General features: G+C 38.4%; 2 protein-coding genes across 4 annotated transcripts; both read right to left on the bottom strand.

The window, feature by feature from the left end:
- Positions 1-33,777: 33,777 nt before the first annotated feature.
- CYB5R4 (cytochrome b5 reductase 4) lies at positions 33,778-134,205 on the bottom strand. 3 transcript variants are annotated; one of them, XM_086707341.1, is made up of 17 exons: positions 133,995-134,205; positions 123,806-123,959; positions 97,508-97,608; positions 93,723-93,804; positions 83,372-83,401; positions 78,915-78,975; positions 77,419-77,476; positions 75,576-75,669; positions 72,162-72,194; positions 70,028-70,150; positions 54,784-54,924; positions 53,111-53,263; positions 50,154-50,304; positions 49,761-49,847; positions 38,670-38,834; positions 34,817-34,940; positions 33,778-34,311 (listed from the first exon to the last, which is right to left on the bottom strand). In XM_086707341.1, exons 2-17 carry the CDS (start codon positions 123,930-123,932, stop codon positions 34,300-34,302), a joined length of 1,542 nt encoding a protein of 513 aa, XP_086563467.1. In that variant the 5' UTR covers positions 123,933-123,959; positions 133,995-134,205; the 3' UTR covers positions 33,778-34,299. The 3 variants fall into 3 exon arrangements, with proteins under 3 accessions (XP_086563467.1, XP_086563466.1, XP_025781914.1); XM_086707340.1 differs by lacking the exon at positions 133,995-134,205 and adding an exon at positions 127,362-127,585; XM_025926129.2 differs by lacking the exons at positions 34,817-34,940; positions 133,995-134,205 and adding an exon at positions 127,362-127,585.
- On the bottom strand, positions 129,956-134,631 carry RIPPLY2 (ripply transcriptional repressor 2). Its single transcript, XM_086708401.1, has 3 exons — positions 134,281-134,631; positions 133,892-133,956; positions 129,956-130,235 (listed from the first exon to the last, which is right to left on the bottom strand). The coding sequence occupies exons 1-3, from the start codon at positions 134,629-134,631 to the stop codon at positions 130,088-130,090; spliced, it is 564 nt and encodes a 187-aa protein (XP_086564527.1). The 3' UTR covers positions 129,956-130,087.
- Between the last annotated feature and the right edge of the window lie 9,548 nt (positions 134,632-144,179).

Raw genomic sequence — 144,179 nt, 5'->3', positions numbered from 1 at the left:
TTCCTGGGGGTGGGGAATTCTGGGAGTCTGTATTTCAATCAGATCCCCAAGTTTGAGACCAGGATATAGGGAATATGGAATTTTGCTAACATCATCTATGTCTCCCAAACGTGCCTGGAGCTTTGGAGCCTCTTGTTAAGCACATTCCCAGGCACCTCCCTTGGACATACGGGTTCAATAGGTCTGAGGCGGTGTCCCGGGATCTGTGTGTTTAACAAGCATCCCAAAAGATTGTTGTGATGCGGCAAGTTTGGGGAACTCTGAACGGAGATAATGGCTTAAAGCACACGTCATTTAGATTCTATAAAAACAGGGGCGTCTGGGTGGCTCAGTCGGTTGAGCTTCCGACTTCGGCTCAGGTCATGATCTCACGGTCTGTGAGTTCGAGCCCCGCGTCGGGCTCTGTGCTGACAGCTCAGAGCCTGGAGCCTGTTTCAGATTCTGTGTCTCCCTCTCTCTCTGACCCTCCCCCCTTCATTCTGTGTCTCTCTATCTCAAAAATAAATAAACATTAAAAAACAACAACAAAAAAAAAAACACAAAGGTGATACTTATTGAGTCCTTACTACTAAACACTGCTGAGTGTTTTCCTATGTTAACACACCTGAAAATAAATCTTATGAGACAGGAGGTATTGTGATCTCTATTTTATGGAGGAAGAAAATGAAACTTAGCAAAATAACTTGAGGTCACACAGCTAGTGAGCAGTGGAGACAGAATTCAAACTTAAGTTGCAGGAGTCAAAGATCCTTGCTCTTCTTCCCTGTTAGACCAGCTTGTCTTTCTTTATGTACCAGACAACTTGCAGAATGGAGTTTTCTGCTGTATGACATCTGAGAGAATCTCCTTTATGAGGTTTTGCAGTTTTTTGAACCAGGACTTAATACTCAAGGGTATAAAACCTAGTCCGCTTTATTTTTTGAAGTGTTCTCTTTTTTAAATTTTTTAAATGTTTATTTCTTGAGAGAGAGAGAGAGAGAGGGAGAGAGAGAGAGAGAAAGAGAAAGAATGTGAGTGGGGGAGAGGCAGAGAGAGGGAGACACACAATCCAAAGCAGGCTCCAGGCTCTGAGCTGTCAGCACTGAGCCCGACACGGGGCTCGAACCCGCAGACTATGAGATCATGACCTGAGCCAAAGTTGGGTGTTTAACCGACTGAGTCACCCAGGTGCCCCGAAGTGTTTTTCTAACCAAAGCCCTATTTTTAGAAATTATTTTTCTGATATTCACATTATATATTGTATTCATTTCTTTATTCACTTTCTACACTATTAGCTTCTCTTCTAGAAGAGTGACTTTGTCGACTTTGCCAGAACTCAGGATTATTACTGTCAAGAGTCTGGAATGGAGGTCACAAAATCTTCCTCTGAGCAGCTGCACCAAAGAAGCTTTGGTCTTAATTGTCCTTGATGTGTCTTATTAACTATGTCAAGTGTTCACACATAACTTCCGCATCAGGCTGATTTCTTGTGCTCATAAATTTACTCATTTTTAAATTTACCAAAGAAAGTTTGTAAATCTGATCTTCAGAAAACGACTTCCTGTGCACACACACTGCGGAGGACTGTGGCACATGAGGATTGGGACACTAGGATTGTGGCAGGGTTAGAGAAGGACACGGAAAGGTCTCTGGGGGGAGAGAGGGAGGAGATGAAGTTGGTTTTGTCTGAAGCTAATGGACACTGTATGTCATTTTTTCCTCATTCAAATGCAAAGGTGAGAAGAGGAACTTGATGGTGGCTACAATGAATGGGTGCCCTGAGCCCGATTTGGAGTGTGGTCTCCTTCCCGCAGGGTCGGGTGGTGCTGGGCAGTCTCAGAGCCACCGAGCAATGGATCATTAGTCCCGATGGATGGGAACAACAAATCAGGAATTGTTCTTAAAAAGTGATTGCATTTTTGTCACCAGATGACACAGTGGCCTGTTTAGTTATTGGAAATGCTTACGGCGCCACTCAGAACTGACTGCTTCAGAGTCTTCTTTTTGTCTCCACTTATTCCTTTAAATTTTTTTTAACAGCTTTATTGTGGTATAATCGGCATAGAATACACTGCCCATATTTAAAGTGTAGAAAAGTTTTGGCGTATGCATGTGCCTGTGAAACCATCACCACAATTAAGAGAGTAAACTACATACCACCAGCAAAAGTTTCCTTGTGACCTTTCATAATCCCAGCCTGCCTTCTCTGGAGACCCCGTGGCAGCCACTGATCCATATGCTGTGTCACTATTGATTAGTTTGCATTTTCTAGCACCTTATGTAAATGGAAGCCTACAGCAGGTACTCTTTTGATCTGGCTTCTTTCATTCAACAAAATTATTTTGAGGTTTAATCCATGTTACCATGAGTATTAATAGTTAATTCCTCTTTAGAGCTAGTATTATTTATTTCACTGATAGGACTTCATTCTATGGATATACCAGCTTGTTTATTCATTCACCTGTTGATGGACATTTGTATTGTTTCCAGTTTGGAGACATTATGAATAAAGCTGCTATGAATAATTGTTTACAAATCTTCGTGTGAATATGCTTTCATTTCTCTTGAGTAAATATCAAGGAGAGGAATGATGAGGTCATACAGTAGAGGCAGGCTTTTATTTTTAAGAAAATGACAAGTGGTTGTACCATTTACATTCTCACCACTAGGTGTGTGAGAGTTTTGTTTCCTCCACATCCTTACCAAACCCCGGGCTGGTCAGCCCTTTCAACTTTAGCCACTCAGAGTTGTGCAGTGGTATCATTATGATTTTAACTGCCTCCCCCTAATGACTTATGATGCTGAGCATGTTTTCATGTGCTTATTTGTAATCTATCTATCTTTGGTGGTATGTTTGCTCAAATCATTTGTCTATTTTTTAAAATAGTGCGTTCTCTTATTTTTGAGTTTTGAAGAGTTCTATTTACATTCAGGGCACATTCTTCATCAATCATATGACTTGCAAATACTTTCCCCCAAATAGTTTTTTCTTTTTTTCCTCATAGTCCTTAATGAGGTCTGTTAATTAGAGGGATCAAATCTGCCAGGAGCCTCGGTGTCAATTGCCCATTGCTGCAGATGCCCAGCCCCCTGTGAGAAGAGCCAGAGGAAGTCAGAGGATGTCCGTGCTGCTTGGAGTCAGTGCCTCCATGTTGCACTGGGTTCAAGGTGTGGAGATAGGAAGAGGCTGCAGGCAGGGGAGCCAGGATATAGGCACTGGGCTAGAGGCTCTCTCATATTATCTTATTTCTTTGTCACACTCACTACTAACAGCCATTGTTATTCTGATTCTACAGCAACTTGCCAAAGGTTACAGAGCCTGCAAGGAGCAAGGGTTGAAAGCAAACTATGTATGTCTGACTACGAAACCCACGTTTGTTTGCTTTTTCACAATCTCGCCCTGCCTCCACCACAGCCTTGCATGACCGCGGATGGGATGAGTGAATAAGAAAGCCAACTTAATCTAACCCAGCGCCAGGTCAACAAGTATTCATTGAGGCCCATCCATGTGCTTAGAACTAAGATATTCTGAACAACAAAAACAACATGTGTGAGCACAACCCCAAATGAATGTGCAGTGACTAGGGTTCATGGAGGTAGCAAGACCAGAGCTGAGAGGAAATCTAGGTGAGGTTTTTCGACTACATGGACATAGATGCAGTGCAAGTGTATCTGCTCACTGAGCTCGGGAATGCCCAAGTAGGGTAGGAAGGTGCCACGCCCCAAGTCTGCACACAGGAGTCACAGAACAAATGAAAGGAAACACAACTCTGCGCACGGGGCAGGAAATGTGTGGAAGACTGCAAGACTCCAGATAGATGTAGGTAACTTGACAGTGAGCCATAATGAGTGCATAGAGGGAAATGGGCGTGTTGGAGAATCTCTCCGGCCTTCTGAGGAAACTGTAAAGAAAATGACCACCATGCTTTCCTCGCTCAATGTTAGGTCAAATGCCAGGCAAGAGAGCCTACCGATGAGATGACATTTGTAAATGTTGTTTATGCTCCTAAACTTGTGGTACCGAATGTAGAGGGGACCCTGATGTCCCCACAGGTGGGCACAGATCACACAGACTGCCAGCTTTCTCTCTGGTCCTGGAGTCAAGTAGGGAAGTCAAAGAAGGGCACTAACATGTGTTAAGCACCTGAACTACTAACTCGAAGATGCTAAGTCACTCTTCACAGGCACCCTGGAGGCCATATTGTAGATTCCTCCTTCTACCCCTGAGCCGATGGTGTCACTGTTGCTGCTACACACCAGGAAGTGAGCGATAGTCCTTTGTGCAGGCCGATGGACTAGCACTCATGTTATCTCTTGGCACATGCAGCAATTATAGCATCTTCTCAAACGTTTATTGAAGACCACTCATTCTTTAAAGGTGAATCTAGTTACTGGAATGTTCCTATGTATAAAAAATATGGTGGATGCAGCATATGAAAGATATCTATTTCAATTAATTTTTTTAATCTTTATTTATTTTTGAGAGAGAGAGAGAGAGAGTGAGAGTGAGAGCAGGGGAGGAACAGAGAGAGAGGGAGACGCAGAATCCAAAGCAGGCTCTAGGCTCTGAGCTGTCAGCACAGAGCCCGACGTGGGGCTTGAACTCACAGACTGAGAGATCATGACCTGAGCCAAAGTCGGACACTTAACCCCGACTGAGGCACCCAGGTGCCCCAGAAAGATACCTATTTTAAAATAGTTCTTCGGGGCGCCTGGGTGGCTCAGTTGGTTAAGCAGCTGACTTAAGCTCAGGTCATGATCTCGCGGTCCGTGAGCTCGAGCCCCGCGTTGGGCTCTGTGCTGACAGCTCGGAGCCTGGAGCCTGTTTCAGATTCTGTGTCTCCCTCTCTCTCTGACCCTCCCCCATTCATGCTCTCTCTCTCTCTCTGTCTCAAAAATAAATAAACGTTTAAAAAAAAAAAATAGTTCTTCTTCTTCCAAAAATAAATAAATAAAATAAAATAAAATAAAATAAAATAAAATAAAATAAAATAATAAAATATTTCTTCTTCAGTGCCTGGTTCCTGTCTGTAGGGCCTAAAAGTTCCATGAGACTTCTTAGGCCTCAGGGGCTTATTTAAGAAATTTTTTCTTTTATTCCAACTCAGAAGAAGAACATTATCCTCATTAACAGCTCATAGGAGATTAAACATATGTAAACCCCAAATATTATGGTTTAAATAGGAAAGAGAAAGGTTTGCAACTGATCCAGTCTGAAGTAATTTGAAGGCTCAGCCAACATGGTGTGACTGATTCAAGTGTATAATAATTACTCACTTCTATTGAACAAACTGCAGGCAAAGATTATATGCTTTTAGGAGACAAACTTTCTCAAGACGCCTTCACAGTGCCTGAAGAGAACACTAGACAAGAAAGAAGACTTGTTAATCCTTTTAAACAGGATTATTTGTCCCAACAACCAAATTTGTAACATAATCCAGAAATGTTTATTCCCAGTCTGAACTTAGTTTTCTTCCCTTATTTTGTTTCTCTGAGTAATTTCTGTTCTGAGAGAACAGAACAGAAATGTTCTGAGGCTCTTTTCAGTCTTCTTTTGATCTTCTTGATATTTATACACAGGTGGAAAGGTACCTTAGAAAATATGCCTGTTGTATTTGAAAGGCAATCATTCCACTTCCTGAATGTGGAAATTTTGCTTCCTAGGTAGGATGGTCGATCTCCAGATGTAGCCAGATGCAACCCAGTGTGGGAGGCTGAGGCTGTCTGTGGTGAGCCAGGACTCAGGTCCAGAGAGCAGCTCACTGGGGTAAGCAGGTGCTGGAGGGGAGAGACTCTGGTACCTGGGGATCCCCAATCCTGCCCCACTGTGAATCAGACAGGCCTCTAAAGGAAAAACAAGCCATACCGTATTTATTTTTAAATGTATTTAATAAGCATTTATAAAGAGCTTACTATGGCCAGGCACCATTTTCATCACTTTAAAAGTGATTAGATCGGGTGTCTGGGTGGCTCAGTTGGTTAAGCGTCTGACTTCGGATCAGGTCATGGTCTTGTGATTCATGATTTTGAACCCGGTGTCAGGTTCTGTGCTGACAGCTCAGAGTCTAGAGCCTGCCTTGGATTCCGTGCCTCCTTCTCTCTCTGCCCCTCCCCCACTTGCGCTCTGTCTCTTTCTCGCTCTGTCAAAAATGAATACACATTAAAACTAAATAAATAAATGAAGATCGAAAAAAAATAGAGTGATTAATCAAGGGGCGCCTGGGTGGCTCAGTCGGTTAAGTGTCCAACTCTTGATTTTGGCTCAGGTCACGATCTCCAGGTTCATGAGCCCTGCATCAGTCTCTAGTCTGACAGTGTGGAGCCTGCTTTTGATTCTCTCTCCCCCTCTGTGTCTCCCCTCCCCTCTCTTTCTCTCTCTCCCTCTCTCTCTTATACACACGTGTACACACACACACACACACACAATAAATACATGAACATTTTTAAAAAGTGATTAGATCTAAAACTCGTTCATGAAATGCTCATAATCGCCCTGTGAAGGTCATACTGTGGTGTGGTTTCACATACCACTGCTTTTGTATCTTCAGTAAAATGTCACACGGTTGTCCCAAGGATAAACCATAAGATTCAAAAAGAGTTATTCAATACTTTGAATATTTCAGTGCTGCTGTGTCTTGTGGCCAAGCATTCACATAAAAGAAGTCTTCTTTGTGCCTAGTATTGGTAAGAAGACGCAAGCAGCAGGCGCCATTGTCTCCTACCTGCTAATTAAGCTGTTTGTTTGTAAGGCAAACGTGCAATTCTGCAGAGGAGATGTTAACTCAGTCTTTCTTTTTTTTAATTTTTTTTTAACGTTTATTTATTTTTGAGACAGAGAGAGACAGAGGATGAACGGGGGAGGGTCAGAGAAAGAGGGAGACACAGAATCCGAAACAGGCTCCAGGCTCTGAGCTGTCAGCACAGAGCCCGACGAGGGGCTCGAACTCACGGACCGCGAGATCATGCCCTGAGCCGAAGTTGGCCGCCCAACCGACTGAGCCACCCAGGCGCCCCTATTAACTCAGTCTTTATGTCTGTAGTAAAGTCTGCACGGAATTGCCGTAATACTGGAAACTGGTACCTCTGCTGTTTCTTTGACTTACTCTTCACCCAATAGGCATTGAGCAATGTCTGATAGTAAAATTGTTAAAGGCTGTATCTCTGAATTATTCTTTGTACTCCTTTGGTCTCATAATATCCTAGAAGATGATCCATGGAGTTTTCATTTCTAGTTCAAAAAGTTGTAACAGATAAGTTTTGGCATTTAAGAGCTCATCAAGTCCACATTTAAGATATTCAATTATTTCTGCTTTAAACACTAGGTTATTGGTGTGAAAACTGGCAATTCTAAATTGGCAATATAGAGGGACAATGTAGTTGATACTCTGTATTTTCTGAAATTTTTCTGTTGTGTAAGACCCAATGGGTAAATTATTAATGTCTATTAAGCAAGGCAAACAAAGGTTTTGTCATTGGTTTCGTTTACAGTTTTGCCCAGTCTCTTTGGAGAGTCAGAGAATTCTCCATTGTGTCAATTTTCACATTTTTCAGCATCTTTAGACATGGATGGTACAACTATGAGTTGAGAAAGCAAATGTGTTAATCTTCCCTTTTATGTCAATGTCCTTTAAATATTTTATAATTTTTTAAATTTTACAATAAAATTATTGAACTCTAAAATAGTTTTAAATAAAAAAATTTTTGTTAAATTTTTTTAATGTTTTTATTTATTTTTGAGACAGAGACAGAGCATGAGCATGAGCAGGGGAGGGGCAGAGAGAGAGGGAGACACAGCACGGACTGTGAGATAATGACCTGAGCTGAAGTGGGACACCCAACTGACTGAGCCACCCAGGTGCCCCTTAAGTAAAAATTTTAATTATAGGTTTTCAAAATTTTTTTAAATACTGCAAAATTTTTAAAAATATTGCAAAATTACATATATATGATCTCATTTACATAAATTTATGTATGTGTGTACATCTAAACATAGAAAATACATGTTAGAATGATCACTGATGTGTGAAATTCTAGCCTTTTTTGCTTTTTTCCTTATATTTGGTATATTGCCTAATTTTTTTTTTTTACCATGCATCATTTATGACTTTTAAAAGCTATTTTCTTTGTTTGTTGAAGGGAGGGAACTCCATTCCCCTTAGTCACTGTGCAAACATCTTGGATGTTGTGTAAAGGGTGAATGGGACTAGTTAGATGATTTGGTAAGTCTGCCTGGACATAATTTGGAGGGAGAACATGTTCATGCTAATCAAAGCCCACAAAGGTGGATTTGAATACCAAAACATAAATATTTCAATTTCATTTACTAAGAGAACACAAAGTCCACTGAAATAACATCTCTTCCAAATCACATAGCTGACTTGGGAAAATAAGTTACAGAGTTGTAAAAAGCCAGAACTAGAAAGGAACTTCCAGATCATCTGGCCCAATGCTGTCATGTTACAGACAAGACAATGGAGCTCCAAGAGGAGGAAGTAGGTCTTCCATATCACAGAGAAATCTCAGAGTGTGCCTATGGAAAGGACCAGTGTCATCTGGGAGGCCTGAGACAGAGTCCTCATTACAGCCATAGTTTGTTAGCCCTGGAGAAATAGTGTCCCATCTCTTCCTCTCCATTTTTCCCTTATCAACATCACCACACTTTCTATAAGCTTCTTGTCACAGCTTCTAAGACCTCTGTATATCCTGTTTTACTCCACAAACTTCTGGTTTCCTTCAGAGATGCCACCTAATTGTCATAAACATATAATATCTAAATCTTAAGGCAGAATGGGCAGCAGTGTAGGCTATGTTAATACTTCTTAGTATCAATTGCAGACTAAATGTTATTTCCAGATTCCAGAGGTCAGTCTGCTGACCCATCATTTCTATTCTTTTAGTGAATTTGCTGTAGGATCATCAGATGGGGGGCAGTGACCTGGGGACAGTAAGCCATGAACTGGGAGGAAATAAAGGAGATACCCAAATCTACTGAAGGTTCATTGACTGCCGTAAAAAATGGTTTAAACCTACAAAATGTAAAGCCAGATTATACTAAAGGTGGTTGCTTAGCCATCTCAAAATACTTTGGGAAATAGTTGGAGCATGTATTAGGGTTTTCCAGAGAAATGGAACCAACAGGAGATATAGAAATAGATAGGTGAATGGATATGAAATTATATATATGTGTGTATGTGTGTGTGTGTATACACACACACACACACACATACACACATATAAGAGAGAGAAGGGTTTAGCGTCAGAGTACCAAGGGTGAAAATACAACACAGTCAAGCACTGGGATGGAACAAGTCTTCACTCACATAGAGAAGAGACAGAGCAAGATTAGCTCCAATAGTGCACATTGGTTCTTCGTGGCAAGTGGGTCAGCCTCCAGCACAGCCGACACAGGGCAATTGCCCTAAGAGCCTCTCTTTCCTAACGCAATAGAAGGACACTGACCCATCCCCTGTGGAGTCTGAAATACTGGAAGCTGGGGGTTGTGCTTGAGGGCCACTTACAACACACGCAGAACAAAGAAGCAGTCAACAGAGCGGGAAGCAGAAACGTGCTTCCACACAAGGTGATGAGCTTCATCTCAAAGGCCAAGCAATGTCCATTCTTGGCCAAATTGGAACTAGAAAACTGTGCACACGAGACTATCTCTGCCAACATGTATTTTAAGGAACTGGCTTGGGGCTGGTGAGTCTAAAATCTGTGGGCCCGGCTAGCAGGCTAGAAATTCAGGTAAGAGTTGATGGCGCAGTCTTAAGTCCAAAACTTTCAGGGCATGCCAGCAGGCTTGAAACTCAGGCAGGGTTTCTATGTTGTAGCCTTGAGCAGAACTCCTTCTTCAGGAAACCTCAGTGTTAACACTTAAGGCCTGCAGCTTATTTACTGGATGAGGTTTACTTACATTATGGAGGGTAATCAATATTATTTAAAGTCTACTGACTAAGCACATCTGAAAAATAGCCTCATAGCAACAACTAAACTAAATGTTTGAGCAAACTGGGCACCAGGGCCTAGCAAACTCGATTTTCAAAAAATGCATCGAGGGGCACCCTGGGTGGCTCAGTTGGTTAACTATTCAACTTCAGCTCAGGTCATGATCTCACGGTTTGTGAGTTCAAGCCCCAGGTCAGGCTCCGTGCTGATCGCCCAGAGCCTGAAGCCTGCTTCGGATTCTGTGTCTCTCTCTCTCTCTGCCCCTCCCCTGCTTGCATTCTGTCTCTCAAAAATAATAAAAAATAAATGTTAAAAAGTTTAAAAAATGTATTGATTCCCTGCCAGTATGTCCTAAATCACTGGATCTTCTCTGGGAGAGTATCACTGATCACTACTTATCTTCTCATGATGCCATTTTCCTGCTGGAAATCATTCAAGGGTCTCCACTGCCCTTAGTGTTATATACAAACCCCTTATCTTGACACATAAGACCCTCCGTGATTGGCCACAGACTTCACCTGCCATCAAGCATCCTCACACAGAACCAAACTGTACCCCTGGCCCTTCCAGGCTACTGTGTTAGATTCCCAGTTCTGTTCATCAAAACCCACTGCCTGACAAAGGCCAGCCAGCTCAAATACCAAACCCATTCAAAATCTTTGTTGGTGTTCATAATCTAAAATAGCTCCCTCCCCTCTGTGTTTTAAAGAAGTAGAAATTTTTCTTTTAATATCCTGCCTTATATGGGAATCTTTTAAATGCATTATCTTCCTTCTAGATGCAAATACCTTGAGGACTAGAATCATCTCTACATCCTGACAGAACAGGCACTTATATACTCAATTTCAGAGCTAGGGGAATAGGGAAATGGAATAATTTTTTCCTGGTTATCGAGCAGCATGCAAATAAACTTTGAGGTGAAAACAGCAGAGTCCTGCCCCCTCCCTGCCCCTGCACTCTGCCATATGGCCACTTCATTCCTACCTGAACATTCCCGCTGCCCTGACTCTGGTCTTGGCTGAAGATCAATTTATTGGCTTGGCCTGAGCTCCTCTGACCTCTGACTCTACTCTTGCTTTGGACTTGCATTGTGCTTCCCTTTGCCTGAGGCTCTACTTGGTATGTCAGACCTTAAAGGACAAGGCTTCCTGCCTCACCTCCATCCTCTCAGAGCTGAGGTGAAGAGAGGTTTATAAGAGTTACCCGAGGCCATGGTTTGGGTGAGGGAAAGGAACATTGACTCAGGAGAGACCTGGGTTTGAGTTCTGAATGTTACGCTTGCCAGCTGAGGAACTGGGGTAGTTATGTAATGTCCCCTAGCATCGATTTCCCATCCACAAAGTAAGAATTATTAATACAATGCAGTTCATAGGGTTTAGTGAGGAATAAAGGAGATGTGGCTTACAAAATTGTTTTGCACCATTTGCTACAGACCTCAGTTATTCGTGTGACTGGGTCGGCCAGGGACTGCTCATCACAGCTTCTCTGCCCAAGAAACCCTTTGGATTAGAGACTTAGTCCCAATTTACCACACTTTCATAGAGGGCCAGATTAAGATCTTTATATAAACTGATGTGAGTGTAAGAAATTCTAATACAAGAGCTCCTGGGCGGCTCAGTGGGTTAAGTGTCTGACTTCAGTTCAGGTCATGATCTCACAGTCCATGAGTTTGAGCCCCATGTCGGGCTCTGTGCTGACAGCTCAGAGCCTGGAGTCTGCTTTGGATTCTGTGTCTCTCCCTCTCTCTGCCCCTCCCTGCTCATGCTCTGTCTGAGGCTCGTCTCTCTCTCTCTCTCTCAAAAAAAGAAATAAACATTTTAAAAAATTAGAAATTCTAACACTATGTTCTTATATTTCTTATGGCAATAGCTTGGAAGTTATTTTGAAATAGAACATTCTCTGAGAATGTCAGGTCCTCTATTTGCTGCCCCTAAGCACGTGGTGTGGTCAGCCTGCTGGTGTGCCAACACAGCCCTCATCTGTGTTCATGTCCTAATGTCTGGCTTTTTCCTGACTGGGTCAGTCTGGGCCCCAATCTCCTACCACCCTGGTCTGGCTCAGCCGATACTCCCCCTTCTAGTAATGACAAGGTAGGAGAAAAAGGCAACAAATGGCAAGGGATAGGTAGGGAGAGAGATCTTATCTCCAAATTAGTTATCTGAGAGCACACGAAGATGGCAAGCCAGGCAGGTAAGATGGGAACAGATGGCTCATTCTTAGGGTGTCTCTGCTCTAGAGAGGTGGCACTGCTCTCCCTTTGTGTGAGACCCGAGAGTTGGTGTGCATCTTCTGTGCTGGAAGGTACCACCAGCCATTCCAATTAAGAAAGGAATGCTTCACCACTCACCCCTTCCCTCCCTTCACTCTTTCCTCTCCTCTCCTCCCCTCCCCCCTCTTCTCCCCTCTCCTCCCTTCCCTTCCCCTCCCCTCCTCTCTCCCCTCCCCTCCCCTCCTGTCCCGTCCCCCTTCGCCTCTCCTCTCATGTCTCCTTCCTCATTCCTAGACTTGTTTAGCAGATGGGAACACTGGCTCCTTGATAGGTCTGGCCTCACTGCCATTATACAGCCCTACCAAAACCTGTTCTCCTCCTCCTGTAACTCCTCTTACCCATCCATCCCCACTCTGAAAGAGATTCTATCTGCTTGATAACCTAAGCTGCTGTTCTTCCTCCAGGAATTCTGTTATGACTCCTTAAGGCTGAGTGAGGGATTGTGTTTCTATCTCTCATTGCATCCTTTGCATATTTCTGATATAGCATTTATTGTAACCCACCTTGATTGTTGGTCTACTGATTTTGTACATTAAACTAGGATATCCTCAGCTAAAAAAAACCAATCCATTATTGAGCACCTGGGGTGGCTCAGTCAGTTAAGCATCTGACTTCAGCTCAGGTCATGATCTCACTGTTTGTGCGTACAAGCCCTGCATTGGGTTCTGTGCTGACAGCTTAGAGCCTGAAGCCTGCTTCAGATTTGGTGTCTCCCTCTCTCTCTCTGCTCCTCCCCCACTTGTGCTCTGTCTCTCTTGGTATCTCAAAAATAAATAAACATTAAAAAAATCCATTATATTGAGAGATAGAAGTATCAGCCCAACGTGGCCTCAAACAACAGCAAATTCTGAGTTACAAAAGGGACCAAATTGGTAGGTGACAATAAAGACTGCATAAACAAACTCTTCCTAATACTTCCATAGCATTTGTGTGCTTGCAGATGGTGGAGGTAGGGAAACCCATTTGTATGGGTCTTGGCTGCATATGCTAAGGGGCTCCTCAGGTAGGCAAAATACCAGATACTAAAAGAGCTCAGCTCACAGACTGTGACTTACAAATAAATTATATAGATAGTCATTGCTTTCTTACTTTCTTCTCCCTTGCCTGCCATGCTGTAATGCATTGTTTACAAGCTCTGCAATGAGTCATAGCATGTAAATAAAATAGAATATCCTTTTTCTTTTGCCTCTAAGATTGCATAGAAATTTGTTATACAATAAAAACAACATTAGCATTCTGTGACTACATTCCCCTAGAAAATACCTTCTAGGGCTTTCCAAATAGCTTAGAAGAAGGGTTTCAAACTTTCCCTTTAAAAAACGACTTGAGTCTAGTACTTCTCAGAGGAAATGCCAGTCTCAATTTTTCTTGGCTTAATTTCATTTCAAGAATAGTACATTTTCTTCTTCTTCCTCTCAAGCTCTGCTCTCTAGTCCCAAGAAGAAAAAGAGTCATGGTGAAGCAGCCACAGTTAGTAGATAACAAAGCTGAAGAGCAAAATAATGACAAAATGGCATTAACTACAGATATATCAAAAATAAGAAAAATACTTGGAACAGTTTTTCCCAGCGAATTACAAAAGTTAGATGAAACAAACCATTTTGTAGATAAATACGTCAGCAAAAGTGACTCAAAGGAAAAAAAAAAACCCACAGAATCCCTGCTGTAGTCTGAATGTTTGTGTTTCCTCCCAAACTCATATATTTAAATCCTACTCCCCAAAAAGTGATAGTATTAGCAGACGGGGCCTTTAGGAGATGGTTTAGCCCTGAGGGTAGAGCCCTCATGAATGAGATTAATACTTTGTGAAAAAAAAGCCTCCAGAGAGATCTCTATCCCCTCCTACCTTGTGAGAACCCAGTGAGAGGGTGCTGGCTGTGAAACAGAAGAGGGCCTCCCCCAAAGTGCTACCATGCTCGTGCTTTGACCTTGGACTTCCAGCCTCCAGAACTGTGAGCAATACATTTCTGTTGTTTATAAGTGTCCTAGTCTGTGGTATTTGTTATAGCAACCCAGTGGACTAGGACAGCCCCAAAGAAACTTAAAAATATTAAAGACAACCAAGCAGGAATATAAAAATCTGCTGATGAAAGATGGTGAAACAGTTTGACAAATGAGATCTACCAACAGTTGAAAAAACAGATTCCTGCCATATAAGGATTTTACCTTAAAGTCAAAAAAGATGAAACATTGTCTACTTCAAAGCACTTGTTATTTGACCAGTACGACTTTGATATTAAAATCAAGTTAGGATGATAAAAAAAATAATAAAAATAACATGCTAATCTCACTTATGAACATTGACCAATAAAGTTCCTAAATAAAACATTAGCAAAGCAAACTCAATGTTAAAAAAAACAAAACAAACAATAATTATGACCCAACTGGTCCCAAGAACATAGGTATGAGTTAAGTTCAGAAAAATCTCTTTTTAATATATGTCTGTATTTTATTTTATCAATGATTACATTAGCAGATTTAAAATGAAAAACAAGAGTGCCTGGGTGGCTCAGTCAGTTAAATGTCTGACTCTTGATTCGGGCTTAGGTTCTGATCTTGTGGTCATGAGATCGAGTCCAATGTCTGGCTCCATGCTCAGATTGGGCTTATTTCTCTCCCTCTCTCTACCCTTCCCCCACTTGGGTGCTCTCTCTCTCTGTCTCTCTCTCTGTCTTACACACACACACACATACACACACACATACATACACACACAAAATAAATAAATAAACTTAAAATAAATAAAATAAAAAATGGAAAACAATCAGATTGCCTTAGTAGATGGAAGAAAATGTTTTAAAAATACTATGATTTCACCCAAAAAACAAATAATCCAGTTAAGAAATGGGCAAAAGACATGAGTAGACATTTTTCCAAAGAAGACATCCAGATGGCCAAAAGACACATGAAAAGATCCTCAATATCACTCATCATCAAGGAAATACGAATCAAAACCACAATAAACTACCACCTCACACCTGTCAGAATGGCTGAAATTAACAATAGATTAAACGGCTAAAACTAACAATAGGAAACAATATATGTTGGCAGGGATGTGGAGAAAGGGGAACACTCACACTGTTGGTGGGAATGCAAACTGGAGCACCCACTCTGGAAAATAGTATGAAGTGTCTTCTGAAAGTTAAAAATAGAACTACCCTAGAACCCAGCAATTGTCCTACTAGGTATTTACCCAAAGGATACAAAAATACTGATTTGAAGGGACACATGTACCCTGATATTTATAGCAGCATTATCAACAATAGCCAAATTATGGAAAGAGCCCAAATATCCATTGATGAACTGATAAAGAAGATGTGGTGTGTGTGTGTGTGTATGTGTGTGTGTATACATATATATTATATGTATATGTATAGGAATATGAATATTCATATATATATATATATATATGAATATAGGAATATTACACAGCCATCAAAAAGAATAAAATCTTGCCATTTGCAATGACATGGATGGAGCTGGAGGATATTATGCTCAGCAAAATAAGTCAGTCATATGTGGAATTTGTAAGTCATACATGATTTCACTCATATGTGGAATTTAAGAAACAAAACAGATGAACACAGGGGAGGGGAAAAAAGAGAGTGAGGCAAACCACAAAAGACTCTAAACTACAGAGAACAAACTGAGAGTTTCTGGAGGGGAGATGGGCAGGGGATGGGCTAAATGGGTGATGGGTATTAAGGAGATGACTTGTGATGAGCACTGGGTGTTGTAAGTTGGAAGTGATGAATCACTAAATTCTACTGAAACCAAAATTATACTATATGTTAACTAACTAGAATTTAAATAAAAACATTTTTAAAAAGCACATTTCTTTACAAACTTAGAAGGAAATTTCCTTAACCTAATAAAACTTTTAACATAATAGTAAAATCATACTTAAAGAGAAGAATTCAAAAATCATTTGGTAAAATCAACATCATTAAACATTAAAAACAAAACTATTTGTATACACTGAAAACTACCGAAAGCTAATGAAAGAAATTGAAGAAGACACAAAAAAAATGGAAAAAGATTCCATGCTCCTGGATAGGAAGAAAAAATATTGTTAAAATGTCGATAGTACCCAAAGTAATCTACATATTCAATGCAATCCCTATCAAAGTAACACCAGCATTCTTCACAGACTAGAACAAACAATCCTAAAATTTGTATGGAAATAGAAAAGACCCCGAATAGCCAAAGCAATCTTGAAAAAGAAAACCAAAGCAGGAGGCATCACAATCCTGGACTTCAAGCTATACTACAAAGCTATAATCATCAAGACAGTATGGTACTGGCACAAGAACAGACACTCAGATCAATGGAACAGAATAGAGAACCCAGAAATAGACCCACAAACGTATGGCCAACTAATCTTTGACAAAGCAGGAAAGAATATCCAATGGAATAAAGACAGTCTCTTCAGCAAGTAGTGCTGGGAAAACTGGACAGCGACATGCAGAAGAATGAACCTGGACCACTTTCTTACACCATGCACAAAAATAAACTCAAAATGGATGAAAGACCTCAATGTAAGACAGGAAGCTATCAAAATCCTCAAGGAGAAAGCAGACAAAAACCTCTTTGATCTTGGCCACAGCAACTCCTTACTCAACATGTCTCCGGAGGCAAGGGAAACAAAAGCAAAAATGAACTACTGGGACCTCATCAAAATAAAAAGCTTCTGCACAGTGAAGGAAACAATCAGCAAAACTAAAAGGCAACCGACAGAATGGGAGAAGATATTTGCAAATGACATATCAGATAAAGGGGTAGTATCCAAAATCTATAAAGAACTTATCAAACTCAACACCCAAAAAACAAATAATCCAGTGAAGAAAGGGACAAAGGACATGAACAGACACTTCTCCAAGGAAGACATCCAGATGGCCAACCGACACATGAAAAAATGCTCAACATCACTCATCATCAGGGAAATACAAATCAAAACCACAATGAGATACCACCTGACACCTGTCAGAATGACTAACATTAACAACTCAGGCAACAACAGACATTGGCGAGGATGTGGAGGAAATGGCGAGGATGTGGAGGATGTGGCGAGGATCTCTTTCGCATTGTTGGTGGGAATGCAAGCTGGTACAGCCACTCTAGATAACAGTATGGGGTTCCTCAAAAAACTAAAAATAAAACTACCCTACAACCTGGCAATTGCACTACTAGGTATTTATCCAAGGGATACAGGTGTGCTGTTTCGAAGGACACATGCACCCCCATGTTTATAGCAGCACTATCAACAATAGCCAAAGTATGGAAAGAGCCCAAATGTCCATCGATGGATAAATGGATAAAGAAGATGTGGTATATATATATACAATGGAGTATTACTTGGCAATCAAAAAGAATGAAATCTTGCCATCTGCAACCACGTGGATGGAACTGGAGGGTATTATGTAAGTGAAATCAGTCAGTCAGAGAAAGACAAAAATTATATGACTTCACTCATATGAGGACTTTAAGAGACAAAACAGATGAACATAAGGGAAGTGAAGCAAAAATAATATAGAAACAGGGAGGGGGACAAAACAGAAGAGACTCATAAATATGGAGAACAAACTGAGGGTTGCTGGAAGGGTGGTGGGAGGGGGGATGGGCTAAATGGGTAAGGGGAATTAAGGAATCTATTCCTGAAATCATTGTTTCACTATATATATATATATGCTAACTAATTTGGATGTAAATTTTAAAAAATAAAAAAAAAAAAAAAAATAAATAAATAAATAAATAAATAAATAAATAAATAAAATTAAAAAAAAAACCCACAAAACTCTTTGCCAACTAGGAATAAAAAGAAATTTCTCTAACTTGATAAAATTCATAAAACTATAGCCATATCTTAAGTTGTCAAACATTAGAAGCATTCCTTTAAAAATTAAGAATAAGCTAAAGACTTTTCACTATCACTCTTTTTTGGGAGGTGGTGTGGAGTCAACTTCAAGTATAGGAAGAAAGAAAAAGGAAATTATAGGTAAGAATTTTAAAGACAGAAACAAAACCATCATTATTCTCAGATAGTATTGATTATCTAAATAGAAACTCCAGAGAAAAACAGACCAATTATTAGAATTAGTAATTGAGATTAGAATGTAAACTGGACATATGATAAACATATAAAAACCAGCTGCATTCCTACATACCAAAATATACATATACATATTTTAAAGTATATCATATACAAGACCAACAAAATATAAGGTACTAGAAATAAATCTAATGAAAATGTGCACATCTTTATGAAGGATATTGTAAAACTTTATTTTTTATTATTTTTTTAGTTTTTAAGTAATCTCTACACCCACCATGGGGCTCAAACTCACAATGTTGACATCAAGAGTCACATGCTCTACCAACTAAGCCAGCCAGAATCCCCTATAAAACTTTATTGAAGGGGCACCTGGGTGGCTCAGTCGGTTAAGCATTCAGCTCTTGGTTTCAACCCAGGCCATGATCTCACAAGTTCGTGAGTTCAAGCCCCACATTGCGCACTGTGCTGGCAGTGTGGAGACTGTTCTGGATTCTCTCTCTCTTCCTCTCTCTCCCTCTCTCTCTGTCCCTCCCCTGCTCACGCTGTCACTCTCTCAAAATAAATAAATAAACTTAAAAAAGACTTTATTGGAATACATTAAAGAAATTCTAAGTAAGTGGAGATGTAGACCATGTTCAATGATAATAATAAATATTGTATAGTTGTTAATTACCTGAAAATAAGTTATAAAGCCCATGTAACTCAGTCACAATCTCAACAGTATTGTTTATGGAACTTGACAACATTGTTTTAAAGCTTACATAGAAGAGCAAAGAACCAAGAGTGGACATGACAATTTTGGAGAACTTCTTCATCCTAGCAGCTATGTTGCTGTTTCTAAAGCTAGAAGAATTGAAACAGTGTGGTGCAGAGGGATCAAGAGACCTAGGCAGACAAAGAGACCTAGGAACAGAATAGAGAATTCAGGCATGGATGCATTCATATATGAAAACCTGTGACAGAAGTGGCTGTGCAAATAAAAAAGCAAAGGACAAAGTAGTCTAGTGTTTTCCACATCTTGTTTTACTGACAACCCACAGCAAGAAATATGTTTTCTGGTGGTCAGGAAGATGGCGGAGTAGGAGGATTCTTAGCTCACCTTATCCCACAGACACGCCGAAATAATAGCTACATCTGCACAACTAACTCAGAGAGCAAAGTGAAGACTGACAGAATAGACCTTCCACAGGTCTGCTGTAGCGGGAAGGCCACACCAAAAAGAGGAGGAGGGGCAGAGATGTGGCTGGGAACAAAACCTCTGGTGAGACAAACCACGAACGGTGGGAACACTGCAAGCATGGAGAAGCAACCCATGGGAGGATCAGCGCCCACACCAGGGATCCAGATCGAGTACTGAGAACATGAGTTGGGAAGTTGAGTCCCCATAACGGCTGGCTTTGTAAACCAGTCGGGCTAACTATGGTAGCTTTTAAGATCAGTGGGGCTTAATTTTGGGTACTTTAAAAGTCAGCAGGCTTAACTGGGAGAGCTGTTGGGGGAGGGGGATAGGACACTGAGTCCCTTAAAGGGACTTTAAGGGCCAACATAATAAATAGCTCAGCCCAAGACACAGTACAGAAGCAGCAGTTTGGAAAGCATCTGGGGTATAGTGGAGGAGATTTATTTACTAATCTCAGAATGTGAGCTGGAGGGGCAGAGTCTTCAGGAAAGGTCAAGAACAAAAGTATTGCAAGTGCCATTTCTCTTTCCCTCCTCCAGCCACAGCTGGAACCAGTGCAAACACCCTCCACCTATTGTGCCAGCACCACATGCCCCACCCTCCTCCCCCTGAGGACCTGCCCCCCCCCCCCAACCTGCCCAGCAGGCAGTCATCTCTCCAAAGCAGCTCCAGCAAGGGCTGGTGTCACTCCAAAGGGACTCTTGTCCTGGGGAGCAAGGGAGATAACTAACTGTACACACCAGTGCACAGCTAGCTTGAGTGCTGATCCTGCCCGCTTATTAGCCTGCTGTGGCCTCAGACAGGCCCTTCAACAGTGTAGGGACAAAACTCTTCCCAGTGTACGCACAGCAGCCAAAGTGGATCATTGCAGCCAACTGGGCTGAAGGCAAACGCAGATCAGCCACAATGGAAGGTGCACACAGCCCACGTGGGGGCGCCTTGGAGCACCTGGTTCTGCTCACCAAAAACAATACGATACTTAGGCATAAACTTGACCACGGAGGCAGAAGACCTATACTCTGAAAACTAGAAAATATTGATGAAAGAACTTAAAGATGCCACAAATAAATGGAAAGACATTCCATGCTCATGGTTTGGAAGAATTAATATTGTTAAAATGTCCACACTACCCAAAGCAATCTACAAATTCCATGAAATTCCTGTCAAAATACCAACAGTATTTTTATAGAACTAGAACAAATAGTACTAAAATTTGTATGGAACCACAAAAATACCTCAAATAGTTAAAACAATCTTGAGAAGGAAGAACAAAGCTGGAGGAATCACAATTTCAGATTTAAAGTTATATTACAAAGCTATAATAATCAAAACATTATGGTACTGGCACAAAAAGAGACACGTAGATCAATGGAACAATGTAGAGAGTCCAGAAATAAACCCATGCTTATATGGTCAAATAATGATGAAGGAGATAGGAATACACAATGGGGGAAAAACAGTTTCTTCAATAGATGGTGCTGGGAAAACTGGAAACTACATGCAACAGAATGAAACTGGACCACTTTTTACACCATACGTGATAATATCTCAAAATGGATTAAAAGCCTAAATGTGAGACCAAAAACCATAAAAATGATAGAAGAAAACATAGGCAGTAATCTCTTTGACATCATCCTTCACCACATTTTTCTAGATATGTCTCTTCAGGCAAGGAAAATAAAAGCAAAGTTAAACATTGGGACTACTTTAAGATAAAAAGCTTTTGCACAACAAAGGAAACCATTGATAAAACAAAAAGGCAACTTACTGAATGGGAGGAGATATTTTCAAATGATATATCCAAAATATATAAGGAACTTATATAACTCAACACCAAAAATGAAAATAAATAATCTAGTTTAAAAATGGATATACGGCCTGAACAGACATTTTTCAAAACAAACAAACAAACAAACAAACCCCAAACACACAGATTGCCAACAGACACATGAAATGATGCTCAATGTCACTAATCAATCAGGGAGATGCAAATCAAAACCACAATGGGTATCACCTTATTCCTGTCCAAATGGCTAGAATTGAAAAGAGAAGAAATAACAAGAGGTGTTATTGAGGACGTGGAGAAAAAGGAAACTTCATGCACTGTTGGTGGGAATGCAAATTGGTAAAGGCTCTGTGGAAAACAGTATGGAGTTTCCTGAAAAAAATAAAAATAGAAATACCATACAATGCAATAATTCCACTACTGGGTATTTACCCAAAGAAAATAAAAACACTAACTTGAAAAGAAATCTGCACCCCTGTGTTTATTTTAGCATTGTTTATGATCGTTAATATATGGAAGCAACTCAAGGGTCTATTAATAGATAAAGAAGATGTTAATATATATACACAATGGAATATTATGCAGCCAAAAAAAGAATGAGATCTTACTTTTTTGTGACAACATGGATAGACCTAGAGGGTATTGTGCTAAATGAAACGTCAGACAGAGAAAGAGAAATATCATATTATTTCACTTACATGTGGAGTCTAAAAAACAAAACAAATGAACAAAGAAATAAACCAAAAAACAGACTCTTCAATAGACAGAACAAACTGGTGGCTCCCAGAGGGTATTAAGAGGCACAAACTTCCTGTTGTAAAATAAATCAGGGGGAATAAAAGTACAGTATAGGGAATATAGTCAATAATATTGTAGTAACATGCGGTGACAGATGGTGACTGCACCATTGTAGCGAGCGCTGAGTAATATATAGAATTGTTGAATCAGTGTTGTATGCCTGAAAGTAATATAACACTATATGTTAATTATAGTTCAATAAAAATTAAAAATAAAAAACAATTTAAAAAACAAGTGCATTTTTTATCACAAACCAAACCAGTGGTGTGTACACGCACGAATATATGCATACAACTAAAACAGAAGATTCAAGAAATGCAGTTACAATTACTATCTGCCATGCATTCTGGCATTTTCTATTCATCCCCATTTTATTAAACAAATAATTCCTGCTGCAACCCACAAAATTGATTTCATAACCATGACAGAGTTGTCGCCTTCGATTTGAAAATCTGCACTTGTACAAAAAGCATTCTTGATAAAGAGTTCTGTGCAGGAGAGTGCTGGTGTGTTAAAAGAACAGTTTCCCCAGGGTTTGGGGGAGAGCTGGGCTGTAGTGTTGGCCCGTGACCACTACAAGCCAGCAGTGTGTTTACCAATCAGCTAACAAAGTTCCTGAGGATCTAACAATGGACTCTCATGAGTTGGTAGGAGGCAGCTTCAGAACACCGTGATTTGAGCCTAACTGGTTACACATATGGAAAAAAAAATAATGATTGGATCTCTACATCACACCACATGTGAAAATTGATTTCAGGTGAGCTAAATACCCGACATGTGAAGAATATTACACGTGACTGTGAAATGCACATGTTATAAAAAGTAAAAAACAAAAATTCCTGGGTAGAAAAGGATTTTAAATGATAGGAAAAGTTACTACTCAAATTTAGTAGAGGCTTTGAAAAGTAAAAGGTAAGGCAACCAGGAGACCTGACTGCAGGAACCTCTAGGCAGGAAAGAAAAGAGAAAGGAGATGGTATTCTCAGAACCTAAGGGAAGGACTCGGGCTGCCCAGCAGTCACTGAATGGAAAGGGTGGGGGGCATTCAGCAGAGTTGCAGCCATGATCCAGGCTGGACAAAGGGAGCTGGAATGGTAGAGACCCCACCAGAAGCAGAGTGGGTGGGGAGAAAGAGCCTGGTTTCTCCTCTTCAGTCTCCTATCTGTGCTTCCCATTTGCTGAATGAAAATGGAAGCCCGTCAGCAAAAGATCTTGGGAAATGGTTTTCAGAGATGAGCTCGCTCTAAGAGGGGAAGGCCGAGAAAGGATCTGAGAGCAAACAGGTAAATAAATGCCCAGCACATCAGGGGGATACATATTAAAGCTACACTGAGACCATTTCATATCCATCAGACTTGGAATACGTCTCAAGTTAAACGATTAAAAAGCATTTTAAGGATACGAAATGAAGAGAACTCTCACATTCTGGGAGTGAGCAGGGAGACTGACACAGCCAATTTTGAAAGTGGAGTTGTTTTCCTTGCTAAACTTGAAGGTGCACACACCCTCTGTGACCTAGAAATTCTACTCCTTGATATAAATTTCTGAGAAAGTTCTCACATGTATGAACAAGGTGACATGTCCAAGAATATGAACCATTTGAGGATGGTAAAAAATTGGAACCCAGTGAAATGTCCATCAATAGAAGAAATGATTTTTAAAATATTATCTACTAATAATGGAATACTATATCACAGATAAAATGAGTGAACTAGTGCTACATCTATCAACACGCGATAATCTCCTAAACCATGCTATTAAAGCAAGTAGCAGAAAACCATACACAATATCATTCACATTAAGTTTTAAAACACAAGATGTATGTTCCATGGGGATATTGTTTAGGATAGGTACATAAATAGCAAAAGTATAAAGATATACATAGGTTTTATATATTTTGGATACCAACCCTTTATTGGATATGTCATTTACAAAGATCATCTCCCATTCAGTAAGTGGCTGCCTTTTAGTTTTGTTGTTTCCTTCACTGTGCAGAAACTTTTTATTTTGATGTTGTCCCAATAATTTATTTTTGCTTTTATTTCCCTTGCCCCAGGAGACATGTCTAGAAAAAAGATGCCATGGCCGATGTCAGAGAAATTATTGCCTCTGCTCTCTTCTAGTATTTTTATTTTCAGGTATCACAAGTAGGTCTTTGATCCAGTTTGAGTTTATTTTCATGTGTGGTGTAAGAAAGTGGCCCAGTTTCATTCTTTTGCATGTAGCTGTCCAGTTCTCCCAGCACCATCTGTTGAAGAGACTGTCCTCTTCCCATTGTATATTCTTTCCTCTTTTGTTGGAGATTAATTGACCATATAATTATGGATTTATTTCTGGGTTTTCTATTCCAGTTGATTGATCTATGTGTCTATTTTTGTGCCATATTGTTTTGATTGCTACAGTTTTGTAATATGAGTCTGGAGTTGTGATACCTCTATTTTTGTTTTTCTTTGCCAAGATTGCTTTGGCTATTCGAGGTCTTTTGTGGTTCCATACAAATTTTAGGATTGTTTGTTCAAGCTCTGTCAAAAATGCTTTTGGTATTTTGATAGGGATTGCATTAAATGTGCAAATTGCTTTGGGTAGTATAGACATTTTAACAATATTTGTTATTCCAATCCATTACCATGGAATGTCTTTCTATTTCTTTGTGTCATCTTCAATTTCTTTTATCAGTGTTTTATAGTTTTCAGAGTGTAGGTCTTTCACCTCTTTGGTTAGGCTTATTCCTAGGTATCTTATTGTTTTTGATATACATGTAAATGGGATTGCTTTTTAAATTTCTCTTTCTGCTGCTTCATTATTAGTGTATATAAATTCAACAGATTTCTATATATTGAGTTTACCAAATTCATTCATTGGTTATAGCAGTTTTTTGATGGTCTTTAGGGTTTTCTATCTGTAGCATCATGTTATCTGCAACTAGTGAAAGTTTTACTTCTTCCTTACCGGTTTGCATGTCTTTTATTTCTTTTTGTTGTCTGAATGCTGTGTCCAGGGCTTTCAGTACTACATTGAATAAAAGTGGTGAGAATGGACATCCTTGACTTGTTCCTGACCTTAGGGGAAAGGCTCTCAGCTTTTCACCATTGAAGATGAGGTTAGCTGTGGGTTTTTCATAGAAGGCCTTTATTCTGTTGATATATGTTCCCTCTAAATCTACTTTGTTGAGGGTTTTTTTTTTATCATGAATGGATGTTGTATTTTGTCAAATGCTTTTTCTGTATTTATTGAAATGATCATACGATTTTTATCCTTTCTCTTCAAAAATGAGAAGACATGAACAGACATGCAGACAGCCAACAGGTACATGAAAAGATGCTCAACATCATTCATCATCAGGGAAATGCAAATCAAAACTACAATGAGATATCACCTCTTACCTGTCAGAATGGCTAAAATCAACAACACAAGAAAACAGTGTTGGTGAGGGTGTGGAGAAAAACAAACCTGTATACCCTGTTGGTGGGAATACAAACTGGTACAGCCATTGTGGAAAACAGTATGGAGATTCCTCAGAAAGTTAAAAATAGAATTACCCTACAATCCAGTAATTGCACTACTGGGTATTTACCCCCAAAATACAAAAACACCAATTCAAAGGGATATATGCACCCCTATGTGTATTGCAGCATTATTTACAATAGCCAAATTATGCAAGCAGCCCATGTGTCCATCCATAGATGAATGGAGAAAGAAGATGTGGCATATATACACAATGGAATATTATTTAGTCACAAAAAAAAAATGAAATCTTGCCATTTGCAACAACATGGAAAAAGCTAGAGAGTATACTGCTAAGTGAAATAAACAGAGAAAGACAAATACCATATGATTTTACTCATATGTGGAATTTAAGAAACAAAATAAAGGAAAAAACAGAGAAACAAACCAAGAAACAGACTCTTAACTGTAGAGAACAAACTGATGGTTACTAGAGGGGAGTTGGTGGGGGGATGGGTGAAATAGGTGAAGGGCAATATGAGTACAATTATGATGAGCACTGAGTAACGTGTAGAATTGTAAAATCACCATATTGTATGCTTGAAACTAATATAACACTGTATGTTATCTCCACTGGACTTAAAATTAAATAATTAAAAAAAGATACACGGGAAGGATAAATACAAAATTCAGAGTAATAGTAACTCTGGGAGTGGTATAGAGGAAAATGGGATCATGGAGTGGTCCCCAGGAGTCTTCAACAATATTTAAATGCTTTGTTTCTCAAGCTAGGTAAGCAATACTTGCTTGTTCAGTGCATTTTCTCTTTACCTTTTGGTGTGTCTGAAATATTTGGTTTTTATTAAAAAGATAAGGAAGCACTATCATCAAAACCTAATGTTTGTCAAAACTCTGCAATGTGTTTGTAACAACTCATAACATGCAGCTGGTATAAGAGATAGCAATGGTTCATACATTGTCCATTAATTGATTTTTTTTATTTTTTATTTTAGAGAGAGAGAGAGGGCACAAGCGGGGGAAGAACAGCAGAGGGGGAGAGAGACAGAATCCCAAGCAGGCTCCACATTGAACGTGGAGCTCAATCCCATGACCCTGGGATCATGACCTGAGCCGAAATCAAGAGTTGGACACTCAATCAACTGAGCCACCCAGGCACCCCTCTTCATTAATTAATTACTCCACATGTTTCTGAACTTACCAAAAACTTGTGAGATTTCCTCTGAACATTGCAGCTTCTTTGTTTCATCAAGTACATGAAAAGCCAGAATGTTTTGAGATAGTATCAGTGGCTAACACTTATTAAGCACCTACCCTGCACAAGACACCAATCACCCCCACTATATCATAGGAGAAAAACATGGCACCAAGAGACTCTGGCAATTTCCCAAAGCCACCCAGAAGAGCAGGGACAGACTGGGCTCCAGAGTCTTCACTCTACTTTCTCTTTTGCCTCTCCCAGAGCAGCCATTATTTTTCTTTCTCACTTCTGAATAATTTTTAAACAAGTACAGATGAAATAAGTGCTTCTGACGGTTTCTGGAACTGACGATAGAGAAAAGCTCTGTAATTTCATAGACTGAAAGACAAAATTCAGAGAGCTTCCTCAGGAGAAGGGAGGCCACCCGATCAGAATACCTGGCCCCGAGGCCCTGAAATAGCTGCCACCACCAGTTGTGTGACCGTGGGCAAGTTCATCAGACCAAGCGAATTCTAGACCCAGCTCTACCATTTCCAACTCATTACTTGGCTTTCTTAAGCCTCCTCACCAAATAGAAATAATAATACCCACCTTTTCAGTTTTGTCTGAGATAAATGAAAACATGCATAATGCCAGGTCTGTAACCTCCCTGAGACTGTTACCCTCTGGGCAGAGCCAATGATGCCCATCTTTTGTCGAATCCACAGTCACCCTGCATTTGAAGTGGACCATCATGGAAGAAGGATTTATACCATAGAAATTGGCTATTTCTACATCTCAGGGTTTGTTTTTTGTTTTTGTGATTTTTTTGACAGCTGGTTGTTAAGCATTTACCAGCACCCCCTGCAAGTGTTGTTGGGAGCTGCTTTGTCGAATTGAAAGGCACTATATAAACATTAGCTACTCTTATTTAAGATTTCATGACCAACAGAACAAAAAAGAGAACTTTTAAGAGTGAAAACGTCTCCCATGAGAATATTGTTCTACATCTCGCAGAACACCTCGTGCAGTACACAAACTTAAGGCTTTCCTCTGCATCCCAAGCTAGTATGGTGGGACTCCCGGAACCAGTGGGTTTCTCAGGAAGTCAGTCCAGTGCAATGGGGCAGAGCTCCGGGGTTTTGTTATGAGTGAGCTGATGGTATCTGCAACACGTTGCTTTTGACCCTTGTGCCCTGTTCTTCCTGAAACCCCAGTGAGTACTGAGAACCCTGTCTTTTGTTTCCTTTGCCACTCCCTAGCTGGGTGCTGGAATACCTTCTTCTAAAGGTTCATTGGACAGAATTCCCACCTCATCGAAGGTTAACAATAATACATTTAAGATTTTAAATTTTAAGTAGATATGCTTAAAAACACCACACTTAATATATGAAAGGTAATGATGAAAATCTAGATGTGTAATGATTTCTGGGATTTTGTTTTCTAAACAGCGCAAGAATGTGCTCTTCTGAAGATTGCCTTGTGACATTTCTTGTATAAATAAAATACTACCTTGCTCAGAAAGTGGAAAATCCTCATAACAAACACCTGAATATATTTTACTAAAAATTTCAGCAGGCTTTTTCCCTTGGACATGTTTAAAGAGCAACTGCAGGGCATAAATAACTGCTTTTCTCAGCATGGTCTAAATGAGAGGAAATGGAATTGTAATGAAGTCTATGCGGGCTGCTTCAGCAAGTACTACAGATACAAACACTCCCTTTGCTATTCTAATCAACATTGGGCTGACATGGCTGATTAGAAATTCCCAACTCAGAACATAGCTCTTTGAATTGGAGAAAAAAATGTTGCCATCTCATTTGCAGATTTAACTCCAAGTGTCCAGTTGCTACAAAGCAATGGACAGAATGTACTGCATATAAATGGTTTGTTCCTCTTGATAGCCAAGCTTACAGAAATTGCATATGGATTTTACTTGCCTACATGGTGACAGACTTATTATTTAATGTGTTTTCCACTGAAGTAGAATTGTCATCCGCTGCCTGCCTCTCAGCCTGTCCGCTCTCGAATGCTCCCCCAACTCTGCCATTAGAGTTCTCTTCCTAAAATTTCAGTCACTCACAGTTCAACTTCACAGTTGCCACCTGTACTCTTATTTCACATTTTTATTTTGGTCAAATCTAAATAGCTCTAACCTTATTTTTGCCCTAAGCACTAATAGCGGTGAAAGCACACATGATTTGCTGCCACACAATGGAAGAAAATACAAAATCTATATGATAATGCCTTATATAGAGAGTATATAAAGTTACAACTTTATATACTCAGTTTTAGCTGAGTTACAACTCAGTAACAAGAAGAAAAACAATCCAATTGAACAATGGGCAGAATGTGGAGGGATGGGCTAAGTGGGTGATGGGCACTAAGGAAGGTACTTGCTGGGATGAGCACTGGGTATTATATGGAAGTGATGGATCGCTGGGTTCTACTCCTGTAACCAATACTACACTGTATGTTAACTAACTTGAATTTAAATAAATAAATTTAAAATTTTTAAAAAATGAAAATGGGGAGAAGACTTAAATAGATACCCTACAAAAGACAACACACCAGTGGCCAATAAGCACACGATAATATGTTCAACATCACTAGGCATCAGACAAAAGCAAATCAAAATCGCAGTAAGATACCAGTACACTCTAAAATTTAAAAGATTAATAATTCGAAGTTCATGAGGATGTAGAAAACCTGAAAATCTCATAAAACACTGGTGCGACTGTAAAATGGCACAAATATTTTTGGGAAGAAACCCTGGCATATCCTTAAAAGTTTGAAACAGTATATTCAAAAGCACAATTATCTAACTAGTAAGTATTTTTCTCTACATCAGAGATAGAAATATATACAGGGGCGCTTGGGTGGCTCAGTCGGTTAAGCGTCCGACTTCAGCTCAGGTCATGATCTCACAGCTTGTGGGTTTGAGCCCTATGTCGAGCTCTGTGCTGACATCTCAGAGCCGGGAGCCCACTTCGGATTCTGTGTCTCTCTCTCTCTCTGCCCTTCCCCCAACTGCAGTATGTCTCTCTCAAAAATAAATCAACATTAAAAAACATTTTTTAAATAAATATATACAGAACAAAACAGGGTTAAAAAAAAGTCAAATATATAGTTACCGTAGGACTCCAAGTTGTGCTTCTCGTTATCTGTCCAAAGGAAATTAAAAAATACATCCACAGAAAGATTTGGACATGAATGTTCTGGGGACCAGGGACTGTTCTGGGGAATGGCAAGCTTCCCTGAGTGACATCTCATTCTAAGAACCGAGTGCTTGCGGGAAGCGTGGATGTGGCCGCCTACGGTGCTCTCAGCTTGCCTGGTATGGAACCATTGCCTCATCAGCAGGGCCCCAGTCTTAGTGTGTTGCCTCACAGATAAAACCTCCACACCATGCACGATTGGTGACGGGGTGGCAGAAGAGAACCTTGACCAGGAAAGAAAACCTTCTTTTTGCATTTTGGACGGATCGCTCTGGTATTGTTTTGAGCTCTGTCACACTGGCAACCCTGGGTGAAAAGAATTCACAGTAAGACCAGAGCCGAAAGATACCAAGCGATTGGCACTGGTTAAGGTTTCTCTTTTCTTTTTTAAGTTATTAGAATTTTAAATATAGTAGGCCGGAGTCTGGTTCATGTGGTTCCTCAGTAGATACGGCCCCAGACAGGACAAGTTTATGTGGCAGAGGTAGCAGACCACAGAGGAAGTGTGACCGAGCCTTTGCCTCCAGAATGAATATGGAAGTGGAGCATTCTGGAGTGTGACAGCGCCCTGCACTCCTGTCCCATTCTATCACGCCAAGGTAAAAAGTGAGAGCCCAGAGCAGTGTCTAGACAGAACATAGTCTTACCTTGGACAATTTCTGTTCTCTTTGTAGACTGTGGTAGGCAGAATGCTCATCCTTAAGTGTCAATCCCTAACGCCTGCAAACTGTAATATGTTACATTAAACAGCAAAAGGCTCTGCAGCTGTTAAACAAGATTTTACAATTGGGAGATTATTCTGGTTTGTGGGTGGGCCCAATCTAATCATGTGAGCCCTTAAAAGTAGCGAACTTTCTCCAGCTGGGGCAAAAGATATGGCAGAAGGGAAATTGGGTGAGATTTGAAGATTTGAAGCCCGAGAGGGACTGGATGGGCCGGTGCTGGAGTGGCCACAAAGAAAGCACGGGAAGGAACGTGGGCAGCTTTTACAAAAAGACCAGCCCCCAGCTGACAGCTAGCAAGGAAATGGGGAACTCCATCCTACAGCTGCAAGGAATTGACTCCGGCGAACAACCTCGATGACCTAGAAGCACAATCTTCCCCAGAGCCTCTAGGGAAGACTGCAGCCTAATTGAACAACCTAATTTCAGCCTTGGGAGGCCTTCTGCAGAGGACCCAGCTGAGCCCCGTTGTGCCCAGACTTCTGAGCCATGAAACTGTGAGATAATAAATGGGTGCTGTTTTGAGTCACTAAGCTTGTGGTAATTTTTCTGGCAGCAGTAGAAAACTAAAACATAATATTTTTTGAGAGAGAGAGAGACAGAGAGTGTGAGCAGGGGACGGGCAGAGAGGGAGAGACAGAATGTCAAGCAGGCTCCGTGCTGCTTGAGCCCGACACAGGGCTCAAACTCACAAACCATGAGATCATGACCTGAGCCAAAAACTAAGAGTTGGACGCTTAAGCAACTGAGCCACCCAAGCACCCCAAATGTTTATTTTTGAGACAGCATGAGTGGGGGAGGGTCAGAGAGAGAGGGAGACACAGAATCCGAAGCAGGCTCCAGGCTCTGAGCTGTCAGCACAGAGCCTGTCATGGGGCTGGAATCCACAGACTTTGAGATGATGACCTGAGACAAAGTTGGACGCTTAACCGACTGAGCCACCCAGGTGCCCCAACACATTTTTTTTTTAATTTTTTTTTTCAACGTTTATTTATTTTTGGGACAGAGAGAGACAGAGCATGAACGGGGGAAGGGCAGAGAGAGAGGGTGACACAGAATCAGAAACAGGCTCCAGGCTCTGAGCCATCAGCCCAGAGCCTGACTCGGGGCTCGAACCCACGGGCCGCGAGATCGTGACCTGGCTGAAGTCGGACGCTTAACCGACTGCGCCACCCAGGTGCCCCTACATTTTTTTTTTTTAAAGCAAGCAAGCAGAATTCTTAGGCAAAAGTGATTTTGAATTCCCTTTTCTTATTGCAAACATGTGATGTAGGAGTCTTAATGTTTGATCAAAAAAGTCTTAATCTTTGATCAAAAAAGAAGTTACAATCCATATTTCCACCTGTGCCCCTCAGTATATGGCTGTATACAATGGGAGAATGAAGCTCTATGCAGGGTATGTTATCTCTAAGGCCTTCTAGAAGACCCTAGAGTGGAGGATGGATTTCAGTGAGATCAAGACTGTAACCAGGCTACTGTCCTAATCCAGTTGAGGGACGATAGGGCAGGGCTAGCTGCTGTGGTGAAGTCAGTTTGGAAAGAGAGACACTGGTTCCAAATGGCTCTGGAAGAGCCAGTTAGGTGGAAGGTAATCCCAGTGAATCTGAGAATGCAAGAGGAGAGGCTTGGGGAGCAATGCCCGTGGTATGAGTTGATTATGGGGGAGGGGGTACTTGTGGAACATCCATATAGCATCCGGGAGATGTGTGGATATTGAATACTGAAGCTCAATGATTCTCAGAGACTCCAATTTGGGAATAAGTAACACACAGGTTCAGAAGATGCTTATTATGGGTTCCCTTTTGCTTTAAAACACAGTAAGAAGAGGAATGTGGAAGAAAGAACCAGGATTTTGTTTGAGGTCATTAGAAAAGGATTGGAGAGGGGTGCCTGGGGTGGCTCAGTCGGTTAAGCGGCCGACTTCGGCTCAGGTCATGATCTCACAGTCTGTGAGTTCGAGCCCCGCGTCGGGCTCTGTGCTGACAGCTCAGAGCCTGGAGCCTGTTTCAGATTCTGTGTCTCCCTCTCTCTGACCCTCCCCCGTTCATGCTCTCTCTCTGTCTCAAAAATAAATAAACATTAAAAAAAAAAAAAAAGGAGTGGAGACAAAAAAGGACAGAAAAGATGAGACAACTGTTGGGTGAGGTGGAATTGATAGATTTACTAATAAACTACAAAACAGGCATGCCTAGAGGGTTCATGATCTCTCTTAGAGGAGAAAAAGGAGATGGCAGGGAGGCAGAAGCTGGAGAACGTTCGTGTTAGCCACGAGGGCTCAGGACGGCTCTGTCCTGCCTGGGTGAATGACAGTGTGGCTGGAGGTGGATACCCAAGAGGAAGGCACAGGAAAGGATTCCACCAGCCACCTGCACACATGCGCCTTCATCAACTGGGTATTTGTCATTTCAGGAATGCAAATCTATTGTGTTTCTCCTGAGTATATCATTCAGTGAAGATTTAGCTATTCAAATCATTTTCAGGAAAATTGGAGCTGGCTCCCTGCACCCCCATTTCTGTGCACACAGAGCTGCTGTATTGACTAAGACTGAAAAAAATCTGAGTTAGCTTCAGCAGTAGCCACCCATGCATTCAACAGTTTCCTCTGGAAAAGCTCACGGTGACTCTTCTTGATACCCTCTGCTAAATCCCAATCTATGAAAATATTTGAAGGCTGCACACAGCAGCTGGAGGAAAGAATGAATCACCCACACACCAGAGCTCACGAGGGCTCCCTGCTGAACTACCAGCTGTGGGGAAAGCAGCCAGCCAGGGAAGGTACCGTTTAGGACACAGTGTTCTAGATGGGCTCAAAAAGAATTAAAATTTAACCCATTCCAGAGCACCAAAGGATTATTTTAGGTCATGGGACCAGATGCTACACTTTCATTACATTTCCTGATGCCCCTAATTTTGGCTAAGAATTGAAATAGTTGTTAAGATTCTCTTAGACTCTCTCACACATCTAATTGCAAGCTGCAGATATGAAATGTCTCCAGAATCTTTTCCTGCTGCCTTTTTAAGTCCCCCTTAGACACCCATCCAATATTGTTGAATTCAAACACATTTCTACCACAAGAATTAAAAAGTACTTAAGTATACGTTTATTCTACTTGGTATCAATGCCACACACACACACACACACACACACACACACACACACACAGACACAATGTTTCGATCACTTAATAAGTTAAAACATTCCATGTTTTAATAGTTAATAACAAGGACATAAATGATCATTTCCTGAGTTAACAGTGCAATGTAAAATAAAATTTAATCTGTATTGCTAATAAGACATTTTACAGCATAGAAATGTGATCAAAATGATCATTTACTTTATCATGTCATAAAACACCAGAGTTTACTGTAGTACAGTGATACGCTTTAAATGGTAAGGAAGTCTGTGACTCATCACAAAAGACACCTGTATGTACTTGTTGCCATGGTCGATTCCAGGTCAAATATCAATAGCAAAATAAGTTATGGTACAAAATAAAGTCAACAAGTTGCCTCTACTGAAGGAACATTTGATTTCATTGAAGAAACTGAAACCTGGATTCTAGTTAACCTTTTAGTTAGTATGTACAAAAATGTTCTCTTAAAAAATACTAAGTAATCACAAATTTAGACAAAACAGTTGAATAAAGGACGATGACAGCTCTTCATTATGCTGTAAAACTATGGATCTCCTCTTTGGAAAAGTTCCTATCACGCAGCAACCTGGAAAACAAATAAAAAGTACATGTTTCTTTGGCAAAATGTTTAAAAACAAAGAAGATCAAAGTTGACCGTCATAACCATAGTATTTTTTCATTTTCCCCGCTTAGTATGCACTTTCTCTTCAAATATCTAGTCAGTGTTCAAATTTTCAACTGTCTCATAAATGCCATAATTCTAAAGTTTGTTTAATGCCAACTAAAATCTACTCAGTGTGATTAGCTGATGTCTTTTAGGTATCTTTTAGGGATCTGTGAGATCCCTTCCATCTCTCTCTCTCTCTTCGTCCTGTGATTTCTTTGTTGACAAAACCAGGTTTTTAGGTCTTGCGCCACCCAGAGTCTCCATTTTGCTGCATCTCTGTGGTATACTTTAATAATATGTTGCTGTGTCTCTTATTTCCCACATTTTAATAATTGGATCTCGAGGCTTGATCAGATACGGGTTCAATTCTTTTTGACAAGACTATCTCCTAGGTAGTGTTCTTCCATCAGGAGGCTCATCATACCTGGTTGCCTCTCTTTTTGGACGCTAACAACCATTGGGGATCTACGTATACACCCATTAGTTCATGAGGGACTGAAGTTGGTGATACTCCTGTAACTCTTTCTTCATTTATCAGCTGAGGAATTCTATAGAGAAAAACGAACATCTGCTAATTTATTATGTAGTTGCCCAGTGGCACACCTCACAGAGAAGGCAGACTAAATGCTTCCCCCACCTTTATTCACCAGTTTTCAGAGTAAGGAGTTGATCCCCCAGCACTCTATCCTCATTCTCCCAAACTGAACAAGACAAGCAGAAATGTTGCTGAAGTATAATTCAATTTGGAAAACAGTATAGAGACTGAAATCTTAGAAGTAGCTCTGTTTAAAATGTGGCTGAAACTAGAGAAGGCCAAATACCATATGATTTCACTCATGTGGAATTCAAGAAGCAAAACAAACAAAGAAAAAAGAAACCAAAAAAAGAAAAAAAGAAAGACTCTTAAATACAGAGAACAAACTGATGGCTGCCAGAGGGGGGCAGGGAGGGGGGTGGGTGGGTGAAACAGGTTGAGCACTGAGTAATGTACAGAAATGTTGAATCATAGTGTATGCCTGAAACTAATATAACACTGTATGTTAATTATACTTCAGTAAAAAAGAAGAAAACGAAGTCGAAAATAAAAACATTTATTTAGTACTTGCTATATATGTAGTCACTGTGCTATGCACTTCACATTCCTAAGTATTATAATTTATTCCCTTGTACAGGTGAGTGCACTAAAGCTTAGAAAGGTTAAGTATTTGGTTCTAGGACACGTGACTTGTGATTACAGATGCTTACAAGTGGCAGAGCTGGGATTCAAACGCAAATCAGCGGCTTCTAGGCAAACACACATATTCAGACAAAGTAAGGGTGTGCGCAGGAGTCACGGGGCCAACTCCGTGCAATGGTCAAGCCTCTCACTGTTTGAACTCACCTACCTTTCTAGCCACACTTTCTGTCCCTGCCTGGCCACACCAGGCTAGTCTTCTGTATACCTGCCCCTTAATGGGTCTGCTTGTTCCTCGGCCCATCCAACCCTTCCCCGCTTCCTGTGACTGGCAGCATTTTGGCCGTCACTCAAACAACAGGTCTTTCCGACCATGCAGCAACTCTCCCTCCAATACACACCTGCCCAGGTGTAACTTGCCTCTTCCTGAATTTCCTTAACACTTGGGTTCCACCTCTAGTAAGAGGGTTTATGATATTCAGAGTCATATTTTAGTTATTAATGCATGCATTTGCTTCCACCACTAGACAGTGTGGGCCTCGATACCAGAGCCTGTTTTATTCATCTGTGCCACAAACACAGTGGGGATTTGGTAGATGAAAGCACCTTTACTGAGCAAGTGATTATCTTGCTCTTTATATCACAATAAAATCAGTTTCTGAGTCTGTCTCTTATCATATCCTACAAACCTAACGAATTTTCACCAAATATGGAGACTGTGTTTGAAATGGTTATACTTCTGTAGCAGACATGAGATTCATTTTGGAGGGCCTGAAGGAGTGAGAATCGCCCCCAAAGGAGTCATTTTTCAGGACAGCAAAACCTATGATCTAATAAGAGACCCACATAAATGTCAAGTAAGAGACACAAGACATTCATTAAGATGATCGAGACGAGGAAATCAAAGAAACAGGAGTCCTAAATTACAAGTCACAGGGCAGAGGCTATTAACTGCCAAGTACAGGCACGTTCAGAGATACTGTGGATTCAGCTTGCAGACCACTGCAATAAAGTAAATATCAAAATACGGCGAGTCAAATAAATTTTTTTGTTTTCCAATGCATAGCAAAGTTCTATTTACACTACAGTCTATTCAGTGTGCAACAGCATTGTGTCTAAAAAACAATGTACATACCTTAATTAAAAAAATACTTCACTGCTAAAAAAAAATGCTAACCATCGTCTGGGCTCTCGGCAAGTTGTAATCACCGATCACAGATCACCATAACACACGTGAGAGTAATGCAAAAGAGTGAAATACTGTGACAATTACCAAAATGTGACACAGAAACACTGTTGGCAGGACAGCAACAATGGACTTGTGTGACGCAGGGTTGCCACAATCTGCAGTATGTAACAAAAATGCAGTATGTGTGAAGCACAGTAAGTAGAGAGAAATAAAAAAAGGGTATGTGTGTACTATTTGAATTAAGCTACATCTCACAAGGCAATTCTGTGCAGCATGTTCAATTGTGAGCAAAAGCAGGGATCCATACATGACCAGTGATCCCCCTGAGCAATTCTTGTCAAGCCAGCTAGCAGCATGGAAAGATTAGCTCTGAGGTAAAGCTGAGAAAATAAAGCTGTAGAGATTACATTCAATTTTATAAATGCAGAAGTACTAGGATCTTGGCTATCTTCTATTCAATTACACATAGACTGAGGCTCCGGAATGCAAGGAAGTGGGTATGCAAATGAAGAGCCTGCAAATAGCCCATTGTTCCTGGGAGAAAACAACACACTTCTAATAGGAGGCTGTACCAGGGATTCTTCCTCAGTCAGTTAATTGGGCTAAATGGCCTTAAAGACACAGTCTCTTTCAATGCTGAAGAGTTTATGATTCACATCATTTAAAATGATAATTAAATTGCAGTCTGCTATGAAGTAAGCATTAAGATACATTTAAAATAGCAGTGTCAGGGCGCCTGGGTGGCTCAGTCAGTTAAGCGGTTAAGCGTCCAACTTCGGCTCAGGACATGATCTTGGGGCTTTGGAGTTCGAGCCCCGCGTCGGGCTCTGTGCTGACAGCCTGGAGCCTGGAGCCTCCTTCGGATTCTGGGTCTCCCTCTCTCTGCCCCTTCCCCAGCTCACACTCTGTCTTTCTTTCTCTCAAAAAAAATAAACATTAAAAAAAAATTTTTTTTAAATAGCAGTGTCAACAAAGTAAAAGAATGTAGCCTTTAGCCTTTTTCTTTCTGAAAAATTATTTTACTTCAAATCATACTGTTAGTCTTCACTATAAATTTAATAGTTTTGTTCCAGCTTTGAAAGATTAAAAGTTTAAACAGTAATTTTTTAAAAAATTTGAAGTTGAGAGTGCTTATACAAAAGAACATTTTTTCTGAAGGTATTACAATCCAGAAATAAAATTCAATTTAATTAAAATACTTTTTTAAATGCAACATAGAGAGAAACATTTCTCAATGCATGTACTGAGGTCAATATGTTTCTTAATTAAAATTAAAAATAGTGAGAGAGAAAAGTAACCAGAAAATGTGAGGTTTAGTCATATCTCAAACAAGGAAAAACAGGGTAGTTGAGGCAGTCATATTTTAAAATCACCTATACACCCAACAGTGCCTACATAAATAATGAAATATTTTAAAGTGTCATTTTAGATTTAAATCAGAGCCAGGTGAATTTCGAGTAAGATGAACACTACCATTGATGCTTCGTCATCCAGTGTCAACTTGGAGTCTTAGCTTATTTATGTTCTAGTCTCTCCTTCTGTCTTGACGTCTGGCTTTCAATCCCTGTATTACTTACTAGCTTTTGCCTAACTGCAGAGAATGAAGAAAGGTGGAAAGCTGCAACAAGATGAACAATGCTTATTAATTATGTCCCAGATAAGAAAGTGGCACCATGTATCCACACTGCCAGTCATTAGCAATGATCATCATCCACATCTAACTCTATGCATAATCCTGGCCTCCAACCTCTCACCTGCATGAAGGTTAAAAACTACTATTTTCTGAGGCTGTAACCGACTATTGTAGTGCAGGTTTGTATGAATGGGAAGAACAGAGCTAAGTCGATTGCTTCTTATGGAAGATTTTCATTTCACAGTGTTGGGCATTCTTTTCCGTACCACATTGCTACTCACCGTATTCCTTGTTCTGTAAATGGGGTTGGTCCACAAATGCAGATGAGGACTTTGGATTTGTCGGAACTTCTTTTCAAAAATTCAGAAAGAAGAGCTGGTGAAATGTGTCCCCATTTGCCATTCCATTCAGAAGTGGGTGCTGAGAGAACAAATTCAACATCAAATCTGGAGGAAAGAAACATTTTTTAAGTCTATTATTTGAACATATTATTAGCATGTTTTAAGTTCATGAAAACATTTTCTTTTTTTCCCCTTGAGAACAACTGAATACCTAAACTGTAGTGTATGAAAGTGTATAAATTGATATACTTGCTAGAAAAGCACTAGAACAGATGATAAGCAAAAGTTTAACAAAAACATATAGGTAAATCCGTACTTACTAAGGGTTAACTTTTGCTACGAATAAGAAGAGTAATCTGGCGTTATTTACTGAACTCACTAGAAAGAGAGTTCCAAGGGATCTCAAAGAACTCCACATTTCTATTCATAATCTGCCTGTATAAATCACAGAACAGAGCAATTACCATTGGCATGTGCGTTTTAATCTCCGACCCAAACCTCTCCAACGAGCTCCAGACCCAAGAGCCTACTGGATTCATTTCTTGCTGTCTTCAACATCAACTTATGATCTCCCTATCCCACACCCGAGGTTATCTTTGTGAACGGCGCCACGGTCCACTTGGTTGCAAAAGCCAGGAGCTTGGGATTCATCCAGGAGACCTTTCTCTGCCTCACCTGCCATAAGCATATCCTCACCAAGTCCTGGCTCCTAACTGTGTGTCTACTTGGCTCAGTCTTCACGTGCTGCCCATCCTCTTCCTGAAATGCTTCTACTAAGCCCCCCACCCCCCTTCAGTTCTTAGCTCAAGCATCATTTCCAAAGGGGGAAGCACTGCAGCCCACAGTGCTCTGTTATATGTGTTGTAGGAATGCTTTCCTTTCCCTTTTCTTCGCAGCCCTTACTTCGGCCTGTAAATATGTGGTGATCAAGATGATTATCCTATTAATGTCTACCTTGCCCGCTACATCATAAGCTCCATGAGAGCAAGGATCACGCTCTGGCTGTCACTGCATCCCTAGTGGCCAACACACAGGAGGCATTCAGATACTAAGAAACGAAACACATGAAAGAAAAAAAAAATGGGTACAGAATTAAAATGAGAGAGAAGAACATCAAACCAAATCTCACAACATACTCCAGACCATTTCTCCCCACAGCTCTGTGATCTGTTAAGTGAATTGCTGGTAAAGAATCACAGTAAATTAAAAATGTTATGTTGTACCTGCTCTCCATTGTAGCAAACACAATTCATTCTTAACCATTTTTAGCAGATCAAATGACTTTCTACATTTCCTAGTGAATAACTGAGATGCTTTCTCAAGACGAGCAGAAATAAATCATACGTTAACATCAATCTTAAGAAAAAGTACAAGCGAACAGTTTCTCTTGTGAGGGGGCCCAGGGAGCCAAATGTCAGAACAGAAACAAGACGTGGCCGGTGCCGCCGCCCTCACGTCGCTGTGCGACAGCTCAGGTAAGGTGCCTGCAAACTGACTGGCACAGAGCAGCACAGGCCAACGCTGAGTGTCTGCAGGGGCTCGGACAACCAGTCCAGGCTCTCACCCAGACCCAGGCCTCTTGGTCTTATTTGTTCATTTGCAGAATGAGGTGGGAAAACTATATCATCTCTGTTCTAATATTCTGATTTTATATTTAAAAACCCTACAGAATTATGTTCTATTTCTTACCTTTAAGGTCCCCATGTGGTTTTAGCAGCAATCTATTCTACTCTGTACAAAACAGCTTCCCCAAATACTTTCTTTCACTAACTTATTTTTCGTTGCTGGCATTTAAAATTTAAAATAGTTTTAGATAATTCCAGAATGTACTATTTGTACACTGCTCTGGGTTTGGCTTGAGGTAAGTGTGCAAAAATACTTGAAGGAATAAAGAAACTTATTTACAAAGAAGCCATATTGGCTAAAAAACAAACAAACAAACAAACAAACAAACAAACAAACAAACGAACAAACAAAAAAACCAAAAATGTGCCTGGAAGAACACAGTCATATGCTGGCATCTATGAAATCACATTAAAAAATGTACGTGAATTCATAAGTGCATTTTTCTGAGAAGATCCATAGCCTTTCAGCAGATCATCAAAGGAGACCCAAAAGCAACTGCAGAACCATTATGTTAAGACATTTCCAATTATACACAGACAACTGGATAAAAGATTGCAATTACCTGGTTAAATTAAAAATAAAAACTTGTCTCCTCTGGCTCTATTTCCAACAAGTTGGTCACTGGAATAAAACTGCTAAGATCTATAAATTAATACTGGTGTCCCTCTCACCTAATTTTCCTTTATTGAGATATTTAAAAGAAAAAAAAAAAGCCTAGTCATTGGCATACCCTCTGCAGGCATCTACTAAAGGGTGATAGATAACTGAGATCCTTACATAAAGGGTGTAACCTTCCCATGCATTTTGTATTTATTCACACAGCGGTCCCTTGGCCATAATTTTTGGGTGCTTAATGGAAAAAGCACACAGCCACATGAATATAATTTTTAGGGATATTGTGAAGAGGATGCTCGCCTGCTTAGCCGCTACAGGATTAGAAGAGCTTAAAGTGGGATAGGAGCAATACCAAATTAAGACCAAGAATATTTTAAAGAAGCATTCCTTTTTATCATATTAAGATACAGATGATTACTATGGAATCCTCTCTTCTGGGTTATTATGAATAAGGGCCAATTTGCTGTATGCAACAATTATAGCCGTGAGGCATAAGAGTAAATGTTCTGAAACTCTTTTCTGCCCTGTGATCTCAACATGCAGGAAAGGACTAGAACTCTTGAGAAGGTTACCTGAAAATAAATTTAGATAATCTATTAAGTGCAAACAAAGCAACATAAAAAGAGAGCAAGTGGGCGAGAGAAAGTAGACCTGCTTCTGGTAAATACCTATGTGGTCTAAATGTCAATGGAAGTAAACAAGCTGGTGAAAATAATTACTATTTTTTTTCAATATATGAAGTTTATTGTCAAATTGGTTTCCATACAACACCCAGTGCTCATCCCAAAAGGTGCCCTCCTCAATACCCAGCACCCACCCTCCCCTCCCTCTCACTCCCCATCAACCCTCAGTTTGTTCTCAGTTTTTTAAGAGTCTTATGCTTTGGCTCTCTTCCACTCTAACCTCTTTTTTTTTTCCTTCCCCTCCCCCATGGGTTTCTGTTAAGTTTCTCAGGATCCACATAAGAGTGAAACCATATGGTATCTGTCTTTCTCTGTATGGCTTATTTCACTTAGCATAACACTCTCCAGTTCCATCCATGTTGCTACAAAGAGCCATATTTCATTATTTCTCATTGCCACGTAGTACTCCATTGTGTATATAAACCACAATTTCTTTATCCATTCATCAGTTGATGGACATTTAGGCTCTTTCCATAATTTGGCTCTTGTTGAGAGTGCTGCTGTAAACATTGGGGTACAAGTGTTCCTATGCATCAGTACTCCTGTATTCCTTGGGTAAATTCCTAGCAGTGCTATTGCTGGGTCATAGGGTAGGTCTATTTTTAATTTTTTGAGGAACCTCCACACTGTTTTCCAGAGTGGCTGCACCAATTTGCCTTCCCACCAACAGTGCCAGAAGGTTCCCGTTTCTCCACATCCTCTCCAGCATCTATAGTCTCCTGATTTGTTCATTTTGGCCACTCTGACTAGCGTGAGGTGATATCTGAGTGTGGTTTTGATTTGTATTTCCCTGATAAGGAGCGATGTTGAGCACCTTTTCATGTGCCTGTTGGCCATCTGGATGTCTTCTTTAGAGAAGTATCTATTCATGTTGAAAATAATTATTTTAAAGTAGACTGATAATGATCCAAGATGAAAAGTCTTGAAATACAAATGTACGCATTCAATCTAAAATGACTGCAGAGCCTGCAGTCATCAACAACTGATTCCCTCCCCCTCTGGCCAATCAGCTTCCAAAATGTACCTCCTTCACATTTCTTACACATATCTCCTGCCTTCCTATTTTTACTGCCACAACTCTGCAATAGGCCTTTATATCTCTCGACTAAAATACTGCTCTAATATCCTTAGCCCTAATCTATCTGACACATCATGGCTATATTAGTTCTTCTAAAAACCCAGAACCCATCTTACAACTTTCTGCTCAGAAAGCTTCTGTGATTAGTCACTGCCTAGAGAAGGGTATTTCAGGGTATTTGGAGCCCCAGCTTTTCCTGATTTCTCTAGATAAAGAAAAATACTAGATCATAGGGTATTTGTCTTTCTCTGACTGACTTACTTTGCTTAGCATTAAACTCTCTAGTTCCATCCATGTTATTGCAAATGGCAAGATTTCATTTTTTTTTTTTTTTAATTTTTTTTTTCAACGTTTTTTATTTATTTTTGGGACAGAGAGAGACAGAGCATGAACGGGGGAGGGGCAGAGAGAGAGGGAGACACAGAATCGGAAACAGGCTCCAGGCTCTGAGCCATCAGCCCAGAGCCCGACGCGGGGCTCGAACTCACGGACCGCGAGATCGTGACCTGGCTGAAGTCGGACGCTTAACCGACTGCGCCACCCAGGCGCCCCAAGATTTCATTTTTTGATGGATGAACAATACCACATGATTTCACTCATATGTGGAACTTAAGAAACAAAACAAACACACAAAAAGAGAGAGAGAAACCGAGAAGCCACTCTTAACTATAGAGAACAAACTGGTGGTTACCAGAGGGGAGGTGGGTGGGAAGATGGGTGAAACAGGTGAAGGGGATTAAGAGCCCACCCATCACAACGAGCACTGAGTAATGTACAGAATTCCTGAATCACTATATTGTATACCTGAAACTAACAAAACATTGTATGTTAACCATACTGGAATCAAAATAAAAACCAATAAAAAAGAGAAAAATACTAGAAACAACAGGAAAACTAGTTACTTGCTCATAGGGTAAGAATTCACAAAATAAACAGGTAGGGGTTAAAATTTGATAAAATATACATATTACAGAGACATTTCTCAAAATGAATCTGATGAAACACTAGTGTTCTTCCAGATGTGAGTGGTAATCCATGAGAGAAGGCTAACCTCTCAAATGAGTATGGGACTACTGGGTTAAGAAAAGTTAAATAGATTTCTTCAGAATTTCTCAAAACCTTGAATATGCTAACTTCGCAACAAATCTTCAAGAAGGTAATATAGTACACATTCTGTCTCAGACTTATTTAATCACAGAGCCCTTTGGTCAGGGGAACACATGGACGTTTAAAAAAACACATTCCAAGAAACACACCATTTGAGGAACATCTGGGAGGAAGAAAGTCCCTTATGGGTCCATATTAGGGGCCGACATATTTGAGCACATCACAGGCTGGAGAAAAAGAAAGGGGTTCAGGCACATTTCCAATGTACTTGTGCCTCTGAGATCATCGGCATCTGCTATCTCAATTAGACTGAAACATCGCTAGTCTTAATGCTGACACCAGGGTACAGAAACATAGTCATTATCTACAGACCCTGTCAGTAATAAAGGGAGATGTGCTTCCCAGGTTGCCGGAACTTCCCATGTACTAAGTGTAATACAGGAATTACGCTTAAGGTCTTCCATTGCCAGATTTTAACTACCCTGTTTCGTTGACTGTAAAATAAGAGGATTAGAAGTGATCACCACTAAGATTCCTTCTAATATGGATATAATTAATGGTTTTATTTTTACAAAGTTGTTTCACATTGTTTTCCTTTCCACACACAGTTCAACATAATTGGACTCAACATACTGGCCCTCTTGGTTTTTTGCTTATAAAAAATCCTATTATACAAATTTCTTTTTCTGTTCACAGAAATGCTAATTGCTCCCCAAAGCCCAGACCTTCCTCTATGAAGCTTTGACATCCCCACCCTCACAAAAACAGAATCACTCCTCCTCCTAGACTTCTAGAACATATGACTCATTTCTCTCAAGACTTTACACTTACTGCCGAACTTGAGAACTTCACCACCACTTGGGGATTCTTACTCATTTTGTATCTTTCCCCAACATTAAGCACATTTTGCAGAGAGTGAGCACACAAGTGACTGAAGTGATGTGCCTGGTCCACCAGTGCCCATAACGGGGTACACAATCCCCTGTCCTTGTGCTGCTTGGAATCCCTTTCTCTTTCGCCTTCCCTTATGCCCTAAACATTAACCTCATCCTTTCTAAAGGAAAAATAAGGACACTCACATATCAAGTGTGGGGAGTACAATATTCTGTGCTTGGTAATTTACCTTTCTCGAGGCTATTTGTCAAAATGTATCAATAGCCTTGGTATTCTGTGACCTGATGATTCTTCTGATGAATTTTTATCCTGCATATGGAGGTACAGAGCAGCTTGTAATCACTATGCCAAACAGCAGGGGACTGGTTAAGTAAGTCATGGTATGGTTACATGACTGCATATAGTACAGCTATTAAAAATCATGGTAACGTGCCAGTTTTCCCAACTGGCACTACTGGAATTTGGGGCTGGTTATTTCTTTGTTGTGGGAGATTGTTGTGTGTATGTAGTATGTTGCAGCATTCCTGGACTCTACCAACTAGATGCCCTCCGTTGTGATGATAAAAAATGTTTTCAGACATAAATGTCCCCTAAAGTCATTGGAACAGGGGGGAGAGGCAGATTGAGGTGGCAGACAAAAACTGGTTTAAACTATTTGACACACAGGGGCGCCTGGGTGGCTCAGTCGGTTGGGCGTCCGACTTCGGCTCAGGTCATGATCTCACGGTCCGTGAGTTTGAGCCCCGCGTCGGGCTCCGTGCTGACAGCTCGGAGCCTGGAGCCTGCTTCTGATTCTGTCTCCCTCTCTCTGACTCTCCCCCTTTCATGCTCTGTCTCTCTCTGTCTCAAAAATAAATAACATTAAAATATTCGACACACAGAATGTGCATAATATACTAAGAAGAAAATGTAGTTATAAAAAGTTTAATCAGTAGGTCTACATTATTTAAAATTTTTTTCTAATGTTTTTTAATTTATTTTTGACAGAGAGAGAGAGAGAGAGAGAGAGAGAGAGAGAATGTCAAGCAGGGGCAGAGAGAGACAGAAACACAGAATCTGAAGCAGGCTCTAGGCTCTGAGTTGTCAGCACAGAGCCCAACATGGAGCTTGAACGCATGAACTGTGAAATCATGATCTGAGCTGAAGTCGTTTGCTTAACTGACTGAACTACTCAGGAGCCCTAAGACTACATTATTTAAAAAACAAAATAAAAAGATGAGTGTGTATAAGTGCACACATGTGTGTGTCAGAGAGCGAGACAAGGAGATAGCTTTATTAAAAGAAGGTTTTCTCCAAAAATGACTGTTTTGAAAGGGAAGGGAAAATACCTATTAAATTTATATATTACAGGGTGCCTGGGTAGCTCAGTCGGTTGAGCGTCCGACTTCGGCTCAGGTCATGACCTTGCGGTTCATGAGTTCGAGCCCTGCGTCAGGCTCTGTGCTGACGTCTCAGAGCCTGGAGCCTGCTTCAGATTCTGTGCCTCCCTCTCTCTCTGCCCCAACCCACTCACATTCTGTCTCTGTCTCTCTCAAAAATAAACATTAAAAAAAAATTTATATATTACAAAATGCTGTCCAGAGGTCAATCTCAATGTCAAGCTATCCCGCCCATCAAAAATCATTTTGCAAAAGCTGAGAACTCACAGAGCTAGGGCATTCTACAGGGATGGGACCTCATGCATAACACTGTTCAGAGGTCAAGAGAGAGATAAACGGAATTTAATTTGGATCTCAGTTTACATGGTAATTAACTATAGCTACTACCACACATTTTTGCCTTCTGTTTCCTCTCAAATTTCTTAAGAAAAATAAATGTGTGAGATTTTGCTAGATTTGAAATGTTGTGAATGGAGTCCTAACTACTGGACATATTTGGATAAAATTCAAGTAAGCTGTTCTCTGTTCAAATTTTATATTCAATGACATGGAAACTTGACTGAAATAGAAACATCCCATAAAAGTACTTATAGTGTACCTGTGTTTTGCAATTCTATTAAGTTTAGCAATGTGGGTAAATGAAGAGATACATTCCCTGGATTGTATGAGAAAATAAGCCAACATAGTATCTTGTTCACTGTTGTGCCCCTGTGTAGAGAGGCACATAGCAGAGCTCACATTTATTTAATGAATGAATCAATGTTACAAATACGCTAATTATGGGCTAGGCACCTACACAAACTGTCTCACTGACCCCTGTAGCCAAATAATTCTATGATGTAGGTAATTGATATCCTTATTTCTACAAGCGGAAAAACTGAGGCTCAGTCAGATCAAATAACTTGCCCAAGGTCACAAGGTTAGTAAGCTCCCATTATGCAATGATTTTTCTAAGAATTTCATCTGTTAATATTATCTAGATAAACTTGGAGGACAAGCATAGCATGCTCGCTGAAAATCAGAGTATTAGATCATATCTTAGCCTCAATATCCATCCTATCTGTCCCTTCTTGTTCCACAAGGACTGAGTGGAAGGCTGAGACCTAATCCTACAGAGTAAGGTATTTCACTTGCTTTAACTACAAAATTTAGAAGGATTTTTAAAAAGATATTTACAACCCAATAATTATTTTAATATGTTCAGGTGTCACATTTTGTCATCAGAAACTTTATTACTAAAATTAGGAGTGATACAGGAAAGTCAAGATGTAGGAAAGGATGGTTTAATACATAAAAGATGCCCTTAAATACTAACTAAAATACAGATGTGACTAATTAAAATAACCTTATATTAAATCTGAGTTTTTACTTTCCTTTTTTGTATGGGACTCAACAATAGTGCTAAAAACCCATCAATAAGCCTTTAAGGCTGGGTTTCTCATAAAGCCTCAGAATATGGTAACATTCCTGGTAAACATTCCATACAAGCATGGCCTTTTTGTTTTCCAGTGAGGGCATGACACGAGTCTCCAGGGAGCGGCAATCATACAACACTAGAAGTCCGTGCCAACAGAGTGCCTCAAGCAAGGACAATTATGTCTCCAAGAAGAAGGAGGAGGTTAGCGAGTAGAGAGAGCGAGCACCCAGGAGCATGAGGGGAGGGCAAGAAGAGAAACAGAAGGAGAAGAGGGAGGATAAAGGTAGGCCAGAAGTCAGAGCGCCATCACTTCTCTCAGCAAGCTGGAGAGTCCACTCACCTGGTGAATGCTGTTAGAGCCAGGCATCCAGATAGGAAAAAAAAGGGGCCTTTCCTCACCCTCCATATTCCAGCCTATGCAATCTACCAACCCAAATTATGTAGACCAAAATAAAACAGAATGAAACAAAAGAAAACACACTTTATGTTCAGAGGCCATCTACACATTTCTTTTTACCAAGTACTTCTTAAATCAAGTTTAGCTCCTACTGAAAGTCTAAAAGTACAATGTCTGTTCATGAAAATAATAGCAAATGGATCCTCTCGTACAAGGGAACTATGTTCAAAATTAACTTTGTCAAAACGCTGTCAGAAACATTTTTTTTAAAACAACCCTACAGTTAAAAAGCTTAGCAATGCTGTTTAAATTCTTTTAAATGTTTGATCAGGAAAACAGGAGCTCAGTTAATGCAGAAATGAAACGCATGTACGTAGAGTTCTTCTAAGCCACAATTCAAGTATCTGAGGTAGGCCTTCAGTTTCCAAAGCAGTTACACAATCTTCTCCAATCATCACATTAGCCTTACGAAGTAAGTAGGAAAGATGTCATTATTTCATTTGGAAGATAAAGAGACAGGCCCATAGAGCTAAGTAATTTTTGAGTAAGGTCCAAGCTGGTGAAGGGTAGAATGAAAACCAGAATTTAGGCTTTAGGCTTTGTGGTACATGCCGCTTCTAACTTTCCACTTTCAAAAGTGTGAAAAAGACGCTTGAAAACCTAGGAATTTGTATTTCTTTAAATCATGCTCTAAACTGTCGTACGGCTACCTAAATACAAATACTTTTAGGTTTATGGTTTAAGTATGTAAGAAGACTCAATACTTCAAGGATAAGTGAGTCAGGTCATCTTTAATTTGTGAACGTTATTTATGAAGAGAGAGGGGAAGAGGATGGAAGACAGGAGGGAGGAAAAACGAAAGGTGGCCATTCATTCCCACACCGAGGACGTTCGGAAAGTAGTCACAAGAAACAGAGTCCCAGAACAGCTGAGTTGTTGACATCTTTAACTCGAACTTTCAAAAAGCCTGGAATTTTATCTGTCCTGTACAATCTTAAACATATTTACTTCAGATATTTTGTGTGAAGTCCTTATGAAGTCCTGAATTTCTTAAACATAGCTTTGGATGACTACAGATATGCTTTACAAAGTATGACAGCTCCTCCAATTCACTCTTCCAAACAATACCTTCAGAATTTCCTGCTGCTTTTAACTCTCTTTAGGGGAGATAGGGCATATGCCCATTTCAACTATCTAATTTCAGCTGACTGTGCTAGGGCTTTCTTCAATGAAACAGATTCCCATGCTTTCTCATTCTACCAGAGTTCAGCCTGGCTCGAACTTTTTTCTATTGCCTATGCCAGCATTCCCCAAGGTGAGTACTGAGGACCACCAGTATTAACAGCTATTAATGACTTAATGTAGACAAACAAAAATGAAGAAAATCTTAACTGAACATGCATAAGGAAGCCCCCCTCTAAAGTCACAAAGGCTCTAAGAAATCTTGTAGTAAGGAAATATATTTATTTTTGCTTGATCCATCTTATCACATTTATTTGATTTGCACCCACTATAGCAAGAAAATCTTGAATCATCAAATTGGCTATACTAGATCATTTTCAGTGAAACTCAACTCAGAATAAGTAACACGTTAAAACATAACGCCCAGTATATATTTTTATCAATACATATATGATGTCGTATTAATCTTACCGAACAGTATTTCTTTGGGGGAGGGATATTAACATTACTTGTATTGAGGGAATTATTGATTAGTTTATTTTTTCTTTGACGGGGCTTCCTGGCTAATTAAACACTCCAATCAAAGGAGATAAGGCCTAGACTGACTATAAATTTTTGAATATTTAAGTGCAGAGCTAACACCGGTTTAATACCTTTTATCTTTAAATGCTAATTTCTCCAACTGGCTTCTCCAAATTATATCATCCTCTGTTTTATTGAAGAACATCAGCTTCACTTTCCTTAAAAGAAAAAACAACAACAACTCAAAAAGAACTATTTCAGTTACATTTAAAATATGCATGAATGGAAAAGTCTAAACGTAAACTGGCATGAATGTTTTTTAGTGCCAATTAGGTAACCCAAAGTATCAAAAATAAAAGAATCAAGTTAGTAAAACAGCTAGGACTAGAAGACGTAGGGTAAGGAAATGATAAATGAGGGAATGAGAATACGTCTATTAAGGTCCACTGAGTAATTAATTTAGAATACCTTACACTAATCTAATAGCCTCATAAAGGATAGTAATTAAAGATAAAGTTACATACCTGAGACTGGGTATGTTAGTCAAAGCATAATTCAGTATTTTAACCATTGGTGTGAAGCCTGTTCCAGCTGCCAATAAAAAGAGATCTTCTAATTCTTGGAACTGGGATATTTTAAAACTGCCCTCAGGATTGCTTACGGAAACAAAATCTCCTAAACAATGAAATATAAACTAAATCAGAAGAAAAAAAAAATCAGGGAAACTGACGTTAGCCTAGCTAAATTTAGAACACTGAGGAGTAACAGGATGAATTCATAACTTTCAGACTACATCTTAGTCTTTAAGGTATGTAAGGAGTTTGGGGAATACTCATTAAGCCCCCAAGTATGTCTGGATTATATCCTTATAACCAAATTAATAATGAGGTTTTATGACACTCATTTCCCAACATTATTTTCCCAAACCATCTGGAATCTCTAATTTACAAACCACTGACAAGCACTTAAGTACAAATTCTCAGTAAAGGACTGATTGCTAAACTAAATTATAAGCACCTCAAAAGCAGTGTCTATGTATACCTGTCTTACACAGTACAAGGTGGAGAATATATACTCACTGCTTACATATGGATTCTTAGCCATAGCAATAAAACTAGTAGGAGAGAAAATGGAAATAGAAAAGTATTCTAAAATCTTACGTTAGTAAATGTGCTAACTTCACCTTCATGAAATCTTTGAAAAACCTATTAAAACAACAGCTGTTCTGAATTGAACACCTATAAAAACAAAGCAAGATCAGAAACTGTACTTAGAGCATGCTACTTCTCAATCTAGAATAAAAATATTTGAGCAAAACATTTTCTGTAGTGCATTTTTATATAACCACTATGTACCACTCATATAAGAGAACTGCCTTTAAGACATTTCAGAAATTTTCAATGTAATTTTAAAAATAGAAAAGTTAAACATGTTTTAAAAACAATTTCAAATAATTTGCTTTATTTCTTTAAATGCTTGGATGTTCATAATTTTTCCTTCTTGTCCACAGCGGGATAGTAAGGATATTGCAGTAACTGATGAATTAAGTACTGGAAGGTAACAGAAGCTCCCCGTTATAGTTCAAAAGGACCATAAGATCAGAACATCTTCAGGAAAAAGTCAGCTGGTTGTTTACTAAAGATGCCTCACAGAATGACATTAACTTGATAACTTCTGTCAACAGTCCAGTCCTTCAACGTCATAAAACTAGACTCAGGCAAGATACCGGATTTTAATCAAGTTCACAAGATGTTAAAAGTATACCGGCCAGAACAGCAATTCATTTACAAAAGGCTATCTGTACCTAGTGACCTGAACATCACACACCCCTTCCAGGGTATCTCATTCTCAGTATCAGAACACTTGGAAGGCCAAAATAATCATATAAGAGTTGCTTGGTGAACATGGAGTTGAAACAAACACGTGGATAATTTTATAGCGTAGCTCATTTAAGCCATGATGAGGCTTTCATGAGTTATCACTATCATGCCAGTGTGTCCTTCCAAGGGACACAGGTATTGGGGCCATGTCTAGCTCCCCTGGATGAAACTGAAAAAACACTCATCTTATTTTTTGGGCTTTCCCTTTCATGCTCTAGGCTAAATCTCCACCCTGCTCTGTTCACATGATCTCTATTAAAAGGTTATAATAACACTGGTTCAGTTTCCACATGCTATCTATAATCACATGTCAGGCTACCACAAGATGATAGTCACCTTCACTAGATTTGCAGGGATTCCAAGATTATTTAGGTTCTGATTCATATTCAATATTTTGATCTTTGTAACCAAAGAGGACTAATCATATCCATTATGTAGAGACTGGCTTAACTTCCAGAAAGCAACAAATTTTATTTCCAAATTTTAATGACCTATCTCACTGGCACCTCGATGTTACTGCTAATGCTATGTTAAAAACAGGAAGGGCACTTTTACTGTCAAACAAAAGGCAGTGAAAAGTTGAATGAAGGTACAGAAAAAGGAATAGAAACAGGAACAGGGGTCTTGAAATCACAATAGATTTCATCATAGTCTTTTTATTAATTCTTTCAAAGTACACTTATTGAGAGCATATTATGTGCCAATTGCCATGCTGAGGTATAGGAACTATAAAGATAAGGAAGACAATCTTTACCCTCAAACTCAAAGTTTTGTAAAGAAGGAACGTTATTTATTCTTATCTGAGAACTATGAACAAAGTGTTAGTTACTGAGGGGTTCACGAGAAGGGCGGCTTCTAAAAGAAGTGGTATTTTGTTTGGGTCTTTCAAAAAAAAAAAAAAGGTACCTGACAGGTAGAGGAAGGGCTGATGGGTGTCCTATGTGAGGCAACTGCATGTACCTATGAATGAGGGTGACAAGCTTGTGGAACTCTGAGTAGCATAAGTACTTTGTATTTATACAAGTAGTTACATGAGAGATGCAGCTGGAGAGATCATGAAAGTCTTTATAGGCCATGCAGAGGACTTAACCGTTAAGTAATGGACACCCGTCAGATGTCTCAAAGCTGCAGAGAAACATGATTAAATTTCTCCTCAGGGCAGCTTGGAAATGCAGATAAACAGAAACAGAAGGACTCCATTAGAGGCGACTGAGAGAGAGCAGTTAGAGGTCATGAGGGATGATGAAGGCTTGATCCGAGAAGGTGGCAGAAGGGAAGGAAAAGAAAAGATTAAAAAGCCACTGGGAGGTAGATTCACTGGACCTTAGTGGCTGACTGGATAGGGAGGGAGAAAATGGGAAGATTCAAAGATAACTCAAGCCTCCCGATGGTGTCAAAAATGAACTGTGATGCTATAAATAATAAAGATGAGGAATATGGGAGTAAGGGTAGATTAGGTGGGACAAAAAGAACACGACTTTGGTCTCAGACAAGTTGAGTCTGAGATATTTGATAGACTCCCACATGGATATAACCAGAGGATAAGTATAACACGGGCTCTTATCTAGAACAGAAATGAGGTTTAAAAAAAGAATACGAACCAATCTGAAGCTGATCAAGCTCTGGTGTGAAGAGTCCAGCAGGATAGATTTTGATCAAAAAGTAGATGTATTTATTGTTGAGAAGAACTGGTTCCTTGATCTCTGAGAGTAAGGAATCAGATACAGGTGTATATGGCTTCACAATTTCAGTACCTGGAAAAAGTCATGACACAGAAATTCAATTTTAAAAATCTCAAAAGCCCTGAATAAAGATGAAACATACAAATATTATGATGCTATCACTACATATTGAAAACTGTACATCTAATATGTATATGATTCTAACTACATATTCTCCCTAGAGATGCACACACATACTATATACAGAGAACATGTAGTTAGAATCATATACACATTAGATGTACACACACACACACACACACACACACACACCTGAAGCTTATGCATGCTGAAATAAACTTAACAAATCAATATTTTACCCATCATATAAACAATGTACATTTATTATGTGCAGTATGATAGGGACTCATGGTAATAAATGTAGACATCCATCTATTCCATCAGCATATAAACTTTGTAATGGGCCACAAAAAAAAAAAAAAAAGACATCAAAAGTTTACACAGAGGTGTAAGAAGGTACTTACGTAACAATTTTAATTATGCACCAAATTTTTAACAATGGTTACAGATGGCCATTGGGATTATTGGGTTAAGAAAGGGAAGAATTTCACTTTTTACTTTATACATTTTGAGCTGTTTTAATTTTTTAATATATATTGCTTTGGCAACTGAAAGAAAAAATGTTAATCCAACTACTTCCAACAATATACTATTAAAAAACACGAATCTAATAAGAATTTGTGTTATATTTTAGCTAGCCAAATTCCAAAGAAAGAGGAGTCCCCACACATTTTTAAGACCAGAATTTTATACATGGCTCCTTGACATCTAAAAATTGATCCACCCGTAAAATTATAATACATCGACAATGACCACACTGGGAAGACAGCAGCTACTGACTGACAGCCTGGCACTGGTGATGGTGAGGAGGGAAACTTAATAGTGCTGTGGGAACCTACTGTACCTACCAACCCCCGGCTGGCAGTCTGCTAGACTGACTGCAGGGAAGACTAACTGACATGAGAATGTGACCTTCTGCAGCTTCAGAAGGCCAAGAAAATGTTAGAAGGATAAGAAGGGTATTTGAAATGAGTAAATGAAGTAACTTTAGGATGAAAATGAGGGAGAAAGAATTCAAGTAAGGACTATCTTTATAGAACTTCTTATACTGGCAGCACATGTAAGGAAATCATTTCTAATCATCACTCATTTTCAGTTTTACACATTCAACTTCCGAAATGACACAACCATACGTGGTTACTAAGAGATACTGGGATGTGTTTCTAGTGGCTGTCTCCCTGAAGGACCACTTAGGCACTCCCTCCCCTCTTTCCCTTAGTGTTCTCAGTAATAAGTAACCGTGCTGGTGGAACTCTCTCTCTGACCGGCAGTTTCTTCGCTCCCTACGGTGATAAGGCAGGGCTGCGGCTCCAACACGCAGGAACGCTGCATCTACGAACCTAGAACCTGGCTATTAGTTGCCAGAAGCATTTATTAATAACCTAAATGGTTACTTCCTAAAAGGATTAGTACTGATTTGCAACTGCTAATAAGGAAAGAAACGGTTTCCCCAAAACCTTTATTTACCTTACCTGTAATAGTTAACTTGAGGTAAACATGTTGCCCAACTGGCACCTGAAGATGAGTGCTTGGTGGCAGCATCAGGCAGAAAAGCTTCGTATCATGAGTAACGCCTTCCTTGGAAATTAACCGGCACTTTCTGTAGTATAAACCTAGAAAGTGATTCATTTTCTCTCATTGATAAATAAATTAAATAAAGTAACACTAGACTAAGTGAAAGCACAGATTCAGCTTCTATACTTAGGCAAGCTCAAATTTCACTAAAATGCCTACATGCTTTAAAAATGCATCAGGGGGCCCCTGGGTGGCTCAGTCGGTTGAGTGTCTGACTTCGGCTCTGGTCATGATCTCACGGTTCGTTAAGTTTGAGCCCCATGACGGACTCTGCTGACAGCTAGCTCAGAGCCTGGAGCCTGTGTCAGATTCTGTGTCTCCCTCTCTCTCTGCCACTCCCCCACTCACACTCTGTCTCTCTCTCTCAAAAATAAACATTAACAATAAATAAATAAATAAATAAATAAATAAATAAATAAATATTCATCAGTAGTTTGAATATCTGAAAGTTGGAAATTTTTTCATTTTATTTTCTGAGATATCTATTTTTAAAACTGTAAATACCTCTGTAGTTTGAAAAATGACTTCACTAAGTCTTATTTCCTCATATCTGTAATTATAACATATTAAAAGCATTACATTCTAAGAAATTAAAGCCTAATTTATTTCTTCTTAAATTCATTTTAATAATTTCATTTTTTAAGCCTTATATTCACAGCTATATAATTAAATTACAGATGTGAAAAATATTTGATAATCAACAAATCTATATTCTAAAGTCTTTTCTTACCAAATGGTCTTGAAATTCAAAGTATTTAAGGTTTAACAATATCAGTACTATTAAATAATTTGGAATTATTTCTTTGATAAACACAGGAAAAATATACATTCTATTTCTCTATGTTTATGTATATATGTATATAAATTATATAATTTTAACTGTTAAGAAATGATTACAGCAAAACTTTTATATATAAGGGTGTAAGTTTTCATTATTCAAAAAATTAATTTAAGAGAAAAATGAAAATTCCCAGTTTGTGGTACTAATGTATAAACAAATAAATAGAAAAAAGTATTTCTATAAATTTTGAAAATATTTGAAATTAATATCCCAAGCTCAGGAAATATTATTTGTACATAGAACAAACTAATATCATTTAAGTTAGAAGAACTTGTTATTGGAATTCTGGAAGCATTAACATTTTCACTTACAAAATTCTTTTTTGGACATAAATAGTACACCAGACAGACTGATGATGCTGGTTTGTTTTGTTATTTCCTCTCTTATAAAACAGCATTTACAGAGATGGAAAGGAATTAACTCTGATTTTCTTATCCTAATTATTCTCTCACCTTTTTTTTTTTTTTACACCTAAAAATATTTAAGTAGGTACAGATTTACTCAAGATTTTAGGGGGTGAAGGCCCAACACCTAATAATCAATAGTGAGTGGAAAACTGAAATTCACTTATAATCCTAAGAAATCATTTTGGCCACAGTATCATCCAATTTCTCATGTTCCCTTGTCCCTGTGGGCCCTAAAGACCCCAGTCACTAAATCTTTCCACTTGCTTCCATGGTAGCTCAGCACGCACCTAAGTTTCGAGTATAGCACTGCACACCAAAACCAAGGGGCACTCTTTGGGTCACCTCATTCTAGTGCCAGGGCATAGCTTGGACCAGACTACAGCTAAAGGAATCACTGTAAAGTTATCCTAGAGCACCTAATCCAGTATTCAACTGACAAAGGATCAATGGACATAGGCTTACCCACAAGGAGAAATGCAGGTTCAAGTGATCTCCTTGTCCCTTCCTTTCTGGGACTCAGAGTGAGAATACAATCAGAGATCCATGTACTATATGTCTAAACATTTACAAGTTATAAATTAGATGAATAACTGTTAAATAATGTCCTAGCAGGTGAGGTTTAAATTCAGGATTCTTGAATTTCTCGGAGTTCCATGCAGGAAGATGGCAGAGGATGGGAGCTGCACCCCCACTGACTGGCTATGGCCTGCCCCCCTTCTCCTCTCACCCCCCACCCTGTCTGACACTGAGTGGAGCTTTATGTGGGTGTGGATACACATCCCCTATGTTTAAGCTCATCTACTTGCTTTCCTCATAAACAGCCTTGGCCACTCCTTGAATGCAATCGGATCTGAGGACATGTGAGCATGAATTCTGGCTCAGAGTGCAGTATTGAAGGAAAGAGGGTGAACAGTAGGTGGACATTTCTTGGCCCTGCACACTTCTCATCCTATGGGAGGGGTGTGACTGGAAGAGAGCCACTGGGGAGTTTTCCAAGTCTGGAGTCCAGGGCAAGTGCCTGTCTTGCCTAGGCCTAAGGGCCTTAGTGCTTTCTTATAATGAAATGTAATCATGCCCTTCTGAAAACTTTACTGATGGATGAAAAGGTTCATCCTCTGATGACAATGCCAACTCTAGTGTCTGCCAGAAAGGATGTGCTACAGGAAGTATGCATCTCTTCGATTATATTTAAAACACAACAAAACCCTGGGTTACAGTAATTTACTGATACTTTTTGTTAGAGTTCATAGAGTATTCTTGCTATTTAACACCAACGAAATAATTTCAACATCTTGCCTATAAGTCTGCTATAATTTCAAAGAACATCCAGATTCTAAAAATTTCAGAAACATTTAAGGAAGCTTTTATCTTTTAATTATACTGAAGAGAGAGACAGCATAGACAGATGGCCCTAAAACATAGGAGGAAAAAAGACTATGAAGCAGATGTGCTGACTAGTTCAGTCTGCACAATGCCATCATTTAAGTGTCAGGTTTTTGGCTTCGTGAGCATAAATAATTAGACAAGAAAATGAGAAACTGAAGTAAATATAAGATGGTGAAACAAAAGCATGCGACAGAATAGTTTCCATCCCAAACACCTCACTTCTTTTAATAACATACATATGATATCACTCAGGGTAATACTGAAATACTAAGGCCAATATGATAATTTGGGCATACTCTTTCCTTCTGGTTGAAAAGAAACATGAAAAACACGTTTCTTCTGTTCTTCTAAAGAAAAGAATTTCACAAGGCTAAAATCCAGATGAAGTCTTCAGTGGGAGAAGGAGCAGAGAGAGAACCCTGGTTTACGAGTTCACACCGCCATCAATCTGGTCTTCGACTCCTACTCCAACTTAGCATACTTTTAAAGCACCTATCCACTCTTATTTTCCCTACTGGAAACAGAGGCTTGTAGAAGGTAAATAGCTTGTGCAAGGTCACAGAGCAGCTGGAGAAGATGTGGAAAGAGGCAAGAAGTTATTAATGAGTTTCTTACCCCAGTTCATAAGCTTTGTTCAAAAAGTGTGAGAACCACTGTTCAACACTAGCTTATGGCTCTTTAGTGCCTTCCTCCCCATTCTAACTATGTCAGTACAAGCACAAATTTATAGATTATCCTTCTATCCTTTACAAGTTCCTACTATATAATGTACAAATTAAGGAATCAGTTCAGCAAGTCAAGATTCATCCCACATATATCTCTTTTTGAGTATCCCCATTCTCTTCTGTTTTGATCGATGATACTTCTTCTTAGCACTCATTACTACTTTCAATCACCTAAATGTCATTTACTTACCTCCTAATTTGCTATCTATCTTTACTCATCGATTCCTCCCAGATCTTCCTGAACAACATAGGGCAATCAGTTAGTGGGACTACATACTTAAAAATGCAGTCTTGGGGGAAAAAAAACAACCCAAAACATACTAACATCTATAATACTTAAAAATATATGTACGTACTAAATATGTCCATACAGGAAAAAAAAACACAACTTACAGCCATTCAATCCAACAAACATTTCACTTAGAATCTGTCACAGTTCATACTGTAGGGGCCTTGCTAGCCATCTGTTTGTGCCAAGACAGTAACCTTGATGAGCAGTGAACCTTGATAAGCAGTGAACCTGACTGCACGGATGATGTTTAGAAAACTTCAGTATAAACTATTTTCAAGCACTGTACAAATGTATAACATTTTGACTACTGATAAAATAATTCAAACTTATGAAGTCATTAGAATATCTTCCTATACTGAAGAAATAACAAATTTGAGTTATACTACTTTTCTTTTTTAAGCTTATCTATTTATAAAATAGAAAGAGAAAGAGAAAGAGAAAGAGAAAGAGGAAGAGAAAGGGAAAAGGAAAGAGAAAGAGAGAGAGAATGCCAGCCAGGCACAGGGCTTGATGTCACGGACTCATGAGATCATGACCTGAGCCAAAATCAAGAGTTGTACACTTAACCAACTGAACCACCCAGGCGCCCTGAGTTATATTACTTTTAAAAGAGTTACATAACTGCATTTATTTTGTTGTTTTTAAAAAATTATTTAGGCTTTTCACTAATTTTGATAAAACTTGCACGTAATCTCTAGTAGTACAGTTTTAATATCCTCGCCCAAACCATTCTTGTATATATGAATAAGAATACATTCACAACCTGTCTTCCAACGCTAAGGATGACAGTTATCTGTGGGCATACATCTGTCTCTTCATATACTGGGGTAAAACACAATGAAGCAGAATGCTCAAAAACTGAGAATTTTCATACATAATTGGTAATTTAGTAATATCAAACTGATAATAAAACACAGATTCCTCTGTCTTAGCTGTTAAAAAAAAAATTCCTAAAGTTATACTAAGATGTTTTACTACCTTAGACTGATGAGAATTAAATCTTTCAAAGTGAGGATTTTGTGGAGTTAAACAGTAACAGTGAACAGTAGTAGAAAGGTGGCTCTTTCTCCAAGACTAGATTCAATGGAGTCTCAGACCACACACCATTTAGCAAGACTGTCACTAAACTGGAACACTTCTATATCCATCACCTTTCTTGTCTCGTTCCACAACTAATAATGCAGCCAAACTGTATACTCAAGTACCTGAATCACCTGAATTCTAAGGTTTTAAACTTCTTCCATTTATCTCTTAACACAATAAATAATTTCTTACACAGTTACAGTCTGCCCCATCTATTCTGTGTTTCTTCAGATTTCACGCTTGGGCCATTTTGATAGAGATGAAAATAAGACACAAGATGCGAAAGCATTCTATGGTTACTGAGTGTAGGACAACTTCATGCCTGCTGGGTAGAGGAGATAATTTAAGAGAACAAAGCACAAGAAGTTTTTCTTTGCTATTTTCAGTATTTCTTCATTTCTAGTACTTTTGAATGCTTATTTTAGACAGCAAAGAAACATGGATGTACAGGCAAAATTTGGGGAGCAATGAGGAGGTGGTTCTTCCTACACCTTCAAGAAGGTCTGTTCCATTGAGAGCAAGCAGCTTGCCTGCAGAATCATGGGCCTACAGAAAGTCTCAATTAAATGATTGCTTACAGTATGTCAACAAGCACATTTATGAGTACAGACAGTAGTACCTCAGTGTGTGTGTGTGTGTGTGTGTGTGTGTGTGTGTGTGTGTATGTGGTTTTTGTAGTTAAGAAGCTATTATGAGGTGCACCTGGGTGGCTTAGCATCCAACTCTTGATTTTCAGCTCAGGTCACGATCTCATGGTTTGTGGGTTTGAGCCGTGTCATCGGGCTCCACACCAGGCATGGAGCCTGCTTAAGAATCTCTTCCTCCCTCACCCTCTGCCCCTCTACAACCCACATGCATGCTCTCTTTCAAAAAATAAAAACTAATAATAAAATTTAAAAATTTTTAAAAAGAAGCTGTTATGAAAGTATAGGTCAAACCACGTAAAACTGTCAAGTTTCCTAGGTTAAAAATAGAGTATCAGCAATTTCACATAGTTCAACTTACATTAAAAAGACAGTTACAGATTCAATAAATATATTTAACATAAAGGTTTATAAGTGGCTACTGACATCACAATTATGACAAAAATTTAAAAATTCTTTTTTACAATTTTGTATCCCAATATTCATGTACTGAGTTGTTTGCTGGCAAATCTTTAATACTAACTTTAGTGATCAAAGTCCCCACAGTAAAGGTAACTGCATTAAAATAAAATTTTAGGTTGGGTATAGAAACCCAATTACCTATCAGTTTCTGAACCTTGACAGACAAACAAGTTCCTCACCATCTCACACACACACACACACACACACACACACACACACACACACACAACTATTTGCTCATAATTGTCATCTTGGGGGGAAAAGTGGGAGGCATCCAACTTATAAGTGGTAGTCTAGTCCCACTGATAAACAGTTTAAAATATCACCTATTACATTTGGATTAAAGGCAAAAATGAAGTAGTTTTCTCTTCCCTAATTATGTTCTTTGCTCTATTTTAATCTTTTGTATAAGTAAATTCTAGATTTGACATGAGAAGGTACTGCATTAAGTCTTCAACTTACATATCATTTCAAACAACAATTCTTTTAGTTAAGACATTTCAGTAAGAGGAAGCCAGCATGCTAGTATCATAAAGTCAATAATTTCAACAAACTGAAAACCTAGGAACCACGTGATGGACTATAACCATTTTATGTTACTGACAGCAAGTTAATCACAATAATTTGATGATATAAGTATTCAACTTTGCTAGTGAATAAAATAATCTACAATTTCTGTCACCATTTAAGGAGGGGAAAGTAAGAAGAAATTATCTTTGCTAATTCAGTCAAATAAATAAAAGTATCCCCTAAACTCTTAGTCATTTTCCAAGGTGAAAAACTTAATTCAATGAAAAATACATGCACTGCTCCAATTTTAGACAAGAAAGCTAAAGCTAACCATGGTGGTTCATGACTCAAGCAGAAATGTATGACAGAGACAAAAGAGTTTCTAGAAGCCTCAGGAAATTATAGAGAAAACCTGAGAGATACTCATTCTAACAATTTCCAAACAGAGGTCACTCTTAGTTCCTAGCGTCATTTATTTCTTGGGCTTGGCTTTTATCTGGTTTGCCATGATTTTTCAATCACTAGATAGATCATTTCAGGGGAAGAGATTTCACTTTAATAGTATCTCTTTTCATCATCACTATCTTTTATCTATTTTCTTCTGATCTGCTAGATCACACTATTATTTCTCTATGTTCTTTCTCCCTTCCTAATACCACAATAAAAGAATTCTATTTGACTTTTCCTCACTCATGGCCTACATTTTTCTTTCTCTACAACCTGCAAAATACCTAGCACAATAAGTACCTAGGAACAATCTGAAGCTCTTCCTGGAAAACCCTTCATAGTTTCTTATTACTTTTTTGAGAGTTACTTTCACAACATTGCTTGAAATTTGCTTCTTTCAGGGAGTCATTCACAAATTCATCAGCATCTGTTCACTTGGGGTTACCTCAGAATATGTTCAGGTTGTACTAGAGAACTGGCTGTTGCTAGTCTGTCTCTTTATAAAAAAGTACTCTTCAATCTCATGTCAGTGTATGTTCTTCCACTTGGGAAAATAATTCACATTGTGCCTAAAACAGCCTTCTAGTCACAACATATACTCAAAATAACACTGATACTTTACTGAAATTAAATATTATCCACAAATATATCTTTATAGTTTTAAATATTTATAATATTAAAAAAAATTCAAATATTTATTTATTTTTGAGAGACAGCATGGGGGAGGGGCAGAGAGAGAGGGAGACACAGAATCCAAAGCAGGCTCCAGGCTCTGAGCTGTCAGCACAGGGCCCAATGCGGGGCGTGAACTCACGAACTGCGAGATCGCGACCTGAGCCACAGTCAGATGCTTAACCAACTGAGCCACCCAGGCACCCCTATAATAATTTTAAATATTTAAAGATGCTACAGTGAATATATGCAGTTAATTCCTCCTAACTCCCCTAAAAAAATAGTGAAGTTTTTTTTTTCTTTTTTTTCTTTTTTTTTTGTGGGGAGAGGAGGTTGTTCGATTGTTTTGTAAGGCATAAGACTACAAGGACCGAAAGAATGGAAATTAAAAAATGCAACAAAACTTTAGGAGCTGACAAGGTAAAGAGATAACTAGTAACTAGTAACTAGTATTGATTCAACAGACTCAATAAAGCTGAATCCTAAACTAGAAGTAAAGAAAGCCAGACTCAACTCATTTATAACAAAAAAAAAAAAAAAAATCCCCAAAGTTTCAGGAATTGGCAGGACCAATTATCTCTGGAATTAGAGTGAAGATGGAGCTGAAACCACCTTCCAGATGTTCTTATAAGAAATCTCCCATCTCTCACCCTTTATGAAATCCTGCCCTACTTATAATAGACACATATTGGCCCTCTCCTATTCTGGCAAAATATTAGAAGTTTACTCTCTAGAGTGGGTAAAACAACGGGTCTCTGGATTGGGTATACGTTACAAGCCTGAACTGTGTCCCCCTCAATTTTCCTATGTTGAAGTTGTAACTCATAATGTGTCTGTATTTGGGGATAAGTTATTTTAGAAGGTTAAATAAGTGAAAATGAGGTCATTAGTGTGTGATCCCTAATACAGTATGACTGATGTCCTTGTAAAAAGAGGCAATGAGGGGCACAGACACATGAAGGGAAGACCATGTGAGGATGGCCATCTACGAGTGAAGGAAAGAAGTCTCAGAAGAAACCAACTCTGCTAACACCTTGATCTTGGACTTCTGGCCTCTAGACTGAGAAAAATTTGTTAGGCCACCCAGTTTGTGGTACTTTGCTATGCAAATACCCTAGCAAATTAATATAGTATACTAGATAACAAACAAATAAAAGAAATTAAATTTACAGACACTCAGCCCACTTTCCCCATAAGACTTTTGAAATTTTGAGTGCAAAGTAGGACACTGTCTACTCTTAAGACTTTGCAAAATACTGGCATCGAACTTCTTCCAAGGAAGCGACCCATCCATATAGGTAATATTATTGTTAACAAGTCTCACCCACATGCACAAAGTTTCTAAGCAGCTTTTAGAGTTCCACCCCCAGATATATGAGCAGGTAGTCAGGGATCAAAAGACATTCAAAGAAAGCATCTAATATGGAAGACAAACTAAAACAAACAAACTTTGGGGACACAGGTTAAATAGGGACAAGGAAACTCTAAAACTCTGTCAGTAACTCTTAAAAAGATAAGAGAGGCTGTGAAGAACATGATACTAAAACAAAGGAACAGAAATGAAAAGGGTTCTTAGAAGTTAAAAATATGATAGTAGAAATGAGTAAGTCAATAGAAGAACTGAAAGACACAGCTAAAGAAATCACCCAACAAAATATAGAACAAAAGGACAAAATTGAAAATAAGAGAGAAAAGATGAGCTATTTAGAAGACTTATTTAAAAAGGCTTCAAATAAGAATACTTCTTATTCTGGACAGCAAAAAACAGACTATGAAGACAAGGAAAATCAATATTTCCCAGAACTGTAGGTCTTAAGTTTCTATAATGAAAAATAACACAAAGGATAAAGAGCCAGTAAGATAAATGACAACAGACCCACATTAAGGCATATCATATTGTGAAATTTTAAAACTCTTGGATCGGGTCACCTGGGTGGCCAAGTCGATTTGCCTCTTGGTTTCAACTCAGGCCACGCTCTCACAGCTTGTGGGTTTGAGCCCTATGTCAGGCAGGTTCTGCACTGTCAGCATACAGCCTGCCTGGGATCCTTTCTCTCTCCCTCGCTCTCAAAATAATAAACTTAAAACAAACAAACATAGAGGATGTCATTATGTGAAAATTCATCAAGTGGAACACTTATAATATGCATTCTCTTTTTATAAATATGTTATACTAAGATTAAAAACCTAAAAAATAAACAAAAAATAGAAATGAATGAAGAAATGAAATGAAGGAAATGAATTACATCTTTTAGGAGTAAACTGAGAAAATGGCTTAAATAAACAGAAAAACAATAAACATGTTGTCTTTAATATAAAAAAAAAGGTGATGTGCATATGAGGCATAAACTTAAACTTGTTTTTGCACCTTTCATAAAAAGGAACCTGAAGGAGTAAATGGTTGAACAACAGTCTAAGAACAAGTAGGCTTCCCTATTCAGATATCACTACCTAATAACTTTGTAATGCCTAAACATTAGATAGTAGAGACTAAAATTTAATCTCTATTAAAAAAAGAGTTTTCCAAGCAAGTAAGAGCCAAAGGAGTTCATGATCACTAAACTAGCCTTACAAGAAATGTTAGAGAGACTTCATTAAGCTGGTAAGAAATGGCACTGATTAGTAGCAAGAAAATATATGAAAGTATAAATTTCATCGGTAAAGGTAAATATATAACAAAGGTAGTAGATTAATCACTTATAAAGCTAGTATGAAGGTTAATGACAAAAGTGATAAAAACAACTGCAACTTCAATAATTACTTAAGGTTTACACAAGAAAAAAGTTCTTGTTAAATGTAACATCAAAAATGTAGAGTTGTAGAATGCATTCAAACTTAAGTTATCAATTTAAAATAGACCATTACAAATATAGATTTTTGTATGTAAGCCTCATTCATGGTAACCATAAAGCAAAAACCTATAGTGTAAACACTAAAGATAACAAAAAAGGAATCTACATATAATACTAAGGAAAGTCATCACATCATAACGGAAGAGAGCAAGAAGAAAGGAAGTACAAAACAATCAGAAAACAATTAACAAGATGGCAAAAAGTACATACCTATCAATAATCATTTTAATGTAAATAGACTAAATTCTCCAGTCAAAAGACATAGAGTGGCTGAATGGATTAAAAAACAGGATCCATCTAAACACTGCCTATAAGAGACTCACTTCAGATAGACACATACAGATAGAAAGCAAAGGAATGAAAAAAGGAATTTCCATGCAAATGGAAACCCAAAGAAAGCTGAGTTGGCTATACTTCTATCACACAAAATAGACTTCAAAACCAAGACCGTAATCAGAGACAAAGACAGCATTATATAATGATAAAGGGGTCAATCCAAAAAGAGGATATAACATTTGTAAATATTATATACCCAACAGAGGTTAGAGTATCTAAATATATAAAACAAATATTAACAGACCTAATTGGGAGAAATTGACAATACATTAATAGTAATGGACTTCGATATGCCACTTACACCGGAAAGGAAATCAATAAGGAAACACTGGCCTTAAATGACACATTAGGCCAAACTGATTTAATAGATATATACAGAACACTCCACCCAAAAGCAATAGAATATGCATTCTTCTCAAGTGCACACAGAACATATGTTAGGCCACAGAACAAATTTTAAATCATATCAAACACCTTCTCCAACTATAATGGTATGAAACTAGAAATCAATTACAAGAACAAAAGTGAAAAATTCACAGATGAATTTTTGGAGATGAAACAGCATGCTTGAACAATCAATGGGTCAACAAATAAAAGAAGAAATCAAAAAAACTTTGAGACAAATGAAAAGGAAATACAACATATCAAAATATGGGATACAGCAAAAGCAGTTTTCTAAAGGGAATTTCATAGTACCAAATGCCTACCTCAATAAATGAAAACAATCTCAAAAAAACAACCTAACTTCATATATCAAGGAACCAGGACAAAAAGAACAAATGAAGCACTAAGATAGTAGACGGAAAAAAACATTAAATATCAGAGCAGAAATACATGAAACAGAGACTAAAAACACAATAAAAGAGATCAATGAAACTAAGAATTGGTTCTTTAAAAAGATAAATAAAATTGGATAACCATTAGCTAGACTTAAAAAAAAAAATTAGGGCTCAAATAAAATCAGAAATAAAAGAGATGATATTACAACTGGTACCACAGAAATGTAAAAGATCATAAAAGAATTCTATGAATAATTATACACCAACCAATTGGACAACCTATGGGATGTATTTAAATTCCTAGAAACATACAATCTTTCAGGACCTAATCATGAAAAAATAGAAATTCTGAATGAACCAATTACTAGTAAGGACTGAATCAGTAATTTAAAAACCTGCCAACAAACAAAGTCCAGGACCAGATATCTTCACTGGTGAATAATACCAAACATTCAAAGAAAAATTAATACCAATCCTTCCCAAAAAAAGAAAAGGAAGGAATGCTTCTTAACTCATTTTACAAGGCTAGTATTACCCTAATACGAGACAAGGACACCAGAAGAGATGAAAATTACAGAACCAGTACCATGATGAACATAAATGTAAAAATCCTCAACAAAATATTAACAAACTGATCTCAACAATACATTAAAAGGATTATACACCATGGTAAAGAAGGATTTATTCTAGGGATACGAGAATGGTTCATCATCCACAAACCAATCAATGTGATAACACTACATTAATAGATGGAAGACAGAAACCATACGATTATCTCAACAGATGCAGAAAAAGCATTTCACAAAATTCAACACTCACTTATAATAAAAACTTTTAACAAAGTGGGTAGAAAGGGAACACACCTCAACATTAATAAAGGCTGCTAATGACAAGCTCACAGCTAAAATCATATTCAATGGTAAAAAGCTGGTCAGGAACAAGAGAAGGATGCTGACTCTCCCACTTTTATTCAACATAATATTGGAAGTCCCAGCCAGAGCAAGAAAAAGAAATAAAAAATACCCAAATTAGAAATGAAGAAGTAAAACTGTCACTATTTGTAGATGACATATTACATATTTAAAAAAACCCTAAAGATTCTACCAAAAAACTGTTAGAAATAATAATTGATGTTACAGGATACGAAATTAATATACAAAAAAATATGTTGCATTTCTGTACACTAATAATGAACTATCAGAAAGAGAAATTGAGAAAACAATCTCATTTAAAATTGCATCACAAAGAATAAAACCTAGATGGTAAAAGACCTGTAGTCTGAAAAGTATAAGATATAGATGGTAAAAAATTAAGATGACACAAATGGAAGGAAATACTACGCTCATGAATTGGAAGAATCCACAAAAATTTTTAAAATGTCCATACTCCCCAAAACAATCTACACATTCAGTGTAATCACTGTCAAAACACCAATAGCATGTTTCACAGACCTAGAACAAATAATCCTAAAATTTGTATGAAATCACACAAAAAAACTCAGATAGCCAAAGCAATCTTAAGAAATCTTAAATCTTAAGAAAGAAAGCTAGAGGTACCATACTCCCCTTTTTCACTATTCTACAAAACTATGGTAAACAAAACAATATGGGAGTCATAAAAACAGACATATAAATCAATGGAAGATTATAGAGAGCCCAGAAATAAACCTACACATATATGTAAATTAATTTATGACAAAGGAGGCAAGAATATATACAATGGGGAAAGGACAGTCCCTTTAGGTAAATGGTGCTGGGAAAACTGGACAGCCATATACGAAATAATGAAACTAGACTAGTATCTTATAACATATACGAAAACTAAAGTAGATTAAAGACTTGAATGTAAGACCTGTAACAAGAAGAAGAAACCAGATGGTAAGCTACTTGCGATCCTGGCAATGATTTTTTGAAGCTGACATCAAAGGCAACAAAAGCAAAATTAAAGTTAGACACTACATCAAACTAAAAAGCTTCTACAAGGGGCCCCTGGGTTAAGTCAGTTAAGCATCTGACTTCGGCTCAGGTCACGGTCTTGCAATTTGTGAGTTCGAACCCCACGTCAGGCTCTGTGCTGACAGTGTAGGTCTGCTCTGGATCCTCTGTCCCCTCTCTCTGCCCCTCCTCTCTGTTTGCTTGCTCTCTCAAAAATAAATAAAATAAACTTTTAAAATAAAATAAAAAGCTTCTACAATAATAGAAAACCACCAACAAAATGAAAAGGCAACCTGCTGAATGGGAGACAATATTTGCAAATCATATATGTGATAAAGGGTTACGATCCAAAATATATAAAGAACTGATGCAACTCAATGGCAAAAACACAATCTGATTAAAAAACAGATTAAAATCTAAAAATAAAATTCAGGGAACCTAAAGAGACATTTTCCAAAGAAGACATACAAATGGTCAACAGGTGCATAAAAAGGTACTCAGCATCACCAATCACCAGGGAAATGCAAATCAAAACCACAATGAGCTGTCACCTCACACCTCTGAGAACTGACATTCTCAAAAACACAAAATAAGAGTTGCATAAGGGTACCCTTGTGCACTGTTGGTGGGAATCTGAATTGGTGCAGCCACTATGGGAAACAGAATGGAGTTTGTCAAAAAATTAAAAATACAACTACCATATGATCCAGTATTCCACTTCTAAGTATTTATCTGAAGAAAACAAAAATATAATATAAAATATTAATATAAAAAGATACATGCACCTCCCCATAGCCAAGATATGGAAACAAGTTAAGTGTCCACTGATAGATGAATGGATAAAGAAGATGTGGTATATATATTTATATACATACATACACACCACACACATACATATACATACACACACACAATGGTATACCATCCAGCAGTTTTAAAAAAGAATAAAGCCTTGTCAGCTTGTCATTTGGACAATATGGATGGACCCTAAGGATATTATGCTAAGTGAAATAAGTCAGACAGAGAAAGACAAACATGTATGATTTCTTTTATATGTGGAATCTAAAAATCAAAACAAAACAAATAAACTCAAGCTCACTGATACAGAAAACAAATTAGTGGCTGTCAGAGGCAGGGGTCAGGGTTGGGAAAAATAGGAGAATGGGTTAAAAGGTAAATAAATCATGGGGATATAATTTACTACATGGTGACTAATAGTACAGTAATGAATATTTGAAAGTTGCTAAGTAAGTAGCTCTTAAAAGAACTCATCACAAGAAAAAAATCTGTCGGTGACAGATGTTAACTAGACTTACTGTGATGATCATTTCATAGTGTATACAAATATCGAATCATTACATTACACACCAGAAACTAGTATATGTTATATGTCAATTATACCTCAATAAAAGAAAACAAAGAGGAGAGGTGCCTGGGTGGCTCAGTTGGCTAAACAGCCAGTGTCAGCTCAGGTCATGATCTTGGGGTTCATGAGTTCGAGCCCCATGTCAGGCTCTGTGCTGACAGCTCGGAGCCTGGAGCCTGCTTTGCATTCTCTCTCTGTCCCTCCCCTGCTTGCACTCTGTCTCTTTCTCTCTCTTAAATAAACATTAAAAAAAATTTTTTTTTAAAAAAGGAGTAAAAAAGACACTATGTTCTTTCTCAACTTCTTAAAGGTTCATCTCAAAATGGCCTTCCAAATTCTGGTACAGTTGTACTACTGACAAAATATTTTCATGAACAGAGGACTCAAAATAACAGCACAGCGTACCTGTATCTTTCCTTGGAATAAGTGAATTATGATTCTCGAGGGGGTGACCAAGACGTTTCCAAGAAGCATTCTCTTTTTTCTTTAGGACAATTTCTATTTTTCCCACATTCTCAACAACCCGCACTGAAAAGATAAATTCCGTTTGTATTCATTGAAACTAAATATAATACATTATTCTAAAATCAATCTTTCTCAAACAATACAAATGTCCTGATCTGATAGGAATAACAGGGATCATTAGTAAGACTTTGTATACATATCAAAATTGTTTATGCCTTATGTGATGTTAAATCCAGTTTAATTTACTTTATGATTCAAGTTAACTTCTTTCAAACTGATTTATCAAGGGCCAAACTAATATGTATTGACAGTTCTCATATAAGCTCAAATATAGACATGGCAAGTAATTAACACATAGCTAAAAACCAAAACAAAAAAGGAAGGGGCTGGCTGACATATAAATTAGTCATTGAATGGACTCATAAGAGCAAATTTAATTTATTTATACTCTTAACATTTCTCAATTGAGATTTGAGAGGTTCTTATGATTAAATTCAGTAGATCAATACTGAGCCTAGTAAACACAGAAAAAGCCTCATGAATCACTAAAAAGTGCATATGAATCTTAAATAATTAAAAACCCTTTACATTATCTTTTTATTTTTGACTTTTTAAGATAGTGCAGAATATATGGGTATAATAATGAGATATAGACTTTACATATTGATAAAATTTTATGAATTGAATATGCTTTTGAAGACCTAAAGTATATTTCATTTTGTCTTTAGAAACATTCTATTCTTTTTCACTGTAAACACATAATTCAATAGCAATTTAACAATAACTTTTTAAGATAGATTAGTCAAATACATTCATTTCAATGAACATTCATTGATTTGAAGCTTAACAAATACGGAAACATGGTCCTTGACTTTATACAATTTACAGAGTTTACTATGTTATATGGAAAAAAAGAAGGCACAGAACCAGTATAGGGTACTCTGACAGTACTTTAAAACAAGAAAGGACTAATATTTAAAAAAGTATATATATTTACAGATATATGTGTACATATCTCTAATGAAGTATTCAGCCTTAAAAAAAAAAAAAAAAAAGGAAATCCTTCCATTTGCAACAAAACGGATGAACCTGAAGGCATTATGTTAAATGAAATAAGCCAGACAGAGAAGACAAATGCTGCATGGTATCACTTATATGTAGAGTCTTAAAAAAAAAAAAAAAAAAGAAAGAAAAAAGAAAAGGTCATGTACTCCTATAAACAGAGAGTAGAACGGTGGTCGCCAGTGGCTAAGGGTAAGGTGTGGGGAGAAGATGACAAAAGCATACAAACTTTCAGTTAAGATATGAATAAGGTCTGAAGATCTAATGTATAATTATGGTAACTACAGTTGATAATACTGTTCAATTCCAATTTGCTAAGACAGTGGAACTTAAGTGTTCTCACATACACACAAACAGTAAATATGTGAGGTGATGGATGTGTTAACTTGATTTTTGGAATTCTCTTACAATGTATACATATATCAAATCATCATGCAATTAAATATATTATAATTTTGTCATTTATACCTCAATAAAGCTAAAAGCAAAGGACAAAAACCCAAAAAACCACCATTCTATGAATCTTATGTTATTATCAGCTTTGTAAAATCCACATTGCACTTTTATATGCAGAAAAATTCATAATTTAATAAGCTCTGTTAACATTACATATTTAAATATATACACCTAAGAAAAATTTGTCTGGTCTAGTATATTTAACAGGCTGCATGTCAGGAGTGGGGTGGAGATAAGGAGGGAAGGAAGAATGGAAAGAAGACAGGAATTTTTTTCTAAGGAGAGAAAAAGGAAAGGGTAGAGAGATGAAAGGAATAAGGGGAAATTAAAGATGGAGAAAAAACCTGGGAGAATATATTTATAAACATTAACATATTTGTTTATAAAGAAAATGTCACATCTTTGTTTTGCAATATGAAAATATACATATGAAGAATAAGACAAATGCTGATTTTTCTCCTCCTTTCCCTCTCTCTCTCCCCTGTGTGCGTGTGTGTGTGTATGTGTGTGTGTGTATGTGTGCATGCATACATGTAATTATTTTTTGGTAGCTTACCAGAAAAATCTTCTTCAATTTCATGGCTTAGTTCTAGGAAAGAAAAATATGTTAGTTAAAATCCAACTTCAATTCATACAGTCTATGAACACCATGTAAGATCATTTAAATGCTTCTTTTATGCACTGTTTCAAATCTCTCAAGGTAAGTAAAACATATTCTGAGAGCCAGGAGAAAGAAACTGCACAACCAAAATGTCAAAGTATTTACATACAAATACATTTTTTCAACTTCACAATTCTTCTCCCTATTGAAGAGCAAATACTCAATTGCCAACAAGTAGGTAACCCACACTAGTCCAAAGTATGGTCCCAGACTGCCGTCCCTACAGACCAAGACAGGAGGAGGGTGGGAAGGTGTGTAGCACCTGAAGCGTGTGTGCTCTCAGTGTGAGCACAAGCATGGGTGTGTATACGGGCCTGGCTTAGGTCTGGCTTAGTTCTTCCTTTCTTATTGTTCTCTGAGGTTGAATATGTATTCAGTTATTGAAAGAAAATTACTGAGTATGTATTACTTTCTAGGCTTTATGGATACAAGTTAATGAAAGAAAAACCACTGCCCTTATGGAAATTATGTTCCAGAAGGAGGAGATGGAAGAAATATTTTCACAGACATCTGCTTCAAACTTCACTGTGTTAACAAGGCTATCTGGAACTTACCATTCTGCATTAGTTCTTCCAATCCAATATCAGCATCCAAAAGTATTTTCTTGCAGTATTTTGGAGTCAAAAATATGACTATTTTTGACTGTGGAATTTTTTTTTTCTTTTGTATTGTGTGCTACAATATTGTTAGCTACAGTGTGAACAAAATTAGCCGTAAAGTATTTGAAACATAATAGATGGTGGCAAGGAGGTTTCACTTAAAGAAAAATCATGCAGTGCTAATGAGTAATGTATACTTTTCTAGATACTAGAGTGTTTGTTTAAAATTCTTCCCCAAGAGGCAATATACATTAGGTCTCATGCTAAGAAAAAATAGGACAGGTTATTTCTAGAAGAAAAGTTTAAGGTTCCAGTCTGATTAATCTACTGAATGGAGAAAATAGGAAAGAAAAAACATTTTTCTACTCTGATCAAATTCAGGACTGAAGGTATTTCATTAATACAGTAAAACAGTGAATACTGCGACCTCATCAAAATAAAAAGCTTCTGCACAGCGAAGGAAACAATTGGCAGAACTAAAAGGCAACCGACAGAATGGGAGAAGATATTTGCAAGCGACATATCAGATAAAGGGGTAGTATCCAAAATCTATAAAGAACTTATCAAACTCAACACCCAAAAAACAAATAATCCAGGGAAGATATGGGCAAAAGACATGAATAGACACTTCTCCAAAGAAGACATCCAGATGGCCAACTGACACATGAAAGATGCTCAGCATCACTCATCGTCAGGGAAATACAAATCAAAACCACAATGAGATACCACCTGACACCTGTCAGAATGGCTAACATAAACAACTCAGGCAACAACAGATGTTGGCGAGGATGTGGAGAAAGAGGATCTCTTTTGCATTGTTGGTGGGAATGTAAGCTGGTGCAGCCACTCTGGAAAACAGTATGGAGGTTCCTCAAAAAACTAAAAATAAAACTACCCTACAACCTGGCAATTGCACTACTAGGTATTTATCCAAGGGATACAGGTGTGCTGTTTCGAAGGGACACCCCATGTTTATAGCAGCACTATGCACAATAGCCAAAGTATGGAGAGAGCACAAATGTCCATTGATGGATGAATGGATAAAGAAGATGTGGTATATAAATACAATGGAATATTACCCGGCAATCAAAAGTATGAAAACTTGCCATTTGCAACGACGTGGATGGAACTGGAGGGTATTATGCTAAGTGAAATTAGTCAGAGAAAGACAAATATCATATGACTTCACTCATATGAGGACTTTAAGAGACAAAACAGATGAACATAAGGGAAGGGAAACATAATATAAAAACAGGGAGGGGGACAAAACAGAAGAGACTCATAAATATGGAGAACAAACAGAGGGTTACTGGAGGGGTTGTGGGAGGGGGGATGGGCTAAATGAGTAAGGGGCACTAAAGAATCTACTCCTGAAATCATTGTTGCACTATATGCTAATTTAGATGTAAATTAAAAAAAAACAAAAACTAAAATTAAAAAAAGGAAAGAGGAAAAAAAAATACAGTAAGGCAGCAAACAGAATCCCGAGTCACCCAAGGTCTGGAGAATCAGTCTCTGTTTTGCAAAAGTAAATGATGTTCTTCATATAAAAATGACTGCTTAAGAGGTGTCTGGGTGGCTCAGGTGGTTAAGCGTCCGACTTCAGCTCAGACCATGATCTCACACTCTGAGTTCGAGCCCTGCGTTGGGCTCTGTGCTGACAGCTCAGAGTCTAGAGCCCACTTCAGATTCTGTGTCTCCCCCTCTCTCTGCCCCTCCCCTGCTCATGCTCTGTCTCTGTCTCAAAAATAAATAAAAACACTAAAAAAATTTTTTTTTAAAAGAATGACTGCTTAAAACATAATTTTCTTATTGTTGTTGTTTGTTTCTTTTCTATCTTCTAACTAGAACAATATCGCCTTCATTGGAGCAGAAAAGGGTGAAATCCTAGAGTCATTATGGGTGAAATGTAGATTTAGAATCTGGCATCTTTAGGGTGCCTGGGTGGCTCAAACTGTTAAGTGTCTGACTTTGGCCCAGGTCATGATCTCATGGTTTGTAGGTCTGAGCCCCGCATCAGCCTCTGTGCTGACAGCTCAGAGCCCAAAGCCTGCTTTGGAATCTGTGATTCTCTCTCTCTGCCCTTCCCTGCTCACACTTTGTCTCTCTCTGTCTCTCAAAAAATAAATAAATGTTTAAAAAAAAATTTTTTTTTAAACCTGGCATCTTTGGTTCCAGATTTTAGTTCTGGTTTCTTTCTTTTGATCTTTAATTTCTCAAAGCAGACAGAGTGAATTGTAGGTTATGAAGGAACAGGTTATGAAGGAACAGGCAGCTGAGGGATACAATACAACTTTACAGTCCACGCTGTTTTGGTGCCGCCTTGCACTTCTCATGGTGGAGCTGGCAAAAAAACAGGCCAATGAAATGAGCACTTAGTGATGGCTGTTCTAGGAGCATGGGACAGGTCTCCAGAGATTTGTTTGCAGATATCAAGTAAAAGACATTTAACAAAGCCAGGGCAACAAATATTTCATATCATTACTGACTTTGATTGCACTGAATTGTTTAAACTTGGGAAAGGTGAGGTCAGGCTGCCATTTGCCTGCACTGTTGTTAGTGTAAAGAAAAAAATAGAAAAAAGATAAATCAAAAATGACAAAACAAAATGACAACATCAGATAAAATATTTTTGCTACCTAGAGTGTAGACCAAGTTTATTGCAAGGGAAACTGGAGTTGTTTCCATTAATAAAGAATAAAGTACTTACCAACATGTATAATATATGAATAATCCTTGATAAGTATTTCTGCTCTAAAGGAATCATCCTGATGATCAACTATTACTGAGTCTAGATTAATATCCTTAAACAGAAAGCAGAGAGAGAAAGATTAAAATGTAAAATTTGCCCCAAATTTCTATAACTACTATACTTTTAACATGATCAGTGGATGTTCATATCTATGAACTATCTATCTATCTATCTATCTATCTATCTATCTATCTATCTATCTATCTATCTATCTATCTTTTTGCTCCACACTGTCAGTCCAGAGCTCTAACTCACAAAACTGTGAGATCATGACCTGAGCTGAGATCAAGAGTTGGACACTTAACCAACTGAGCCACCCAGGCACCCCCATAAGGCATTTCTTTATAGAACCCACAAGGTGAATAAATATTACTCCTGTTTTTTCTCTCTCATACAACCTAGTTCTCCTTCAAAGCACATATTGCAATTTTAATTATATATTTGTTTCTGTTTAATATCTACCTCACCCACTCATCTCTAAGCTCTGAATGTATGAGACTGTCAAGAATATTGCTTGGTACCTAGTAAGTGCTCAGTAAATATTTATTGAATAAATACTCTGTAAAAAATTAGAATCAGACCAGAAATCAAGATATGTATCTTCATTTTAATCTTTTTACTACTGCATGATGCTGTGCAAATTACACAACCTCTTGACTTCAGCTTTCTAGACAGCTCTAATTTCTACATAGCCTTGGTACAAGTTATTGTGGCACCTATCATGTATACTGTATAATGCACGCATTATTCTACATAGAAATCTTCCCCCTTCCCTTAATCATTCATCCTCTGTGCCTCATTGACATTACCAATGGGAGCAGACCCCAACCTCCTTGGGCCATGCCCTCTTGGTTTTGGACTGTGTGATGAGACAATAAAGAGAAAGAGTGGAAGCGGTTCAGGCACTGCCTCTGATCCTCTTGGCTGTATCAAGCAGATTACCATCACTCCTGTTGTCACATCATGCCGTAACAGTCAGAGGAACTCACAGCTCATCTGTGGTTCTGCTACTGCAGAAGTAGCATGCATTCTCAGAAATCCCTAGCTGCCAGAACTTGTCTTTAAATTTACATGGTTCCTCCAGTGTGAGAACCTTGCCAGTTGCTGAAGGATGTGTTTGCAGATGTTGTAAGTTGTCTGTGTACTGATCGGATTTCTCAGATGCAAGCCCCATGAAAGCCAAGTATGTACATATCTAGCCCATCATTAGATCCCTGAATTCTAAAATAGTGCTGCAAATAAAGCAGAAATTCAATACGTACTTAGTAAATCAATTAACCCCTTAATTTTAGTTTCAAGAGGGTGTCTGAATCCCATTAGTGTTTTAAGCATACTAGACCAAGTATCATAGTCTCTACTGTCCTTCAAATTCCAATTTATGCACAAGAAATTAGTTCTTACAATGAAGTTAACTGGGATTCTCACTTTTGTTATCCATGCTTACACACACACACACACACACACACACACACACACACACAGATGCGTGTGTGCGTGGAAAAGTACATAAAATACATTGTAGTCTAGCTTTTTTTAAGACGCTATAGCATGGCTGTTAAGAGTATATACTCTGGAGCCAGGCTGCCTGGGTTCAAACTGCTAGATCTGCCACTTACTGTGTGACATTGGGTAAATTACTTAATCTTTCTGTTTTCCCCATGTATAAAATAGGGATAACAAAAGGATCTACTCCATGGAGTTACTATGAGTAAATAAGTTAATAATGTAAAAAGAGTGCTTAGAAAATAGCTGGCATTTATTAAGACTTCACTTTTTTTCTGATTTTAAAGACATTGTTTACCTTCTGCTTAGTATATATTACAATAGTCACTGAAGAGTCTGTCTGGAACCAGTCATAGCTATAAAATATTAAAAGAATGAATAATTATATCAATAATTGTACAGTAACACATATTAAGTCATTAAATATGTGATTTTAAAAATATATGGCTTAAAAATATGCAATATGACAACATAAGTATATGATTTTAAATATGCAGCTTAAAATCTATAGTGAAAAATATATTTCTCTAGGTAAACTTTGTTCTAAATAATGGGGGTAGGTCTTACAATTAGGGGGTAATTATTCCAACTTGGATTGAAACAAACAATATCCTTGAAAAGATACACATATTAAATATATAAAAGAAAGGTTACACATTATATTAAAATCTTTTATATAAGAGCAGTAACACAACATACTTTCTTAAGAAGCATGACAAAATCTACATGCTTATTACCTTCACTCCTCCCTATCACAAATATATTATTATCAAGATTAATAATTCATCAAGATCTTTTAATGGTTCAACAGTAAAAGTTAAGGTAAAACCAAGTCTTCCATTTTGTAATAGATGTTCATTAAACTGATACTGTTTTTGCACTTATTATAAACATAAGGACACCCTGGGGTAAATCCTAGAGATTTCCTTATGCCTGTAAGTTAAAACTGTATATGAAATACTTTAATAAATTTAACAAATATAGCAGGATGCTATTATATTATAGACTGGCAGTGGGGAGAAAGGAAGAGAAAAAAATTACAAAGAATACATATAACCCTGAGGGCATTTGAAATGTTAACATTAACAAAAATATATAGAGATCACGTAATTTACTAAGACAGTTGCCATGCAATACATTTTGAAGGATTTCCATAAAAACCAGTAAAACAAACTAAATATATGAAAAACAATGTAGTTGAATAAATTATGGTATGGTCATATGATGGAAGGCAGACAAAAAAATGGCTTTTGCAGAATATGACATAGGACACAGGAATACTGCTCATAAAATACATTGTAATGCCAGCATTATCAAAATAGAATAATATGGAAATAGGTATTATATGAATCAAGCTGGGTGGAAAAGACCAAATATTAAGTATACATCCAGAGTTGATAGATTACAACTGATTTTATCACTTTCTTTTCTATTTCTCTAGATTTTCCAAGTTTTCCACCATGAATGCATATTTTATAATCAGAAAAAAATTTTCAAATAGTTTTTAAAGTCAAAAATATTTTTGAAATTTTTTAACTTAAAATTTTTTAAACACAAATATTTACACATAAGTGTTTAAAATGGATCAAACTTTAGTTATACTAAAAATTCACATACAGAAAACAGCCCATTCTCCAACAATGCCTGATAAATGAGCACTACAGTTCTTATGTCAAAGAACCATGATTAATACAGTAAGCATGAACTCAAACTCAGAGCTGTTTATTTTTTTTAATGTGTCTATTTTGGTGTAGAAGTAATTTAGCTTTTAAAAAGTACAACAAGAATCCATACCTTGGAGAACTACAACCTTCTTTGGCAAATGTATCTGCCACTTGGCTCTTGGGAAGCATGCCTTCACAAAGAAAAACAAAACAGCTACCGTTCATCTAGATAGCATTTATTTTTTTTCTTCTTTTTAGTAAAATTCTTATTAAAATAGTATAAAAGGACACAAATCATAGATGTACAAAAACTTACCTTGTAGCCAGCACCACCCCTCCCCCCAAGGGTAACCATTATTCTGACTTTTAGCATCCTTAGTTTTTGCCTGTATTTGACCTTTATAAAAATGGAATCATAAGATGTGTTCTCTTTTGGTCTGAGGCTTTTTTTGTTTGGCATTATGTCAAATAAGTATGATTGATAGTAAGCAATAAATCAAACCTTGAGGCTTCTGAACTATTACCCATGCTGTTGAATGCATCAGTAGTTTGTATTTATACTACATTGTACAAATATGAGAGTTTATACATTCTGTTGCTGGACATTTGGGTTGTTTGCAGTCTTGGGCTATTATACATAAATAGCACTGTTATAAATATTCTTGTATATGTACCTGCACATTCTTAAAGAACATATATCCGCATTTTTGCAAGTATACAAGGTGTGTGTAGATCTGGCTTTACTAGCTACTGCTTAACAATTTCCCAAAGTGGTTGTACCAATTTATATTTAATACCAGAAATGTCTGAGGGTTCCAGTCACTACACAATCTCACTGAAATCAATCCTGTCAGCATGCAGCAACACAGCATTTTAAAAGCCCACTAAAACTGTGATTTTTAGTTGAGAACTCAAAGATGTGGAAGAACTCTAGAGATTCTGTAAAGCATTCTGTATTTCCCTCCCACAACAGGACTGTGCTGTTGGTATCTGGAAGGATTGGTTTGGAAAAAAAAGAGGCCTGCTGCCAAAAGGCCTGTTGCAAATCACTGCAACAATTACATTTCTATTCCTCAAACTGTGCAGGAAAACAAATTTAATGTTTCGTCTCTGGTGAATCCTGGAGGTCTCATATCAAAAGTCACAGTTGGGGCGCCTGGGTGGCTCAGTTGGTTAAGCGTCCGACTTCGGCTCAGGTCATGATCTCACTCGTGGTTCGTGAGTTCGAGCCCTGTGTCAGGCTTTGTGCTGACAGCTCAAAGCCTGGAGCCTGTTTCAGATTCTGTGTCTCCTTCTCTCTCTGTCCCTCCCCTGATCATGCTGTCTCTCTCTCAAAAATAAAATAAACATTAAAAAAAAATTTTTTTTTAAAAGTCACAGTAATATGGGGCACCTGGGTGGCTCAGTCGGTTGACCAACTTTGGCTCAGGTCATGATCTCACAGTTTGTAGGTTCGAGCCCCATATCGGGCTCTGTGCTGACAGCTCGGAGCCTGGATCCCGCTTCAGATTCTGTGTCTCCCTCTCTCTCTGCCTTTCCCCTGCTTCCTCTCTCTCTCTCTCTCTCTCTTTCTCTCTCAAAAATAAATAAACATTAAAAACTTTAAAAGAAAGTCACAGTAATATAAAATCAGAGAGGGGAGGCATCTTTGAGACAAACTAGTGTAGAGGTTTCAAGATTCTTTCCAGCCATAGAAGCTTCTGTTTAAATCCAACTTAAGTGCAAGCACAAGATATCAAACAGCCATATTTTGGGGGATGAGGCTGATCATGAGCCCTGAGTCTAGACCTTACTCACTCAGTTTCCATCTCTTCCTATGCAACTCTACAGAACATAATTAACATTCAGATAAACAAAAGAAGTCTCAAAGATGGGACATAACAAAGCCACAGTTATGAACTAACTAGGAGTGAATCCTAAAGAAGAATGCTCTACCAGAAAACTAAAAGTATAACAACAGGACTATAAAAATGAAAATGTAGGGGCGCCTGGGTGGCTTGGTCGGTTAAGCGTCCGACTTCGGCTCAGGTCATGATCTCGCGGTCCGTGAGTTCGAGCCCCGCATCGGGCTCTGTGCTGACAGCTCAGAGCCTGGAGCCTGTTTCAGATTCTGTGTCTCCCTCTCTCTCTGACCCTCCCCTGTTCATGCTCTGTGTGTCTCTGTCTCAAAAATAAATAAACGTTAAAAAAAATTAAAAAAAAAAATGAAAATGTATTTTTATCTCAAATGACAAAAAATAAGAAAAGATAACCTTAATAAATTATTTGAAAAATCACTTAAAAGATATTTCACTATGAGGGGCGCCTGGGTGGCGCAGTCGGTTAAGCGTCCGACTTCAGCCAGGTCACGATCTCGCGGTCCGGGAGTTCGAGCCCCGCGTCGGACTCTGGGCTGATGGCTCAGAGCCTGGAGCCTGTTTCCGATTCTGTGTCTCCCTCTCTCTCTGCCCCTCCCCCGTTCATGCTCTGTCTCTCTCTGTCCCAAAAATAAATAAAAAACGTTGAAAAAAAAATTAAAAAAAAAAAGATATTTCACTATGAGATTAATGTCATTTATCATATGGAGGCCTCTTAGATATATAAATAAAAAACAAATGCATCACGATCTAAGACTTTGCATAAGAAAAAGCTATCAACAGGATTCACAGATTGTTACTCAATTTTGATCTTATTAGGGTCTTATTAGGACCTGATTAGGACCAAGAAATCTGGATTTGAAGTCAGTATCAGCACTGTGATCTTACAAAAACCACCATTTCTGCTTCCTCAAATTCATACTTGTAAAGAAATTTGCCCTGCAATCTCATGAGACAGCAAAGGAGACAATTTCCAAACATTCTAAAAGACTATACAATGTCATACAAATATGTCTTTTTAGAACAGAATAATGTCATAGGCTGTGGAATGTGCTTTGATTTCAACATCTGCCAAGCAAAATAAAACACCTTATATATAATATCATTCTAGAAAAGTTGAAGGAATCTGTGGTGAATGAGGGGTGGAGTAAAATAATTAACTAAAGTTAGGTGGACTGAATGGATATTTTCTTTCCCCAAAGTGCTGCTTGATGACTGTTGTTAATTTGAAGGGATCAGGTCTCTAGTGGAATACCACAGTAATCTATCTCATTCAGGATTTAAAATAGTTATTTGAATAACGACATTGCTGGCAGACAGATCACATCTGCAAATACACAGACCTACCACATAGTCTTGAATGAACCAAAATGAGAAGCAGCTAATAAATATAAATATAAATATAAATATAAATATAAATATAAATATAAATATAAATATAAATATAAATATAAATATCACAATCTTATAGAATACAAGATCATGATAGGTAACTGTGCCAGACAGACACTTAGGGACATGTGTTAATATTCCATTCTTAAGGCCACCTTGAACCGAGGTATTAGTTAAATGCAGTGCATCCAGAGGAGGGCAACAGGGAACTAATGGTTCTGGAAGCCATATGTGGTGGGAATGGAAATGCCCAGTGAATCAGTAATAGTCTTTAAGCAATGGTTTTATGCCTATTATCACAAAAGAGTCAATCATTATATGGAACCCAAGATAGGCCCTTCATTTAAGAGAGTGCTATACTATCAGACAAAAAGCTTCAGGTGTTACATCAAAAACTGAAATAAGTCAGTCTACAATACAGACGACGGTATTCCTCAAGTTAAAAAAGGAAGGGTAACTAATCTGGCAATCTAGCTTATAGCTGAGTTTCTATAACTTTCTTTTGCAAACATGGAGAAAAAAACCTATTTCTAAACATACCTTACTGAGAACAAACTGAGGGTTGATGCGGGGGGTGGGAGGGAGGGGAGGGTGGGTGATGGGTATTGAGGAGGGCACCTTTTGGGATGAGCACTAGGTGTTGTAGGGAAACCAATTTGACAATAAACTTCATATATTGAAAAAAATAAAAATAAATAAATAAATAAATAAATAAATATAGAGGGGGAAAAAAAAAACATACCTTAAACAAGTAGTTCAACCAATGTAGCCCCAGGCATTTCCTAAGAGTCAATACTGACCACTACACCATATGTATGTATGTATGTATGTATGTATTTATGTATTTATTGATTGATTGATTGATTGATTGGAGGTGGGGAGGGGAGAATGTCAGTCATAATTCTCGGTCATACTGAATGGCTGAAGAAGCCAGAGCTGTTGAGCCTGGAAAGAGTAGTAATAGGCTATTCAGCATCTATATGCAAACACTGGCATTCAGCTCCATGCCTGGGGGATATGACTTGTTCTGTCTTGCTTCTGAGGGTGGAACTCCTCATCACTAACAAATATTCAAGCTGCAGGCAGATGATCGCCATGTTCAGGGATGTTCCAGGAGGGACTACTTACTCTAAGAGTAATGGCTGGAGTAAGGGATCTATAAAGTTCTGCCAAAGCCTCTAAGTTTAGGTAAGCAAAGACATCTTTTGTATAAAAAATATCCTCCCCCCACAAAAAAGAATCCAAATACTACCCCAAATAATTCTGTAAAACAATTCTGTATATGAATGTAATTCATAAGAATACGATCCATTTTTTATCATAAATTTATATGACTTACCATTTAAGACTTTCTTTTCTTCATGATAGTCTGTACAGTGATTTAGAAAAGAAAAGTCGTCAGATAATAATACTATAACATCAAAGAGAGTATCAGTTAATATTTGAAGATAACAGCCCCTTCCTTGAAGAGCTTTCTGTTCAGGTCTGAGGAGAAAAACAAGGCTAATAAATAGATGGTCGATGTTTCAAACAAGGAAGCTTCATTCTGAAAATTGCTGGGCCATTTCTTCTCCAGGTGTTTGTCTCCCACTTCACTGAGCTTTTCTCTACTTCTCTGAATACTTTTTTCTAAAATCTTGGTTAATTTCTTTAGAAAGCATATAAAAACCCAAGTTTTGTTTAGGTCATCATATTCCAAAGTAATCAAAATTATTCAGAATTTATTATATTACACATTATAAATAAAATGTTCACGCTAACAACCCAAAGAAAGACACCTTATACCTTTCTTATCTAATCTAATCTAGGTCAATACATAAAAAGATTATTGCTTACTCCAAATTTAAACGGCAAAATGATGAAAGTAGAAGACTTTCACTTGTATGTACAACACAGTAATATTTAACAGTTATTTTCTTTCAGGATGGCAACCAACTCACAAATCTACATTGTATTTTGACCACCAAAGATGCTACACCATATGGTCAAAATAAAACCCTCAGCAAGTTAACAGAGTTAAAAAAAAAAAAAAAAAAGAAGGAGGAGGAGGAGGAGAAAAGAATGACAAGCCAACAAAATATCCAAGCAGTAAACTGGTAGATATCAATTGTTGAGGTGACCTTGTTTTATAGAAAACAAAAACTAAACCACTTAAATGAAGGCTTTCAAATCTTTTATGTTCTGGTTTTCAATCAACCAGGGATACCACAATTACCTCTGCTTCACTCAACTATCATAAAATAATCATGATTAAGGAGGCCAGATGACTATTCTTTTTATTTTCTTTATTTTACCAAAATAATTTCAAAGCTGAAAGGGATCTTAACAACACGCAGCAAATTACCATCTGATCCCCTCATTTAAGACTGAAAGTCAGGGGTCAAGGACTTGAATGAAATCCACAGCTTTTTAGCAACAAAGCCAAGATTAGACTTCATAGCCTCTAAGACTCAGCATCATATTTCTTACTATGCCATTGCTAGTGTTAATACTTTCTGGAAAGACAAAACACCTAAAAACCACTTGACTTATACCTCAAAATGAGCTCTGCTTATCAAGTGCCAAATAAAAATCTAGTCATTACAGTTTGCAAGGGATCACTGATGTCCTTGCTTGATCACTTACATCAGTGGGTTTCATCTGTCTTTCCTACTTAGTTGTAATTATTTGTTTTATCTTAGAACAACCAACAAACGCACAGATAAAAGTAAATTAAATCTATTTTCGGTGTACCACATACTTGGCAGTTTGATGAATGTCATTTATCAAGTAAAACAATTTGTTTTTATCTAAGAGGATCACAGCTTTTGAAAAATTGCCCCACATAATTTGTTTCTAAGGAAAAATATGTTTATTTTATATGATTTACTTCCCGCCTGACATGAATTGATTGAACCTGTCAGAAGTTTCTGGATCCTACTACATAGGTCATTTTTTCTGAATCTTTTTTTTTTTTTTTAATGCAGGAAGTACCAGTAGGAAGAGATTTTTCTACTTAAACGATCTAAATTACTTTTAAAAACTCTACTTTCGCAACTCTTTCAAAACACTGACACATAGAAATAAAAGACTATTTTTATTATTAAGCATATTTACATCTGAGTCCTTTTAGTCACATGAGACTGACAAGAAATCTGATGTTCTGTCTAGATCATTAATTCCATAGCCAAGAGAATTTGTATTTTCTCATAATGTTGGTTAAACTGCATTACTCTGATAAGAACCTCTGCTTTCTGGAGAGATCAGAGTAATTTTGAAAGCCAGCACTGCAGTTTACGGACTGCACTCTACTCTTCTGCGGTAAAAGGATAGGTAAGGATTTTCAATTGTGGCCCCAATCTAGTTTACCTCTGTTGGGTGAAGCCACAGGAGGACCCCCACGATAAAGAAAGAAAAAAATCTGTTTTACCAGTATACTCATTTTTTAAATAAATATTTGATCAGGATGCCTGCATGGCCCAGTCGGTCAAGCATCCAACTCTTGACTTCGGCCTAGGTCATTATCTCACAGCTTTTGGGTCTGAGCCTCACCTCAAGTTCTGCACTGAGAGCATGGAGCCTACTTGGGATTCTCTCTCTACCCCCCTCTCTCTCTGCCCTTCCCCTATGCACACACACTCTCTCAAAATAAATAAATAAATATTAAAAAAATAAATATTTGTTGGCCATCATCTTAATAAACATATTGACATAATGTGAAAGCATTTTGATAAAAAGGAAAATACGAATATATATTGTTTGCTTATGCACCCATAAATTTGGAAGGATTCATAATGAAATTAGAATAACATGGTTACCTTTGTGTATACATGGGAGGGGAAACCAGTAGATGGGAGACCGAGGTATGAATCATGTGATATGCATTACTTACACATACTTGAATGCATTACACATACTTGAATCATGTGAATGCATTACTTACTCAAAAAAATTAAATAAACGGAATTAAAAATAAAATGTTGATACATTCTCTTGAACACACACAATATGATAAATGCTTTAAAAGAGGTATGTAGCATACCTAGAAGCACAGAATGGGATATCTCTAGTTGGAAGGAATTTGAAAGGACTCCATTGAGGAGGTAATATTTTAGCTACGTTTTGACAATATCCAGGCATTTGTCACTGAGGCCCTGAAGAAAAGCATCCTAGGAAGACAAATGTTGAGTATATATATTTGAGCATTTAACATGTAGCTACATACGTCATCTTATTTCCAAAGGTCAGTATCACGTAACCACCAGATATGAGCTCAGTCTTATTACCAGAGATCTTATCACCAAGACCAAAATGCAGCATTCTATATTCCCTTAACTACTCAGGCTTGCCAGAAGATGGCTCCCTGGCTCTCTACAATATGTTTAATAATCATTTTTTCTCTAGAAATTCTTCCATATTTCTAAATGGAACTCCTCATAACATAAATGAGGCTTAAGTCTTATTTTCGTTTCAAGTTACACACTAATTTCTCAAATCTTATAAAATTTAATGATTTCAATATTTCTAAACTATCTTTACCTTTTACTTTCCTTTACTCATCTTTGTAATCATCTTCTGAATTACCTTTAAATTTTATACATCCCTTAAACTTCAAGGCTCAGAATTACCCCTCACCCTAGAAATAGTTTACTGGCAGAATTAAAATAAGTAATTGATAGTTGAAACACATACTCTGAAAAATTCCAGGGTTAAAGAGATTTTAAAGTACTAGAATGTGTACGTACTCCTGGTCAGTTTTCTTCCTACTACTCATTTAACTAGTCACAGAATAAACTGCATTTTTAGAAGTTCGTGGTTTCTCTGTAGGTAGGGTATACTTGATATTTTTTATTCAATCCCCCAATTTATCAGTTATTTTCCATTCTTGTCATATCCTCTTAGGGTTAACCACTCCTTCCTTATTTGGCATCACCTGCACATGAATATACACATGTTCAAAAATCATCTTTCCCTGAAAACAAAACAAATACTAACCTAAACCAAACACTGGTCAGTAGCACCCACAAAGCATGACACACTTCCTATTCAGGTTTGCACCTGCCCTTGACCAGGGACTTCTCACCCCCGTTTTCAATGACCTCTCCCTTATATCTTTCTGGCAGGAATCACTCAGACAATGGACTGACAGCAGCAAAAGCAAATTAAGGCAGCCTGACTAACACAGCAAATTTACTCATCTGGTAAGGTCCATATCACCACAACACCTTGCTCTTTCTCTCCACTAGTTAAGCCTCGGCTGGCCTTGCTTTCCCCCTATCAGTTGGCACCTGAGCTTATATTTTGCCCACCCACTGAGCCCATTTTACCGAGGAAACTGAAGCTCCTCGATGAGAGGACTTTGACTCTACTTCGAACTTCCAGCCAGCAGCCAGCCCATTCAATAGTTACTTGTCTATATACCAGCTTCACATACGTGTGCTGTGGATACTATCATTTTTAAGAACAGAAAACTAAAGTAGAGGGTCTCACTACTTCAGCACTAGTAACATTTTGGGCTGGACAATTCTTTGTTGTGGGAGTCTATCCTGTGCATGGTAGGCTATTCCGTGGCATCACTGCCCTCTCCTCTACCCACTTGAATGCCAGGAGCACCTAGTTTAGTTGTGCCAACCAAAATGTTTCCAGACAGTGGCCCCTTGAGTAGCAAAATCAACCCCTGTTGAAAATCACTGGCATAAATTTAAAAAAATTATGCAAATGTGGGTAACTTTATCGAGTGATTCTTTGCCTTACCAAAGGAAGCATTCATGAGTTCTATAAATGGCAAGAGTCTCCAAATGAATAACTACAGCCTTGAAATAAGGTACATATACATAAAAACCTCCGTATCTTCACTTTTATTTTTATTCACTTACTGGGGTTTTTTCAAATTTTTATTTAAATTCGAGTGAGTTAACATATAGCATCTTCACTTTTAAAGTAAAGGTGTTAAAACAGCTCTAAACCCTCTTCCACCTTTAAGTATTCTACTGATATGGTTCCAAGTGCTTTACAGTCAGTAACTGCTTGAGAGAGTGGGTATGAAAACAAAAAACAAAGTATTAGAAACCATGATAAACTGATGAGAAATTAGGAAGAGACACTTTTGGGGTACCTGGATGGCTCAGTCAGTTAAGTGTCCACCTCTTGATTTCAGCTCGGTTCATGATTTCACAGTTCGTGAGTTTGAGCCCCCGCTTTGGGCTCTGCACTGACAAGTGGGGGGCTTGCTTGGGATTCTCTCTCTCTCTCTGCGCCCCTCCCTTGCTTACTCTCTCTCGAGCTAAAAAATAAACGAACTTAAGACAAATTAAAAAAAAAAAAACAGAGAGAGACGTTTCTGACACTGCACTATGCCACTGGAAAATATGATTAGTATTTTTAAAATATGACTTACATTAAAATTTTTTAAAGTACACTTACTTTACTTACATTACTTACTTTACTTACATTAAAATTTTTTAAGTATAAAAATAAAAGTGGAGATACTGAGGTTTTTATTTAAATGTACCTTACTTAAAGGCCATGGTTATTCAATTGGAGAATCCCTCCATTTATAGAACTCATAGATGCTTCCTTTTGTAAGGCAAAGAATTGACTCATTAAAGTTACCCACTTTAAAAAATTTGGTCTTGAACAGTGTTGCTCAGAAGAAATATAATGCAAGCCATAAGCATAATTTTAAATTTTCTAATGACCACATTAACAAAAAGTAACAGGTTAAATTAATTTTAGTAATGTATTTTTACTAACCACAATAGATCCAGAATATTATCATTTCAATATGTAATCTATGTAAAATTTATGAAATATTTCACATTTTTTACAACGAAGTCTTAAAATGCAGTCTTTTACACTTTTAACACATCTCAGCTTGGACGAGGCACATCCTAGCATTCGACAGCCACATGTGGCATGCAGCTACAATAATGGCAGCTGAGAACTAAAATAGGGCGAGAAGCAAGAACATTCTTCATCTTTGCCAGACAATGTAGTGTTCCACATAAATAAACAATCAAGAACTGACGCTTAACTTTCCAAGGGAAGTTTCTCCTTTTATTCATTATTGATCTTTTTAAAGCACAATATAAACGGTAATGCTTTTCAAACAAAGGATTACAAAAAACACTGATTCTTTGCTTGATAAAGATCCACCAGTATCATGTTTTATATTCTGGTGCAGTTAGCTTTGCTGTTTTCTTCCTACATACCTGTGCATTTCACCACCGCCACGCTAGAAACCACCAGATAAATTGAAAACTATCCTCCCAGAACTGCCCAGCTGTGGAGACGGCCATAAAATGGCAATTCTGGATTCCCCTGCTTTGGGGTCTGGCAGACCACCTCCTTAAAAGAGTGTGTGAGGGATCTTGTACTGAAAGAAGCCCATGCATTAAAATTCTTCAGTGTAGCCCCTGGGTGCCCATCTCCCCCCCACAAATCCCCATGCCAGCGACAGTCTCTTTCCCCCTACTGTTCTCACTTCATCTTTGTTTTCATTCTCTGCTCCTCCTTCAACTCTTTTCATCCTCTGTTCCCATTTCATCCAGAAGTTCCAACCGGAGAGCGAACACATGCTGCAGTTTGCCAGTCACAGTTTATCCCCTGTTGTCTCACCACGATTACTCACAGAGCCTCCTTGCCTGCTCAGAGCTGCCCCAGTTTGGACAATTACACAGTTACCCCGTTCTAATAATTTCTATCAATAAGGCCCAGCAAAGTTCAATGACCAATCCCTGCTCATACACGAAAGGCACAATTGGTACTTATGTTAAAATGGAACTTCACCTTAATTATCAGGAACGTTCCTTATTTCTGACACATTAGATCTTTCTCTTTAGTTACCCTGTTCCTTTTACAAGCTCTACTCCTGCTGGTTAGCCTGGAGTCCAAACTGTATCTTGAGTCTCTACTGTTAACAAAACAAAACAAAACAAATAACAAAAACGATCCACTTACTTGGAATCAACACCTTTCTGATTTGTAAAATTCTTGTCTTTGCTTCCTAATGCTTTTCAAGTTGTCTCATCACTCCCAGCTACTGGCCTCACCCTAGCAAAAACACTTACACTCCAAAAAGGCTTTAGAGTGAAACCTGGATTCACAGCCCTAATCTCACATGCTCCGGCAATAATAATAATACTTTCTTTTTTACGGAAACAGAACCATCTTTCGAGGTGAAACGCTTCAGTCCATGCTGGTTTACGCCTGATAACTGTAGGACACACAAAGGAACAGAATGTAAGCAGCCTCAGTACCGCAGGGGTGGAGGGGTGAAGGTAGCTAGGACCGCGGCAACCACTTCTACCAGCTCCACTGCCCACCCCCCTGCAGCTTATTAGGCGCTAGTGGTCAGCAAACATGCCTTTGCTTAATCCTCACAATAACGTTAGCATGTTTTCTTCTTAAATCCCATTTTACTGCTGAGGGAAAACTCTCAGATCTGTCAACTGGTACCAAAGAACATAACAGCTTATAAGTGGCAGAGATGTGCTCTGACCCCATGTCAGCTTCATGAAATTTGTGCTTTCTGTAGATCCTATGCTGCCTCAGTAATCAATATTTAAGGACAGTGACAGCTGAGGACAGTGTTAAAAAGGAATCTTTTAATTTATGAATACAAAATATCTGACTCCATATCTCATTCTGCATAGGAAACGTGTTCATACCCCCCTGAGCCAGGTGGTGACGAGGAGAAAGAATACTCACCACAGTTTACTTTTTTATGATTAGGATTCAGAAAGCCTGTCTCCTCGACCCTTCAAACCTCCTGATTTTGGTTTTGTGGTTGCTGTTTTATTTTTTAATTTTTCCTTTTCAGTCTTACCTACCTGTATCTAATCCTCCTCGTTACTGAATGATTTTAGGTTGCCAGTTATTTTCTCTCAGCAGTTTTAAGATACTGTTCTATTGTTTTCTGGCTTCTACTGTTCTTCTGGTAAACAGGCTATGGCGGCTTATAAATTACACCTAGTAGCTTAGCTGTCAATTCACTAAGCACTGGTCTGTTACTAAATCCGTCTCTCTCTGGCTGTTTCTGGATCTTCTCATTGTCTTCAGTGTTCTGCAGTTTTACTACAAAGAGTCCATGTGTGGATTTCTTTTTATTTTGTTTGGGATTTGCCAAACTTGCTGAGTTTGAGGATTTATGACATTAGTTCTGGAACATTCTTGGCCATTATCCCTTCAAGATGTTGCCTCTTCCTCATTCTCACTTCTACTTACTTCTGGAAATCTGATTACAAGTGTTGGATCCCCCACACCTCTTGCATATTTTTTTACACCTTTGTTTCTCTGTGGTACATTCTGTATAATTTACGCTGCTCAATCTTGCCATTCACTGAGCTCTTCTACTATGTCTAAACTCTTTGGCTACTTGTGCTATGTAATTTTCAAACTCACCACCTCTATTTTTCATTTCTAGAAATTCTCTCGTTTTTTAATTCAACACAATTAAATTTTAACAGTCTCTGTTAGCAATTTTAACAGTCTCTTGTTTTTTACTCATGTTACTAATAGATTCTTATTGTCCTTAACATTTCAAATATAACTGGTTTTAGTCTGTATATGAATAATGAAGCCCTAAGGGTGAAATTCTACTCTTGTTTCTTGCAGAAACAAGAAACAATGATTTGTTTCCTCATGTGTTGTCTAATTTTTTATTGGAAACTAATAATTATCTGATGTGTACCTGTGGGAATTTTGAGGGCTTTAGGTCATAAGCGTGTTTCACGATTAAAAATGTGTATACACCTCTGACAAACAGCCTGGGAAACTACTAATGGGAGGCCATTTTATGTTTTGGTTTGAGGTTTCTGAGACCACATAGGTGGAATATATTTGAATTCCCAACTCTTATGTAGGTAGGGCTGCGGTTACAAATTCTCTGAGGAAATCTCTCTTTCCTCTCCCCTGTCACCTCATAAATAAGGTCAGGGCAGACAAAATAACCTGACATTCCCTTGTGTTGGACAGATTTTCTTCATGCTTTCCCATTTCACTCATTACACAGACCTTCAAGAGTCCAAGCCATAGGAAGGGATCTCGGTTCCAACTCCCTGCTTTTAGAGACCCACAATCTGGTCTTCCACCCACTGTGTGACCGTTAACATTCTGGCATGGCTCTTAATCTAGATGATATCCAGATCATTAGATAAGTGCTAGAAGGAAACGGAGGCTTCAGAGCTAGCTTATCACCCTGGATTGCTGCCTGAACTTACCCTTTTTGTATGGGGAAATATCTGGAGATTTTGAACCAATCCGCTTATTTTAAATGGTGTTTATCATATTTGGTGAAGTATTTTGAGAGTCATCTGTCTTTCATTTCCAGAGAGGAAGAAAGAAACCAGAAAAGTCCTTTTTCTAACTTCACGTCCCTCATGGAATAAGAGCCTCAGGAACCCGCATACTTTCTGATACTACAGAAGAAGACATGACCATTAGTACCAGATTATGTAAATGAGATAAGGAACAGTCAGGATGAGGTAAAAGTAGTCATTCAGAAACTCGAATTAATACTGTGTCTCCTGCTGGCAGTGAATTAGTGAATTTAGGAGTCAGTTAAAAGGAGAAAGGAATTGGCTTAAAACGTAAACTGGTTTGGAAGAACTTCCAGACACTAAAAGTCACATTAGTGTGCTTTTGGTATACACACATACTGCTTATTTGTTTTGTAACAATGGGAAGAAAAAGAAATAATCCTTTTTGAGCATCTATTACACTCACGGTGAAAGGAACTTTACTCATGTTACTTCTTAGTCCTATGAATCACTGTACAGATGAAAACTGAGGGTGAGAGGTAGAAACTGGCCCAAAGACTGCACAGTCAATAGGCCGTGGAGCTAGGGTTCAAATCTGGGCATGCCTGTGCTATTTCCACACTGCTGACAGAGGCCTTGAATGACAAAATTCACTGAACTAATAAACAGAAGACTCAGGTCAAATAAGCCAATTTATTCTTAATTGAGTGTCAAAGTCAGGAGTTACTTAAAAGAAACGACTACCGTTCTATCCACAGTCAAGAATTAAGGGCAGCATTTCTGCTATTCCTGTTGCATGTCCAAAATTTTCAGAGAGTGCTCTTCTGAAAGAAGCTTAGGAGGCAAAGAGGTGATCTCCAACACCATACAGATTGTAGAGTCAGGTCAGAAGGTTAGGGTAGGGAATCGGGTGTATTTTAAAAGTAGTTTAAAATCAGAACAAGGGTTTTCCATAATACAGGGGCAAGGAGGGGAAGGTTCAAGGCAAATGGGAGACAAAGCTGGGAGGAAAAATTTCATTGTATAACATCATAATTTCTGGGTTTTGAGTCATGTGACTATATTACATATTCAAAAAAAAAAATTCTCAAAAACGAGTCTAAAATTCAACTTTAACCAAGTGTTCTAGCTAACCCATGTAACAAAAGAATGAAAGACTAATAATGAAAACTAAATAAGAAGTAAATAGAGTCCATTCACTTCCATAATGCTCATTCCTCACACGTATGAATGTTCTCTCAAAACCTGTCAGTATTCTAAGGTTAAGTCATTGCTTCATTCATTCATTCATTCATTCATTCATTTAAAATCTTTACAGTGGCTGGACCAGGAGGCCGGTGAAAAATAAGAACAATATAGTGATTTATTTAAATCTATCTGTCGAAATCTAAGTAAAAAAAAAGTACGTGCGTGTTACACATCACTGCCAGGTTAGCACTTGGCACAACTTACCTTTAGGAAGAGCAGGTTTAACTGCCATTCTGCCAACCAGACATTCTTTCAGCATGGATTCATAATTGACCCAACGATGAACCTGGTGTGGGATGTAAATGACAGAGAAGCGACATGACTCTGACTCCTGAGATGCTCTAATTTTATTCAGAGCAAAACTAAACATACTTAGACTGCTCTGGAAAACTAAGCAGGTTCAATTAGCCAGTAAGGGAGTGACAGGAAGGCAGCGTACAATGTTCTCCAAGGGCCGTGTACAGACCTTTCAGATACCCATGAAGTCTCAACTAGTTTCATAATAATACTAAGATGTTATTTGTCTTTTTCAGCAGTGTTGACGCTTGCACTAATGTGGGAAAGGCAATGGTAGGTAAAACTGCTTGCATGCTGGCAAGTCAAGGCAGAGGTTTCAATCTTTATATTCTTCACCATCACATACCCATGGGGGCCAGGGGATTGGTTTCATTTAAGAATATGCTTTATGAAGTAGAAGAAATTATTACTTTTCTTAAGTCTCAATATCTGAGAGGAGGTCTTGCTTACATTCTGTGTAACAAAATGAGAAGTTCTCAAAAACACTTCTGCTGCAAAGTAAGATCCTCACCTTGAAGGAAAACACCCAGGCAATTTTTTGATTTGCAAACTGAACTGAGCTTTTGTCTCAGAAGACCATTTATATGTAAAAGAAAAAAAAATGACTGATAAACAAACTGGTTATTCAGACTTGGGTATCTGACAGACATTTTCTTGAAAACGAACAGACTGAGATTGTCACGTCAAGGAAAACAACTGCCATTATTTGTTGCCTGACTCATCAGTGGGAATTAAATTTAAACACCCTCTGGAGGACACCTTCTCAATATACATTAAAAGCCTAAAAATATGCAGCTCTTTCACTGAGTAATTTGTGAATTTACCTGAGAAAATATTCACATACACACGAAGATGCAAGTACCAGGATATTCATCACAGCACTATTTATATTAGCAAAATATTGGAAACAACCTAGATGTCGAATTGTAAAAGACCAGTAAAAGAAAACTAATAAATTATTCAATAAAATACTAGATAATCAGGAAAATAATCAGGTCAAATAATACTGATATGAGAATGCTTGTGTACACTCCTGAGTTAGTAAATATATACTAAAATAACAAATATGCAATATATGTATATAATTATAAGGGAGCCTCCATTTATGAATATAAATTAAAATTCCATATGCCAAATATTTATGGAGCATCCAATGACATGTAAAGCACTATCCCTGGGGCTAGAGCATTGGGTAGAATTTTGACAGATAAATGAAGAAGAAGGATATCCAAGGAGGCAAAAGTATGAGGTATCCCAATCATGGAACGGGTGATTGGCTCAAAGTACTTCCATTTGCTCAAAGCCAAATGCATGTTGAGGATATTTACTTTAATACAGTCTTTTGAAGGCCTCAAAGGCCATGATAATGACTTTTGATTTATCCCATTGTCAATGGTGAGCATCAGAGAGCTGTAGAACAAGGTGCTAAGATGACTGTCTTTAAGAACACTAATCTAGCTGTCATGTTATTTACATTGGTACTGGAAAGTAAAGGGATCTGTACAGTGTTACAATGGTAGGGCCAGAGAAGGTGATAATGACTTGATCTAAGGCAGTGGGAAGAGAGAAAAGAATGTAATGTTTAAAGACAGCATCATGGGATTTCGCTAGTGACCAGATAGTGGTGCACAATGAGAAAAGGCAAAAATTACTTAAGTGGCTTCAGGTCCCCATTACCAGAAAGAGGAAAACAGAGGGGGAGTAAAAGGGAAGTAGATGGGTTGATATTATTTGAGAGCAAAATGAGTTGAAGTGCCAACAGGTTATCAAATTGCCCATCAAGCATCTGAAAATACACAACAAGAGGTCAGAAGCGGGATCTAAAGTAAAGACAGATCTGACAGAGAAAAGATTATTTAATATTCTTTGTGCAACTCAAATACTAGCCATGAATAAGTTCTCCAGTGTTTAAAGATATAAAAATCTTCACCACAGAATCTAGAATATAAAGTTGTTTATTTCTGTGGTAAGTGAAAGTCTTAAATAAACATCACTGGTCCTACGAAAGCCACGGGGAATGCAGCAATCTGGTAACTAACATACTGTTTAAACTGCTAAAGAATTTAACACTATAGCAGTTCTTGTGACTTCTCCGAAACAATTTTGCTTAAATAAGGTCCATATTAACTTCACAACACTGAGGAATATAAATAGGACTAGATTTTACTGAGGAATCTTCTTGTGGAAGAGTGTATTCAGAATCAAGAGGTTACAGAATAGATATAAGAAAAAAGTATGGCAGACAATTTTTCACACAAATGCTTCCAAACTTTTCTATTTGGCTTGCATTGAGAGACAATAACAGCTACCAAATGATGATGAGAATTTGCCTTAAAACAGCAATAAAGGGGCACCTGGGTGGCTTAGTTGGTTAAGCATATGGCTCTCAGGTCATGATCTCGCAGTTTCATGAGTTGGAGCCGGCGTTGGGCTCTGCGCTGACAGTGTGGAGCCTGCTTGGGATTTTCTCTCTATCTATCTCTCCCTCCCTTGCTCATGCTGTCTCTCTGTCTCTTTCTCTCTTCTCCAACCCAGGAAGAACACTAATTGCAAATAGGATTCTGCTATTTAAGCAGATGCACATTAAGTACATTTAAATATGAAACAAACTATATTTCTGGCAACCTGGTCAAAAAATAAATCCTAAAATGGATGAAAAAGTAGAAGGAACAGAAATCAAATTATATTTGTTCAGAAGTCAACTCTAAAAATAACCCAATCTGACTCTGGTATCTGAAATGGTAAAATCCCAGTACTACAACGTGGATAATCATCACAAAATACAAAATAAAGTATATGTGAGACAAAAGCAAATTTCTGTTCTTCTCAAGATTGTTTCAAAATAACAGTTCACCCTATTGACAGCAAACATAACTCTATGTAACTTTAAAATAGTATAAGAGCCAATGTTTGTTTTTAGTCAATGTAAGGGGAAAGATGACTAATTTAAATTTTTTTTTTTTTTCAACGTTTATTTATTTTTGGGACAGAGAGAGACAGAGCATGAACGGGGGAGGGGCAGAGAGAGAGGGAGACACAGAATCGGAAACAGGCTCCAGGCTCTGAGCCATCAGCCCAGAGCCTGACGCGGGGCTCGAACTCACGGACCGCGAGATCGTGACCTGGCTGAAGTCGGACGCTTAACCGACTGCGCCACCCAGGCGCCCCAAAGATGACTAATTTAAATAAACGTCTTTTGAAATATACATTCAGAATCTCTGCTATCACTCTAGGAAAAATAAGTTTTCTATTCATTAATCATCTGATTTTCTACATGATAAGCAGATTCAGTACAGCAAGATAGGCCAATTATATAACAATTCCCAAATGAGAAAAAACTAAGGGCAGAGAAGCTAAGTGGCTTGTTCTTTTTTCCAATTGTTACTGTCGTCCATAAGCCAATCGTCATCATAATCAAAATTAATAAAAACTGAGTAATCAGCTGCTAGCAGAGGAGACAGCAAGCACTTAAGAGGAGACTCCTGGATACAGATTTGAAACCATCTCTACAATCATAGTAAAATAATTCAAAGGCAAATTAAACAGTTGTTATTCTCGAGTATCTTCCCAAATTTCAAAATTCAAGCCAATGCATATGAAATTTGTGCAACTATTTTTTTCTACAACTATCACACTGCTAAATCTAAGAGAACCCTCCTACTGTAATAGTACAATTAATTTCACCACCTTACCTGATCAAAAAGGTCAGTACCATCCGATCCTGCCGCTCTCATTAGTTCATCTTCTCCACCAGGATGATACTCCATATATGGAGTGACATTATAAACAAACCCTGTATCAAAACAAGAGGAAATAATATCATAAAAAAACTTCTTAAAAATTATACAAACTAGGGGCGCCTGGGTGGCGCAGTCGGTTAAGCGTCCGACTTCAGCCAGGTCACGATCTCGCGGTCCGTGAGTTCGAGTCCCGCGTCAGGCTCTGGGCTGATGGCTCAGAGCCTGGAGCCTGTTTCCGATTCTGTGTCTCCCTCTCTCTCTGCCCCTCCCCCATTCATGCTCTGTCTCTCTCTGTCCGAAAAATAAATAAACGTTGAAAAAAAAAAAAATTCTAAAAAAAAAAAAAAAAAAAAAAAATTATACAAACTAGAAATGTAAGTTTCAATAAATCTTTTCAAATACATCCTTTTTAACAAATCATTATTATTTCTAAGTATTAAAAACATAAACAGTCAAAGATTTCACCATACTCGCAAGCTAACAAGTTAGCCTGCCAGTTTCATGGGTCCTCGGCAGAAAACATCAGACACAGAGGACAGTTTAGTACTCACATCACTAGCAGTAGCCACAATATCAGCATTTGCATGAGTTCCCTGAACCCCAATTCCTACAGACCTTTGGAAAGAGGGTCAGATCATACCTGTACACTCAATGTGCTGCATGACAAGAGGGGAAATTTGAGTTTAGGAAAGTCGAGTCTTTTATAATGAGCAGTAAGCACACGTGTCCTTCGTTCTGGAGGAAGACATTTTCTTTATTGTACCCAACAGTAGGCAAGTGGTCCTTTGCTCTAGAGTCACTAGCTCTACCTCCTGAGGTTGTTTACTATGCACACATCCTTGAAAAGACAGTCAATACTTCTGCTCATAAGATGTGCAAATATCTGAAAACCCTATAGAAAATTGCCTCCTAACACAAAGAAATAATCAAACACTGTTTATAATTTTTAAAAGCTCTCTCTCTCTAATATTTCTACTTCATCATCCTCTACTGCGCTGATAGGAGAATCTGATGAAAAAGAATCAAGGTCTCATCCATGTGTCTGATCATCTCAGTGAACGCCAAGCAATCAAGAGTGCCTGGGCCACTTAGGCATGCTCTGGGAAAGCAAGCACAATTCTTTTCTGCAGTTGCCCAAGGAACAAAGATTATTGTTTAGATCTTAATAAACCCTTTATCTTCCAGGGGTATTTATTTCATCTGTTCATACATTTAAATGTATGGTTATCATTTTTAAAAAAAAGAACAGGAAACAACAAAGGAGGAGTTGCTTTGTTCTCAAAGCAAGAAGGCTAGGAGTTGCTAGCCTTCTCAGAGAAATGAGTTGTTTTTTAGTCCTTTACTTGAAAACTACAGAGTAGATAAATCCAGCCCTGAAGACACCTCAAGGGTGCCATGAGAACCAGTGGTTTTCTTCTATCCAGGACATTTCCCTCTCTATGTTATGACTTCCATGAATTTAAATCACCTCAGATAACTTAAAATGTTCATCTACAGAATAATCTTGGGAGGAAAGAAGTGATTGGGTTTCAGACCCAAAAAGGCACTGTAGTTTTTCCACAAGTTTAATTTTAGAGAATAACCAACTAGGTAGATTTCTTTATAAAACTGCTTAAAAAGCAATTTAGGCAACAAAAAGAAGTAAATTCACAAAATCTTTCAGCAGTCCTCCAAATAAGTCTGAGGAGGAAAAAAAAAAAAAAAAAAGCAACTGGTGGAGTTTCCCCCTTCCTTCTTCCCTATCCATCTTCTCCACCAAATTTGGAAGGAATTTTTCCTATTGTTTAGTGCTTCGAAATCCATAGTCCACAAATGCCAGAGATAATGATTAGGATCAGAATTATTCCCAATTGATTTTTTAAAGACAGAATGCCTTCCAGACAAAAGAATCCCAAACTTCCCCTGTAACCAAACCTTGACTAGAGTTTCTCAAGAACATGAGACTTAGAACACACGATCACGCACCGTCTTTGATGGAATTTCATTACCTGTCAGTAACCAGCAGAAAGACAAACAGGCAGGCAGCCCTGCCAGCTATCCAGAATCAGCATAGAAAGCCTAAAACACCCCACACAAGTTCTCTTCAGCCTCCCGACCCTTTAGACTGACCTTCAGCCTCTCTCATCAACTCACTCTGGACGTGAACAACTCCCCATGCTCTTTAAAGGGACAAGACCAGGAATGCCTAGACAATCCCTCACTATAAGGAATTGAGACTTAATGTCCCGGCCCAAGAAATGTTAGATCCAACCACACTTGGCTCATGATTTGTTAATTATGACATATAAACCTAGCTCCAAAAATGCAAATGATGTTTTTCGTCTGGTGCCGAGGCTCACTCTTCTCTCTTTTTCTTCCTCTATTTTATGTCCTTCCTTTTTCCTTTTCAAAAGCATTCCTGAAAACTAAAACTTGAATGTGGCAGACGAAAACAAATGCAAAGAACCGGACCTTATGCTCTCCTTCTGTGCTTCACTGTATTCTGTTTGTACTATATATGCTTTTTAAAAAACAAGCCTCTAGCTTCCTATATCCTTACTACCTGGTTTTTAGAAACTGACTTTGCAACCTTCTAAATTTTGCAACGACGCAACTTCTTCCTACAGCTTTAGTTGCTCAAGTATGGCAGATGTATACAACTGATTGCCTATTAAACAGATAGTATTTGGGGGCCCACAGACATAATCTCAACTTTATGCTAGGCTATTAATAAATTCTGCAAAACCTAAATCCTAATAATGACATTAAGAACAAAAATAGGCAGGAAGAGATTCATAAAACACCAATCCTGAATGGTACAAAATTGCTGTGACCAAGATCCTCTGGTTACAGTCCAATTGGTGCTTTTAGATCATCTACTTGGGTCACCTTCAGTTGCAGGGGAAGATTTAAGGAGAGTATCTATTGACTTTATTGATGAGTTGATCTATCCATCCACTCATCCACCCATCTACCCATCCATCCATCCATCCATCCATCCATCTTATCTATCCGTTCCCTGCTTTGTACTGCTTTTTTTTTTTTTCTGGATTTTGTTTTATAAATTCTGACCAGGGACAGATTGCCTAACTACTGTTAATAAAAGCAAGTTAATTTCACAATATATACACATACAAATCATAATGTTGTACATCATAAACTTAAGAAGTGCTATATGTCAATTATATCTCAATGTAAGGGAAAAAATATAGATAAAAAAGAACAACTTGTTAAAAATTAAAATTAAAATACAACAGGTTTATTAGGAACATATGCTCTAATGTTTAAATACATCACCTTTTAAATGCCCAAGCAATATTCAGGGGTACATTTTTAGCTAACTCATCCTAGCAGAGTTGCCGTGCAATTGAAAACATGCACTCAGAACAATGGCTACACTAAGTTTTTTAGGCAAGGTACTGGTAGTACCTGTGCCAATATTTTCGCAGTAAGCTATCTCTTTTGTGTTAATAGGTCTGGAACTCTGAGCTCTCAACTAAGTTCTTAGAATAACAATTACGCACTTTAAAATGACCAGTTAGTGCTTTGCATCCTCAGAAACTTACACTACTTGGGGTTCTCTCTCTCCCTCACTCTCTGCCCCTCTCCAGCTTATGCTTGCACACACACTCTCTCTCAAAATAAATAAATTTTAGAAACATAGAAATACTGCATAATACTTGGCATGTACGTGATAGGCAGTAAATAAATTTTTGTTGAATGAATACCATGTGGGGCTTTAGAGCTAAATCTATGTTTGAATTTTAAACAAAGATTAATTTTAAATCTGACTACAAAAATACCCCTTTTACTTACAGCGGTAGTTCTCAAATTTGGGGACTTGAAGATCTCTTCACTCTTTAAAAAATTGAGGACCCCCAAAGGAGCTTTTGTTTATGATGGTTATATCTATTGATGTTTTTACCTTTCATAAATGGAAATTAAGAAATTTAAAAAGGTAGCTCTTTCTGCCCACAGGTCCTGTCCCTGTTCTTTAATAAAACAACAAAAGATGGAAAGAGAAAAAGACAAAGAGAAAAAGAAAAGAAAGAAATTTAAAGAATATTTTTAAATTAAAAATAAAAACAATAAGCTCACTATATATTATCCCAAATAATAGGTATTTTTATGAAAAATAACTATATTTTCAAAAAAAAAAAAAGCTAGAGAAGTGCCATTGTTTTAAATCTTGGCACATATCTTTAAAGCGTGGCTTAATAGTTGACACCTGTATTCTCATGTCACCTTCTGCACCTAATCTTATATACCTGTGAAAGAAGTATTTTTTTAAAAGGCAGATAACAGTATTACTACAAAGAATTTTTGGCCTTGGACCACCCACCAAAAGAGTTTTGAGCTCCCTCAGGAACCCCTGGATCATGCTTTGAGACTCTCTGACATAAAATAGAACAAAGAAAAAATGACAAATTATTAGTGGGTGTGTGGCCTGAACCATGGGGATGCAGTTCACTCCTTACTGGTGAGCCTTTAGGGTTCACATATGGTTACATAACCTGAAAAAGTATGGGAGCCTCATCTGGGAGATAGATTAATAGGTATAAATGTCACTTGAGTCTTACACTGTGGTGTCTGCTATAGAGCTGGCACTGAGAATAAGTTGAGGCTTGCTGCAATCCAGTTGTGAGTTCACTTATCTGAGATACGTGATTCAGGTTCTGTAGGTGGGAAAAGGCTTTTTCTACCTATGGGAAGTTGGAGTGGTAACTGAAAAAGAGTGCTCTGAAACGAAGTTTCACACAATGTTGCCGAGAATGGAACACGTCTGGCAGTTCCTCAAAAGGTTAAAAATAGACTGTGTGTGATCCAGATTTATTCCTAGGTGGATACTCAAAAGAAAGAAAAATATATGCTCATGCAAAAACGTGCACATGAATGTTCATAGCAACATACTTCATAATAACTTAAATGTCAATGAGCTGATGAACAGATAAAGAAAGTGTATCATATCCATATGTGGAGTAATATTCAGCCAGAAAAAATACTGAAGTATTGACACATGCTACAACATGGATGAACCCTGAAAATAGTATACTAAGTGAAAGAAGGCAAACACAAAAGACCATACATTTCATGCTTTCATTTAAATGAAATGTCCCAAATTTGCAAGTCTCAACAGACAGAAAGGACATTAGTGGTTACCTAGAGCTGGGGAGGATGGCTAAAGAATGTTTCTGCATATTGCTAAACCATAGCATCTGCGGTCAGTGACCGCTATATAGGGACTCAGATTCTTCACAACATCAGTATCAAAAACTCAAAGGTGATTTCTCCTTTTCAAAAAACTAATGAGTCTCCTTTTGTTTGCTTGTTTCTTTTTAATACTTTTTAAGTTCAGATCATGTGACCAGTGTTACTAGTGTCTCTTTTACTTGGCTGCTAGGAAGTTCAGGACTACATTTAATGCTCAATCATAGTAATACTGTTAGCTAGGTTAGGCAACTGGTATATTTTCTTTTCTTTTATGTTTTATTGTGGGTTTTTAAAATTCTTACACATAAAGTTAAACATCGTGTTGCACGATGCCTTAGTCTTTAGCAGTAACAGTTAGGGTTTAAATTACAACAAATATAAAAAGTACATGTGAAAAACGAGGGGCATTTACCAAGATGGAGAAGAGTTCTTTCTGTGCAAAATGGCAACATTAGTTTTTAGGTATAAAAATGACACTGAACATTGAACTCAAACCTTTAAATAAGCAGTGAGCTCCGAGACACTGGTACTATTTAAGTACATGATGGATGATGGTCTGTAGATCTTATAGAGGTTAAGTCCTGTACTAATGAGAAATCAGACTAAAAACTGACTTTAGAGTTTTCCCAGTTTTTTTAAAAAAAATTTTTTTTTAACGTTTATTTATTTTTGAGACAGAGAGAGACAGAGCATGAACGGGGGAGGGGCAGAGAGAGAGGGAGACACAGAATCGGAAACAGGCTCCAGGCTCTGAGCCATCAGCCCAGAGCCCGACGCGGGGCTCGAACTCACGGACTGCGAGATCGTGACCTGAGCTGAAGTCGGACGCCCAACCGACTGAGCCACCCAGGCACCCCGAGTTTTCCCAGTTTTAAGACATAGGGCTCAATCCCACGAACCGCGAGATCATGACCTAAACTGAAATCAAGAGTTGGTCACTTAATCAACTCAGCCACTTAGGAGCCCCTGTAGTATTTCTATTTATTTCACTATTCACCACAGTTCATTTTGTTGGCTCTAAAATAAATGAAGGGCTCTAAAGGAAACATGTTTACTGGGTTAACACAGTAAAATCATAGCTTATTTCACAGTATTCAAATGCAGAGCCAGTTTTGCAAGTGAAACTGTGACTACTTTGCCATCTTGTGTTCAATAAAGAAATAGCACATTATTTTTATTTTACATCTACTGATATTTATCTAGTTTCTCCTAGCAACTGCTGAGAGAGGATGGTAAAATATGCAACAATGATTGTGGATTTTAAGTCTATGTTTCAATACTATTAATGTTTGTCTCATGTATTTTGAAACTTTGTTACAAGGCATAAACAGTCTTCCTAATGAACTGACTCTTTATCTCTAGTTAAGATTTCTTGTCTTTGTCTGGTTATATCTTTTATCTAATTTTAATATAGTCCAATCTTATTATACTTACTATCTAGACAGTATATGTTTTTCTAAGCATTTACTTTCAACCTTTCTGTCTCCTTATATTTAAAATGTATCCCTTATACAGAGCACCTGAACACACATTTCTACAAAGAGATACAAATGGTCACCAGGCACATGAAAACATGCTCAACATCATTCATCATCAAAAAAATGCAGATCAATCCACAATGAGATATCACCTCATATCTGTCAGAATGAGTAAAATCAAAAACATGAGAAATAACAAGTGTTGGCAAGGATGTGGAGAAAAAGGAACCCTCACGTACCGGCAGTAGGAAATCAAATTGGTGCAGCCACTGTGGAAAACAGTATGAGGTTCATCAAAAAAATTAAAAATAGAAATACTGTAGAATCTATAATTCCACTACTGGGTATTTATCCAAAGAAAACAAAGACACTAATTTGAAAAGATACATGCACCCTTGTGTTTATTACAGCATTATTTACAATGGCCAAGATATGAAAGCAACCCAAGTGTCCATTGATTGATGAATGGATAAAGATGTGGTATATTATATACACAGTGGTATATTGGTCAGCCATAAAAAAAGAATGAGGTCTTGCCATTTGCAATAAACGGATGAACCTAGAAGGATTACGCAAAGTGAAATAAGTCAGACAGACAAATACCATATGATTTCACTCATAAGTGGAATGTACGAAACAAAACAAAAATGAACAAAGAAAAAAAAGAGACAAAAAAAGTGACTCTTAAATACAGAGAAAAAAAACTAGTGGTTCCCAGAGAGGAGGCGGGTTGGGGGATGGGTGAAATACACGGAGGGGATTAAGAGTGCACATATAGTAATGAGCACTGAGTAATGTATAGAATTGTTGAATCATTATACTATACACCTGAAACTAATATAACACTGTGTGTTAATTATACTTCAATAAAAAAAGAAAAAAAAAAGGAGAGGAGTTGACCTAAGGTACTTTGGAAACCAATGTTTTGACTGGGAATGTAAAACTAAAGACAAAATTATACAAAACACTAAAATAAACAAACCAACAAAGTGTATCCCTTATAGCCATCATGTAGTTAGGTCTTGACACACAAACACACAATCTCTTTCAATTCAAATAACTGGTCCATTTATACTTGATTATTGATGTGGCTGAATTCAGAGCTACCATTTTATGTCTTCATTCTTATTCTCAAATTTTCTTTTTCTTCTTCCAAGTTTTCTGCCTGTGTCTCTGTTCCTCTTTCCCTGCCTTCTTTTGGGTTAACAAAGTATTTTTTAGAATTTCATTTTATCTACTGACTTTTTAGTTATACCTCTTTACATTATTTTTAATTTTTTAAGTGATTGTTCTAGGGATATATAGTATATGTCCTTAACTATAACCAATCCACTTGAGTTAATACTGTATCCCTTTTTACATTTAATATAAAAACCATTTACCACTCTCCATTCCCTATACTTTGTGCAACCCCTCAGTAGAATGTTATAATTTTTGCTTTAAACATTAGTTACCTTTTTTTAACAGGTAAGAGGGGAAAAAGTAATTTTTTCCTCTTTATTCACATATTTACCATTTCCTAAAGATCTGAGCTTACATCTGGTATCATTACCCTTCAACCTGATGAACTTCCTGTCAAAATTCTTATGGTGTAGGTCAGCTAATGCTGAATTCTCAGTTTTTGCTTATCTGAAAAAGTCTTTATTTCCTTTTTCTCTTTAAGGAATTCTGTAACTTTAAAGATACAGAATTCAGGGCTGATGTTGTAGGTTTTTTTCCTTCAACAAATCATTTTTATTGTTTCCGTGTGTGTGTGTGTGTGTGTGTGTGTGTGTGTGTGTGTGTGTCTGACTGTTGTCAAGATTTTCTCTTTATTTTTGGCTTTTAGCAGTTTGAGTATAATGTGCCTCTATGTAATATGGTTTGTATTGATTATGCTTGGATCTGCTAAGCTTCTAAATTGACAATTTCATGTGTTTCACCAAATTTGGGAAATTTCTGGCCATCATGTTTTCAAATATTTTTCTGCCCCATTCTCCTTTTCCTCTCCTTCTAGAACTATGACTACACATATACTAGACATTTTTATTTTGTCCTGTAGGTCCCTGAGCCTTTGTTCAAATTCTTTCTAATCATTGTCCTCTCTGTTTTTCAGATTATATAACTTCTATTAATCTATCTGCAAGTTTACTAAATCCTACTTCTGTTACCTCTAATCTGCTATTAAGCCCATTTAGTAAAAATTTTTATTTCACGTATTATATTTTTCAATTCTAAATTTCCACGTCTTTATAGTTTCTTTTTCTCGGCTGAGATTTCCTATTTGTTCATTCATTATATACATGCATTCCTTTATTTTCATGAGTATAGTTATAATTGGTGCCTTAAAATCCATTTGAATCCTTTTATTTTTTTAAAAGTTTTTTTTCAACGTTTTTTATTTATTTTTGGGACAGAGAGAGACAGAGCATGAACAGGGGAGGGGCAGAGAGAGAGGAAGACACAGAATCGGAAACAGGCTCCAGGCTCCGAGCCATCAGCCCAGAGCCCGACGCGGGACTCGAACTCACGGACCGCAAGATCGTGACCTGGCTGAAGTCGGACGCTTAACCGACTGCGCCACCCAGGCGCCCCTAAATCCTTTTAAATTTAACATCTGGATCATCTCAGAGTCACTCTCCAATAATTGCCTTTTCTCTTCAGCATGTCTGCAAATTTTGAATTATATTCTGGCCATTGTAAATAATATGTTGCTGAAACTCTAAATTCTGTTACCTTCCTCCAAAGAGAATGATTGTTTTAGTACGCGATTAATTGGACTCAAACCCCAAAACTCTGTTTCCCCTCTGTGGGAATGAAAACTGAAACTTCTATTCAGTGCTTTTAGCCTTACTGGAACAGTCAGAGTCTGTCTATGCAAGATTTAGACAGTTTATATTCATCTCTAGATTTCTCTTTTTCTGGATCTTCTCCCTCACTTTCCAGTTGTTCCAGATGCCCCAAACTCTGTCATCTAGTTCTTCAAGCCAGTACGACTGGGAGTCTCCCCTGAGTTTTAGTCATCCTCACAGTACCAAGCTGGGCATGACTTCAAGTTAAATACCATCCGAAATGGGAAACTCACCCAGTAGTTCCTTCTTTTAAATACGGATAACTCCTAACCTCTAGTTTCTGTCTGTTTTGGTTGTTTGCCAGTTTCTTTAGATAGTTATTTTTAAAAAATATTTTGTCTTGAGCTTATAGTTGGTGTTTGCTGGAGTGTTAGTCCAATAGGAGACAATTAGCTATAACCTAAAACTCAACCCTGCATATTATTTTAGAAAACTAGGTAATAATACCTTGCTAATTTCAACGGAGAAAAATGGAAAAGAAATTTATGAAAGACAAATGGATTTCATAACAACTTAAAGTAAACGTGGCCTTGGTATTTAAGAACAGTAACTAGAAACTAGGCTTACAAGATGGTGGATAGTAATTCAAGATTTGAAAGCATTTCAAGATCGAAAGCATTCATTTGTTTCCCACACTCCTGAGAAGTTTCTAAAATGACAGTGAAGGACAAATAACACATAAAGCCATAAAGACACAGAAATCAGAAGAGGAGATGACAGCAATAAAGTTTTGGAAGTCTGAAAGCCAAATGCATGAGTGACAACATACTTAGCAGCATGAAGAAAGGTAAAAATAAAGCTTGTATAAGTTGGAGGGAAACCTATAAAAAGCCAATATGTGCAAAATAACCCCCAAAACTGTAAGACTCAGAAATTCCAGGCCCTTCTGAAGTCAGGGTGCATGAAGGTCTCAAAACTCAATATAAGAAGCAACATAAGCCTTAAATCCCCTCCCCCATCCTACACAACCAAGCGACCAGCCCCTCCCCAACCCTGCAAGAAGTGTAGTTTACTCTCTGGAGAGGATGAACCAGAGAAACACTTACTGAAGGAAACACACTTGGGAGTGGAGGAGAGGTCTGAACTAAACACCTGAAGCAAAGTTTACATGTCAAAACATTAAGATCCACCTCCTACCACCACCATCCCAGCAGCTCCCATTTCACACAGAGCCCTCAGAATACTTATTTACAGATGAGGAGGAGGATTCTACCCCTAAAGACTTGCATACAGGAGGCTGGGGGCACCTGCCAGTGCAGCAATTCATAGAAAAGTTCTGTCCACACACAGACAGCTTCCATTTAGCTCTCTGTTTCATCACTCTCGACATAAAAGGACAAACATTTGAAAAAAGCCTCTAAAATTAAGGTTGGTTTCTAAACAAATTGTCAACCTGTGGTGCAATTTTATTTTTTTTTTTTAATTTTTTTTTCAACGTTTATTTATTTTTGGGACAGAGAGAGACAGAGCATGAACGGGGGAGGGGCAGAGAGAGAGGGAGACACAGAATCGGAAACAGGCTCCAGGCTCTGAGCCATCAGCCCAGAGCCCGACGCGGGGCTCGAACTCACGGACCGCGAGATCGTGACCTGGCTGAAGTCGGACGCTTAACCGACTGCGCCACCCAGGCGCCCCAGTGTGGTGCAATTTTAAAAAGGAAAAGAAAAATGAAAAATGGGACCAGCACTACTTTACAGAACCTAGAGAAAAGTTAGGTAACAACTGTCCGGAATACAACTTGGAGCTTCTAATTCCACCAAACAACTTCAATGATGGTAAATTCAATCTACAAAAAAAGCTAAGAGAGTCTGACCTGAATGCCTCAGTTTGCATGAGAAATTTTAAATAGAATGTGAAAAAGGCCTCTATGCACTTCAGAAGGTCAACAGGGCATAATTATCAAAGATCATCTCATGTGGCATTAGTATAAGGAAAAACAACCCTGATATTTATCTAAAAGGAAATTAATCAGCAAAAGCACTAAAAATTAACCAACGGTCTGAGCAATCAGTTATAGTCTAAATATTTTGAAAACAATTCACAAACCTCTCTTAGGGAGAACAATGAGCAAACATCATTAGCAAGAGTCACATGTGCTATCTACTTAAGCTGGATTTAAAGTTTACATCCTATTAAGCAAGACACCCTCTCTCTAAAAGATGGGTTTTCCCTATTCCATGGGATCATTTCCCTGTCTGCCCATGCTTTAGTTCTACCAGTGATAGCTATCAGCACTCGACTGACTTGCTATTAACTACTTGGGGAAAAAAAAGAAGAAAATATGTCCTTGTGCTTTGGATTATTTTTTATTTTCTAAAGCAAGTCAGCTGCAAAGATTACTTGATATAATGACAAAATTCAGGAGAGAAAGCCACAAGAAAAATTTGTTCCTACTCTTAACAAAAAGAAAAAGCCAGACAATCCAGAAAAACCAAACGTTTTTGAGCCCATCAGGGAGGTGAGGTCATAAGTCAACCATTTATCTAAAATACAGAGTGACGAGCCCCTCAGAGGAGATGGGACACAAGAATTGTTTCATCTTTGACAAAGCACAGAAAAAAGAGATGTTGCTATAAAACAACTGAAATTTTAACAAAATGCTTAAGGGTCAAATGTGCACTGATGCCAATTTAGAATCTGAGGGCCTCAGACACAGAAAATCCTGTACCCACTCACAAATTTCTTCTTCATAGTCTCCCACCCCCTGAGATGCTCCTGAGAACCAGCATGAGCAGAGCTGAGAAAGGGATATTGCTGGCACTGGTGTGTAGTGCCTGCTCTAAGATTTGAGGGTAGAGCAGAAGTGCCAAGAAAAGTCCGTCTACACTTTCGGACTGCATGAATACAAGGTGGTTATCAGCTACTGGTGGGGCAGAAGTGAGAAATTCACCCATGCTTCAGATTGAATCCTGACACGCAGCAAAAGTTGCCTGTTGCTGGGAAGGTACAGTAAAGTCTCTCACCTTCGAGTCCTTGTATTGATACCAAGCAAAAGTTAGCTGCTGCTGCAAAGGGAAGAAAACACAGCTCCTCTTTTATTCTGGTCCAACACCAAGCAAATGCAAGATAAACACTGGAGAAGGGACAGAAAGCCCACTCGTGCCCAGATTCTGTGCCAATACAAAACAGAGGTCTTCTAGCACTGGAAGGAAGACAGGGAAATTGCTCCCAGCCTACACCCTCTGCCCTGTCCTCCTTCTTCTCTACAGATACAAGGCAAAGCTCAGCTGTCAGGAAGGGGGTGGGGGAGAGGCAGAAAACCTGCCTGCTTTCTAGATCCTGCACTGAGTATAAGGCAGAGGACATCTCCACTGGGGAAGTGACAGAAGCACTGGAAAAGTTCAGCCTCTGGGGCAGGTGCACAGGACCTGCCTAAGACTGAGGCTAAAACAGGGAAATTGCAAAACCCCTTCTGTCTCCACCACAAGTCTTGCACCAAGTAACAAGCAAGGGAAGTCCGCCAATGGGAGAGGGGCAAAAGCATGGAAGGAGACCCTATATGGGTATGTAAGGCAAGCGGTCTGCTAAGAGCGGAACAGGAACAATGAGAAAACCCTCCAACGCTGCAGGCTGCACACTAAAAACAAGTTAGCAGTAACTCACTGCTGGAGGAATTTGAAGTCTGTGGTATACTGATGGTAACACTAGCAACAATAAACCCCCAAACCGGCTCAACTACTACCTAGACTGACTCGATCTAATTGTCTGCCAGTAAAAGTGCACCTGTTTCTAAGGGTAAATACCATCGGTTTCTACTGTTCACCAATGTGCAACACGTGACATTCAATCAAACATTAAAAGTCACATTAAAAAAAAAAAGACAAAAGAACTCATTGTCAAAAGAGAAAAACAGCAACACAACCAGACTTAAGATCGTGCATATGTTGGCACTATTACACAGGGATCTTAAAATAACTATAATTAACATCTTAAAAAATCTAGTAGAAAATGTAGATGACATTTAATGGAGGGGAAATTTCCTCACAGAGATAGAAACATAAAAAGGAGTCTAATGGAAATACTAATACATTTTAAAATGGGGCTCAAAAATGAACAATGGACCTTGAATCTATATAAGAAAACTATCCACAAATAATAAAGTTTCAAACTGATTAAGGAACTCCAAGGGCCAATAACGTAGAAACATCAAATATCAGGTTTCTCAACTGGTTACTATTTTGTCAAATAATTAAAACCATAATGTGGTTTATAACTCCTACACATATCAAAATACAATAAAACCTTGGTTTGTGAGCATAATTCACTCCAGAAACATGCTTGTAATCCAAAGCACGTGTATATCAAAGCAAATTTCCCCATAAGAAATAATGGAAACTCAGATGATTTGTTCCACAACCCAAAAATATTCATATAAAAATGATTACAAACTGTAACATAATACAAAATAATAAAGAAAATATGAAATATAAAGAAAAAAAATTAACCTGCACTTACCTTTGAAAACCATTGTAGCTGGTGTGAAGGAGACAAGAGACAGGAGGGTTATTGTGTATGACAACTTTCACTATCACTACTGGAATCACTGCTATCTATTGGTTCTATGGGATCTTTTTGTTTTCATATAACTTTAACAAGGAACCTATCCAATGACACTTGTTTTTGCCTCCTTTTGAGGATTTCATGGAAATGTGACATTGCATTATTGTTAAACAGATTCATCACTTACACTGCTACAGCCTTATTTGAGTGGTATTTTTCTACAAAATTTTGCACTGTTTCCCACATTTTACACATCTCCCTAATCTCACTTGAAGTGAGGGATTCCTCCACCTTTCTCTCCTCCTCCTCTGCAGACGAGATGCAGACATAGACTTCTTGTAAAATCTTGCAATTTTGGCTACTCGCATACCTCATTCATACTTCTTGATGATTTCCTTCTTAACTACCACCATAATCTTCTCCTTCTTCCATAAACTTCCTCCTTCTCCTCACTGCCTTTCTTTTCAACATTTTCCTGCATGGGGGCCACTGTATACATTTGCACGGATGCTGACTACAGTATAGTATTAATAAGTTCTTGTCATATACTGTATTTAATGTAACTGGCAATAAGGCAGCAGAGGAAAGGGTCTATATCTGCAGGCAGCCTGACGTAGAATGAAGCAAAGTATTCCTAAGCTTTCTCTTCTATGGAAAAGCAAAAGACTGTCTGTCCATAGGTGCTTTGAAGTGACAAAAAATACACTAGTGCCAGTTGTGGGCACCTTCCAATGTTCTGAAAAATCACTGATTTCTGCTGAACACCACAGCCTGCGACCAAGCATCTGAGCATGGAGACAATCACCCACAATCCCACAGCAAAAGAAAAAGAGAGAGAGAGAGAGAGAGAGAGAGAAGAAGAACCATTGGCTTAGTTGTGATCATGTGATGTTTGGCATCATATATTACTGGTATTGCAAGACATTGCTCATTTATCAAGTTAAAATTTATTAGGAATGTTTGCTCACCTTGCAGAACACTCGCAGAACAAGTTATCGCAATCCAAGGTTTTACTGTATACACATGATTCAAGGTACATTTACTGAACACTAACCAGGAGCCATGCCCTGTGCCAGATGCTTGGGGTAGGGAGAGAAGCAGTGTATTAGTATCCCAAAACTCAATTTAAATAGGGAGACTACTAAAAATGGCCCAAAAAAAAAAAAAATGCTATAGATGGTCTAATAGTGGTCCAGCACCAAGTGCTAAGGAAGAAAGCCCAGAGAAAGAAACAGTGAGAGAGGGCCAAAGTCATGAGGAGACTAAACGGAAGAAACTGCTGGAAGAAAGAAAAGAAAGAAATGAGGATGCTAAACAATGTTGGATGGGCAAATGCCCAAGATCATGAGGAGGCTGGAGAGGACTGATAAGAGCACAAAGAGACTAGCCTTAGGAAAGAAAATGTCTTGGAAAGAAAGACATTTTTGAAAAGAGTGTGTCTTTCCAATACAAGAGAAGAGAAGAAAGAATAGAGATTATCACTAATGTTAAACACCTTATATTCACAGTGAACACTTATGATGTGTGTGCACGTGATCTCTCTCTCATATGATCATACCACCCAGCCCTTGCACATGCTTCTTCTGGGAGCCTGGAATACTGTTCCCATTCCTCTTTGCCTAATTAACTCTAGTTTATCTTTCAGATGTCTGCTCAATCTTCTGCCGTCTTCACAGCACAGTGTACCTTTCCTTCACGATACTTGTCAGACTTGATTAATGCTTTGTGTTCCCTACCAGACTGTAAATTCCATAAGATTAAAAGCCATCTCCATTTTATATTTCCAAGTTATCCCTAGAACCTGGTAGAGTGCATGACAAGAAAAACTGATTAAATGAATCAGCCAAGATGGAGGAATAGTTCGATTCCATCTTCTCTATTTTTTATGAAGGACAATTATACATAAGGTAACAAAAAAAAAATGCAAAAGCCATGTTTCATGGTTACTATAAATAAAAACTGTCTCAGAAGGATAGCCTATATGATTATTAAAACAAAAAAAAAAAAAACAACTACAAGTAATAGGCACCCCATAGTAATTTCTTAATGAATTAATTTACATATAACCCTTAAAGTGAGTAACCCTCAAATGCTAAACCAGGACTCAATCTAGAGTTGAATACAAAACAGGAGGCAGTAGACTCTAATAGTCTAAAGATAAGAACTTAGAAATCAGGTAATTCACATATTCACCAAAAATATCATTATTGCAAATTATCTCCATAAATATATTGATGCCAATGTTGCAGGAAACAGAGTCTTAAAATAGCCACCTTCCTATGATAGGAGTAGAAATCAATGAAATAGAAAATGGACAAACAACAAAGAAAATCAAAACCAAAAGTTAATAAAATTGGTAAACTTCTAGTAAGACTGATCAAGGAAAAAAAGAGAAGCCAAAAGTTAGCAATATCTGAACTATACCACTATAGAATCTAAAGACATTAATGATGTAATTAGGGAATGTTCTAAACAACTTTATGACAATATGTTCAACAACTGAGATAAAATTAACAATCACTGAAAAAAACATAACTTACAAAAATTGACATAGGTACAAAAGAAGTTTGAATAGCCCTATATCTCTTTTAAAAATTGAATTTTGTAATCCAAAACATTCCCACAAGGAAAATTTCAAGATGTTGGCTGAATTTCATAAACCACTGTGTCAACCCAACAAAACACCTGAGGGTTAGATGACACCCCAAGACCACCAGTTTTTTTTTTCCTTTATTGAATTTTTAGTGAATGAAAGGGAGGTACAGAAAGAGGAAAACTTAAAAAAAAAAAAAAAAGGAAAAGATTGACAATTTAGGAGAAAAAGAGTAAAAGAAAGCAAATCGTTTGTCAGTAGAATAGAACAAATAAAATCAACAAAGATGAGATTATCTGCATTTGATGGTGGAGAATGTGAAATCTCTGGATCAGAATGTAAAAATCTACAGATCAGAATAGAAATGGATGAGTAAGCCTGGGCTGCAGGGCTGGTTCAATATTCACAAATCAACCAATGTGATACCTCACATTGATAGAAGAAAAGGTAAGAACCATATGATCCTGTCAATACATGCAGAAAGCATTTGACAAAATATAGCATCCTTTCTTAATAAAAACCGTCAAGAAAGTCAGGATAGAAGAAACATACCTTAACATCATAAAAGCCACATAGGAAAAGCCCACAGCTAATATCATCCTCAATGGGGAAAACCTGAGAGCTTTCCCCCTGAGATCAGAAACACAACAGGGATGTCCACTCTCACCGCTGTTGTTTAACATAATATTGGAAGTCTTAGCATCAGCAATCAGACAACAAAATGAAATCAAAGGTATCCAAATTGGCAAAGAAGTAGTCAAACTTTCACTTTTCGCAGATGACATGATACTCTACATGGAAAACCCAAAAGACTCCACCAAAAAACTGCCAAAACAGATATATGAATTCAGCAAAGTCACAGCATACAAAATACATGTACTGAAATAGGTTGCATTTCTATATATCAATAATGCAGCAACAGAAAGAGAAACCAAGAATGATCCCATTTACAAATTGCACCAAAAGCCATAAAATACCTAGGAATAAATGCAACTAGAGATGTAAAGGATCTGTATGCTGAAAACTGTAAAAAAACTTATGAAAGAAATTGAAGAAGACACAAAGAAATGGAAAAACATTCCATGCTCATTGATTGGAAGAACAAATATTGTTAAAATGTCAATACTTCCCAAAGCAATCTACACATTCAATGCAATCCCAATCAAAATTGCACTGGCATTCTTCTCTAAGCTAGAACAAACAATCCTAAAATTTGTATGGAACCACAAAAGACCCCGAATAGCCAAAGTAATGTTGAAAAAGAAAACCAAAGTGGGAGGCATCACAATCCCAGACTTTAGCCTCTACTACAAAGCTGTAATCATCAAGACAGTATGGTATTGGCACAAAAACAGACACATAGACCAGTGGAATAGAGAACCCAGAGAACTGGACCCGCAATAATGTATGGCCAATTAATCTCTGACAAAGCAGGAAACAATATCCAATGGAAAAAAGACACTCTCTTTAGCAAATGGTTCTGGGAGAACTGGACAGCAACATGTAGAAGACTGAAACTGGACCATTCTCTTACACCATATAAAAAATAAACTCAAAACGGATGAAAGACCTAAATGTGAGACAGGAAACCATTAAAACTCTAGAGGAGAAAATAGGGAACAGCCTCTCTGATGTCGGCTGCAGCAATTTCTTGTTCGACACGTCTCCAAAGACAAAGAAAATTAAAGCAAAAATGAACTATTGGGACCTCATCAAGATAAAAAACTTCTGCAATGCAAAGAAAACAATCAACAAAACTAAAAGGCAACTGAAGGAATGGGAGAAGATATTTGCAAATGACATATTGGATAAAGGGTTAGTATCCAAAATCTATAAAGAACTTACCAAACTCAACACCCAAAAAACAAATAATCCAGTGATGAAATGGGCAGAAGACATGAACAGTCACCCTACAACCCAGCAATAGCACTACTAGGAATTTAACCAAAGGATACAGGAGTGCTGATTTATAGGGGAAGATGTACCCCAATATTTACAGCAGTGCTTTCAACAATAGCTAAATTATGGAAAGAGCGTAAATGTCCATCAACTGATGAATGGATAAAGATGTGGTTTCTATATACAATGGAATACTACTTGGCAATGAGAAAGAATGAAATTCTATCATTTGCAACAACGTGATAGAACTGGAGGGTATTATGCTAAGTGAAATAAGTCAGAGAAAGAAAGATACCATATGTTTTCACTCATATGTAGAAGTTGAGAAACTTAACAGAAGACCATGGGGGAAGGGAAGGGGAAAAAAATAGTTCCAAACGGAGAGGGAGGCAAACTGTAAGAGACTCTTAAATACAGAGAACAAACTGAGGGTTGATGGGGGAGGGGGGCGGGAGAAAGTGTGTGATGGGCATTGAGGAGGGCACTTGTTGGGATGAGCACTGGGTATAGTATGTAAGTGATGAATCATGGGCATCTACCCTCAAAACCAAAAGCACACTGTATACACTGTATGTTAGTTAACTTGACAATAAAGTATATTTAAAAGAAAAAAAAAAGAAATGATGAGTAAAGGGAAATGTAGCTATAAAAAATGTTGATTTGTATTTCCTAAACAAGCAAGTGATAGCAGAAGAGAGGTGTTTGGAAATCTGCCATTGAGCAGTAACGAGAACAGCACACAAAGCAGACCGTGTACAGCATAGCCAAGCTAACTGTAATAACAATACATTATTGTTTAGATACACTCGGTATGACTGTGATAATGCATTCCGTTATAAATTAAAAAGTTAGCTCCAAATTTGAAAAGCTGTTCTTAGGGGGGAAAAAAAGGTTTCTTTGCTGGAGACAAATAATACTGCAGTTTCTCAAAATAAAAGTAAAGCAAGGACCTATGGAAACCTAAAGAAAAGAGCCTAATGTTGGAAAAATCAGCTCTATTCCTGGTGACTTTTAATCTAACCCAAAAAGAATAAAGCCTATTTTATTATTTCTGGAGTATAAATACAAAATAGCCTAGTCAATTCTCTTTCTTCTCAGTGGTTACGTTCTACAAAGTCACTGTGAACAATGAATTCGCAAATACTGAAACAGTGCTCCTTGGGGAAAAGACAGCATGAAGTTCTTCCAAGCCTCTGGTCACAGTTTTCTCAAGTAATTAACATATAACTGTGCTTGCCGTGTGTTTCTGTTTAAAGACACCTTATCCAACATGTATTGCTGATTGATGAACATTCAATTCACACTCAACAGTACTGTCACTCATGCCAGAACGGAGCTTATGTAACGCAGGTATTTTCTCTGTAAGGCACATCACGGTCTTCAGCACTATCCTTGGGGGCCATTTTAAACCAAAATCCACCAACAAAAAGCACAAGATATGAAAAACATGGCACTAAACAGACCTCAAAAAAAGACACATCTTTACAGTATGAGAGCAGAAATAAGAAGGCAGAGCATCGCCTTGTTCGGCCTCAAGTAGGAATGTGTGCTAGGGTCAAACAAATTTTTCCCTGCACTGTGCATGTCTGCAAATGACTATGAAAGAACTGTGAGTATTGATTTCTGAGGTTTCAAGCAATTGCAGTGAGTAGGCAAATTTGCAAATTTGAAATTATGAATAATGAGGATTGACTGTACTCACAAAAATCTACACTAACATCTCACAAATAAGTTTTTAAAAGGTTTACTGTAAATGTACCTAGAAATCTAGGAAGCTGGACTAGAAATACAATAGGACTAAATACTACTTCTTGGAATCCATTTGCCAATATTTTCTAATCAGTAATGAAACATGAAAAACACCGACCCATTCGAAGTCATTTTTTTTTAATGTTTATTATTTATTTTGAGAGAGAAAAAGAGCACGAGCAGGGAAGGGGCAGAGAGAGTGGGAGACAGAGAATCCCAGGCAGGCTCCCAGGCAGGCTCCGCACTCCCAGCACAGAGCCCAACGCAGGGGTTGATCTCACAAACCACAAGATCATGACCTGAGCTGAAATCAAGAAGGTGGATGCTTAACCGAATGAGCCACCCAGGCACCCCCAAAGTCACTTTTACAGTGGTCTCAAGCAGGCCTCTTCAATTTAGTGGTATATGATAATCAGCATTAGGAGAAATCAAAGCATGTTTATTTCTAAGTAGTAAACGAAATCCATTAAATCCCTTATGAACAACTTACTCCTCTAAGTTTGTAACAGAGTGGCCAGTCTACTTAACAGTAACCAACTTTTTCTAAATAGTAGTCATTCAAATGACTGTTACTGAGTATCAGGCTACACTCGCCCTCACTCTCACCATGATTAAAGGCCGTATTCCATGGTGCCAAAAAATGATTTCATGACTTAATACATCACTACATCACTACCCACACTGAGTACGTACTACAACAAAATATACTACAGGGGAAACAAATTCTGATCTAGGCTCTGTGAAGCTCTCACAGATGAGTGATTTAGATGTTTGCTCAAAGTTTCACATGTTTATAAATCACCTTTAGTCCTTGAGAGAGAAACAACAATAATGAGGAAAACTGCAAAAGTCTGCATTAATGGTAAATTCCACAAGATCTTTTAAAAAGCATTCTCGGGGCGCCTGGGTGGCGCAGTCGGTTAAGCGTCCGACTTCAGCCAGGTCACGATCTCGCGGTCCGTGAGTTCGAGCCCCGCGTCAGGCTCTGGGCTGATGGCTCAGAGCCTGGAGCCTGTTTCCGATTCTGTGTCTCCCTCTCTCTCTGCCCCTCCCCCGTTCATGCTCTGTCTCTCTCTGTCCCAAAAATAAATAAACGTTGAAAAAAAAAAAAAAATTTAAAAAGCATTCTCTCTCCTATCCATTCCCTCAACATTCCAATTACCTCCTATTACATTACAATAATTACACGCTTCACAGACAATGGTGATTACTAGGTGAACAAATTGGAAACTCCATATACTGTCTTATGTTTTAGGCCAGTGTTCACATTTTAGGTCATGCTTTAGTCTGCTGCCAGCTAAGTGCTCTTTGTGCACCATCATTTCCAGGAATATGACTGGACTCAACAAACCTGAACATGTGCAAAAATACTGATATATACTCAAAAGGGAAAATAATCTCCATAGTATTAGCCATTAAAACCATACCAAAGTGTATATTTTCTAAGATTTCTTAAAAAGACTAATTGTGTCTCCCTTAACCCAATCAGCTGAAGTTTGAACAGAACTAAAAATGAGGCAATTGTTAGACAAGTAAAGAATCTGAATATTTTAACAAAGGGGAGAAATGATACCATGATACCATGTTTCCCTATGGTATAGGTTTGATTAAAAATTGGGCCCAAACATCTCTGCCCTTCAAAGCTAAATTTGCCATATATTCCCCTTTTCAGAAAGTATCATTAATATTTTTAATTAGAACAGCTAAAAAGAAAAAGGTGACTGCATTTAGTCACATGCTTACTGTAATTTAGGACTGTTTTAGAAATTACCAGTAACCTGTTTGTCTCCCATTCATCCTACTTTGCATTGTCTTTGTCAACATTCTGGTTCACTTATTACCACCTGAACTTCTGTAATGAGCTGAATGCTTTCTGTCCCATTTAATTCACTACATCCACCACCAGACTAATCTTTCTGAGGCATACTCCGATGACACTGTCCCCACATTCATATACCTCCGACAGCTCACACTGCCATCTAAATTAAGAACACATCAGCCTTGGGACACCTGGGTGGCTCAGTCGGTTGAGCATCCGACTTCGGCTCAGGTCATGATCTCACAGCTGGTGAGTTTGAGCCCCACGTCGGGCTCTGTGCTGACAGCTCAGAGCCTGGAGTCCGCTCCGGATTCTGTGCCTCCCTCTCAATCTGCTCCAACCCACTTGCATTCTGTCTCTGTCTCTCTCAAAAATAAATAAACATTAAAAAAAAAATTTTTTTTTTAAAGAACACATCAACCTGACTTTTGAGGTCCTTTACGATCTAACCTAGCATACTTTTCTAGTCTTCTTATAATTCTCCAACACTTAACCTAAGTTCCAGAACATATCTTTTTTTTTTCAATATATGAAGTTTATTGTCAAATTGGTTTCCATACAACACCCAGTGCTCATCCCAAAAGGTGCCCTCCTCAATACCCATCACCCACCCTCCCCTCCCTCCCACCCCCCATCAACCCTCAGTTTGTTCTCAGTTTTTAAGAGTCTCTTATGCTTTGGCTCTCTCCCACTCTAACCTCTTTTTTTTTTTTTCCTTCCCCTCCCCCATGGGTTTCTGTTAAGTTTCTCAGGATCCACATAAGAGTGAAACCATATGGTATCTCTTTCTCTGTATGGCTTATTTCACTTAGCATAACACTCTCCAGTTCCATCCAAGTTTCTACAAAGGGCCATATTTCATTCTTTCTCATTGCCACGTAGTACTCCATTGTGTATATAAACCACAATTTCTTTATCCATTTACCAGTTGATGGACATTTAGGCTCCTTCCATAATTTGGCTATTGTTGAGAGTGCTGCTATAAACATTGGGGTACAAGTGCCCCTATGCATCAGCACTCCTGTATCCCTTGGGTAAATTCCTAGCAGTGCTATAACTGGGTCATAGGGTAGGTCTATTTTTATTTTTTTGAGGAACCTCCACACTGTTTTCCAGAGCGGCTGCACCAATTTGCATTCCCACCAACAGTGCAAGAGGGTTCCCATTTCTCCACATCCTCTCCAGCATCTATAGTCTCCTGATTTGTTCATTTTGGCCACTCTGACTGGCATGAGGTGATATCTGAGTGTGGTTTTGATTTGTATTTCCCTGACGAGGAGCGACGTTGAGCATCTTTTCATGTGCCTGTTGGCCATCCGGATGTCTTCTTTAGAGAAGTGTCTATTCATGTTTTCTGCCATTTCTTCACTGGGTTATTTGTTTCTCGGGTGTGGAGTTGGTGAGCTCTTTATAGATTTTGGATACTAGCCCTTTGTCCGATATGTCATTTGCAAATATCTTCCCATTCCGTTGGTTGCCTTTTAGTTTTGTTGGTTGTTTCCCTTGCTGTGCAGAAGCTTTTTATCTTCATAAGATCCCAGTAGTTCATTTTTGCTTTTAATTCCCTTACCTTTGGGGATGTGTCAAGTAAGAAATTGCTATGGCTGAGGTCATCCAGAACATATCTTAAGCCTTTCTGTGTTTATAGTTTAGGCCTTTCCCTCAACTTAGATGCACTTCCTCATTTTCTGGTGAAAACCTGTCCCCAGCTTTCAGGCTATCACTATCACGTGTCTCCCTCCCTCCAATCTGATGTCATTTTCTTTAGAACTTCTTATGACACTTCACTCAGATGTGTCTAACAGTCAGTCATTTATCCTCTCCTACTAGAGAGAAAGCTCAAAGAGAAGGGCCTAAATTGAGTGTTTCTTGATAACATAAACTGAACTTGTCAATAAGGAAAAAAGAAGACACACTTTATGCAAAGGGGAAAAAAAGCCTTATTGTTAGTAGAGTAGAACACATCCTCCAATAGAAATTTTAATAAATGTATCCTCAAATCAACAACCTTACCAGTCTTACCATACATTCAATTCTTACAGGAGATACATAACTGGGAGCAGTGTGCATACTGCTTTTCAAACATAGCAAACAAGTCCCTTATCTCCAGCAGTACATTAAATGAATAGTAAAGTATGACTGTGTTTCATTAATGCCTCATTTATCTAACATCACTAAGATACGGAGGAGAAGTGAATTTTCTGGAGAAGTGGCTTCCTACTGTAGAAACAGAATTCAGACGTGCCTGTGGCCTGGACCAGCTGAGAGATGCTCCTGGGACACCGACCTCCACTTCGCCCAGTCTAGCAGAGAACACTCAGGCAGAGTGGGGCGGTCACTGTGTACCAGATACTTATACCTGTTAAAACAGGTAGGCAGCATGGAAAGAGAGCAAAGAGGGTATTAAAAACCCTCTAAAAGGGCAAAAGGAGGTTTTTGCATCTAGCAGAATCCTCCTTCCAGCCTGTGGGTACTAGCCACAGTTGTATTCCCCTGAGAAACTCTGGGGGGTTGAGCAGCTGTTCTGTTATGTCATCACCTGCTAGGAGAGTCCATCCTCCCTGCCACTGGAAACACTTTCACTCTTGAATTAGGTGTTATGGCTTAAATCGTGTACAGCCCAAAATTCGTATGTTGAAGGCCTACCCACCAGTATTTCAGAACATGACCCTATTTGGATATAGGGTCAATGCAGATATAACAGATGAGGTCATTCTAGAGTACAGTAGGGCCTCAATCCAACATGACTGGTGTCCTTATTGAAACAGGAAATTTGGAAACGGACAAGCACACAGGGAGAGTGCAATGTGAAGCTGAAGGCAGACTGGGCTGATGCTTCTATAAGCCACGCAACTTCAAAGATTGGCAGCAAACCAGCAGAAGCTAGGTGAGAGGCATGGAACAGGTTCTTTTTCACAGCGCTCAGAAGGCACCCTGATCTCAGACTTTCGCCTCCAGAACTGTGAGACAATAATTGTCTGTGGCTTAAGCCACCAAGTTTGTGCTTCTGTCTGTGCATCTCTAGCAAACTCATCGTCCCTACTGGTATCTTTCCATTGATCACATCACCAACCTACTATGACAACCACACACCACCCTAATAGAACTTCTTAACAACGTTAAGCACATTCATTCAACAAGCACATATTGATGTCCTCTATGTGCCAGGCATGAAGGACTGAACAGTATGACTGACATGACACGGTCTCTCTCATACTGGTTACAGGATATGATCAGGATACTGATCAGGATAACTGACAACATACCATAATTACACAATGATAAAATCACAATTGTGCAACAGCACTGCATGACTAAATGACTCTTTAAACTGAGGGTAGTGGGCATATTTAACCATGTCTGCATGACTCAGTGACCTCGCTATGGAGGCCCACCATATATTTCCATGCCCTTTATTACTTCTGTTCCTCTCCGAGATGTCAGGTTGTTGATTACCATGAGGTCTGCTTTTATCAGCTCCCCTCCTCTACCTCTGCTCACTCTCTCCAATCCACTTATTTCTGGTTTGGCGTTTCTAATTTGCTACGGGCTAGGGGCGCCTGGGTGGCTCAGTCAGTTATGCGTCCAAATTCGGCTCACGTCATGATCTCACGGTTCATGAGTTCGAGCCCCACATCCAGCTCTGTGTTCCCCCTCTCTGTGCCCCTCCCCTGCTCATGCTATGGTTCTCAAAAATAAATAAACATTAAAAAAATTAATTTTCTACAGGCTATAAAAATTAGGTAATTAATATTGCTAAGAAAAACATATTGAATAATAAAAACTGCTTCATGTGAGAACTGAAGATTTGGCTTAAACACAGTCTTTCTGATTTACTTTCGATTCTCAGAGACATTTTTTTTTTCTGGCAGAACAATTTCTCCCATTCAAAAAGATTCTGTTACAAGGCACTAAGGCAGGACATTATTATACAGAGAGTATTACTGAATAAACTGCCCACAAACACTTGTTTTCTTTCAAAGGGAGTACAGCACAGGTGTGCTATGTAAATAGTTATCTAAGAAATACTGTGCAAATTCAGAATTATTTTATAGCCCAGTGTAATTAAGGTATATTTTTCTTCTCTTATTGTGTATCGTAACACCAAGTAATAGGACCATAAGGTCATATGGCACTCAACTGGAAAGCCCAGCCAAAACGTTTTGCAGTACATAATAAATAACCACGTACCTCTTATGCATATCCAACAATCATCTTTTGTGTTGTGCTTTTTAAGTTCTTCTTCAGTTACTTCAATTAACCTGCCTTTTAATCCCGTTAGATCCTTTCCACTTTTAGTGAGTCGAATCCAATCCATAAGACTTCTGCCCTGTTTTAGAGGGACCTGAAAAAAGGAAAAGGGAAGAATTCAATGTGGCTTCTTCGAGTCAGCTGCTCTCCCCTCCCCTTCCTCCCACTTCTCTTAAGGCTGCTTCGTTACTCTTACCCTCATTCAAAAAAATAAGAAAATTCAAATCAATAATTCTACATTTTTTTTATAGATTTAGGTGGTTGTCAAAATCATCTCTGCTATATTCGAATTATAAATAGAACAATATAAAACACCTGGGCTATGAGGTAGGGCTTAGAAACTCTGTCACACAAACAGTCATCAGAATGGTATCTAGTAAAACAATAACATTGAACCTGGAGTCAGAAAACAAGTCTTGGTTCCGGCTCTGTCACACGGAATTAAGCTCCTGCCTATACTTATATAACTAGTTTGTTACACAGTACCAGAGAAATGTTTAATGTAAAAGAAGGCACACTCAAGGAAGCATATTGCTATACACTGAATGTGTGTGTCCCTCCAAAATTCATATGTTGAAATCCTAACCTCCAATGTGACATTAGGAAGTAGGGCCTCTGGCAGGTGACTAAGTCTTGAAGGTGGAGCCTTCGTGAATGGTATTAGTGCCCTTATTAAAAAGGCCTCAAAGGGCTCTCAGCCTTTCTGCCATGTGAGGATGTGGGGAAAAGATAGCTATGAACCAGGAATCAGGCCTTCATCAGACACTGAAGTTGTTGGTGCACTGATCTTAGAATTCCCAGCCTCCAAAACTGTGAGAAATAAATTTCCATTGTTTGTAAGTCACCTTATAAAATTTATGGCCCTCTGTTACAACAGACGGAATAGACTAAGATATTTATCAATTTCACTTTCCGGAATCCTACCTATTGCAGGCACTCATTTCCCCCCAAATAACCAAACTAATAGGTCTGTGGTACCACTGCAATTTCACATTCCTTCCTACCAACTACATCATCCCCTTCTTACCATCCCTGAAATTCTCTAGGTTTCTTGGTCCCAGTAAATGAAGTAAAGTATGAGAAAATGATCTTTCCCATCCCAAACCAAAATCACTTCTCTCTCTTATCTACGAGGATTCCATAATCTACTGAGTAGTTAAGCAACTCTAATCATGGGCCCTCCCTCCTTCAGTGACTCTCCACACTACTCTACAATAAATAATGTCTCTAAATTCCCTCGTTTACCAGGCCCTTCCTATCTGATCATAGTTTACCTCACTAGCTCTGAGTTTTAGTTTCTGCTCCTTCCTATTACATGCTTTAGCTAAATGGGAACTGACTCCTTGATTAGTATGAAACACCTGCTCCTCTGCCTGGATCAATTCCCTTCCTCTCTCCCACAGACATTATTTCCTCCAGAAGCCTTCTCTGACCCTAACCCCTTGTGGTCATAACATACTGTTACAATTCTTATGACATTTGTAACTATTTGTCTGTGCAGGCTATTAGCTTATTAGACTAACCTCCTTGGAAACAGAGACCACATCTCCAGCATATGGTAGGTTCACGTAACACACACTGTGCTGAGGGCTTTATACAACAATCCCACAACAATCCATGGGGTCTGAATAAAAGCCAAAAGGCAAGTAACACAGAGGAGTGCATACCATATACCAAGATTGTGCTAAGAGAAACATTATCTCATTTAATCCTATGAACAGCCCTATAAAATGGGTACTATTATTCTCATTTACACCTGAGAAAAATGAGACTCAGAGATTAAGTCATGGGACCTGGGAAAAGAATCTGGGTCTTTCTCACTCAAAAATCTATGCTTTTAACTATTATGATATACAACCTCCCCAACTAGCTTCTATTTTCTCAACGTCTACCCATGTCATACAAGCCAGACTCAGGTTCTAACACTGCAAGATTACCTTATTTCATAAAGTACTGGGGGGGGGGGGGGGGGGAGGGGGGGTTGTCTGAGTTTCCTCTTGAATTGCACAATAATTGTATTTTGTTCTCTTTTTGGACCCAAAGACTCACCTTTGTCATCACCATCTGTGAACCTTTTGTCTTTGCTTCTGAGCTTTCTCTTTTAAAATGATGCTGAGAACATTGTTTGTAGTTTGAACAGAAGGCCAGAAACTCATATTCTAATTCAGATATTCTTTCTCTGCAAAGGCTATACTTATTTAGCCAAGAATTTAGCTCAAGGAGAGAAACGGGTCAAACATCAAGGAGGAGGGGTCAGATGATTAGATGGCTGGATGATACATGTAGCAATAAATGAAATGTCCCAGCCAGAGTCACATCACATCAAGTTTTGGGGTCCAAAGCAACATGTCTTAAACAGTTCCCTTTCTGTGATATAGAGATAGCAAAAGCACTCATTTCATGGGATCACTGTAAAGATTAAATGAGTTAATACACACGAAGCACTCAAAACACTTAGACCATACACAGTAAGCACCGAATAAATTTTAGCCATGTTATTACTTTTGTTAGAGTTACAGACTTCTGAAAAGCTAATGAAAGCTACAGATTTCTGAATCCATAATTCTAATCCAGAGTCAAACTCCAGGTTTAAGTGGAAGGGGGAAAAAAAAAAGTCGGTGAAGATCCTAAATAATGCTAAGATCCAAGAATTCAGAATTGGGGGGATGGGGGGAAGTGGCCCAAGCAGGTGGAAGTTTCAAAAACAAAACATGAAGTTATAGAATGAGGAACTAACAAATAACTGGAGTAATCATCTACGTTGCAATGAACACAGGAGACAATTTTATTAAATTTTGTAAATATAAAATACATTTGTATTCCACCTGTTGCTAACAGTAACTATGTTTAACTAAAAGTTAAAGAGTATCATATTAGCTTCAAAGTCAGCAAGTGGTATCAGTAGAAAAGGCAGTGATTAAACAGGTACCAAAAGTAGAAAGGCAGCATGACTAAAAGAAGTGTCCATAAACCCTCCGGAGGACTGTAGACATTTGTTCTCGCTTTCCCAATCTTCCCTAGTTGCCACCTTTGGAGGGATGGTCACTGGCCAATGTCGCTACTTCCCAACCTTTCCCTTCTCTTAGGGAACCACATCACTCACAACTCCTTCCGGCAAGTGTAGAACAAAAGACTGGAGATGAGGATAGGCTGAGGGAAAGAAGCTAATACTGAATACCTATATGATAACGTCAAGCACTGTGCTGGCCCAGTCATACACGACTAAATTTAATTCGCGGGAAAAGACTTCACATTAAGGGAATTGCGGATGGGAAAGAAAGGGGCTAGTAGGTGAGAGGGAGGGAGGTTAGGAGAACTCAATGATTGCAGACATAAGTGGATCAGAAAGAGATCGTCAGCAAGGGCAAGAGGGAACGAAGGCGAGAGCGGAGGACAGGAGGTGGAAGAGGGGTCCTTAGGAGAGAATGGACCTTTGGGTAGCAAGGAACGCCGGCGGGCGGCGAGCTGAATGAGACCAACGGTGTCACCCGCTTACCTTGCTACGCCCCCCGGAGGCGACGCGCTGCTGTGAGCTGGGGGCCGGGAAAGACTGGGAAGGGACGTTCAGCATCCTGGACCCCTGGCCCGGGCCCTGCCCGGGGTCCGCCGCCGGACAAGATCTCTCGGCTCGACCCCCTCTACCGTAACACCTACCGCTCCGGCTCCGAGGCCGGGCAGAGGCCAAGCCCCCGACCCACTTCCGGGGTCGCCCGGGGTGAGGCGCGCCATGACGCAGCACGTTGAGGCCGCGAAGGGCGGAGCCAAAGGAAAGAACGGAGCGCCGGCAGGGGAGGAACCAGAGAGAAGTACGCATGCTTCGTTAGTCCTGAAGTCTGAATTTCAGCACCGCAGGGAGGTGACAGCTATTCCGTGGTAGCATTTAAGACAGAGGGAAGCTGTTCCTTAGCCTTGGTGCTGACAGAATCTGAAAATAAATTCTTATAGACTGTTAAACCAGGACACAAGTGTCTGTCTATTGTTAAGCACTACCACCACACTACTCGAAATATGGCACAAAATAACACTTTCAAAGCATTTTGATTTCTCTGAAACTCTCTACTGTAAGACACCTGTCTGTACAGGAAAGAGAACCTTTAAGAATTAAGGTGTCAAATGCAGCCACTCCTACTAGGTGAAGCTTCAACTTTAAGAACCCCCGCTAATGACTAACGAATGAGTCGAAGAAGTAAAGTCTCCTGCTCCGATCACCACTCACAAGCGTTTCCTCTTCATCTAACTTCCTATCTTCACTGAAGGATACAGAGAATTGCTTACTGATACAACCCCAGATGGAGTGACGAGCAGTTATGTTTGAGTCAAATAGGTTTAGTTTGAATGCCATCTCTCTGCATTTAATAAATAAGGCCTTATGCGAGTTATTTGAGTGTCTCAAAGTTTCATTTTCCCCATCTGCCTAATGGCTTTAGATTTCAGTAAGGATTAAGTGAGATGTCATATGTAAACTACCTGGTATAGTGCCTGGTTGGTTAGTTGTAGCCAATAAATCAATAAATGGCGGTGGTTCTTCATACTATTCCAACATATTGATGAGAGAAGCTCGAATACTATGCAGGTAAAAACCAGTCCCTAATGATCAAAGTCCAGATTCGTGACCTGGTGGATTTTTTGTATATCCCTTGGGGTACACACACCTCCTGAGTGTAGAATCCAGTGAAGAGAAAACGTTTTCAGGAGAAAAAATATACTTGTAAATAACTCTCCCTAATTGAGGCCATTACTAATTTTTCCTGACTCTGACACATGATTTGAACTTACTCTATTTCAACCGCCTTGTCCTTAAGGTTAGAAGGCAAATTGTGTGAATCTAGCCATTCAAGTAAGAGGATTTCTTAGCCAGGTAACCATCTTGGACCTTCACCTCTACCTATCGCCATTCTGGGATATTAGTAAACATTTTATTGGCAATTAAAATGCTTATTGTGAAAAATTGTATTTAAGCTAAAGAACTTCACAACTATAGTCTATCTACTATGTTACCTTTACCTTGCAATGTGCTCCTGTTTTCTCTTTCATTAAATGATAAGGTGTTCTTTCATAAGTCTACATTAAAAAAAAAAAAAAAAAAAAAAAGCTTGGGGCACCTGGGTGGCTCAGTCCATTAAGCGTCTGACTGTTGGTTTTGGCTCAGGTCATGATTTCATGGTTCCTGGGATCAAGTCCTACGTTTGGATCTGCGCTGAAGGGGCAGAGCCTTCTTGGGATTCACTCTTTTCTGTCTGTCTCTGCCCCTCCCCTGCTCACATTCTCTCTCTCAAAATAAATAAACATTTAAAAAGATAAAAAAAAAAAAAACTTAAAAAAGCTAATCACTGACAATTTCTTATTCACTTCCCACGAGAAAGATTTTTACATGACAATATTAGGAGCAAGGAACCAGAACAAAGGAAGGTGATGTTGTTGAAAATCACTTCATATCTGCCAAATTTCTTAGTTCCCCCTTGGACAGAAATGGAAAAATATCAAATTCTAGCCTTTGGCTCCCCTTTTATTGACTCCATGTAAGTCATACTCACTTTTTTTTTGTTTTGTTTTAGTTCTGGGAATCCCTCAATGTAGCACTACAATTATTGAACACCCATGCTATTTTACTACTGGGTTTAAGGACAGCAGAGGAGTATTAAAGTGACAATGACTTGATTCTTCATTCATTAAACATCTCTAAAATTTAATAGCCCTGACATTAATTCCCACTCTCAATTATGGACAATGATTTAAAGTGTTTTTCACCATTTGCAAGCAAACACATAATATTGTGTGATTAGTAACAAGGTGACTTTCTTCATTATCTAATAATATTCATCTGCAACTACAATATCTAATGAGGATCGGTAAGAAATACCAGATGTTACAAGATTAGGTTGAAAATTAAATATAGTCACTCTCTGCAAAGTTTTAGCTAAATACTTGCAGAATTATAACTAAAGTTAAATTTGTAATTTGATGAAGAGATCAAAATTATCTTTTGTAAACCTCAAATGTTTACAATACAATCAAGACATTTGTACACGGCACTTATTTTTCAATTCCAACATTGGATTATAGTGTAAGGATAAAAAAAAGCCAAACTACTTTGTAATTCCAAAATATTTCATTTTATTAATAATTTATATACAAATAAATTAGTTTAAAGGATTATGATACATTTGTACACTAAATTTAAATTCTATAAGCTTTTAATGTCATCAAAAGTAACTAATCAGATTAATTTTCACAGATCAGCTCCTCAATTTCATCTTCACTATCAGAATCTTCATAAAATGAAATTGTGGCTTGAATTGGAAAATTTTTCAGAAGAGCTTCTGCTTCTTGATATAAGTAATCATAACACTTTGATTTGGGCCAAAATAGTCTGAAAGAAGCAGACAACATAATATGCTTTATTTTGTCACATTCAGAATCCTTATTTTCATGAAATGTTCAAATTTCAAGAGCTCCATATACTTATCAATTGATGTATGCCTTTAGATAGAGTTTTAAAATGTTACTATCACAGGTTTCCTGGGAGTCTACTTGCCAAAGTATCAATAACTAGTTAATTATTTTTAAATCTTTATCCAAGCTATAAATTGGATCAAATAAATTCACACTAAACCCTTTATGAGCATAAGATCAGTATTTAGCTTTCTTCAGGTATTACTGATATATTTATTCTTACAATATACAGAAGAAGGTTGTCTTCCAATTTCCAAATTCCTTTGGGAAAAAAATGAATTCTACTATTACATTAAAATTTTTGATAGCCAATTTTATAAAGACAACAAAATGTTATGCACCTTCCAGAAAAGCGGAAATCATCTAGTATCTCAACTAAAACCCACAAATTTAACTGTTACAGATGTAGCCAATGTAAGTTTAGAAAAGTACAAAAAGCAATATTTTAAAAAGTTTTTCTATGCACTCACACCAGGGGTATAAAAAAGCTTCCTCTGACCCCAACCTTGATCACATCTCCCTTCCTTTTCCCCATCCAACTAAATTTGGAAAATCCATATTAAGATATTGAGAATAATACTGGCTTTATACAATAATTTTCATGTAACCCAATTACCTCATATTTTCAAATTTTTGACAAATATTAATCTTGCCATATGGCCTTCTATTATTTTTCATACAAGGAAAAGAAAAGAAGGATATGGCTGACTCACCAGCAACAGTGCAGTCATTTTAGTGTAGGGTAATTAGCCCCAGCCCCAGGCACCCATTTATAACAGAGTGGTTCTAACAAAGAGAAGGTTACATTGTGCCCAGTATACTCCATTTTAAAGAGCAGAAAAGTAGGTAATATAGTTTATAAATGTTTCTAGACAACTGGTAAAAAAAAAAAGTTTTTAATTTTGATGCCTAAATAAGCAATCATCAATAATTCAGTTGTTCAGTAAGTATTTTAGTGATCCCTTGTGCCAGACATAATTCATCATTCAAAGATAAAAAAAATCATGGTCCCTATCCTCAAGAAGATGATTAAATTAAAAATGTGGGGCGCCTGGGTGGCGCAGTCGGTTAAGCGTCCGACTTCAGCCAGGTCACGATCTCGCGGTCCGTGAGTTCGAGCCCCGCGTCGGGCTCTGGGCTGATGGCTCAGAGCCTGGAGCCTGTTTCCCATTCTGTGTCTCCCTCTCTCTCTGCCCCTCCCCCGTTCATGCTCTGTCTCTCTCTATCCCAAAAATAAATAAATGTTGAAAAAAAAAAATTTAAAAAAAATAAAAAAAAAAAAATGAAACACACAATAGTACTCAAGATAGAAATTAGTAAAAATAAAATAAACTTAAAGAAGTACTAATTAATGGCTACAGTAGTTCAGAAGAAGAAAGGAATCTTATACAGGAAACAATTGATTTTCTAATGCTTAACTAGAACTGTCAAATCCAAAGAATGTTGTTTAATTGTTACCACACTCTTCCCAGAATCTCTGACCATTTTTCTTTCAGGGACTTGACACTTTCCTGAATTCTCCCCCGGGCTGAATGGTTCTTCTCAGTCTCCTTTGTGGATCCCTTTTTCTGTGTATACAGGTTAAAACTGGCCTTCCCAAGCGTTTTATCAAGAGTGATCATCTCTCCTCCCGAAGTCCCCCGGAAGACCTCACTCACCACCATGATTTCCCCAAACATTCATTTACTGAAGACTCTAAGCTGTCCGTATTTCCATTTAAGATCTTGACTGTGGGCCCGTTACCTATAGATGCAACTCTTTACTGGACACATCTATTTGGATATCCCATAGGCCCATTGAATGTGATAAATGAAAAACTAGACTCGTTATCTTGTTCCCCAAATCTGTTTTAAGCCCTAATTTCCACTCTGTTGGTGCAGCATTCATCTAGTCATCAGACACAAACTTGGGAGCCATTCTGTCTTTCTACCTCTTCTTTACCTACTATATCCAATACATTATAACCCTATTATGTCACCCAAGCCTTCCCCAAATTCTGTCAGTCCCAGCCCCACTTCCAATGCGTCAGAATGGCTCTTTAGCATATCTTGCCTGAATTACAGTAACTTCCAACTTCACTTCGGTGTTCTAACTAAGCCTATATACCATTTTCTTCGTGCTTTTTCTGAAACACAAATCTGATCACACTTCTCTTCTGGTTAAAATCCTTTGGGTAACCCCCAATACCATCTACAGAATTAAGTCCATGGGTTCCCAATGCCACATACAGGATTAGGACAAAACTCTCTACCATGGTGTGCAAGATCCGGCCTCTGGCTTACCTGCTGGAATGACCACACCTTCACTTACCCAAATTCCAGCTCCTTGATACTCCCAGAGGGAGCTATGGTGTTCTATGACTCTGTATCTCTTTTCCTATGCTATTTCTTCTGTCCCCTTTTCCCACACCTACCATCCATCTGGCTAACTTTGAGACTCAGCTAGGTAACCACAACCTATCATACACACTTTCCAGATCTTTCCCCACTCCCTCTGGCAGAGTTAGGTGCTTATGTTTGGCCCATACAGGTAAAACAGACCAAACTAAACCATGACAACACTTGTTAAAGGGGTGTGATTATTTTTTCCCTGTGTCCCTTACTAGTGCTGACACATGGTAAGAAATTAACCAACATATATTGCCTTCTACATGCTGTTTATAAGCACGTACATATGAATATCATACATGTCTGCATTTCACAGCTCTCTGAAGCAAGCAAACTGCAGAATAACCTTTCACCTGAATAAAAGCTACAAAGGATTCTACATAAAGGCCGACTTCCTGTGCCTAGGAACTGCAGGGTAGGTCCTCATTGTTATGTCGAGTAACTTCTATCCTTTTTACAGTGTTTAGCGATCTTTAGGATTTTCATTACACTCCATTTTCTCTTACATGTCAAGCTCATTTTGCGTAACACTGCCACTTTGAACACCATTCTTCCGTCTGGTTTGCAAGAGAATAAGATTATACACAGTCTGGGGCGCCTGGATGGCTCGGTCAGTTAAGCCTCCGCCTTCCGGCTCAGGTCATGATCTCAGGGTTCAGGAGTTCAAGCCCCCGCAACAGGCTCTGTGCTGACAGCTCGGAGCCTGGAGCCTGTTTGGGATTCTGTGCGTGTGTGTCTCTCTCTGCCCCTCCCCCGCTCGCGTTCTGTCTCTCTCTTTCTCTCTCGAAAAAATAAACATTGAGAAAAAAACCTTTAAAAAAAAAAAGAATATACACAGTCTGCCTGTTGTGAAGTCAATTTCACCGGACCTCTTCAGCATTCAAAAAAAAAAAAAAAAAAAGAAAAAATTGGTTTGCTGGCACACGCTGTCACCGGTCTACTTTCACGACACCATCCACTTTCCGTCTTTATAATATATTTTTTAAGAGTTTGCTCAGTGTGCACTGATTAACAGTTCTTTTAGGTGAGAGCGTGAACTACATTCGTCAATTCGATTAGTAAAGGACCTCTGCGATCCTTGAAGACAGATTTCCCGAGACAGAAATGCTGCAAGGCCAGCCGTGGAGCTAGGCGGTGCGATTCCCGCTGGAGGAACGGGAGACCTTCGGGGAGGCCTGTCACTCACCTGACTGGGTGTCTGTATTGGGAAAGCTTTCCTGCGGCTTCGGTCATCCCGGGGCCATCCGGCATCTGGGGACGAAAGGACACGAATCGCAGTTATCACTCACCTTGTAGAAACGGGGAAAGCGCGCGATCTAGCGTTCCTCGCGCCGGCAGGGAATGTGACCCCGGGGCTGTCAGCAGCCTCGCTCCCGACCGTATCCGTGTGTCCGCTGCTCTGGATGACAAACTCGCAGCATCAGGACCCACAGGGCCTCTGGTAGGGCCTCGGGCGGGCGCGATCTTAAGCGAGGGGCAGGCCGGGCGTGTGTCCCCCTCGGGCAAGGCATACCCAGTCCCGGTACATCATCTGCGCCCCTGGGAGGCGCGGCCCGAGGCGCGCGGCTCACTCACCGCCTCCGCCGCGTGGTGCCTCGCCCCCTCCTCCCCGTCGCCTCTGGCGTCAACCCAAGGTCTCCAGAGGCCTGCGGATCTGCGGGGTGGGGGGCAAAAGGCGCGCAGGGGAGATGTGAGCCCAGACCCGGGAGAACAGCCCGCAGCAGAGGGTGGACCGGGGGCGGGTGGGGGGCGGAGAGCGGAGGGGAGGAGCTCGGGAGACGCGGGCGGGAGGGCCGGGGTGGGGGAGGCGCCGCAGCCGGAGTCCGCGCCCCCGCGCGGCGCGGGGCGGTCGGGGGCCGCGGGCGGCAGGCGGCGGCGGCGCGCGCGCTCGCCGGCCCCGCTTGCCGAGGGCTGCCAGGTTTCCATGGCGCGGCGGGGCTGGGGCTGGGCGGAAGGCGGCTGCCTGCTCTCGGGCAAGCCAGACCTCTTCCCCAGCCCGGTCCGAGACCCGAGCTTTATATAGCCCCGGCTGCCTGCTGCATACTGAGCGGTTCGCGCCCTCTCCGCCCCTCTCTCCCCAGCTAGCCGCAGAAACAAAAAGGTTGCGCGTGAAGGCGCGGCAGGCCGAACCTCGGGTGCGAACGCGTGCAACTCCCAAATGGCCCGGGAATGGGTTTTGTCGAGCGAGTGTTAATCGCTCTTCGACACATGGCTGCGGGGGGGAAAAAACAACACTCGCCCGAGCAGCCAATTTCCAAGTGAAGAGTCTAGGAGGGGATAAAATGAAGCAATTCTACACGTTTTGTGTATTTCTGCAAGAAGGCCAAGTGGCTGGTAATTGCTTGACTCGGGCCTTTTTAGAATGTGGTAAATGCAAGTAGCTCGGCATCCCCGTACTCTAAAGGCTGGGATGCGGACTAAATGAAAAGGAATGGCCTTAACTCCTCTTTCTGGCAGAATTAAAACTGGGTGAATCAATGGGCTCCTGACAAAGGGATATCTTTGTTAATGTATTGATAGACTGGGTTCTGCCTGTTATTTGTAGAGAATAAAAAAATTCACAAAAGGTGGATCGTAAAAGACTGTTCCAGCCACCAGAGCCGGAGATTGGAGTCATGTGATTTAGGCAGATAGCTCTGTATTAAATTCTCATATCTTTGTGTGGTTTTCCCCAACATCTAATCAGTGGCCCCCTGAAGATAAGTCTAGAATTTCATGTATACACTTCGGTCACTAGCTGGCATTTTGTTTCTCAATGATAATGAGAAAATTATTTTATGGAGGCAGGGTTGTGTAGAATGATAATGAAATCTTGAAAAGTTATGGGACAAGTTGTCAACCTCTCTGTGCCCCTGTTTCTCCTATTTAAGTTAACCCTCACTTATTACAAAGGGCCATTATACTTGGTAAGAACTGTTATGCTTCAAAGGAAAGATGATATACAAATGCTACATTTTTTTCGAAATGTTTTAAATAATAGAGCTGAACTTCTTAAAAGTTGTAGATAAAACTTTTGGATGTAAGCCATAGTGTCTCTGCTATTCATTCAGCTACTGTGTAGGAAAATAATGTAATTAATACTTCAAGATCTATAATGATCCACATATTAAGACAGATATTGTTTGCTTCAGATAATGAAATCAGTAAGATAGGTACCTAATGCATGTCTTAATGCCCTAGAATTATTGTTGGCTAAATCAAATTTATAGAATGCCTGCTATAATGCCACACATGGAAAGCCCTCAACAAATTTTAAGCAAATTTTTATATATATTTTTAATTTTAGAGAAAGAACACACAAGTGGCGAAGTGGAGGAGAAACAGAGAGAGAGAGAGAGAGAGAGAGAGAGAGAACCCCAAGCAGGCTTGAAGCTCAGTGCAGAGCCTGACTTGGGGCTCAACGTGGGGCTCAATCCAGGACTAGATCCCATGACCCTAGGATCATGATCTGAGCCAAAATCAAGAGTCGGATGCTCAATCAACTGAGCTACCCAGGTGCCCCTTAAGCTATTTTTAAAAACCTAAACCCTTAACAGATACTAAGCTATCTGATGAAATGTTTCATCATTCAATTTTATAAACATCTTTTAAGGTGTCTGTAATGGGATAAGTACTGTGCTTTCCAGATGTAATGGTGAAAAAGATATCCTCCCCTATCCTCAAGAAGGTTATAGTCATTGTGATCTATGACCATCGCAATGGCCAGATAAGCAAAGGTGTTTGAAAAGTGCCAGATTCAAAAGCACATTTTAACCAGAGAAGTGGTACAAGGGAGGGAATTGACAAGTCTATTCAGGACAACCAGGAAAGCCTTTCAGGGTAAAAGAAATCTAAATTGGGATTTCCAGAAGGATCATTAGAGAAATAGTGTAGTCTGTGCGTGTGGTGCAGGAGGCAGAGGAGAAGGAGCAGCACTTCTGGAGGGTAGGGACTGCTGGAACAGATGTGGCTGAGGAGATAGAAGAACTTGGGCTGATAGGAGCCTAATATACCATAATAAAACATTTTGGCTTTGTTCTGTAAGCACTGGTGAGATATTTTAAGCAGGAGAGTGGAATGGTCAAAGTTTACATTTTATTAAAGTCTTTCTGACAGCCATATGGAAGACAGATTTAAGAAAGCCTAATACTGGAAACAAGGAGATCACTTACAAAGTCATTGCAATAGCTCAGTCAAGAGGTAATGAGAAGATGTATAGTAAGGATGGAAATGAAAGAACATATTTGAAGGATACTTAGGAAATAGAATCTACACTACTACCTGAATCATAAAATGTGGGTGGACATGAAAGTGGAGTCTACATATGCTCCCCGGGTTTCCAACCTGGTTAAGTGGGTAAATGCCAATGGCTCAAACAAAGACAGATAAAACGGGAAATATAGGAGGAAGAGCAAATGATACATTTATGTTGTTTTATTCTTTTAATCGTGCACAGGGAAAAAATAATAAATTTGGTTTTTGGATCCTGCATCAGTTAGGTCAGGCAGGACTCTGTAGCAATAATAAATAACTCCAAACTCTCATAAACTTAAAACAACAAATGTTTATTTCTGAGTCATGCTGTGTTCTATTTTTGGTTGGTAGGATCTGCTCCACTTCATCTTCACTTAAGGGTATGAGCTCATGGAACCTCTTTCTTCTGGAACAGTTGTCAGTTGTAACAGGGGGAAAGGGAATACAATTAATAGATTTTTAAAGACCTAGTAACATATAGGTGGAGAAGATATCCAAAGGACAATCAGAGATATACGGTCAGAAGTTCAGTAGAGAGTTCAAGATTTAAGTGCAGGAGTCATAAGAAAAGAAGTAGTGGTTTAAAACGGTAGGGACTGATTGGTCTCCCCAGGGAATTTTGTAGTTTGAGAACAGTACCAAGGACAGAGCTCTGGAGAGCAACATTTGACTGTGAAGTGAGAAGAGATGCAAAAGAGAACAAAGCAAAACAAAACCTCCCTGAAAAGGAATGGTGAAGGTGGTGAAAGGTGCACTTGTAGAGCAGGTGTGGAGGAAACATGGGATGAAAGACTTGCAATGAGGAAGGAAACGTCTAAGGTATTAAATGCCAACACGGGGTCAAACAAGACAAGGATGCATGTTAATTGAATCTGGCAATTAAGGGGGTATAGTGACTTTAAAATATCTTGAGGGTCTGGAGATCAAAGCTTTCGTACAGTAAGTTGAGCTGTAGAGGTGAAAAAATAAAAACGGTATGTTGAGACTACCTTTTTGAGAGGAAAAAAGAGATAAGAGGGATGCTGGGTCAGTAGAGGGGTTTTGTTTTTAGGGTGCAAAAAACAGGAAACTGTTTATAAGATGAAGAGATGAGGCAGGAGAGGAGAGGCCTCTAGATAAAGGGGATTGGACAATGGCCTGGGGTCCCCAAGGAGGAAGGAAGAAATGCGATCAGAAGCCATGGGGAGGATTGTCATGCAGTTGGAATGTATGCACCCGTGATTACTCAAGAAACAAGTTTAATCAAGGTGACTAGATCTGGGGTGAAAAAGGAGGGGGTAATGTGATGATGAGAAATGAACCTGCGACAATATCAATTGTCTTAAAGTTGTGAAAAAAATGCATTACCAGAAGGAAAACAGGAAGAACCAATTAATAAAAATATGGCTAAAATCTATACTTGACCAAATTTAGGTAAACTGAGAAAGAGAATATCCCAAGTGTTCCATTTACATACTTATTTCATTATTCCACTTATTTAAACAGATGTTGAGGCTTGTTTCCAGTGTGTCCAAGGCCAATATAACTTATTCATGTTACATTTAAAATCTATTTTAGAATTCTGTATGAGTCCCACTAATGCATTTAAAATATGTGCTTTTTATTGAGATATAATTCACATATGATATTAGTTTAAGTGTGCAACATTATGATTCAATATGTGTATATATTATGAAATAATGATCACAATAAGTCTAGTTAACATCTATCACCACACATAGTTACGGTTCTTTTTCTTGTAATGAGAACTTTTAAGATCTACTCTATTAGCAACTTTCAAATATACAGAAGATTATTATTAACTGTAGTCACCAGGCTGTACATTGTATCTCCAGGACTTATTTATTTTATAACTGGAAGTTTGTACCATTTGACCACCTTCATTCATTTCATGCACACCCACCCACCCCCACTTCTGACAACCACCAATCTCTTCTCTGTATACATGGATGTGGGTTTGTTTGTTTGTTTGTTTGTTTAAAGATTCCACATAAGTGAGATCAAATGTTATTTGTCTTTCCCTGACTTATTTTATTTAGCATAATGCCCTAAAGGGACACCTATATTGTCCCAATGTCGCAATTTCCTTCTTTTTTATGTAATATATATATATATATATATATATAAATATATATATATATGTATGTATTACTTTCTTATGTTATATATATATATGTATATAATATATACATATATATATATAACAATGATATCTCATTGTGGTTTTGATTTTCTTTTATCCATTCATCTATTGATGGACACTTAAGATTGTTTCCATGTCTTGGCTTTGACAATAGTGCTGCAATGGGGGTGCAGATATTTTTTCTAGCTGATGTTTTTATTTCTTTTGGATAAATACCAGATGTGCAATTACTGGGTTATATGGAAGTTCTGTTATTTATTTATTTTTTAAGTTTATGTATTTATTTTGAGAGAGAGAGAGAAGGGGAGGGGCAGAGAGAGAGGAACAGAGAGAGACTCCCAAGCCAACTCCTCACTGTCAGTGCAGAGCCTGATGTAGGGCTCAAACCCACAAACTATGAGATCATGACCTGAGCTGAAGTCAAGAGTCAGACATGTAATCAACTGAGCCACCCAGGTGTCCCACTATTTTTTATTTCTTGAAGAACCTCCATATTGTTTCTCATAGTGGCTGCACCATTTGCATTTCTCCACATCCTCCACAACACTTGTTATCTCTCATCTTTTTGAAAATAGCCATTCTAACAGGTGTGAGGTGATATCTTATTGAGGTTTTGATTTGCATTTCCCTGATGATTAGTGGGGTTGAGCACCTTTTCACTTCCCTATTGGCCAGCTGTACATCTTCTCTGGAAAAATGTCTATTCAGATCTTCTCCCCATTTTTTAATCGGCTCGTTTGCTTTTTTGCTACTGAGTTGCAAGAGTTCTTTATATTTTGGGGTATTAGCCCCTTATAAGATTTATCAGATGCATGATTTGCAAATATTTTCTCTAATTCAGTAGGTTACCATTTCATTTTGTTGATGGTTACTGTTGTTACTCAGAAGCTTTTTAGTTTGATGTCGTTCCACTTGTTAATTTTGCTTTTGTTGCCTTTGATTTTAGTGTCTGATCTAAAAAACTCATTTCCAAGACTAATCTCGAGGATTTTATAGCCTATGTTTTTTTTTCTAGGAGTTTTATGGTTTCAGCTCTTATTTTCAAGTCTTTAATCCATTTTGGGTTGATTTTTATGTATGTGCAGGATATTGATCCAGTTTCATTCTTTTGCATGTGTCTGTCCAGTTTTCCCAACATCATTTATGGTAGTGACTGTTCCTTCCTCATTGTATATTTTTGCCTCCCTTGTCATAAATTAATTGGTTGTATGTGCATGAGTTTATTTCTGGGATATCTATTCTGTTTTATTGATCTATGTGGTCCCTGTGTTTATGCCAATATTGTATTGATGAGTATAACTTTGTAATACGGTTTAAAATCAGGAAGCATGATGACTCCAACTTTGTTCCTCTTTCTCAAGATTACTTTGGCTATTCAGGGTGTTTTGTGGTTCCATACAACTTTTAGGGTTGTTTGATTTCTGTGAAAAATGCCATTGGAATTTTGAAAAGGATTGCATTGAATCTGTAGATTACTTTGAGTATCAAAAGAATTTTAACAATATTAATTCTCATAGTCCATGAACACGGAATACCTTCCTATTTATTTGTGTCATTTTCAATTTCTTTCATCAATGTCTTAAAGTTTTTAAAGTATAGATCTTTCTCCTCCTTGGTTAAATTTATTCCTAGGAATTTAATCTTTTTAATACAATTGTAAGTGGGAATGTTTTCTTAATTTTTCTTTCTGATATTTTGTTATTAGCTTATAGAAACCCAACTGGTTTTTATGTATTAATGTTGTATCTTGCTACTTTACTGAATTCAGTTATTAGCTAACATTTTTTGGTGGAGTCTTTAGGGTCTTCTATATGTCATGTCAGTTTCAAATGGAGACAGTTGTATTTCTTCCTTTGCATTTTGGATATCTTTTATTTATTTTTCTTGCAAATTAATCTGGCTAGGACTTCCAATTCTGTGTTGAAGAAAAGCAGTGAGAACGGTTGTCCTTGTCTTGTTTCTGATCTTAGAGGAACAGTTGTCAGCTTTAGACCATGGGGTATGATGTTAGATACAGGCTTGTCATATATGGCCATTATTATGGTGAGGTATATTCACCAACTGAGCCACCTAGGTGCCCCAACAAGTTTTTTTGTTTTGTTTTGAGTTTTGTATGACCATAAGATGAGAAAAGTGAAGAATACTCTGGGGAAAGAGTATTAGGCAGTGGTCCTAGGAGAGGACAAATGGAAAGATCAAAACCACATAAAAACAATGGATAAGCGCTTCTCTATTATCCAGGAAATAATTGCAAATGAAAAGAAAAATTAGGGTTTGAACTAGGTTCCCATTTTGAGTGTGATCCGATGTTGCCCCCCCCTTTTCAATGGACAGGATGACCTCAACTAGGGTATGACTTAGTCTCCACTTAGGAAGGTGAGAAAAAGAAGTGTGAAGGAATGAGGGGAATGTGATGACTCATGTCTGCTATTGCCACCATGTGCCTCCTGAATAATGCCAGTTTTGCTTGTACGAAAGCAGGACCAATCTCAGTGTATACACATCCTTTTTTCTCCATGATTTTATTAACATTATTTAAGGAAAATTATAATATTTGCCTCATTAGCTCGACTCCTTTTTAAAAGACTGTACATATAAAGTGTGCTCATTTCTAGGATAATTATTCATTTGTGTCTGAGCGACAACAGAGTCAAATTCATTAATTTATTTCTGATATTTTATTTTATGTATGTAATTATGTTTTCATAAGACAAAAAGATTGTGAAAAATCCAATATAAAACCCTATACATAATATGTGTGAGGGATCTTTTTTGAGTGATGGAAATGTTCTAAAATTGGATCACAGTGGTAGTTGCACAACTCTGTAATTTACTAAATGTCATTAACTTGTACAGTTAAAATGGGTGAATTTTATGGTATGCAAAATATAGCTGAATATAAAAACTTCATTTATTTTTATTTATTTATTTTTAATTTTTTTAATGTTTATTTTTGAGAGACAGAGAGACAGAGCATGAGCAGGGGAGGGGCAGAGAGATAAGTTGACACAGAATTTGAAGCAGGCTCCAGGCTCCAAGCTGTCAGCACAGAGCCCAACATGGGGCTCGAACTCACCAACTGTGAGATCGTGACCTGAGCCGAGGATGGTTGCTTATCTGGCTGAACTACGCAGGTGCCCCACGATATAAAAACTTTAAATATGACATTAAAGTATTGATTCCTAACCATACTCAGTCTGGGCTTCAGAAACCAAAGTTGCAGTCAGAATCAAGCCTACTGGAAATGTTTCTGAATTGGGGTTTTTTAAAATATCCCTCTTTGGGACACCTGGGTGGCTCAGTCAGTTGAGTGTCCAACTTCAACTCAGGCATGATCTCACAGTTTGTGGGTTCGAGCCCGTGTCACGCTCTGTGTTGACAGCTCAGAGCCTGGAGCCTGCTTCAGATTCTGTGTCTCTCTCTTTCTCTGCCCCTCCCCCGCTCATGCTCTGTCTCTCTCTGTCTCTTAAAGAAAGAAAGAAAGAAAGAAAGAAAGAAAGAAAGAAAGAAAGAAGAAAGAAAGGAAAGATTGTAGTGAATTTGCAGGAAGGACTTAAGGCCTCCAAACTATTGAGTGCAGTTGACAAACTGTCAATATCTGTCTCTGAAGTCTCCACTATTGCTAATTTGCCAGAACCCAGGCCCTCATACTGAGGCCATTATAAAAGGAACACTTGTATCACTTCAATTTGAGATTGATCTAAAGTGCAAGCCAAGTGTTTTCAAGTGACTAGGATCTTTATTTTGCATTATTAGAAAGTTAAACACATGAATGGGTTCTAAACTTACTAAGCTAAAATACTCTTTTTCCCCCCTTACAATTGGATTGAAACTTCTAGGATCAACACTTAATGCCAATGAAATCTTATTTGAGATGGTTGATTTCACATAAGTCTTTTTCCAGTTCGAGGATTCGATTCTTAGTGAAAGGTGGCATTTCTAAGCTTCAGGCATTTGAGGATCTTCCCAGCTTTAAGGTAAAGATAACGGTTGTGGTAAAACTGACTGGGAACCGAGTGGAGCTGGTGTGTGTTGTTTTAAACCAAGAAGGTGCTCACAGATGGCTCAGAGAGAGATTTAACAAGTCTGTGCTAATCACACTCATACATGGGAATATCTCCATTGAAAACAGCCAGATTTCACTGTGCCCTCCAGCAACTTTGTTACTTGGTTAATGACAACAATGAAGTGTAGTGTGTAATGGCCTAAAGACAATATGCTTTATATTGTAGTTGCATGTATATTATGAAAGCCGCAAGGAGAGTTTATGAGAGGTGGTTCCAATTCAAAGTATATTGAAGATACAAAGTATTTGCAGACGTTTAGCTTTGACAGGTAAACCATTCAGAGTTCTTGATGGCTTCACTTCTAGATGTTTCTAAACTTCCGTGCTAGCCCCAAATAGGCTAATTTCTCCTCCTAATAAACAATATAAAATAAAAATACAATATGTAAAAAATGTATTCACCTGACATAAAAGATTGATCTGTCTCATTACAAAACTATATTTTACCATGTTTTATCACATCTAACACTTTATGTCAAATATCCATTAACTATACAATTTTAATATCTATATTAACTAAATATCAATGGCCAAAATATTATAAACATCAAGATTTAGTTTTAAATTTTGTTTTTATTTGTTTTTCTTTTTTTTAATTTTGTTTTTAGAATAAAACATAAAAGAGAGATGATTCAGAAAAGAAAATTAAATTCAATTAAACATTTATTGATCAACCCCATGTGCCAGAAACTGTATTAAGCATTGAACATACAGTTTGAATAAGACCAACATGTCTTATTTCCAATTCTCATAGTGCTTGTATTCTAGTTGGGAAACAGAAAATAGACAAATAAATAAAGGAGATAATCACAGAGTTGCAACAGTGGTATAGACAGAATTGAAGAGGGATTTAATACAAAGTAATCAGGGAAGCCTCTTTTAAGCAGGGTGATCAGGGAAGGCCTCTGAAGAGATGATATTTAGGCTGAGCCTTAAATGAAAAATGAGACAGGACCATTTCTTAAATGATCTATAATTATTGCTGCTATATCCAGACCATACAAAGTCATAGCAGAAGATACCTACCTGCTG

Source organism: Puma concolor, chromosome B2 (genome assembly GCF_028749965.1).
Source record: "Puma concolor isolate L17-30 chromosome B2, mPumCon1.1.hap2, whole genome shotgun sequence".
Taxonomy (NCBI): domain Eukaryota; kingdom Metazoa; phylum Chordata; class Mammalia; order Carnivora; family Felidae; genus Puma; species Puma concolor.
The sequence above is the reverse complement of the archived record's forward strand: the minus strand, read 5'-3'. Positions and strand labels throughout refer to the sequence as shown.

What these genes read in the sequence shown, in the direction of transcription:
- CYB5R4 (XM_086707340.1), bottom strand. Translation starts at nt 127,436, where the DNA reads ATGCTGAACGTCCCTTCCCAGTCTTTCCCGGCCCCCAGCTCACAGCAG. An exon ending in GTACTGACCTTTTTGATCAG is followed by an intron (nt 93,805 to 97,507) that starts GTAAGGTGGTGA and finishes ATCCCACACCAG; the next exon opens with GTTCATCGTTGGGTCAATTA. An exon ending in CCTCAAGTTAACTATTACAG is followed by an intron (nt 53,264 to 54,783) that starts GTAAGGTAAATA and finishes GACTTTTTCCAG; the next exon opens with GTACTGAAATTGTGAAGCCA.
- RIPPLY2 (XM_086708401.1), bottom strand. Translation starts at nt 134,631, where the DNA reads ATGGAAACCTGGCAGCCCTCGGCAAGCGGGGCCGGCGAGCGCGCGCGC. An exon ending in GGCACCACGCGGCGGAGGCG is followed by an intron (nt 133,957 to 134,280) that starts GTGAGTGAGCCG and finishes TTTCGTCCCCAG; the next exon opens with ATGCCGGATGGCCCCGGGAT. An exon ending in CAATACAGACACCCAGTCAG is followed by an intron (nt 130,236 to 133,891) that starts GTGAGTGACAGG and finishes TGCTTCTTTCAG; the next exon opens with ACTATTTTGGCCCAAATCAA.